We start from the raw sequence: 144,179 nt of genomic DNA, 5'->3' as shown, positions 1-144,179 counted from the left end.
GAGCTCAGAAACCTCTTGAACTTCAGTGTCAGATGAGGAATTGTCACCTGCCTCTGCCTGTTACTTATCAGTAAAATAGCAATAGTAGCAACCTCTCGTCTTTAGGTACTACTATTCTTGTGGTAGATGTTCACACTTCTGATAGCAACTGGGCGCAGGCTCAGCAAGACAAATCCCATTCTCAGAGTTCTTTGCCATTAGAAAGTAAAATTAGTTTACTGCATAGATTCATATGGAAAACATACATTCTGGAGAACTGAAATACCCACACAGTCCCTGCAGAACTCTTTAGAAGCACTGCAGCCCGCTGTCCCAGAAACACATATCACAGACCACAGTCATGTACCCTAGCACCATGAGCTGTAGCATTTTTATATTCTGTCAATAATTCTCTCCAGCAGCTCAGCAAGTCTGGCAAAGCCCAAGGCTATAGCCACTGTTTTTTTATGAGCATAATAAGCAGAGTTTATTTCCACAACACAGACATAAACATTTCCAGGATCCCAGCCACGTACACAGGACACCTGAGACACCAGCAGCTGTCTCCAGCTCCACTTGACCCCCTGAAAAAGGAGGCACGGAAAATGCTACCCCAGCAGGCATTAATGCAGGTTAATTAAACCTAAACTGCTCAGCAGGGGCACAGTGAATTGAGAAGCTGTGCTTCCGCAGGCTGCCCAGTGCACCAATCCCACTGTGGCATCGTCATTAATGGTTCTCACACAAGCCTCAGGGCTCATTTACTTGACAAGAGCAAAGCAGTAATTTTACTGCTGAACACTTGCAAAAATGATGCCCTGACTGTTATCAAAAGTGACAGACAAGTTATGTGAGCAGTTAACTGAAGGTTACTTTTTAGGGCCAAACCTCTGAATAGATCAGACATCAATTAGTCCATGCATGGAAGGAGGAGGGGAAAGAAAACAAAGAGAAAAAGGAGGAAAGAAGAAGACAGAAGAGGGGGAAAGAAATAGCAATAAAGAGATGGATTTAATTGGTTTCCTTGAATCAGTGCTCTGGGGGATAGAAGGGTGAAGACTTTAAGCATGGCAGCTGCCTGTGTTCCCCAGGGAGCTCTGACCATGCAGTCAGTTGGCAGCTGCTGCAGCTCAGGCAATGCAGCTTGGACAGCAGGAAGAACCTGAGGTTTCGGCACACACAGGAGAAGCACCCTCCAACTGGTACCTCCCACAGGGCTTTGGGTCTTTTGTTTTCCTCTACATTCCTCAGGCGAAAGCCTCATGAAAAAGCTTTCAAGATCCAAAAAATTGCTTCATTTATGCTATGGACACTTGAAGAGGAACAAAATCATGCACAGAGTGAACATACCTAGGCACCCTCCAGTTCAAGATTTTTTAAAAAAAATACAGAGTCTTGAGATTCAGGAAAGTGCTTAAAGAAAACATTTCAGTTTTGACAAATTTTCCCTAGTGAAAAAAATTAGTGAAGTTAAATATCCCATTTGATTCACTCTAAATGAAAAAGATGGAGTTTTCACCTTAAAATCACTTTTCCTTTTGAAAATTTTAGTTATATGAGGCTACAAAAGTGAAAGCTGAAAAAAAAAAAAAAAAAAGATACTAGTATAAAGCTGCAAAGCAAAGCCTTTGTTTAAAAACAATGAATGCTTTGTTTGCTCTTATCCAAAAGCAATAGGGAACCATACCTTTTCTTCTGAAACACAAAAAAGTGGACGGAGTCACCCCACCACACTCCTGCAAACCATCCTATCCATCCTGCTTCACCTGATGGCAAATGGGAGGAAAAGCAAGAAAATTGAACTCACAGCCTGCAAGCTGACTCAATATCAAGAACTTGGTGGAGCCTGCCTGGCTCAGACAGGGAAAGTCACGTCCCCATCACCTGCAGGGTGAGGAACCAGAGAAGTCTTGTCCCTGCCCTGTGTGTGCTACCAAAGGGTTTAGCAGCTAATAAATGTTATTGTTCCAGCTGTTAGCTGGATAGACTGCTCTGCTGGGCTTCTTTAAGATGGTGTAGCACGAACCCAGTGGTTCTCTGAATTTTGTGGAGAATGAGATAGATGGGAGAGAGGGGGGGGAATAGGACTCCCCAGAAATGAGACCTAGAAGAATTAAGCCTGTAGACAACAAACTAAATTCAAAAGGTGTAACTAAAGGTTTTCTGGGGTCACAGTTTTCAAAACACTTTCTTTTATGATTAACAGTAGGAGAAAGAAAAACAGAGTGCTCACTTCTTGGTCTCCCTCCCAGAGCCACTGCCAACAGCACAGGCCATTTGGTCTCAGCTAAGCTTACATCAGTGGGGTGACAGCCACTCGCCGCTGCCTTGCGGGTAACACCCAGGGACACCAAACCTGAGGCCCAGCTCCCACAGCCCTGAGCCACGTCCCACCAGACAGCACCGTGCTGGGGGAGGCACTGAGGCAGCTCACCGGCAGCCAGATTAAAGCATACCATTATTTATTTCCAGATAAATTCAATTCTGGACCTGCCAACCTTGACAGGACCATAAATACTAGCAGGACAGGACTTCGGCTGAGTGAGTCTCTTGGGTTTGGGATGGGAATATTGCAGTTGGAAGCTTATTTGTGCAAATTTCCACTCTCCTCATCCCTCCTCTTCACCTCACCTTTTCTGATCTTTATCATCCCAAGAAAGGTCAACATTTTGCCTTACTGGTTTGCTCCTGGAGCACACCCTGGCTTGGTTGATAAAAGCAGACTTGGTGCAGGCAAAGACTAAACCTTACAGAGAGCACCCATTGGTTTTCTGATCACATCCCGGACTGGCTGTCAGGCTCCAAAGGCAACAGGATTTATTGCACTGAAACGCAGCAGCAGCAGCCACCCGTGAGGAGCCTACGGAGCTTCATGAACAGGAATAAAAATTTCAGGGCCGCTTGGAGATATGAAATATTTCTTAATTACTTTCTGTTCCAGCACAGCTTGAGGATTTTTCTGCTGTTGTTGTTCTTGGGACTTGTTTGGTAGTTTTGGCCTTTTTTTTTTTTTTTTTTTTTAAATATAACTGGTAGCAAAGCAGTATTAATGCCAGCTTTCTTGCTGTGTCTCATAAAGGACTAGCTATGGCTTTGCTCAGGGACTGACTGCTCATGGAGGATGCTGGCACAGAGAGGGTGCCAGCCTCTGTCAGCATGGGATCATTTACCCCATGCTGAAAGACATTAAAATCTCCTCCCCTGAGACATTTCTCCATAATGGCTTTGTGGAGAGGTGCATCACTGTAATACTTGCTTAAAAGCCTGGATAAGCTCCTTCCATTGATTCCCTTCTAGCCCTGCCAGACCATGCATTTCACTACTGCCCCTGCTGCTCAGTAGCATTTGTCCTTTGGACTATGATTCCTAAGGCACAATTTTCCTTATCACCCTTAAAACTTAAGCCTTGCTTCTCTTCTCTTCCTGCTGCTTAGCCTCTGCCCCTCAAACAAACATGATGTTTCCACTACTGAAACCAACATCTAAGACACAAAAGGTCCAGTGGATGTTAAACTAAATATGTTTCCGGGCTGCTGCTCATTGGGTTCGGGGAGAAAAAAGGCAGAAGTCTCTGGAGGAAATGAGAAAGCCCAGAAATGGAGACTTGTTCCTCACCATTCCCACATCCTCAAGCGCTGCATAATCACACAAAACCCCAGCAGCCAGGCCTGTGACAGCATAAGGAAGCTGCCAGGGCTCTGGGAGCTGCACCTTATTCACAGCTTTCCTCTCTCAAAAACACTGTGAAAAGCTCCTGTTTTACTAAAAAGCCCCACAGTTGAATTGCTCAAGTGAATGGATGATCCTTTTGCAGTAGGTTTTTTGGGTAGAGGGATGCAGATACCAGGCTGCAAGGAGAATAATGAACACTGATGGTTGTCTCCTCCTTGTCCCAAGGTCAAGGCCAGCTGGGATGTGGTCCCAGGCAAACCAGAGGTGGCTGCATGTCCCCACAGTGAAGTCATCTGCACTCACACACCTCTCTGCTTCCCCCACCCCTCTGCAGGGCTCTCTGACACTGGACTGGAGCCTGTCCTGCATCCACACAGGCCAGAGCTAAGGAGAATGGAGCATATTGCTGTAGTATGTCCCAGTTCAACCCCTCTCAGAGATTCCCCTGGCTGCTCCTGGATTGTGCCTTGCACCAGGCAAATACAAGACCCAAAAACAGAGCTAAAAGACTCCAATATCCTTCATTCTGTGCCGCTGAAGAAGAAAAGGAGAATGTCTTTTCAGCACCTCTTCACACCCCTTCTACTTCACACGTGAACTGAGAACAAGGCATCACTCTCAGTCCAAAAGTCTTCCCACCCATGCCACAGTTGGTGCGTCAGCTTTTGACCGGGGCAAATTGGTTCTGCATAATTATAAAACATTAAACCCTGGACATGACCTGGGAGCAGTCAGCCTTCAAAACAGAGAAGTGGCACAAGCAGGATTTGTTTCCCTGTTACCAGACCTGCTCACATCTTTGTTCCTAAAAATGACACATTTTCTTCCAGCATACCAGGTTGGGGAGGACAGCAGGGGTGGGCAGCTGGATGGAAAAGATAATGACAATTTTGCCAGGACAGCCCAATGACCATAGTGGGTCATGTTTTTTAATCTTTTCTAGGTTAAACACAGGCAGTTGTGTCTTGTTATATTACATTATATAATATGATTTGTTGATATAGTCTGACAGGTTGAATCCAAGAACATGGTGACTCATGTAGGAAATTAAAAGCCTCCTTGTCTCCAGCATAGTGTTTCTGGAAGCTAGAGTGAATCAAATTGATTATTCAGTTATTTTTGCTGTTTAGTAAATAACTATTTATTTTTAAAGTCTATAAAGGAAACCTCCCCAGATTTGAGAGCAAAAGGGAACCTACAGGCTTGGGTGCAACAGATCGTCCAAAATATTTTTTAGGAAATGTCCCAAAAAATGGAACAAGAGGAGAAGGGAATGTCACCAAAGGCAGGTGTCAGGAGTCCTGGGTTGCAGTCCCTAGATCCAGCACTGACTTCAGAGTAAGATAGCTTTTCCCTGTGAAGCAGCCTGGATGCCAAGGAGCTTCTTGCTTTGGAAGCTGAAATCTTTTGACAAAAAGCCTGAGCTTTTCTGAAATCCTCCCCTCTAAAATCAGGCCATCTCCTTTTGCCCAGACACAAAGATCCACTTCACACTAGCATTGTAAATCTTAATTAAGATCTGTAAACTATAGATGACAAGGATTATAGGAGTACACAAATATCAGGATCAAGTATAGCCCCTAAGAAGCACACACTTTCATGCTGTACCATGCGTAGCAGCATTGAGAAATGTATGGATGTCACAGCATTATTGATTTCGTAGCTACTAAAAAGCTCCAGGATCCCTGGCAATAAAAGCATGATAATGAGAAGTAGCCAGGATAGCACTATTTCTGCAAACAGTATTTTCATTCACTGGGACTAATGCATAAGCTATATTTATCAATAGAGAGTTGAGGGCTGGTTTGAATGCAAAGGATTAGCCAAGTTCATTTTGCAGGAAATGTGGTGGCTGTGGTTTACGTTTTTAGCATTGGCTGAAAGGTATCAGTAAAAAAGAGCAATTCACCCAGAACTGAATGCTGCAAAACAAAACCAGTATCTATCAGAAGAGGGTGTAACTGCTATTTGGTTTGGGTGGAATAATTATTTTTTTTTAGGTGAAGCCCATAAATTCTCAACAGCTAATATACCAAAACCTTGGTCTATTTATACTCAGGATGTGCAGGACCACAACTTCATTGCAAGGTGAAGGAAAAGCAGAGTGTTAAATTGCCCTAACAAATAGCTACTATTTAATGAAAAAGAAGATGAAATATTACTTTACAAAAGCCCGATGTGTCAGAGATTTCTCCTGAGAGGGCGATATAATGTAATTAGGGCCAAGTGCAGTGATGAAAAGAGCTACCTCAGTGATGTATGTTGTCTGATACTGGTACCCCAGACATTCCCCCCTCTGGTCTATGTGTAAATGAGGACACAGCTCTAACAGGCTGCCTTCTATGATTTACCATAGCTGAGTATTTCCAAAAGCAGAAAGAAGGACAATTAGTAAACACCATTCACTCTCTGACCGAGAGAAAGGGGAAAGATGCTGCTGCACATCTATGAGGCTATGCGAAACAAATGGCTGCTTTGCTACTGCAGGTCATTAGCATAGGTACAACCATAAATATTATTGTTCCCTACTGGTGCCACTGCAGTATGGCTCTCACTCATAGAGCACAAATCCTGCTAAAAGTGTCCTTTGAGTTCATGACATTTTGGACAAAAGGCATCCTCAAGGTGCAGTGGGGACCCTGTGAAGACTTGCTTTCCACCTTTGCACTTGGTGACACACGGGCTGGAGCTGCATCCTCCACTGATCTTGCCTGAGGTCCCACATGCTCAGTCCCTGTGAGGTGTTCAGTGCCCGGGCTCTGATAGATATGGGGCAGTTTGTTTCATTTCAAAGCTTGGAAACTCCATTTTGTCTTTGGGGTTTTTTTGGTTAGTTGGTTGGAGCTTTTTGTTTCTCCTTGTTAAATGAATAGTTCTATCTCCATTTATCTCTTCTGGATGAATCACTCTCATGGCTGCCATACATGTTCCACATGGCAGGAAGTAAAGGAAAACTTTTCACCTCCTAAGGATCCTAAATAAGCGGTTAATTAAACAGTAATGATCACACTTCCTCTGGTAATGCTGTGCAGGCAGAGAACTTCTATATAGTAAAGAAAAAGAAAAGCAGAAAACAAATTCCTCCAGTGTTCCTTGTCTTGGAAAAGCTTTTAAATCCTTCTGGCAGAAAGTTTATAGTCCGCTACAGAGATCCCAGCTGGGTGGTATTTTCCTGTCTCTCAGACACAAACACCATACAAATTCCCTTAAATTATTTAGTAACTGAGAAATATATGCTTGGCAAATACCCTATCACTACCTAACACAGTAATTACATATTCTGCAACCAGGTACTAATTATATTGCCTCTTGATTACGCAGTGATTACATTTTGATGTAATTACCATGACACCTATGCACTCTGGGTGATAAAGTAGCAATAATTCTGTATTCATTCTAGGGGGAATTGACTTTCCTATAAACACTTTCCCCCAACACTTTATATCAAAAACAGATCTGGAAAACTGCCAAGGAGTAGGGCTGTGCAAAAGGGAACATGCCCTTCCTCCCAGCTTATTGGTGGGCTGCAGACCTTCCTCCACTGATTATCACTTGAAGACTTCTGAAAGCAAGACACTTGTTTAATGTCAAAGGGATCCAAAAGTCACCGGGGTAAAAGCATACTGAAGAGTCAGGAGGCTTTGAAGACTGAAAAGAGGCAAGGCAGTGGCTCCAGAGAAGCAGCAGAGTCAGGCAGCAAGTGTTCAATGTGTGGCAGCACTAAGAGCAACAAACTACCACCCAGGCACGCTGCAGCTCTGCTACAGAGGCAGCCAAGCCCCACGCCTGCAGCCTTACTGCTCCAAAACCAGGAGAGTTTGTGCCACACGGCTAAGACTGACATCCTCCCCAGTGACTGATAGCATCAACTCACATGATATGTAGCTGGACATCATAAGAACACAGTGCAGATGAAAGAAACCTTTAGCACGGGAAACCAAGAAGGCTCAGTACATTCACACTTGCAAAAACATTGCATATCATCCTCCCAGGATTCAAGTAACCACATCACATTGTTAGTACATGTTCAGCAAGTAGTTTTTTCAAACATGGTATTTGGCTGAATAAATCAGAGAGGGAAAGGGAGGAAAAGATTTTTTTGAACAAAAACTACTGTCACCTACAGCTCTTACTTGCCTTTCCCATCACCTCCTGAAGCTCATTTCTGATCATATCATCCTTCCAATTTTCCTCCCAGCAAGATGACCCTTTTTAATTGCAGCAAGATTCACTTCTGCCAACCTTTTCAGACCAGCCCTGAAAGCTCAGAAGCAACCTGGGCAGCATTTTAAGAGCTCAGTGTTTTGGCACTGTCCCTTAACAATGTTTAAGCAGATGCTAATAGGTTAACATGTTAAATAATGTCTCTTTCTTGCTTAAACCAAATTAGAAATATTTCAATCGGAGTATTCCCATGAAGATCCTGACCCACTCCAGTTATTACAAGCCAGGCCACAACTATCACATATCTGCCTGCTCTAAGCTAAGAGCACAGGTCTTCAGAGTTTTTGTTTTGTGATTGCACTGTGCATGATCCAGGACAAGGGATCCTCTGGGAGATCATGATGCAAATAATAAATAAAGTCTCCAAGCTTCTCCCCACCCCATACTCAAACAGTGCTTGTGTCCCAGCCCATGTCATGATCTGAGCTCTTATTTTTCCCTAACTAAGCACAGGTCTTACCTACAGCTTGTTGAAATAGATGGGATTTTTCCACTGATTTCAGCATATACGGGGTCCAGTCCCTAGAGTAATTTCCAGCTAAATAAAGTACTTGGGGAAATCACCATGAGAGTTTATTAATAAATCTTATGATGAATTTATTGCATACTGTGGAGGGAGAGGGAAGAGAGAAACTGCATACTGTCTGAAAAAACATGCACTTTCCTGTTAAAAATACCCTTCCCTCAAGAGCATAATAATTATCAATGAAAACTGGTCAAGCGTGTGCTTTGTGGAGCAAAATTATCTGCTGCTACTGCAGAAAAACAACTGTTACTGGGCTTGTATTTCTGCACCTGATCACAGATTTCATCATCTGGCATCACTATGCCTCTGTAGGACATGGCTCCAGGTAGACATGTCATAGTGTACTTCTGTCCAGCTACAATCAGCCCCACATCTTGGGGGTTTGATTCCTCCCTCCTTTACACCAGTGCAAGCTAATACTCTGCATGGATGATGATGCTATGATACCACTGTGAAGCTAGATAATCTCACTTCTACTAGAAGTTGTGAAGGTATATAATCAGATCAGTTCAACCCTCCCTGACTTTCTGTACTCAAATGGCTGCACATTGTTTATATGCCCTCTCCATACTTACCTGCTGTTGTGGTTTGAGTGAGACCATTCCTGACTAAACAAAAGAAGTTGCCAGAGGCAAGATATAATCCGCATCTAGAATTTACAAAGGAAATTCTCCATTATAGACTTTAAAAGGAAACAATTTTCACCCAGTAGAATTTCAGGCTGGAATTCTCCTTAAGAGAAAAAAATAAAACTAATCAATCCTATCAATAGAGATGCACAGAGATATTGTCTCACAAGGTCTTAATTAAGAACTCCTCCTCCCTCTTTGCTGGCACACCATTTGTAGTAAATTCTGACCTTCTTTGACAAGACCTGGAGAGACTTGGCTGGCTGAACCTGAGCAGTAGCTTCTTCCTGCTTCAAACCATGGTGTGAGGAATGGTGAACACTGACGTCTCCTCCTGAGCTTGGGCTGACCTCAGCCAACACTCATCCTGCTGGGAAGTATCATCACTTGCGGCAATGATCAGAGTTGAACTCAGACCACATTTTAACCTACTGTAATGCTCCCTCTGAGATCTTCCCACTCCCATGTCATAATCCTCCAGCAAAAAAATTTCCAGACTTGTCCTTAGAAAATGTTTTCTTTGTGTACCCATCAGCAAGAAGGTGGCATTGCTTAAACTGCTTGCCACAAGGCAGGTGTAATCCTTGTCCAGGTTCTGTCAAACCTGAAAGTCCCTGGTGAACTCCTCTTTAGCAAACAAAAATGAACTGGAAGGATCCAGCATGTGCCTCTACTAAATGGATGGCAAGAGGCTCCGTGCCTGGAACATGCAGTTTCACCCTTTGTGTCAAATACATTCGGTCCTATTAACATTTTATCTGCGTGCCAGAGCTAGAGCAAGAGACTTGGCAACCAGTCAAGAATAATCTTTCCTGGCATGCAGCACCATGCTGCTGCAACATCTCTGATGAACTTAGGGACAGTTGACTGGCAGCAGGGAAGAGATTGAAGATGGAGATGTGGAAGAAGGGATGGGGAGGAGGGAGCAGGCAGGCCCAGGACTGGGACCATGGGATTAAAAGATGCACACATGTATGAGTACAAGTCTAAATTTTTCAACGTCAGAGGATCCTGAACTTGTTTCCTTCAACCACTGGCTTAGTAAATGCTTGTCTGCTGTTCCCTTTGTGTCTCTGGTGTCTGAAAATAGAAAGTATTAGCACTTATCTGCATGAGAAGTCTGATCGTTGGCCACTGTTCATACAGTCCTGTGAGAGGACAAAGCCTCTCCCAGGAAAATATCCTTCATCTGCAGGAACCTCTTAGCTCAGGAGAAATGGAAAATGGCAAATGTAGATGAGAGAGTACGGATGCCATGGGTCAGCACTGATGACATGTTCTACCTTAGACAAATTCAGTAATGAAAGGGAGGGATTGCTTACACCACTTCATCATGAGAGTTGACATGGCCTGTTTAAAGGAATTTAATGGAAAAAAAATGCCCCATCTTATTTACTTACTTACAAACTTACTCTCCGGAAATTATTTAGTACTTCAGAGTAACACAAGGTGCAAGTGACAAAATTTGAGAACCACTGGACAAGCACCAGGGCTAAAATCAGGTTCCTCCCTATCAGATAATGAGTAGAGATTCAATACTTCTATGGGTCAGAAGAACAGGTTAAACATAACATGCACCCACACATGCAGGCTTCTCTAGGACCCATCTTCAGAGATTTGATCTGGGGCCTGTTACATATCCAGACATGAAAGGTCTCCTGATACAAATACTCTAGCACTGGACTGGGTATGATTAATTACTATAATTTCAATTCACATTAATTAATTGGAACACCTAGAGTTTCAAAAATAACTCTGCAATTGCACTACTTAAACAGCTTACAGTATTACTGGGTAAGGCAAAAGAGAGAAATGAAGAAGCTAGTGATTAAAAGCTATACTTTAATGAGATAGCAGTCCAAATTTTACAGAATTCATCAGGGATGGTAGTGAAGAGCACCCAAATTAGAGTAGCAAAAACACACTAGAGAGCCAAAATGAGGTGAACCACCAGCATCAGACGTGCAGACTGTCAGCCAGAGCAGCTGGCTTGTCAGGTTGGGGGACAGCAACAGTGTGATGACAGGAGGGTCAATACCTGCCACCTGCCATGTGACTCCCTGAATTCATCAGTGTAATAAGCATCACACCAGGAAACTGCAATTGAGACCAAAATACAGAAGAGAAAAACCAAAAGGGAGCTTGGGAGAACATCTTGAGGAGGAGAAAGAAAGAAATCTGTATAACGAGGATACCTGGGAGTCAAAGCACACATGACCCACTGCATCATTTTCCTACTGGAAGCAAGCTGTCTTATCTTGCTTGGTTTCCTAAGGAAATGACAGTTACGCAGTTATGCTCTGTGTGTGTGTCTGCCTGCCCTACCCGTTTCAACCCAATTCTACACAGTAACACAGTCTCAAAGATGTGGGCATCCGTGCCTTGTGTTTTACAAAATCAGGAAGATGGGGATGTTCTGGGAGCAGCTGGGTTGCAGTGGGGTTACTGAGCATGCAGCCCTCAGATATTCCCTATTAGTCTTCAGAAAAGCCACACAAGATGTTTGACTCCTATGTTTGGTTGTTTGTGGAGCGATAGCATTTCTTTACTATGATTTCTGTAAAGTTATGCTGCATCCCTGTGGCCTCCTGCAGGGAGACTCAGCTAATCTGAACTTTGGGAATCCTCAACAGTATGAGGAGTCATAGCATGCTGCTGCCAGAGGACTTACTAAGCCAGGGAAGTGTCAACATATGGAGTTGAAGAAATTACCAGGTTCTCCCAAATGAGTTTTTCCTGGTGAATTAATAATGTTCCAGCATAAGGGCAATAGAAAATGTCTGTCTTTAATTTCTTTTTCTCACTGATTTATTAACAGCATGGAAACATAAGCATAGCACAACACTAAGGGGTCAACTCCCAAATCCCCATTCATCTTATAAATCAGGGAAAGTACAATTTTTTCTAACTCAGGGAGGTGTTAGAGTCAGTTCCAGCATATGAATATGTGGTCTAGAGATCCCAACAGCTTCACAGCAAAGCAAGTACACTCAACACATAAATTACCTTTGACAGCATGCAAGGGAGCACATAGGCAGAATCCACCAATCTGAATCCTCCTCTCAAAACAGCTAATTCAATTCAAACCCTGCAAACTAAGATCCTGACAAAATAAGCTATAGTTCCATACCCCACCCCTAAAAAAACTACTTGTAAAAATAATATATTTATCCTCCTGGTGAAACAGAGGAGTATCTCCTTGCCTGTCGTGCTTATCTCCTGTCTTGCAGAACAACCAGCTTCTTAGCTGTGTACTTCAGCATGTAGGTCCCACATCAGCTATGCTTAGATGGCAGGCATCTTTGAAAACACATTTAAGCTTAGGTTGCAATAGTTTTTCCTCAACATGCCTTTTGGCTGCCTCTCCAGCCAGCTTTTCTCTGTGTTAGTTTATTTGTCCTTGTCAGTTCTTCAAGATGCAACTCTGTCCCATCCAGTGATTTCCCTGTCTAGGCTGACTTGGGGAGAAGGTCTGGAACAAAAGCAAAAAACAAAAATTTCCTCAAAGGAGGAGGATGACAAAGAGCCGAATTCAGCTGGCCTGAAGCATTTTTTCATACCCCCACTAGTGTGCAATGAATCTGCATCTTCCCACTGCAACTGCAGGCTCATAAAGATCCAGTTTGGTGTTTCCCTTTTATTCACACTGATGATAATACAACTAATTGTAGTCTTCCTGCCCACTGAAAATTGAATGAAGAAGGAAATCTGCATACTGACTGAACATGCTGCCAGAGAGAATAATAAATGAAAATCAAATGCCCGGTTCCCAGATGACTGTATGCAAAAGAATCAGTTTGCATGAGAATTCACACTTTCAATCACCACTGGAAGTCTGCCGTTGATGGCATTTTTCTGGTGAAAATGATAAAAGCATTTGATCTTCCTCAGAAGAAAATCTATGATGTTCAAGAGCGTACAAAATCATACACCTCCTCAAAACACCCAGGCAACAAGGCCAGGAAGAATCCAGCTTTGAATACATGAATTCCACACACAGCATCCCTTGATATCAGCCTGATTTATGTGATGAGTTCCCAAAAAAGAGATAATTATGTAGATTGGGATTATTTATTTACACAGCCCTGTCACATTTGGAATGAAACCAGAGCCCCCGATCTGCTCAAATTCCCTTGCACAGCTGATGTAGGGGTTCCCTGTCAGAACAGGTAGAGCATGTGCCTGTCACACTGGCTCTCTCTGGAAGTGAAAGGACATTATTCAGTCACGAATCACTTGAATCGGGGTAGTGTTTGTCTCAGAAGCCTCCTCAGCTCCGAGCCAGTGTGCAGTGCTGCTGTCGGTCACGACGCAGCAGCCATGGTGGTTTTATGGGTAGATTTGGAAGCACAATTCCCTGCAGTCAGACGCATGGACATGCTGGAGATGTATCACACCAGCCCATGGCAGTCTGACAGCAGCCTGGTGTTTGCCTGGTCTTTCAAGAGAAAAGCAGAATAAAGCAATACCACAACTCAGATGCAAGTTTCACAATAAAATAACATGAATGATGATTGTATCCCATTACCACCTCCTACAAGGAACACGACCAAATGCTGGTGCTAGTTTTCCCATCTAGACTTATTTCTGGAGTGTGTGTCTGCTAGTTTTTGTCAAGAGGACACATGTAACATTTTTCCAAATGTCCTTTGGAGCCACCTTCCTCACCTAATGATCCGTGTCTTGCTGTGGGATGGTTCAGAATTGAAGTGGACACTCTTCACTTTGCAATTCTGTAGGATTTCCCCATTAGTACAATTGCACCAGAGATACCAATTCTCCCTACTTATGAAAATTCAGGGCTGAAGCAGGGAGGCAACTGCAGGTGAAGTTACTCATACAACAAAACGCAATTCTTTTTTAAGACCTCTTGGATGGGAAAGGTGTTCTACAGTGATACTTGTGTCATCTTTACACCCTTTCCATCCCTCTGCCCATAATCCTGGGCTATCAGGCTGTTGTGATTTGTGCTGCTCAAAACCAGCTTTTTGTGATTTTGACAGATTTATTGGATTGCAGACTGGCCTGGACATTCCCTTCCAGCCTTCAGATTATTTATGCAAGAAGACATCTATTTAACTCCTTAGATCAGCTGTGTCTCCTTCTTGCATCACTGAAGCAGTGCCAAGGGGATGGACCTGAGGCTACAGTCTAAACTTGTGTATTAAATATAAGTCACATGAGCCAGTAAATCATTTGTCTCTACAAGGGGGCCCTGTACCTGCCAGAGAGTAATTCAATGAGCAAGTGTACAGAGAGCCACAGAGACAGAGGAAACTAGATATATCTGAGGTGTCGGAGTAGTCTTCTTCACAAAACATCTGAAAGTTACATTCCTCATTAGATTTACTTCCCTCCCATAAGCCCTACAACCCTGTGAAGCAAAAGGGTGAAAAGCAGGGCTAGAGCAAGACTGGAGCTCAAGACTCTCAAGAGGGGGGAGGTGTTGATCTCACACACAACCTGCCTGCATTCAGGAGGGCAACTTCACCTTGGGAGCTGGGCTCTTGAGTCCACTGACTGACATTGCCTCCTCCATCCCCTCAGCTGTTTGATGCCCATGGGCATGCTTACAGTCTGTTACAAATTTGGACTTGTCTCTCCAGTTCATTTCACTCATTTGTCATGGGGGGAAGACTAAAAAACAGAAGAAAAGCAAACCTAGAAAGGACTGATTTTTCACTTAATGCTGGAGAGAGCTTGAGCAGGAGTTGGACATTCTCTGAACATACATTTTCTGGAACAAAAAGAATTACCTATTATCTTCCTATGTACCAACATGGGTGGGGAAAGGGGGACCACACTTTCTAATAGCTATGAGTATTCCTTTTGCCTTAAACCCAACATCAGGGCTATAACTAGGGTCAGAAAAAGGGCCAGTACTGGTAGCCATCTATGGAGGACATGCTTCTACCACCCGAGAAGACAGTGCCTTCCTGTCACTCTTCCAGTCATACTTCTTTCTCTTCTGAGAGCCTACTGTTTCTTCCATAAAATTCTCATCATGACAAATTTTGAGCAGCCTGTTGTGACAAGATCATTTTGAGTACTGCGTGCCCAGCACCAGCCTGCCCCGGTGATGCTCCAGGTCAGAGCAAACCCGTCGCTGACTCTGGCTCAGATGCAGGAATGCCTACTCCTGCCTTGCTCTCATCCTCCCTGGGAACAGAAACATGTCATCTAACCACAGAAATGACAATACAAACTCTCTTTTCTTGAAAGCAGATAGGATTAAAAAAAAAAAAAAAAAAAAAAGTACAAAACCTGTTCATGAAACTAGCTTCTCTGAAGGTGTGAAGGTGGAAGTGTATGATTTCTGATGTTTCCTGGGAATGATTTTTAATGAGTAGGTGGAAAAGTAATTTATTTCTCTGCTGTTGAAATATATTAATTCACTATTTACCCCCCAAAATATACTGTTTAGGAATTTGTGGTACATTTCAATTCAACATTATCTGTAGATTTGGTTTTAGTTTGGAACCAGAGGATGGGAGTGCTGCTAAAAATTAAATTTGAATTAAGTGACTTAAAATAAAACACAGCCTTTCATTTTGGGTGAAATCAAATGTTTCATACCAAGCTCAGGATTTATGAAGAGGATTCACTGTCACCTCCAAAAAAATTCTGCTAACTTACCAGCATAAGATAGTCCTTGATTCTTCTCACTCAAAACCAAAAGTCTCTCCTTTTTAACCAATCCCTGTTAGATACTGTTTTGTCTTACCACTTCCATATAATACAATGCTTACTTGGAAGAGGCATGGATTTGTTGACGGCACATCAGTTTGGAGAACAACAAAAACTTTGAAACACTGATGGAGAAACAAGCCTGCAGGAAGCCTTTCTGAGCTGATACCACCACATGCTGGTAGAAAAATAGTGAGCATCCAATGAAAAAAAAAACATAAAATAAAGGCAGGGGAAAAACAAAAAGGTGGGGGGGTGGGGGGGGAGAATCACAGGAAAAAATTTTGCAAAATCTTTAAAAATTCAAAACATTTCAGCTACAGGTTTGGACCTAAGGGGATTTTCTAAGAGGAAATGCATCTGAATGGGAAATTCTGCATTGTGGAACATTTTATATTCTTTTGCCAGAATGCTGATTTTCACGTGACCTGTACTGTAAAACTTTTACATCACCCTTCATTGTACATTTTATCCAGAGATGGGAATGGCTAACAAGATTAAATTGTTAGCTATATCTGTCAACACTTTTAATAAAATAATTCCTGTCCTTATGAGTATACATCATCACAGTTCTAATTAGTCTGACACAGTTATAATAATCTGCAGAATGTTTTCCAGACACCTGCACTAAAGAGGAAGTAATAAGTTTCTCCTCCTTCCTTCTTTCTCCTTCTCTTTATCTCTAAATGATAGACAGACAGATATCCACCCTGTTGTCTGGGATATTCCTTTCTATTTTTTCTTGCGATACAGCAGTTCAAATCAGGCCTCAACAGAAGTTGGTACATGGTTGCAGCATCTGGGATATAATTGTGTCTGTTCCTTGTGCAAACAGACACTCTTGCACTGATCTAGTCACAATAAAAATTAGGTTTTTTGAGGGCTTTTTCCCTCCCAGTGAACATACTGGGAACCTTATCCTAAATTCAGTGCACAGACATAAAGGAGAGTTTGTGTGCGGGGTAGCCACGCTGGTGTTAATGCAGCTCCAGGAGGGCGTTACTTGCTTGTTCCCCAGAGCTGAGTGAGTGATTGGATTATTTGATTTGTGGGTCAGCCCTGAAGTTGCCATCACAAGCCTTCATAACCACGCAGTTGTCCAGCCATGAGGGAAGGAATTATTTTTATTCTAACAAATCTGGGCTGTATCTGCACTGAGAGCAAAGGTGTTAGTAACAGAACATGTAACCTAACAGGCAACCAGTAACTGCCTCTGTCTCTCTCCCTGGAGATGGCACAAAGTCATCTTGGCAGAGTAGAGGCTGCTGCAAGTGAAGAATGATGTGTATTGACACTGCAGAGATTAGATGTCATGACCAAAATCCCAGGGGGAACAGCAGGCTGCAACCAAAGTGCCTCAGCTGAGCCATGGGTGGAAGACCAGCCCTGCAATAAACAAGGGGGTGTTGCAGACCTTTTCTGAGTGACCTGACAGAGCAGTGTGGGAAAAACCCCGTGCAGCGTTTCCCAGATGCCTAGTTGCCTCTAACTACCACTATCAGTCTCTGAGCTTCTTGAGCCAAACAGCACTTGTCTTGCCCCTTCTGCTGCTTTGTTGTGTCCCACACAGATGACGCAGAATGCGCCAGTTAAGAGGGGAGAAGCATCATGGTTGCCTAGGTAATGCTTTTGCCACAAACAATAAATAAAATAAAAGAGAGTGGTTTGGGTTAGCAGTATCCAGGGATCTATATTGCACTCATCACTGCAATACCTTCCTGCTGAAAAGCCTGCTCCTCCCTCAACACATGTACACATATACACACACACACAAGTGCCAGTGCTTTCCTTCCGCCTTTCATTGTGGGAAACTGCCTCCTCCAGCTCACTCACCATGTAAAAGAACAAGAGAGGGAGAAGAAAACACATCCAAAACCACATTCAACAGAGCCCACTCCTTTCTGCATCTTTGTAAAGGAGTCACAAAACGTGGGAGGAATGCAAGACCCTAAGACAAGGAGTTCAAGCCTCCGGTATTGTGAACCACTGCAGTGAAATCTCTTACTTAAACATTAAGGCAAATAGTCTTATATACATGTATCAAAACAAAAGGCAAGCCACCAGCCCACCACCCTGTTTAAAGTGGGTTTCTATCAAAGGAAGACACTGCAGATAGCACTTGCTGTGGGCAGGCAGCCACCGCCTGGCCAAGCGTGATGGAGTTGCTCGTTTTTCACCCTGACACCACTGCAGGCTCCACAAGGCTCCTTGACTTGCAAGGTGATCAGAATATTGAGTACGATACTGCAGTAGCGAGCCTGGCACCCAGCACGGCAGCGGAGCGACTACCTCCCTCCCCTCCCCGCCCCCTTTCTCGCTTGCATGCAAGGAAAAAGGGAAAAAGAAGGAAGAACAAAACCTCCCACATGACAATGAGATTCCAGTCGTCCAACGCCCCCTCATACATCTTCGGAGAAGGGACCTTGGCTTCATTGTTTCTGATACTTCAACTCATTTCACAAATGCCACAATGTGTTCATCCATCCCAATCCTCCATGCACACACACCCTTTTTAATATGCATGCTTTTGCTACAGAAATGTAACCCCGGCAGTACATTGTAATGATGGTCTTGCTGCAGGGACACTGCAGTTTTCCTCTGCCCATTCTTATGCAAATAAAATTCCTGGAGAGAGCAATAAGTCATCATCTACCCCAAATGATAGAGCCCATGGCTTGGACCACCTGCTAGGGTCAGATTCTGCAGTGGCACCCAGCCTTATCCTCCTCACTCCACCACCCTCAAACGCTTGACCCTCGGTACCCATTCATGAGGCGGGAACATCGTCCTGATTGACAGCCTAAAATCCCACCTTAAATCTGAGGCCACTCCTGACTGATACCAACAGAAACCCATGGAGGTTGAATTTTAGTCAGGGAAATATTGCCAGACTTGAATCTCAAAGGGCATGGATTAACTGATTGCCACAAAACACACCGGAAAGGCACATCATCTATGAACTTATTGCTTACACTACTCCTTCTACTGACCTTTTTGTCCAGCTGCTACCTCTCCCCGCTCTGTCCTTGGGTCTTTTGGACCACTTCTCCTGTCCCATCTCCCATCTGGAATACACTTAAACTACAAGCTTCATTCCTTCCTGTAGCCTTCCTGCAATGAAGGGTGAGTCATCAAAAACACCTTCATAAAACTTCCACTCTTCTGAACTTCTTTACCACATCCAGTTGGGCAGGTTGTATACAGACCAAATTACATTTCTTATTTCTGAGATTTCTTAGGAACTCATGTCCTATATTTGGGGTGGGAAAGTCAGTGAAATTCAGACCTACAAGGGTTAAAGGTCCAGTGGCCTATTTTCACTGTATTTCTGAGATGCAGAATCATCTGGCATGGTCAAATATCTTCAGGGTACTTAAGCATAGTCTCTGTTCATCTTAGTTCTTTTATTTATTTATTTTAACTAAATAAGTTATCTCTGAAAAGCATTTAAATTTACATAAATATTGTGGAGAAGAAAATTTCATGCTGCTACCTGACTAATCAGTTACATGCTAGCAAAACCAGCAATAACAGCACAACAGAGGTGCAATTCTCTCCTGCTCCCATTTGTATTACTTCTTCTGGATAACTTATCGATCAGCTGAATGACACAGCAGAAATTTCCATTTCAAATTAAAAAAATCATTTGCTGATTCAGGTTTAGAAAATGTTTATAATATGTTTCAATGTCAAAAAGACATCTCATTGACCAGTTCTGACTCAAGAATATGAAACGAATGCATTCTATTGTTATTCATTTTGGTGGCAAATGAGTGTTATAAAAATTAAGACTGAAAAATTGATCATTGTAATAAATATCGGATAGCAGATATTCTGAACTCATAAATGTCTCTCTGATGGGAGCTGGGGGTTGACAACATAATCAGCTCTCTTGCCACCCTGCCTTTCTCCAGCAAAATGTGTGTTCATGGGCACTACAGGTCTCCTCCTTCCCACCTTTGGAGTTGCTCAGGAGAGCTCATTGCTGCCTGTGGTGAACCAAAATGTGTTATCATTAGGCTCAATGTGCTGAGTTAACTAAATGTCACACTTTTGATAACATTACTTAGAAGCATTTCAAACACATCTGAACACACACCCATCACAAACCCTGAAAAATAAGTTCTGATGTTTTCATCAGGGTAGATTTTGTTGCTGGAAACAATCCATCCATTCATAACTAATATTCAATGCATTTTGTACATCCCAAGGTAGCAGGTTCTTCCTCACTTTTTCATTCTGCACCAGACTGTAGGAAACACTTGTGACACTCAGTTTTGTCCCATGTTTGGGAGCTCAGGTTCCCAAGACAAGATTGGAACTGTATTTCCAGGACATGGCTTTCAGCATGTGGCACTCTGCAAGTCAATGACAGCAACTTTAGGCTGTGGGGTGCCCGTGGTACATGGACTGAGACCCTCACTAAGTCATCACGGAGGTTAATGTTGTCCAAGTTTGCATAGTTCAAGAATCTATTCCTGTTCCTACTTAGCATGAATTTCCGCACCTTGTCTTTGAAATGAGGGAAGGACCTAAAACAAAGGAAATCTCAGCTCAAAAAATCCACACTTTATTAACTATAGACAAGACAATTTTCCAAGCCAGGTACTACACTACCCATAAATTCCTATGTGCACTGCAGACCTTTTTTGGACAATATTGCATTTCCTTTTAGCCCATCTATCATCTCTTATTACACCTCCCCCATGGCAAGCTAGAGCTCACCAATACAGACATCATCCTCATTTCAGAAAAAAAATCTCAGAAATTTCCTTCTGAGGGAAAACAAGCCCAAAACTTATTTGCCAGGTTTCACTTCAGGGTGTCTCATGCTCCCTTGAAGCCCTGATATTGCTGTTCTATTACAGATTGGAAGATATTTTGCACCTTATCAGAAGTCTATTTAGCCATTTGTTAGTGTATCAGGGACATAAAGTACCAAATAAAGGACATCCTCCACAATACTGGACAGGTGGTCACTCTAGATGTGAACCACTAGCCATATATTTACTAGTAACTGCTGGGCCTCTTCTCTACATATTCACTTATGTGAGTCTTTCCTTGTTTTTTTGAAACCTGTCTGTCTGAAGAACAGATACAAATGACACCTGATTAAGTACTCCACACTGTGAAAGATAAATGAGAATAGGAAAATAAGATAGAAACAACATTCATATCTCTTCTCCATTTCCCTGCCAGCTGGCTGAAGCCTGAACTGCAATGCACACTCATAGTGGACTTTTTCATGACAGCCCATCATCTTTTGTTTCTTTATCATCATGACATTGTTAGTTTGTTGTGGTCCCTTTGTACACTGCTTTATTGTTTTGTCTGAAAGCACTGTGTCATATGTCTGATACATGCGGTGACCCACAGCGTCTTTCATTAGGCTGGACCTTGGCCTTAAAAAGATGAGGGGAAGTAAGTGTTCCTGAAAGTTATGGCTGGAGAGAGACAGAAAAGGACAATCAAAAAAAGAGGCTTACGAGAACTTTTATCAGGCAACAGTGTAAAACACACCATTTGCTATTAAAATGATAAACTGGAATAGTTTCCAGAGATAAAGACTATGACAAAATTCTGTTATTAAGTGCTATAGCATTGTTCTTGGTAGTAGCATACACTGAAAACAATGTAGCTGTGATAAGATGAGGAACATAAGTAAATTTTCACTGAACTTGCTGCAAGCAGGAACAAGAGAGCAATACGAACAACAATATCACAATTTCAGCAGATTCTCTGCAACATTTAAATCAGACTTTGGATAACATCATGAAATTGTGATAAATGGTAGTAAAAAGTTGTTTCAATGCGTGAACAGAAAAAATCAAAACTTTTGCATTAAAATTTGACAATAATATGACTGCTGGGAAACATTCAGAAAAATTCATTCAGCCGGAAAATGCATCCAAACACTTGAAGATGAGGATTTCATGGTTCCTACATGTCTTCAGAGCACCACTGGCTGTAGTGAAAGATGGAAAGAATTTTTTTAAAACAAGGGAGAAAATTACCAGGAAAAGGGAGAAACTATAAACTAACATTCTTATCATAGAAAGAACAGCCATATGGGTCAAGCCAATACCAGCTTAGTCAAGTGTTTTGTGGTCAGTAGTTTTTAACATGAAATACTGGGGAGGTGTACAACTGTCCTAGATCTGTATAGGCATATATGTGCTGGTTTATTTAAATTAAACTAAGGAAGAACTTGTTAGAAAAAAATAGTTACAGCAAGTTTTTCTAACTAGAAAACACTAACTTTGTTCTAAAAAGTTTTAAATACCATGTTCTATATCAGGACTTCTTTACATATTCCAAATAAGGAAAAAAAAATGAATAAAAAAAGTGAAACAATAATTTGAAAGCAGGTCACTGCACAGGACTATAAATACATTCAAAGACAGAAGAAAAAGCTGAAGTAGTACATACAGCAAATGTCAGATTTACTTTTTACAAGAGCAATTACCCACTAAAACAATTTTTCTACAGCTTTGTGGTGATCTCTTTCACTCAAAGTCTTTAAACCAAGGTAGGATGATCAAACAAAGGTTATGGGTCTTCTGCAGACGTAATGGAGTGCAAGTCCGCACTCTGTAAACTGGCAAGATGAAAGAGTTAAGATTAAATGGCTCATGATCACCACCTTAACATATGTGATTTCCTTACTCTCTGCTCTATAGGTTTTGCTGCCTTTCTGTTTTCTAGGTGGGCTAGAGTCATCTGAGCCACAAACCGTCACTAAGACAACAGTGGCATCTCAAAGTCACTGCACTACAGTTTCCTCTTGGTTACTGTTTTCTGCATTGTAGTTTCTCTGCATAGACAAAAATAATGAGGAATCCTCAGTGACCACAAACTTTCTCTTGCTTTCACCATAAGGTGTTTTCCCATGACTATTTTACATATAGAAGTATCCCAGCATAGCTGATGTTCTTTAGACATATCAAAACATATCAAAAACTGAGAACCAGGTCTAACAAATCAGAGGGACAACTTGGTGGCAAAGGTGTAAAAGGGGCGCTCGGGGATGACGGGCATTTCTAGCGAAGGAAGGTGAGTGGGAGATCCACAAGGATCAGGACTGGGGCCAGTTTTATTCAACATCATCTTATTCAATGCACCTGGCAACAAGTTTAGAAGTCCTTCCAGTTCTTCCTACAGTTCCCACAAACAAGTCTGCAGTATTTGGGGTTGGAATCTGAGCAGCAAGCTGTAACCTGCAGGGTCTTCACATCTTTGCAATAAGGCATAGTTTCCTTTTCTACTTGTCTGTAAGTTAACACTCAATTCTCAAAATGCTTGCACCAGTGGCTAGAGAAAGAGCAACTCTTCAAACATCAAGGAGGAAATAACGTTGTTAACATCAGTGTCATTTTGTTGCTGGTAGAAGACAACAGATTTATAAAAGTAGCAAAAATTGCTAGCATTAAATAATGTGACTGCATGCTGGTTTTTATTTGTATTGGTGTATGATCAAATAACAGGCTCTTTCTCTGTGGGGCCCGTACCAGAACATACAAAGAGATGATCACAGTCCTCAAAAAAAACATTGAATTCTCACTTTAGGAACTCTGTCTCAGGAGGAGCAAATTCACAGGTCTCCACCAGCTTTGTACTGAACAACATCTGCAATAAAAGGAATCTTTAAATGCAACTGAATGTTGTACATTTGTGTGTATTTGCAGGGAGTGCTTTTGTATGAAAGCAAGTAAGGAAGGTCTCAATTAAAAAGCAATGGGAAGGTGGGGGGAGGACAAGGAAGGTGGTTTCCATAGTCTGGTCATGGGAGCAGGCACTGCTCACTGACGTTTCTCCTTGTTGATGCATCTTGCCCCACCACCTGTCCAGTTTTCCTCCCAATCACACTTACTAGAGCTGGGTAAAAATCCCTGTTCAAAAGAAGATCATGCCAAACTGGATATGTTGTCTCACCTCATGCACACCAACTCCCTCACCACCCCTGCAGGGCCACAGCACCAGTAATCTTCAAAACCCCTGTGAAAACTGTCAGAGTTTATTTGGTTCAGAGCACATTGGGCAGGAGGGGGAGGGAGGCAGGCAGGAATAGTGGTGTGTGAAGCCAGTGTTTTACCTGGCTAACATGGCCCAGATTTGTTCAAAACTAGGTTTGCTGGAAAGCTCACAAACCTTTCAACACGCCTTGCACAAATAACCTGACAAGCCTGCCTCTATGTTAGACTTCCACTGCAGAAACTGCCACTGCTCTCACTGCTGTAGTGTATTAGAAGATTAGCTGGTGTTTAACTGGCAGCATTTAACTTAAGGCAGTGTTTAACTGGCAGTTAAACTAACTGCTTAACAACAAAGATAACCATAAGAATCAGGAAAATAAAAAAGTTAACCTCTGAGGTAACACAGATGCTGGTTAAGTGAGGATACTAGGCCAAACATCAACAACCTTATTCAATCAAGAAAGCCATAGATGTTATCAGTGCTGGGAGTTACCTGGCAGCTTGGAAATGCAAGGCATGTGTCTGAAACAAGAGGCTGATGTGCTTGAGACGTCTCATTTTGACATTGTCCTCCCATGCCTGTTCTGCTACTGCCTCCTTTTTTTTTTTTTTTTTCAGTTATTCACTGCCTCTCTCAAACAAATGGTAGGAAAGACAAATATCCAGACTGATATCGAAGCTAGTGACAAGATTCTGAATGGCAGTAATAGAAATGAATGTTTTCACATCTTTCAGAGCAGATAGAAAGTAAATCTAAGCAAGCTACCTCCATTAGCATTGCCCTGCCAAGGCTAGACTCTCCACTGGTCAAGCTGGAAACACGTCATTCACACTGATAAATACTGAGCTCATGTAATACGTTTCTCTGAAATCACCAGCATGATTCACAATAACTTCACAGTCTGGCCTCAGAAGATCAGTCGAAATGGCTTATCCTACCCTTAATGTCTTCTGCAGCCTCTGAAAATAAATAGGTACTGGGAAATGGCTTTCAAGAACAATTCTCCAGATACACAAACACCTACAATCTACTCTGACCTTCACTGAAAACTTCCTCTCAGGGAAGGAAAATTATATCTTTTAATTTTTTCTAATGTTCTGGTTTATTGTTTTTGCTTCTTCTCACGCAATATAATTAAAATGATGTCCTCAGAGTTGGAAGATACTTACAATAAACAGCTTCTGTGGAAGCTGAACAACTCAGCTATGGTGCTTAATCAACTGGAGAAGATGTTTATTGCTGCATATGCTCTGCTGCTGTGAAAACTAGCCCTTAAATACCCAGTTTCTAAACAAGAGAAAATAAAAATCCAATAAGAACAAGTTAAGGTCCTTGACACACTATAGAGAAGTAAAGACAAGAAAGAAGGATTGTCTGTTGCACAATAGGAATAGACTTAGGTCAGTTAATGCATTGTAGAATGAATTACTAGTGATAGATGAACTACGGAACACAAAATGCTGATTTTCTTCCATTAAGTGTCCATGTATAGAGATCCTTAAAGCTGCAAAATTTCACTCTCCTTCAACTCTCCCAGTGCTGACTGCTCCACAGCTCAGATAAAACCTATGGGCTGCAACATAGCTCCCTATAGCCTCCTTATAGGAGGTCCAAACAGAGCTATTTCAGTGGCTGAAGAACTCATTTTAAATAAATACAAAGGATAGAAGAGCAGATGTTAGCAGCAGTGATAAATAATTGGAAAATATGTTGAGGGCCAAATGTTCAAGAGTCCACAAGTACAAAATGAGCCTGTCACTGTAATGAGCCTTATATTTAGCAACCAAAAATGAAGACATGGGGAAGAATCAATGCCTAGCTTTGCCTCAAGAAGTGTAAAGAATCACATGGCTCCAGACCATTTGAGGTCCTTACTATCGCATACAAATAATCCAATGTAATTTCCTGAGCTTCTTGGATTAGACATGATTATACAAAGCTCATCGGTGCTGCTGTGACATTCAATCATGCATCATTTCACCCGGTGGGGTTGAACTAGGCAAAATCACGTGACTGCAGGAAAGACAGCAATTAAGGGTACCCAGAGGAGAGAACTGGAGAGCTGCAACCCATCGGCATGTGTTGTGTGTCCCTCTCAGGAGAGACCCTCTGAACCATTCAGTTAATGATGTCTCTGAATCAGTAGCTCAATGCTGAGCATGATGAGCTTGCATACAGAAATCCTGCAAGGCTCGGTTGAGGCAGCCAGTTCAGGAAGGCTGGCCTTTGGTATCTGCAATTTTATGAATCAGCTCCTGTGTAATTATTCAATTTTTGCTGTATGTATCTTTTCAGGGACCAGTTTTTATATCTTCCCTATTATATATTTCTGTTGAAGCCCTTAAGTTGAATAAATTACATTATTAACAGCACTAATAGCAACAATGTGAGTGATTGGGAGGAATTTCATTTGGCATGCTAGAAATTACGGTTAGAGATGTGTTTTAAATGTTGATAAACACAAGCATAGGACTCCTACTTCGCTAGAGAAATAGATTCTTCCTTTCCCTCCTCTTGTGACTGAGTCTGAAACATTACAAAATTATATTTTTCTGCAACGTGCAGCCCAATCTGTGTACTTCGTCTCTTCCTTCAGCCTTTAAATACAGACATAAAGCTTTTGTACTTTGACTTATCTTTCCTCTACTGAGCTACTGCACTCGTAGATGTAGTGATCCAGTGTAAATCCTCAGGAATAAATTGTTCTGAATTAGAAAATTATAATACAAAAAAAAAGGAGAGCTTTTGATTTCTTTGGGTACCAAAGGGGGATTAACTCATATATGTAACACAAAATAAGCACCTGGTTAAGGATTGCCTGTCATAAGGAGGCAATATAAACCTGCCAGAGGAATCAAAGCATCAAACAGATTTTATTTTCCCTAGCTGTGTGAAGTAACAAATGCATTCTTTCAGAAATCACACAAAAAATAGTGGGACAGTCTTAAGTACTCAGGCATTAAAGACAAGTAACAGATCTGTATTAGGAACACACACAGACACCCCTTTTTTCTTTCTTTCATTCTTTTTTAATTTCTTTTTCTTTTTCAAGGTGAGTTAAGAATGTGGAAAGGACATTCTGGAGACCAAAATCAGCTACTGATATAGGTTAAAAGTATCTGTATAACACGAAGAGAAACAGCAGCATCAAACTATCTGCAGTTTCTGTTACTAAACCACCTAAAAAATGGCAGGAAATGTTTTTTTTTTTATTATTATTATTATTTTCTTTCTTTCTTTTTTAAAAAAATTAATTCATTTAAAACATCTTTGTGTCCTGTCATATTTAAGGGTGCTCTAAGCCAAGAAACTTACAAGTGAGCATGTTTTTAGGACAGATACCTCCCAGACAGAAAGCAAAGAAAGCTTCCAGACAGCATTTTCTGAACTTGTCAGCAGAAACATTTGCAGTAGAAATTTTATTTCAAGAGCCGTATGCATTCAATTAGAGAACAGAAGCAGTGTTGTGTGAGCTGAGTGACCAGGAGAGCAGCCTAATATTTTCAGTACTTAGTATACAATGAGGCAGACTCTAGTATAAAAACAGTAAGCAGTTTGCGAAACCACATCAAGCACAAAGAATTGTAAGGGCAATGTGGTTGTTCCTGGATAAATCACGACTGAAAGCTTTCACCTACAAGAAGACAGAGATCTAGGCACTTGCAAAATATTAGTGAGAAAGTCTCACTGAAATCACAGAAATAATTCCTTCCTCTCCAGAGCACCCTTGTTCTGCCAACCAAAGTAAGTTCCCTGCTGCAATATTATTTAAAATGGAAGTGCCAAAGCCTGTAAGGACGAGTTCTCTGACTTGCCATACATCAGTTCACATAAGCATGTGCTTATTTTTAACCATTTTGAGTTATCACAGGAGACTACCAACTTGAGAGTTCTTTGCTACATCAGGACCAGAGTGTCAGCATCTTGTAGGACCCTCAAGATTGAGTCTCTACTGAATTTTTTATTTGAATCACATTCCGGTCCAGATAGATGGAGCTGGAAATACACCGGCAGCTCAGATACTGGCTTTCTGTTGGTTTATTCAGACATCAAAACTCCCTGACAAACCTAAAGCGCTGCCTTCTCTACTCAAAATCACTACTGCCACATTATTGTACTGTAATCCCCTGGGATGCCAACCATGTGTAAAAATCCAATTCAAGAATTTTCACTGGGAGATGAAAGGGTTTCCTCAAACTCACCCCACGTCCCTTCACCTCCGGGCAAGCACTGAATAACTGAACAGGATTTTGCATGGAATGAGAGGAGAAAAAGATGTAAGACCCTAGTGGTTCTCTTTGACGAAGGCTCACACGAGGAAATGAAGGACATGAAATATGAGGGAAGAGATGGAAATTATAAGAGAAAAAGCTTTTATGATCCTAATAACAAAAATTCATAATCCACCCAGTCTTTTGTTCTGGCTCAGAAGGACATTTCCCCTGAGGGACAACCACCAGAAAAAAAAAAAGAAAGAGCTGCAGAAACAGAGAGGAAAATTATTGAAGAAGACTGAGGAAAACAAAACCTCTTTTTGGCACGCAGTTTACAGCAGAACAAGTTTCACAAGCTCGTTACCAATTCCCATAGTATCAGGCAGCATTTTGGAAACATTTTTCACTGAACAGCAGACCTTTTTCTGCCAGATCCACCGCAAATCCCATTGGTTCTGTATGACTCCCCCAGCCTCCAAACAACTGTGTAAACCTTGACATTTACTCACTAAGACTCAACTGGGCATTTAGTATCTGTTTGCATCTCTCTAGCAAACTAAAGGCAAACCTTTCTAGCAAGCATGGGGGCAAATCTGTCCAACTTTCTATCTTTGATGGCATATTTTGTTTAGGCAAATGGATGGCAGTTCTGTACCTGCTGGAGTTTCTGGCCAAACACTTGGAAAATTGCAAGTGTGTTAACCAAAGAAAGCTCCTGCACGTCTGGAAGGTTTATAAGTAATGCACAGACTTTGTGCACAACTGTTAAACTCTGCTTAACATTTTCTCTTTCCATTGTCGCTTTCAAACTGCTTTACCTCTGTTCCTCAACGTTGCCCTAAATAGATGCCTTCTTAAGGCTGTTTGTATAATAACAACTGATTTCTCTAAAGATGTTGCTGTCTGAAATCCTGTCACCCCACTCTGAGCATCCTGCCCTGTTCGATTTATAGTGAAGACAGACCACCTAACATACCCAGCTGCTGGCAGGAACACTGCAAATCAACCGAGTGTGTCATTCGGACGTACTTGAAAGTGAAAGCGCTGTTTGAAAAGCCAGTGTTACTGGCCAGTAGCCACAACCAGCTGAAGTGCATTGATGCTATTCCTAGCAATGAGTAAACTTCTGTTTATCCTCAGGGTCATGGGAAACTGAAGAAGCCAAAAAGCAAAATAACCTGAGACAGACACGCTTGGATCTTTTTGTCATTATTGGCTTTTCCATATTGGCTTTCACTCAGGTGCAGTGGATGGAAAGGTTCTGAGAAACACACAAGATTAAATATATTTTTTCAATGAAATCCTGGCCCAATTGCAGTTCCTGGGAATTTTGAAATTAAATTCATTGGGGCCAGTATTTTGCCTTTTGGTTTCAGACATGAGCCAGATATCTCTTCGTGTCTTTCTTCTCTTTGGTATATCTGAACATGGACAAGCCACTAGAAGATTAAATTATTGGTTCAAATGGATTGACACACATCAGTGTTCCTGCAATCCTCCTGAACTTCCTGGGCCAAAGCTGGCTGATACAAATGTGCAGAACACAAATGTCTTTGAAAGAGGAAATTCTAGAGAAAAGATATTAATTTGTTGTTTAAAAATGGCAGTGCAATGCTGTACACAAGTTCTGACTGCTTACTAAATTTTAATTAAATTATGCTACTCAAAACACTGCCTCAAGGGCAGTGATGGGGCTGCAGCCCCTCTGAAATGACTCCTACCAGCTTCCCTGACAAAGGCAGACCCTTCATGGGATGTGGCTATTAACCAGCAGTGGGAAATGATCATCTTCAGCAACCTTGGTCTAATCAGTAAGTATCCAGCCAGAAATAAGCCCTGAATACAATTATAATAAAGAAGACTGCAATACTGTGAAGATAAGGACATTCTAGATTTGTGGTTGCAGCTAAAATGAGAGTATTATGGGCTGTTATGCCTTGTTAATTTTCTCAGGATGCTGCAGAAAAGACAGAGGTAAGGTCAGATTTCTCAAACAACTCTGTCTCCCAGAAAATGAGACCACAGTATTCCTTATGCTCCCTGAAACTACAGTGTGCAATCAAAGACTGCGTTCCTGGATTGTGAGCTCTAATAGTCCCACTGCTTTGTATGGTAGCAACTGACATCTTCTCCAATTTATGAGCCACTTTGGTGTCTTTACTTCAGTAAACACTATGTGAATTGTCATAGTGATGACGGCCACAATAATCTCAGACTTATCCTGAGCCCTAAAAGGCATGATCATCTCACTTAATATAATCATCTAATTTCAGCTTTCTTCCCAACCTGCCAGCCAAAAAGATCTCCATCAAGAAGGATTATGTTGGAGTGGAAACATGTCCATGGTATTGCTTTTCTCCTTCCCATAATGCATTTGTTCAGATCCCCTGGTCCAACTAAATTTAACAAATGCTTCAGGGCATGATTGGTGCCAGGAAAAGAGTCCCATCAGCTATAAATGTTCTTGGGAATTCACACTTCTGCCTACTTATTAATTGCACAGCTGGATCCAACCCAGAGATGTTTCCACCACAACTCAGAGAGCTAGTAAAGCAGATGCTTGATGCTTTTCCAACTAGATTTCGGGTGCATGGTCCGTAGATTCAGGAGGTACAGTGGTAAAATAAAAGTCTGCCTGGTTTTGGTACCAGCAGTCACTGGTTATATGAGGGAATGAATATGATGGAGAACAGAGAGAGGAAGAGATGGACTAGGCTGGTTGGAACCAAGGTGGAACCCACAGCTGGACGTGCTCCTCTCCCAGGTTTGTTTCCTGACAACAGTAAAATCTACCATGTGCACTCAGCATAATCCAGTCCAGAGCTGACTCTCCTTCATATGGATTCATCTTCAGCCCTCAGTTTCCTGGTCTCTTGCCTGTGTCCACAGGCACTTATATCACCACGCACTGGGGACATTTCTTGCCTATAGGTCTGCCAGAGCGAGTTTCAGGTAATTGTCTATATGAACCAGTAACACTCATCAAATATATACTGAGGTTTTATAAAGACATCATGTGGAGGAGACCAAGATGTGACCTGAACAATTTTCTCTTAGCAAATTCTCTTAAAATTGAGGATTTTTTTTTATCCCGAATGAGAACTTCAACAGTGTTAGAAAAAGAAAAATCAAAGAAACCATTCAATGAACTGTAATGAAGAGCAGCTAAGTGCAATCACAGTAAATTGCACAAACTCCATCTTTTCCTTCTCAGAAAGACCACTTAGAGATGAAAATATACATGAGGACATATTTTTATATATGGAGCAAAACACAGTTTTATGCAGAGAACCATGTAAAACATATCACAGAAACCCTACCTGAGCATGTAACACCATTGACCAATTGCAAACACACAGGCCATATTTAGCTCCCAAAGTTGTTTTATATGATCTGTTGCCTTGCAGAGGAAGGAGGGAACCGCTTTGCTAGAGCAGCACAGACTGTTGCTCTTGGGAGACCTGTGCTCCTAGAGCCACTGTATGACAGCAGATGGAGAGCAGGAACAAATGGGAAATCCATGTAACATTGTGCTCACAGAGGGTTTAAACAGACTGGCCCACATGGGTGTAAAAGCTGGGCCAAGCAGAGCCTGCAATGTGTGAGTTATGTATGAAAGTGGCCTTCTCATGGCAGTCAACTTCTAGCAGCTTTCCTTCAGAAAATGGGGACAAACTAGTGCTAAAAGATATATTTTAAAATCAGAAAAATCATAAAAGCTACCACAGGGGAAGGCTGCAACAGACATTAAAGAAAAGGAATTTGTATCAGCTCAGGGTACATTTTGTCTGCTTTAGACCTTTCCAGAAAGAAGAACAAGACATTAATCTAATTTACCCAGCCAGTTATATGAGGTTTATGCCTCTTTCATATCACCAGTCTGGCATAAAGCAACTAGAAGTGCACAGGTAAATCAATCCCATAATTTCCATTTTAGCTTTAACAAGTTATTTTACTGTTTCTAGGTACTAAACATGTGTACCCGATGACTGCAATACACATTATGCAGAGACGCATCCTGAATAGATATATGAATATTAAAGATTGCTCAGTTCTGACAGCTTATTCTAGAGTTTGCCTTATGCTGGCTGAGATTTTCAGTTCTTCTTAAATGTAACTTGCATATCACTGTAAACTCTCTCCCTCCTTTTGACAGGGTGCCCTTGTAGATGGTAATTTCCTGAGTAGGAAAGAAGAGGCTCACAATTCATCCTGGACTGGGTATCCTACAGCAAGACGTTTTTGTAGAACATAAATATGTACCAACAGATATAAAGATGAGGCCCCATTCTTACAGTATGTTATGATAAATATGGAGGAATATTACTGATGTCATTGTGGCTACAGTAACATGAAACTGGTACAAAAGAGGCCAAAATCAGGTGTATTCAGGAGTTCAGTAAAAAGAGATACTATTAAGACAGGGCAAATACAAGACAGTGGTAAAAGAGAATCTGCCTTGTTGTTCTTTAAGTGATACTGTAAAACTCAGAGTGGGTGTAATAACCAAAGCAAGTCACTTAAGGAAATAAACTATAAAATAACATTAACTTTGTCTGCACACAGTTACACTAGGACTCCTCAAACAGTGGACTCTTGTCTGACTCCAGATGAAAGAATATTCCACTTGGATCTCATCTCTGGCATTTGTTGTCTCCCACATTCATGTCAGAGAACATCTATTTCTTATTATTCTGTCATTCTCCTGGGGAGTCACCACACCACGTCATGGACAGCAGAACCTGAAAACTACAACTCCCTTCTACTCACAGATCCCCAAGCAACATGTTGCGCTTTGAATCAAGCTAGAAATGTTCCCAGTTTACCTGGATGTATATAGGGAAGAAAATAAAATTAGCATCACATAGGGCGTGGCTGCACATGGTGAGGCAAAGCTCTGCTCTTACTCCCACCAAGTCCAGACATAGATTGATGTCTTTAGTAAATTAATGAACTAGGAGAGTTGAGTGAAGGGACAAAGGAGAGCTCAACCTCTGCTAACTTGTGCCTTGTCCATCACCTGCAGCTCTCCCCAGGGCTTTCATAGATGAACTGTCCTGAGTGGGGAGGATCCCAGCCAGAGTCACCCTCTCCAGCATTTCCTCCAACCATCTTGGCATCAGATCTGCCCTTCAAATTACAGTTAAATCCCATATCATTTTGAAGGAGAGAAATGGTAACAGATACAGATGAACATAGGCCACTGTTTGCACTGTGATGCAGCTATGGAGCACTGCAATAGGATGGGAAAAGACTGATGGCAAAATAACTCTGATTTGCTATTAAGGCAATATTGAGCCTCCTTGTTTCTGTTGGGAGCCAGCATGCTCTCTGCTTAAGCATTGTTGTGTTCCCTGCATAGGACACTGGCTGGAGCATTTCTGCTTGGGAGCAGATACTGCCTGTTTAAACATGCAATGTTTTTTCACAGGTAACAAAGAACTAAGTGGGAAAATCCTTTACTGAACCCATGAGATGCAGCTGTCTCCTTGCTAGAGGTGCTTTTGAAAATGCCAGCCTATACCCAAAGAGAATTTCTTAATGGTTTTAATTTCTTTCCTTTTTGTTATTGAGAACAACATACAGGGGAGAGCAGAAGGAAGGAAATGGAAGATGGAAGGCCTCTGAGAGAGAGACTTTTGTGGGTGTTTGACAAGACAAAATAGGGAATCCTTGCAGGAGGGAGAAGTAGAGACCTGGAGAGAGGGGCAGGAAACCTAGTGGTGCCTGGAAAAGAGCAAAGGAGGCTGTAAAAGAGAAGAGTGGAGGGCTAGAGAACAGCTCGGAGACCAGAGATCTGCACTTGTTATGTTTTGGTAGCTGAGCTTGAGTTGAGTGGCTTGAGTGATTAAGACCTGTAGAGCAAAAACTGAGTGCAAGCCAGCACCTCACAGGCTGAAAAAAAGATAGGCTTGGTTTGGACTAAAGATAGAGTTCAAACCTGTGTTTAAGTGTTATGGAAAATCAAGTGAGTCAGGGCTGCCTGTTAAGCTACAACCGTGGACAATGTGCCGTGCAGATGCCGTGCCACATGCCAGTACAGCCAAGCAGACTACTGCCAATGGATGAGGCTTCTTGTACGCTGAGAGGGGGATGACTGCACAAGGTAGATTGGAGAAGGGACAAGTAGGCTAAAAAGGGAAATGATCTATTCTTTGTCTGGCTTTATAATACTTCAGCACCTGACTGCACTCCTGCTTGGAGAGGGCATGGCTCATTTTTTTCCCAGACAGATGAAGGTTTGCTTAGGGCTTTTTTCCAAGTTTAAGAGGAATGGGGTGCTCGCATTTGCTTGCAGTAAAAACCCAGCTCTGGCACAGCTGTCAAAGGACATGTTGTTGCACTGCAGACACTTGCTCTGTACCCTGAAAAGTGGTACAGCCAGTCAGCCCAACTTCCATCCCAACACACTCCCTCTCCTGCCACTACCCCAGAGCACGCTTGCTGCGCTGTAGCAGAACAGAAAATGCCGTGGAGTTACTCAGCACACTGCTCTTGCAGTGCAAGCCGCTCTCCTAAGGCACATCCAGCAGGCAACTCTCCTCTGCACTGCTTCTCTGTGACAACCTGCAGCAAACCCTGTTAATACAACTCGATATAAACCCAGAGGCAGCTGCTGCTATGGAAAATTCAGCAAATCCTCTTTGTAAGGGTCCTAGAGTTTTTCCCAATCACTTGGCTTTCTAGTCATCTAGGATTTACATCATTTAGCATAGCTCTTTAGAGCACGATTTCCAATTATTTCCTAGGCTGTAAACAGATCCTAACTGTTACCACAAAGCATCATCTGACTTTCAAACTGAGTCACACCAGAGCAGCAGTTTCAAGATTTCTATTAAAGGCCTAAATCCGGCCTCAGATCTTGTCCTTTCAGTCTTTTCAGGCAAAGCCACCAGGCCAAAATTCCTCAGTTCAAACTGAGCTCCACACTATACTTGAGAGAAGATTTTGGTTCCCAGTAATATAGAAAAAATGCAGCCTATCTTCACAGAGCTCACAACACTGGGTCTCTAGAGATGAGTATGAATTTCCTGAGTTACTACAAGTAAATCCTTTAATTGTTTCAGAAGCAGAAATTAATTAAAACACAGCCCCTTAAAAGAAACTTAGAATCTGTATGTCTTCTCTTTGTTCTAGATGATCTTAAGAGTGAAATAACAGACTCCACAGATTTTTCCATGTAATGAACCTTAATTGGAATCTTTTACATTAGACTGCAATTGAAGAAAAACAGATGTAATTAAGCCAGGTTATTAATGATTTTGTGTCTAATTATAATAATTAGATAAGCTAGCATGAGTCTCAAGATAACTTTTCTGGGAAGGCCTGCGATACAAAAGGTAGAGCAGCTCATTGCTGCTTTCCCTCTATCGCAGCCTCCCTGCGAGCTCTGCAGTCACAGCTCCACTGCAGAGAGCAAGCTGCAGTGTTCACTCTTGGGGAATCTGGGCTACACTTTGGCTGTGGGGAGCATCTCCCCATGCTGCTGCTCACCATGGGTGATGTAGGTACCTCTGGATTACCTCTTCTCTTTTTTTCCTGGGAATGTGGTGTTCCCTTTAATGATTTTTGATAGCTGCAGTTCAAACCCTCCCCACCTCTCCTCAGGAAAGCATTATAGGCTGATAGTAAAACTACTGAAATTCCCACTGACATCTGCAAGTGGCCCATGGCATGTCACTTGGTGTTTTCCACTTCATTTGTTTCTGTTGAGTCACCTTGTTTAACAAAGTTTTGTGATCTCTTTTCTAAGGTTGGTACCCTGCATTTGTGCACTGCTGAGAGGAGAGGTTAGGACAGGTCACAGGGTTCCTCCCTGGAGAAAGCCACATGCACAGAAGATAGGAGTGAATTTATGAAAAATTCTGTGGAAATACAGAGTCATGATGAGGCAGCTCTGCAGTAGTACTTAAGAGAGAGAGACGGTGAAGCCAGTGCTTTCTGATGGTGATGAGAAACAAAATCTATGTATGGCTTCATTGCAACTAAAGCAAGCAATTAAACACAGAACTTAAAATTCAAAGCATGTAAATTCTTCAGTAGTAGAAGAATTTAGACGTCTTATTCCCTTCTTGGGGCTTTTCTCATTTTAGACACAGGCAAATGAATTTAGCAAAATCATTTCAGTTAAGTCTTGAGACGGAGCCCCAAACATCAGAGCATCTTTCTGATTTTCCCTCTGACAACAGTGCCAGTGAACAGAGCACCCACATGAATAGTAGGCAAAAAACAGATAAAAAGACACATTTTTGAGCAAGTGTCCTGGACCATGACAGAAGTGCAGAACAGAGATACTCCAGCTGGATCCTGATCCAAGAGTCCACAGTGTACTGGAACCTCATATCACTCCAGGCTGAAATATGGCATAGTATAGGCAACCGTTAATCTCTTTGGGTTGGGAGCTACTTTTTGGTTAGTACTTCATAAAAACAGTAGCCAATTTTTTTTTTTTTTTAAGACAATCTTTGAAGAAGTTTGCATCTCTAACTCAGCTAACAGAGTACCTGTATGCTGGAGTTCAGTTCCAAGGTCCATTACATTGCATTTACAAACAACCAGCTGGACTCAGCCTTGATTCACTGGAATAAAGCTTTGTCCTTTTACCAGAATGCTACTGCTTCCCCGCATCACTTGCACACCATTCCCAGTGCAAAAAAAGCACCAGGAGGGGAAGATCAAGAGAGCCCCTTCAAAGCATGTTCCTTAGGCCAAACTAAAACATTAACAGAGTCACACCCTGAAAGGACTTCAATATAAATTGGCCACACGTTTCTTAGTCTTCTATACTGAAGAGCCTGTGAACTCCCAAGTAGGACGAACAAAAAGAAAAATCATTTTTCCCTCAGAGAAAATGGGGTAATTTATGCAGGTTTCTCTGTGTTTAAGCAGCACTACTGTGGACTTCAGCAAACATCCAGTTTGTAGCAGCAGCAGCATACACCAAACACTATATTACCATGTCTCTCTGGATCCTGTAAGTCTACCATACATTTCCACCAGGCCTCAGCAAACACCTTTGTTAAATGAATGGGAAAAGTCACACATCACTGATGATGTGCTTTGGTCCTGGCTCGCAGAATCCCTTTTCTGCCAAAACAGACCATCATTTTCTACAGCAGCTCAGTGCACAAGACAGCCTGTGGGTTTTTATGACAGCTGCAGACACTGTTACAGGCTCAGACACAAAGCACACAGCCCTGGGCTGTATCACCAGCGTTAGCTAGGGTACAAAAACTCTTTTCTCCCTACAGCAGACAAGCTCTTGCTGTAACAGCTTGTTTGCCTGACAGTGTGTGGCCATCTGGGCTGCAGGGTGAGCCCTGGAAACCAAAGCAAGGGAAGTCAGTAGTTACTTTCACAGCAAGATCATATCCAGAGGGATACTATCAAAAAGCCCAAGTTTGTGTCTGCTCAGGACAGGACACTCAGGCATGGTTTTCTCAGCCTTCTTGGCCTCATTAGCTCACCAGAGCTCCTGCAGTGGCTGGGATGGAGAGGGAAACAGCATGTGGCAAACACACATGAGCTGCCTCTATAGACACCAGCGTTCAGATCCCCATCAGGACCTGGATGAAATAAACTTAAAGGACTTCACTGGCACTTGACATCAGACCACAACTGGTGAAGATCTGCTTTCAGGATTTGCTAAGGGGATGGTTTCAGCAAAAGCCTTGAGGCAACTGATGCATACTGTGGTGCTTCTGCAGCTGGCAGGAGCCCTCATGTAACTCTCCTTACAACAGTCCCGTTTTCATAAGCACTTCTCTACTGCATAAACACAACCCATAAACCAGTCTCCTAGATACAGCTTCCCTCCTCAGGTGCTTTTATCATTCCAAATCCCTTTAAGAAATAGCACGAAGGATTTATTTTACCCATCAATTTGGATTACATTCTCCTTTTATCAGCATCTTTCTCTTAATGACTTTGGCGATTCAGTTTACAGGTCCACTCAGATACCAGAGAACTGAGCTTTCTTCACTGGAAACTTCAAAACATTGATGGCAAGAAGGAAAAAGCCAGCCACCAGTCATGCGTGCTGAACTATCGCAAGGGAGTCATCAATTATGCAGGTTTTGGAATATGTTACACTACCCACAGCTGTTTGATAGCTGGACAACATGATTTATGAAAACAGCCAAGATTCAATTACTGATTTCCCATAAGTTATCTATACAGTCCTTTCATCCTACGCCAGGTTATGAGGGGCTCTGATGAACAGAGGGGACTGAGGAGGGGGTTCTCTGACCATGAAGTGAACTGGGATTTTCAAAGAGAAATCAAAAGGAAAGAAACAGCAAGCAATGTAGTGCCAGTGGGAGGTGTTGGACTTCAGATTCATGAAATTGAACTGTCATTCCCAGGCAGGTGTGGGAACACTCAGTACAGATGTACTGATTGAGCCAGTCTTCAGACTATCTGTCTATTTGTCCTTGACTTCTTATCATGTGCTTTGGGAGAGGCAGATTACGGCTAAAAGGAAATAGTACTTTTTGCTGCATTTTATAACTCTGTAAATATTATTGAGAGAAATTGCTTAATGAGTGCCTAGGAAATTTTAAATGCATGCACTGACTTTAGTGAGGATTTTATCAGAGCAGAAAAAGCAAGACTGGCTCTTCAGAATAAAAACACCAATTTAACAGAGGCTAGAATTACAGAAGAGTTAAAATGTTTGTCAGCCTTCCTTTGAGGCAAAACTGGTCATGAAATACCAGAAGATCTTAGTTTTAGGAAGTATTTTGGAGTCTCACTTGGAAATTGTGACTGAAATGTGATTGAAGTGGGAAGGAACTAAAGCAGCAAACCTTGTTCTTGTCACCCTTCTGTACCAATGGCTCTGGTCAGGGCTCTCTCCTGCACACGACCAGTCAAGGACACCACAACGCTATTTATATTTATTTTCCCTTTGACTTTTCCACCCAGCCTGAATGGCAGTGAACACACATCTCTGACAGTGCACCACCCCTGTTACCACCACTTCCATTTCAAATCTGAGATTTTTAATCCGGTCTGTGGCAGCTGAAAACAGAACACTGTTTAATTAGAAATGAAACATGCCATCCAGAGGAGAATAAAACAATTCCTTGATTACACTTTAAAGGATTGGAAGAAAAAAAAAAAAGGAGCAGACGAAAGAAAAGTTAAATAGGAAATTTTGGTAGGACTTCTCTGTGCACTCAGGGGTTATAAGCAATAGTCTTTGCTTCCCTCTATAGCTAATGGAGATAGACACATCTCTCAAGATCAATACAACTACACTTGAAGCCTGGGCTCTTGTCTTAGTCACACTGTTTCACTCCCTGAATTTAGATATTTCAATTCTCCCTGATCCTACCATTCAATTTTATCACACTCAAAAAACCTCATACTTACTCTCATCAGAAGTCTACCATACCTAGTAAACTATGGAAAGGTCGAGAAAAAAATATCTCTATAATCTCACTTCTATAGCTTTTTAAATTTATTTTTCTCTCCTTTCCATGAATATAAGAGAGGTACAACCAACACAGCCCTATGACCCTCTGGACCCAAAATAAGGTGACACTGCATAGGGGTGCCTCCAAAACTCCAGCCAACACCTTTCCCTCCATGGCACTAGTGAAACCAACCTAATCAGCGTCAGAAAATAACATTTCTTATTATCATCTACAAGTGGTTTCAATGCAAACCTCTCACTCTCCATTCAAGCTTGTGGATCTCTTCCATGGGGGGACATAACAGTCATCATATCAAAAATAAGCAGGAGCCATATGCTATGGGAAGCTGCTGCAGGGAATGAAGAGAGCATTGAAAAGTAACTTTCACGAGATTTCAAGTTTTCTAGTTATTTTCTGTATTTCATCTGGATTTCTCTTTTTTTTCTTGCACCCATTTGTTTTATTTTGCATCACGCTGTGCCAAACCCTCCCATGCTCACATGTGAGTGGGAGGAGGAGGCAGAAGCAAGCGGTTGTTTGCCTGTTTGTTTTAAAATAATAGAGTGAAAATTAATGTGCTTCTGTGTTTGTGAAGCAAAAGCTCTGACTGGGGCACCACTGTAACAGAGCAGCTGAGGGAAATGCATTTTATTAGTCTGGTTTCCAATCCCTTTATTTAGCTGGCTGGTTATTACATATCTGTCCCCTTAATTGTACAAGCTGCTATATAGACAAATAACAGGTAAGGCCTATAATGACAGGTTATTGCAGTCCAGAGCACTCGAATGGCAGAGCAGTTCTCACAGAAAATTGTCTCTGCTTACCTGAGTAAACCCTGTGAGCCCTCCAAGGCACTCGGGGAGAAGCATCAGCCAGGCTGCGCACGCTGTGCATGGGATGCAGCAGATGCATCGAGGATTGCTCTGTGGCATTGCAACAGATTCTGTCCAAACATCACCATTAGCATCAGTGAGGGACAATCCTGCCCCAAAAGAGGCTCTCATCTCTGGTAAAGGGGAACAGAGAGGGAAATGACCCACCCCAGGCCACAGTATCAGGTTTAAACTATGGAAAACTCTCAGCTGTTGTCCAGCACCATAACCACCACATGGCACATGAGGTCTGCTCTCCTCTAGCTGTGCACACTCAAGAGAGAATTTCAAGCTGTTGTCTGAGTCATGGCTCTGGGATCTGGCAAAGAACAGTGGCTGGTCCCTCAGCCCCTGCATTTTTTTTGATGCACCTTCTCCTCAGACATTTTCCTGCAGAGCGTTTTATTGACTGAGGAGTCTTTGGCCAGCACACCCCAATGCTTAAGAAAGATCCATGGCTTGCTGATCCAGCCCTAGTTCCCCAGGTCTCTTTCTCACCTTCAGACAGGAAATAGTACATAATAGTAAAGCCCTTCCTTGAGATGACCAGTAAAGGGACTTGTCTCCCTTGACTTCCTTATTCTCCTGGCTCTTGTTTTCTTCCTGTAAATGTCTGAAATAATTAATTTAGGATTTAAAGACCCAACTTACTGTAGCGTGCCCAAAATAATAAATGTCTCAGAATTTCAATTACTCTAAATGTAGAACTGTTGGATCCTGTTTCTGTATCTAATGCGTCACACAGAACCATTACCCCACTATCCATTAATTATAACAAGGTCAGCATATTCCCTGATGTCTCTTCATGACTGCACAATGAACAAGCACTGCCACTGCTGAGGGTAGAGTCCAGTCATAGATATACAGCCTTCTCACAGAACAGCCAAACTTTGGCTACCCAAAATGTTCAAGAGAACAGTGCTAGGCTTTGACGATAAACATATCTGGATAGAACAGGAGAAGGCAATGGAGACTAAGCTGCCTGTATGTTTTTGAGCCTAAACAAGAAGCACAAAGACACGTTGATCTAGGGAGACGTGCAAAAGAGCCTTAATTACACCAAAGAGCAGCTCTAAGAACAGAAAACAAAAAAATTCTATCATAGAATCACAGAGTGGTTTGGGTTGGAAGGAACCTTAAAGACCATCTAGATTCCAGCCCCCCTGCCATGGGCAGGGACACCTTCCCCCAGCCCAGGGTGCTCCCAGCCCCGTCCAACCTGGCCTTGAACCCTTCCAGGGAGGGGGCAGCCACAGCTGCTCTGGGCAACCTGTGATAGTGCCACTCTCACAGTAAAGAATCTCTTCCTTATATCTAATTTAAATCTGCCCTCTTTCCGTTTAAAACAGTTACCCCTCGTCCTATCCCCACAAGCCCTGATCAAGAGTCCCTCCCCACCTTTCCTGTCCCCCCTTTAAGCACTGGAAGCCGCTCTAAGATCTCCCCGGAGCCTTCTCTTCTCCAGGCTGAACCCCCCCAGCTCTCTCAGCCCGGCCTCCCAGGGGAGCTGCTCCAGCCCTCCGAGCATCTTCGTGGCCTCCTCTGGCCTCGCTCGAGCAGCTCCATGTCCTTCTCTTGTTGGGGACCCCAGAGCTGGACCCAGTACTGTGGGGGGGGTCTTACAAGAGCAGAGTAGAGAGGGAGAATCCCCTCCCTCAACCTACTGGCCACACTTCTCTTGATGTAGCCCAGGACATGGTTGGCTTTCCAGGCTGAGAGCACATATTACTGGCTCATAGTCCTTTTTCCATCCACTAACATCCCCAAGCCCTTCTCAGTGGGGTTGTTCTCCATCCACTCATCACCCAGTCCGTATTTGTGCTTGCAATTGCCTTGACCCACATGCAGGACCTTGCACTTGGCCTTGTTGAACTTCATGAGGTTTGCATGGGCCCACATCTCAAGCCTGTCAAGGTCCATCTGAATGGCATCCCTTCCCCTCCAGCGTGTCAACCACATCACCCAGCTTGGTGTCATCATCCACGAAAGAATTCAAGAAATAGGGAAATTAGGAAAAAAGAAATAGTGGGGGAAAATGTAAAAGATGGCTTTGGCCAGGTCTAGTCCCAGTCTGTTCATACATAGCACCATCATAGCCCAGATCTTCAGCCAATTTTACCATGGTGGGCTCTTGAAAATGAAAAAGATACAAGATCCCTCCTCAGACTAACTCCAGCCCCTCCCACAAGGAAGAATTTACTGGGCAAATGTGGGAAGGAGGTTGAAGAAGAGGTATAGTCTCTCTGTGAGCATCAGCCATTCCTCCAAGCTATTCCCAGATATGGGGTGCATTAATACAACTAACCAGTCCCTGCCATCCCCTCCATTTTTATCAAAGCATTGTCTGCTTCTGTCTCACCCCATTTCTGCAAAGACTCTCAAGACCTTTATATGGTCCCCAGGCTCTAGCTGCAATATGACCATTCTGGCACCTCAAATGTGTAAACTGACCATTCTTTCCTTCTGCCCTGGTGTTTTCCCACTTTCTCTGAACAACTTCTGCCTGGCTTTCATTTTCAAAGATTCTAGAGGTAGTATTTTATTGTAATGGGTTTTATTATGATGATGTACAACACCCTTAAGTGCTTTGGTGAAGGAAGAAAGAGAAGTTATGTTATAAATAAAATTCTCATCTACCATCAAAGGTACATAAATGATGGATGTGTGTGGGTGACTGCACATATGTACCTACAGGCAAATCCTCCATTGGGTGGTAGCTGCACTGGAAAGAACCAGGGTCATTGCAAAGATGAGCGTATTTGGCAGTGGCTTAGTTCCACAATAAGTTACTTATTAAGGGGATTCCCTCATAAAAACCTGCATAACATCCTCTGGACTAGAGCCAGAAAGACCACTGAAGGCAAAGTAACACCCACAGCACTGTCACAAGACAAGACTCAATACCATGACAGATGCTTCTTTAAACTGACCTTAAAGATTTACAGAGATGGTGACACAGCTGTGTTGGATGCTCTGTTCCAGCACTGATCTCACAATACCAGTTTCACTACTAATTACTACATTCCTTGCTGTCATTTCAGCCCATAACCAATCATCCTGTACTTAGTAGAAATGAGGAAGAGTGACCATCTTCCTCTCTGCAGCTCCTGTTCATGTGCTTGAAGACTGCTGTCATACCTCCCCACCCGTTTTCATTTTGAAAGCAAGAGAGTCATTTGATTTGTGCTCCCATACAGAACTGGCCTTTCAGTCAGTGAGAAGGAATCTTCAGGGAAGGTGAAGCACAGCAGTGTTTGATGATCTCTGACATGTCCATTTGATCTGGTGGCTCCCTTGGTGAGCCAGCCCAAAAACTCTTCTTCCCACAAAACTTCTTTTGCATCAGTCCAAAAATGAGCCAGGCTGGATGTCAACAAGTGAACAGGGAGCACCAGCTACAAACATTCTGTCCACATTGTCTTTTCTGCTGTGGATTGATGTAAATGTTTCTGTTTCTATAGCATCTTTGAGTCTTTAGTTCACTGAGTTAACTAAATCTTGTCCCTCATCTGGGGCTTCTGCCCATTCAAACTGGTCAATACACAGGCTACTCCTGCTAGAATAATTTCCCAGTGTAACATCTCCCGACATGTCACCAACTGTTTTTTAAAATAGAATTAATTGGTTTAAGAGTGGGAGAAATTCCTACAGCAGGGGAGAGCAAAGAAAGTTTCCAAGTCTTGAAATGATTCTCCTTTGGGTTACACTATGAATGAAAGGAGCCAGAAGAAGACAGTGGCATGGAGAGGAAACAAAACAAAATAAAGCTAAAGTAGGTATTTGACAAGAAAAACAAACAAACAAAACACAAAAAAAAAAAAAAACACCAAAAAAAAAAAAGCCAACCAAAAAAAAACAAAAAAAAACAAAACACAGAGAGGAATAAAGGAGGGGGAGGTTATCTATACTACAGCTTTACAGACAATATTAGCATCTTGTTGCCTAATGAGCCATAGACGTAACAGACACACCATGAAAATGAAAGAGGGAGGGAAAAGCAAGCATCAATAACACAGAAGAACAGCCACAGATGCTGCTGTTAAGCTAATGTCACTTCCCTCACATACTCTGCCCAACCAGCTGCCCTCCTCCCTTTCCAGATGTTTATTCTCTGACTCTCTTCTAACACTTTATCTCTGCAATCATTTGGTTATCATTATGTCCTGGGGTTTCATTGTTGACAGCAGCCAAGGGGCAAGATTCAATAGTGGCTGCTAAGGAGTCCTTTGCAAGTGTTAACATCTCCTCACAGTGCAGGGGGATACTCCAGCCTCACTAAAGTTAGTAAGAGAAGGGACGGGAACTCAGGGACAGAGTGATCTTTACCTCCCTTAAGTCATGGGTGCGTTTTCACACACAGAAAAAGCAAAAAGACCCACGCCTGTCAGCTTAGATTAGCACAGCCATGTTTGGTGAGACACTCCTTTGGCTTAAAAGCCCTATGCTCACTCACAGAAGTAACTCCAAATCTTCCAGAATAGCATCCACCATCCTTAACAGTTATCTTAATGATACAGATTTTAGGCAAGAAGGTGGGGCAGTGACAGGAGTGCCAGCCAGGCAGAGTCATACCACTGCCCCATCTTCTCACCTAGAAACCTCTGCCAGTAACCTGGACATAAAATGCATCTTGTTCTAGTTAAACTACCTTTTCTCTCTTTTTGGACACAGACAGATATGCCCTTGCCTGTTTCTTTTTCTTCCCTATTTCTTTCTCCTTCCTTAACCCATCTGTCCCTCCTCCTGTTTGCTTTTTCATCTGCAGCTTCTGCACCTGCCTTCAAGGTTTATTCCTTTTCCTGCAGGATTATTTGGAGGTTTGCTTGTGCAAGGAGAACAGCATTTCTGTAATAAAGCCTCAGCCACATTCCATTAGTGTCATTTCCATCTGCAGAAGTGAAGTGTCAGCTAATAAAAGGTAGCACAGACCCCTTGGGCAAGATAAAATGAGAGAGCAAGAGAGGGGAAAAAAAAAAAATTACCTTCAAAGATGGATAAATGATAAATGTCTTTCCAGAAGCAGAAACACCTGGAATAGGCATAAGGAACCACTAGGGGAAGGGGAGGGGAAAGGAAGGAGGGGGTTATATTATCTTTGCTAAGAGAGCTTTGTTTCTGAAAGGTCTCATTAACTCAAAAATCATCTGCTACCCATCTCTGTACACTAAGAACAACATCCAGCCTTGCGGCATCTCTTTAGGGAGGTGTTAATGTACAATTGTTGTTTGTAAGCAGTAATGGCCTGGGGAAGCCATGGGGCTGTGCAGCAGGGTCCAGCACTGCAAGTAGAGAAATCAGCACAGGCTGTGCCTCCCTGTGCAGCTCTACTGAGCCTGGTCTCTGCACAGGGATGAGAAGAGACAGAGGTGTCACTAGCTGCGTGTGAGCTGTGAGACCCAGAGGCATTTCTCAACAGCCAGATACAAGTTTGTCTGTCTAAGCCATTCCCTGACTCCATTTCAGATGTCCAGCATGTCCCCCCCATCCAGATCATCAAAGGACAAGCCCCTCAGGGTGCATCATGGGGTGTGCCTCCCCTGAAGCTTAGGGGCACATTTATGACCCATTCGGTCCCTGTCTGCTCCCATTACACAGAAGGGAGGTGACTGCAAGGCTGCTGTGGCCTCAGTGTTGCCCACTACTCCTCACCAGCCCCACATGCCATACAGCGAAGCAGGCACATCAGCTGTCACCCATCTCTCCACAGCACCCTTCTCTCTGGACAAGGACAGAGAGGCCTGAATGCCACAAGAGAAAAACAATAAAACATTCAAAAAATCAGGTTTAGTCAGGAACAAGGGCCCATTTTATTCCTGCAACTAGAACTTATCTCCATGATCTCAGATGATCTTTGTCTGGACTCAGGCTCCAATTCTGAAGAAGTCTTAGCTCTCTGCTGACTTTATCCATGACATTCAAGCTTTCCAGGGCCAGATCAGTACTGCTCAACTTTGCAAGCAGCTCCCAGCTGCATTAGAGAAACACAACCATAAAAGAGCATCTCTGATTAGATTTATGCCAATGCAGCAGGCTCTTAATGCCATAATCCATGTAGCTAGCATAGGCAAACATGATCACACAAAAGGGGTCAAGTGTTCCATACCCCAGTTGTCCACTGAAGCTATTATCAGCTGGTAAGAAAAATTCACCTTTGAGTTTTTAACATTACGCTGAGGAATACAAGGAGTCCAGACTAAGCCCAAAGGCCATGTTCACAAGGTCTTCCTGGGCAGCAATGTGCATCCCAGCCACAGGCCTTTGTTCTGTGATATGCAGTGCGCATGCACGCACATATACAGTTTTTCTCAGAGTATTGGACATACCTTCTTCACTTTTGCCCTCAGAAAGAGGTCTGTTGCCCATTTTGTTCTTAATCTACCATCAATACATTACTGTTAATGTTTTGGAAAGCAGTCACCAAAACCAAAACCACCATACAGGTAAATACAGAAAGTTGTAGTGTTTAAAGACCTCAGGTTCTCTTAGTCAATCACCCAAGAAACTCACAATAAATTGGGGACTTTCCTTTTGATTTTAAATAGAAATGTCATGACCTGGGAGCCACTCTACTTTCCTCTCCTCACTGCTTTGACTACATATGGATTTTTTCCTGCATCTATATCGAAGCATCATCCCTGGGGGCACTGGCAGGGTTTTTAAGTCTGTGACAGATAACCGTGTCCCTCCAATTTCCTAGCTAAAAGCTTCCTAATTTCCCCTAGCTCAGCACTCCAGGGAGCCAACTGGATAGCAGTTTGCTTAATAAAAGTTGCCTTTATACGAAGATCTAAATCCTATTTTCCAAGAACTGTCAGGGGATTTTCAGGGTGTAATCCACCTACTGCTGACCCTCCACAGCAAAGAAACTTCTGTGTTGCTGGGTGGGGTTTTTTCATTTCACAACACAGGTTTGTTCTGGTAGTGGTGAAAGAGGGGGGACATGAGAGCACCTGAGGACTGCTACAGGCAGAGGAAAACGTTGGACAGCTTTTTCCATATCTGCTGCAGAGCTAGTTATCAATGACAGCAGAAGAGAAAAGTGATCGCTAAAGAGGCAGCAGTTCTTTGAAATTTTTCTCAGGAAAACAATTGTCATGTTCAGTGTGGAAATCTGAATGAACAGACAGGTCTCTGAAGGACTTTGGGAAGCCCTTTTTGCTACTTCAGAGGCAGACTCTCCTATGATCCTACCACTGTGCAGAGCATCCAAGTTGCTCTCAGCCAAGCCCTGGGGACTCCCAGCTCTGCTGAGACAATTCTGTTCTGATGTGAATGTGCCACTGCCTCACCTTCCTGCTACAAGAAACAGTCACCTGGGTAAAAATGAGGCTGGTATGACAGGAATGACTAAAGCTGGGAACAAATATCCATCAATGATTCAGAATATTTGAGGAAGATTTGCTCATCTCTAGGGCCCAGAAAACCATATTGTACAAGGCTCTTTTTCCCAAGAAGAAATTCACACTGGGCCTTTAAACCTCTGAAACATATACAATGGATTATTAACAAATGCGAGTGGAAGGGTAGCTCAGTTTAATGTCACCTTTGTATATACACAGGCTTCCATCCTTTCTTCACAGAGAGATAATCCTCCCCACAGATAGATGCTGGAAGTCATGCAAGAATTTAAGAACATTCTTTTATTCACAGGTGTTTGAAGCTTACAATAGCAGTGCTTATTCTGGAAGATGATGAGGGGGAGAATTGCCTTGACCTTTCAATCAGCTTTTACCCATTTTACACCAAATTGCAATCTGATAATACTCACTACAAACTGGAACACTTCAATACAAACAAAAATGGCTGCAGCAGCCAGAAGAAACACTAATGACACAAATTAAACAGAAAGACATTGAAGCGTGCAGTGAACATCACTGTCCTGGTGGACACGTTGAACACAAGACAGTATTGTGCCTCCATGGCAAAGCAGACCAGCAGCATCCTAGGCTGTGCTAGGCAGAGGGTTACCAGCAGGTTGAGGAGGATGTGGTCACTCCCTTCTACTCAGCACTGGTGAGACACATCTAGAGTCCTGTGTCCAGTGCTGGGCTCCCAGAAGAGAGACATGGACATATTGGAGGGAGTCCAGCAAAGGGCCATGGAAATGACTAAGGGATTGGAGCACCTGATGTACAAGCTGAGAGAGCTGGGATTGTTTATCCTGGAGAAGACAACACTCAGGAAGACTTTATCCATGTGTATCAATACCTGATGGAGGAAGTAAAGACAATAGGGCCAAACTCTTCTCGGTTGTGCCCAGAGTCAAGCCAAGAGGCAAAGGGCACAAACTGAAACACAGTAAATAAACATCTGCTGTGGCTCTTGCCTCCTTGCACAGCAATATCCCATGCAGCAGCAGAGACTATCTCATGATCATGGCACTGACAGTGGAGAAACCAGTGCCTAATTCCCATCTCCATTTCTCACTAAGTCATTTCCCTGGGGTCAGAGATAGGGATGAGAAAGTCCCTGTTCTCCTTGCTCAGAGGTCAGACTGAGAGACCTTAGTTACAACAGCACAATAGAGAATTGGAGCTGGAATCACAGAAGGAAAAGGATTATGACCTGACTGAGTGATATCAATTCTGGAGGGACTGAGGAGGAAAAAGAAACTACAAAGCTACTTAAAACTATATCAAACACACAGAATGAGGACCATGGACTTAAAGATGTGGGAAGGTTGTGTCACAAAGTAGCAGAGGTGAAAATTATGTGAAGCAAAATTAAAATATATGTAATAGAGAGATCAATAAAAGTGAGCAGGATAAAGAGAAAAGCTGGAGAAGAATACTGACACATCAAAAACATCGATTCTGTGCTTCCTTAGTCAAATAGGATTACAAACAGTGCACCAGTTGGGCTCCAGAGAGGGTGGAGGAAATTCAGACAGGCTCCATCTCCAGACAAAGGCTGGAGATTGCACCCACATATGCTATTATGTTGACAGTTATTGGTGCAAGCTGTAGATGTTTGACACCTTTCTGCATGTAGCACCAGAGGGGAAAGTGAGTCACACCAGGGAAGAACATTTTTAACATCTAGAGACACCTTAAAGTACTTCACATAACAAGTCACATGCAAATAGTGCAATGACTCTGCAAACAAATACATGGGGTTTACTGTCTTACTGTTTTTTTCAATGGCAAAGAAAGATGGTCAGTGCTACCAGTATCTTTATCCTCTTATTCAGCTCCAGCAGAGCCCCACTAAGCCTGAGAGCTCAGATACACCTCAACACCTCTAGCAGCCTATATTTCCCAATTAAGTGCCAACACCAAAGAACGAGAAGGGAGAAGAAACCCACAGGATTTTCTGCTCTGGGACAACTGGTTTGTCCTAAAGCCACTGTTGAATAAATTATATAAGCTGCCTTTTCTGGACTGAGAGATTACCTCTTCTCTCGTCTACATCTACTTCACTAGATCTAAGTTACTCCTGTTGCCAAGACATTTGAAAGCAAACTACCAAAAAGCTTCAATCACCATCCCCAACTACTGATTCCCCAACAGGACCCAATACCCAATAATATGGTTCTCACCAAGACATGATTTGTAGGCACAACATCCTAACCAAGACACAGCAATCAGGAGAGGCAGCACATGAACCAGGAAATATTTCACACAAAATCCTCAACAAGACTTAGTAGAGTCAATTCTTTTCATTCAGGGCATGTAGTGATAGGACAAGAGGTAATGTCTTTAAACTGAAAGAGGGTAGGTTTAGATTAGATAGAAGGAAGAAATGCTTCCCTGTGAGGGTGGCGAGACACTGGCACAGGGTGCCCAGAGAAGCTGTGGCTGCCCCCTCCCTGCAAGGGTTCAAGGCCAGGTTGGACGGGGCTTGGAGTGACCTGGGCTGGGGGAAGGTGTCCCTGCCCACGGCAGGGGGGGTGGGACTAGATGATCTTTAAGGTCCCTTCCAACCCAAACCATTCTATGTTTCCATGAACTTCCATATTAATTTGGACCCAAAAAGTATACAGAGGGACAGGAAGCGACAATTAGAAGGTGTAGTAAGTAAGTGTAAGCAAGTACTGGGTGAGAACATGTGTGTCTGACATCATCCCATGTCAGTGACTTTGACAGGACAAAACTTTGGAGAAGGTTTTAGCTACAGATGGAGAAAATGCTGCCCCAGTGAATCACAAGACTGGGAAAATTAATTAGCTGCAGTTAGGTCAGCTATAAGCATACACAGCTCCATACACACTCAGACTTTTATCATTATTACAGAATTGCAACATAATCTGCCACCTCAGTCTTCCCAAGACCAGGGCTGAAATAGTAGGGCCTCTGGCTGTGGAGAGTGTGCTGCCATTGTAAATGTGAACAGGGAAGCTGCTGCAGCTGAAAATGGAGATGAACCACTCCAGCAGACTGGTCAGAGGGATCTCGGCTTCCAGAGAAGGTTTTTTTCTGCAAGATAGTTACAATGGCAGGACTGTGAGGGCAGGAGACATCCAGGGTAGAAAAGGGACAAAGATGAATTTGGGGATAAACAGATCACATAGTTTCAGGAGAGCCAAAGAATTCAGAAGCACTATACCTGCAGGTCAAACCCAGAAGGCAGTAACTGAGCTGCAGACTGTCTTAGACTTGCAGGTACCACAGGCTGGAGCTGAGACCTATTTGCAGACTTGAACAGGAGATCAAAGTACACTGAGAACTTGACTCAAGCCGTTTTCAGCTAAGGGAAGACTAAATGCTGTAGTTCCAAGCCTGACCACAGAATTGTGTCCTCTTTGGAAGAGACAGAGCTTCTGATCTGATGGCTTTGGGTGGGGGTCAGCTGGCTGTTCCCAGCCACTGGCAGCCTGGACTGTTGGATACCAGGACATGCATACATTTACTGTTGGATAACATGTGGATATTGATCTACATACATCAAGAGTCTTCCAGGCTTATGGTGTGTGATTACTGGGTCCACACTGGGGTCCTCAAACTTCCAGCTTTTGCTCATCATAGGACTGAGGGCATCTAGATGAAAAGTCTTTTTAAAGCTTCCTAGGCATGTAATGATGAGCTTCAAAAATAAGTCTCCTTGCATTACAGTAGTCTGTTCACCATGCCCTGCACCATCTTATTCTCTTCCTGTCTAAAATTTTTAGCTAACTCTGTGCACCCTTTGTCAGGAGGCAGCCATCCAGCTCTGTCCTACACCAGTGTGTAAATACGTTGACACGCAAAGCGCATGTTTCCCCAGTTGCAGGAAACATGCTGCGTAATGAAAGAGTCTCCCAGCAGGAGGAACAGAACGTGTGTGCCAATTACCTTGGCACACACCATGGGATCGAATGGGGCAAGAGCAGAGAGGTAGATACAGCAAAGCTGAGCCTTCCTGCCAGCCTCTGCGCTCTGTTTAATACTGCCTTGTAATGAAGTCATTTTGGCTGGCAAGACACACAAGCAGATGGGCTGTCATTCAGGGTCTACCGTCTGCACCATCCACTCCTTGGGGTTTGAACTTATTAAGGTCGGTGTTTTACAAATGCAATCAAGGAAGCAAGCTTGAGAGATATTATGACAGCAATAAAAGTGTGTCCTGCTTCTTCAGCACTTTTGAAAAATTAATTTAAATGTTCTCAGTGGCAAACAGCATTTAGTGCTGCTCAGTGCAGGAGACGGAGGCAGGAAAAAAAGACTACACAGGATTTTTAAAAATAAAACTCAAAGCAAGTTTAGCATGAGTAAATCACAAGCAACTGTCTCCCAACAGTGCCCTGCTGCATGAAACTCCTTCCTGACATAAATCAGTGCCATATCTAGCCAAATACAAAAGCTGTGCCAGCTCTTACTGCATAGTTTACCTTACTCCAAGGTATTAGCAGAACTAGCACCTCCATCTCTTCAGACAATTGCAGTATCTCACCTTATGCTGCACCATACAGACACACCGTAGGTTTGATGTTTATAATGCCACCACAGCCACCCACCAGGTTCTACAGTGCCTGATATTATTATATCATTATTCCTGTTTTACATCTTCTTTCCCTGCACTGCCAGGGGGACTTGAGACCAAACTCCACGGTGAACCTTAAAAATCAATTCCAATTAGAGAAACTCATTTTCACTCCTTCCAAAATATTTTGTTTCTAGAGAGGCATTTGAATTTTGTTCCAAAATTAGTTTCTTCTTCCTTTCTTATTTTAAACAAAATTATATCAGATGATTTTCAAGTTTGTGAACGGGCCTGGGGAAGAAAGAGGAAGGAACAACATATATTCTCACAACTTTTCTTAAAAATAAGCAAATAAATAATAAATTAAATAGCATCATTAAGTGAAAAAAATGCCTCGAGGTTTGAAACTGGGCAGCATTGCCCTAAAATATTTGTTTGATTTTGCTGAGAAAAAGGGCAACTGAAGCAAAAAGAAAATAATTCTGCATCAGCTCTCCAGAGCATCCTTCCACAGCAACTGATCCAGTTCCCTCCTTGCAGGGAGAAGAAATCACACCCCTGTGTTGACCCTGCTGCACACTCTCCCTGCCAACCCTTATAAATTCATGGTCCGCTGTCCCTGGGATGCCGCTGGGCCAATTTGCATGTGGAAAACTGTAAATGTCACACTGAAACATGCACAGTGGTATTCTCCCAAAGCAAATAAAGCTCAGGACCAGTAAGCAGAGAAAATTACACCAAAAGGCAGTTGTAAATCAGCTCCATTCCAGGCCCTTTGCAAGTGTTGTTGCCTCACAAGTACTTGGCAGATTCAAAGGTTTCCTTTAGACAAAATCTAGTGGTTTTTCACTTTCCCAGCATGAAGTTAAAGCCGTTATGGTACAAAAGGTGCTGTCACCCTGGTAACACAGGACAAGGGACATCTCCTTCTTGAGGTGGAAATTATAAGGTTCCCTCTTCCTGCCCATGACAGTAAAAGACCGGAAAGCCGACATGCTTCGTTAAACACTGGCAGTTAAACTGGGAGACCAGACACAGCTTCACCCCACAGGATTGGAGGCATTTAACTGGGATTCTGAAATCAGAAATAGTAACTAGTCGTTCTGGGCCCTCACTATGGCAGAGAGATGTCTCCAAAGGATAATTCACTCCACTGAGGTCTCAACCCTGTGCAGGTGCCTTTCACACTCTCCAGACTGAAAGGGGAGGTTGTTTGGAGGCTAACGTAGGTGCTACAGGACCAAAGTGTGGTGGGCTGAACCTGGGGTGTGAGACATCAGCTTTTGATGCAGTTTCCAAAGAGTAAAGAATCTCTCCTGTCCCTGGGGAGCAGCATCTAATGACTTCTCCCAGTTAAAAATAATTGTATTTTACCTCTTTCTGTGGGAACTAACCAGAACTTGTCTACATACAGATCCATTGCTGGCCAGGGACCAGAAGACTCTGCATAGCTGTATCAGCCCCATAAGTAAATAAAACAGAGTCCAAATAAACAATTTCTGTTAATTGGTACAAGCCACCTAGCCCACACTGCACCAGAAGATCACACCATTCTTCTGACTCTATTTCCTTTCCTATCAGGCTTTGCCTAATACATTTTCAGAGACTGATACTCTCTCACTATGGCTTAAGTAATGGAAAGTAAGATGAGAAAAACATGTATCAATGCTTTATGACCAGTCTCTCAACGTTACGCACAGTCAGCCATAAAGAAAGAAGGTGTTTAATAAGACCCTGGCAAGGGTCAAAACTGCCTTACGATAAATCATTTTCTCACCTGTTTCCTGAAGGTTGCTCTTCCAGATCAGTGGTGTTCTGGTTGAAGTTTTAAGTGGATATTTTTCCCCTCTCAGTACAAGATCACCTAGCTCTGGCAGACACATGCTGTGATTCCTCCAGCAGAGACAGAGCTAACGAGGTGGCTGCTCTACAGACCTCAGTCTGGTGGTCTCAGGAACAGGCTAGGACAGTGAAAGGGCAAGCTGGAGTGGGCCAGGATGGGTCTAACCCATCCCTCATGTCAGAATAAAGACTAATTTCTCTGTATGTATCTAAGCAAGCCCAAGATGTTAATCAGTTTCTCCTCTCCCCAATTTCCTCATCAGTCTCTTTCTTCCAAAAAAACCTCTTTACCTCTTCCATATCAGCTTTCCTTACACTTCTGTCTCAAGTCTCAGTGTGTACCTAAGATAAAAGCTCCTGACAGAATGTAAAGGCACAAGATTACATTTCAGCAAGCAGTAAACTGAGATTGTGATCAAGGTGCTCCACTTTATGCAAATATGCAGTGTGGGATAAGTGATTATGCAAAACCAGCCCCAAACTGGACAAACTATAGTGAATATTATCACAGTGCCAGTCAGGTAATGCTGAGCTTTGGTCTACTTTTATGGCTTTTCCCTCCACAGTATTCTGATTTCTAAGTTAAAGAAACAACTCTGACAATAAGAAAATTAATTTTAGGGTAACTGGATAGGAAAAGAAGAACATGAAAATACTTGTATGTGGCCTGGAAGCTTGTCTCCAACACTCCAATCTCCTTTCCAGTGTGCCTGAGGTTCCCAAAAGTTTATTCTGGGGGAAAAATAAAACAACAAAACACACAAAAAACAAACCACCAGAAAGAAATTACTCCTTTCCATTTTCCCAGAACTTCCCAACCTCCAAATCTTGGCACAAACCTCCTTCATGGAGCTCCTGTACTGCCTTCAGCAATCATCAACCTCCTTGCATCTCTGGAGACATTCAGCTGCACCAAGGCTCTTCCAGCAGAAGTGCCTCAGCCAAGGGAAAAGAATTTTCCTGTGTCCTTCCTCTCCCTCGCTCTCACACTCTGAACAAGCAACAGCTTTGCCCTGAAAATATTGCTGTGAGGAAGGAGTTTAGGCAATACAAGACTGATTGAGCAGCTTGGCACTTCACACGGAAGCACTGGGCAAACATGACCTGTATTTGTTGGAAGAGAGGAGACTCAGAGGTGATCTAGGTAAAACATAACTCTAAAGAGAATTCATGAGATGCTACAAAACTATTTAGGACTATGTCAAATGTGGGAAGCAGGTGGCATAAATGAAAAAGCTGAGGAAAGGTCAAGCCTCAGAGGAATTGAGTGAGAATCTCTTCATGCAGGGGAGAACTGATCTGAAATAGCCTCTTGCCAGAGGCAGTCAGGGAAGAAAAATCAAGTAAATAGCTTTGAAGGAATTGGAGGATAGAATTCATCTTATTTTAAGCATCAATAAATGAAGTATGTAACTTAGGCTTGTTACCCAGGCTCCCTCAACAGTGGAAAGAGAGAGACACATTAGAGGGCAAGTAATCCTGGTTACCTGTGAAAGTGCCTGTTAGCATTTATCCAGGAACTGGCTCAAATGTGCTCAGAGAGATAAAGTTAGGTGAGGAAAATCCCAACACTAATCACTTCAGAGCTCCTGAGAAGGTGATAAACATTTGCCAACATGAATTTAATGAGGTGTCTCCTTGGAGCGGCACCCCACCAACAAGTTTTAAGAGAGACTATGTGGATGAGAGGCTGGCCACATGCTAACTTCAGCTACCCAGCAAAACTCAGCAAAAAAAAAAATAAAACAAACCAAGATGGTCTTTACTACTAGCCTTTAAATACCTGAGGGTTTTATTGAAAAAATATGGAAAAATACAAGAAAAGATGATGAATGTTAATGCAATAAATGAAGAAAATATGTTATCTTCAATTCCTCTTTGTCTGGATCTATAGTAATTTCAGAAGGAGTGATCGGGTTATGAGATAAATTTCATTTATTCCTGATAAAAGAACAATGTTACATTTTTTGACAAGTGTTCTTCAATATGCCACCTGGGTAGTTCTAGTAACAGATAATAAAAATGAAATATGATAGGATTCCTAAGAAGATTCCAGCAGTTAACAAGAGAAATCATTTCATAGCTCTTTCTTACGGGGCACCCAGATTTCCTAGGGATAACAAGAAAGTTTTAACTAGTCCCTTTGCTGTAGATGTTACTTAAGAATCAGCAAAATAAAATCTAGCTGGATGAAGGCAAACTGCTTCTATAGCAAAGGAAAGTGATGGTGTAGGGGATCACAGGAGGAAAGACATGGTGAATTTTATTGTGAACACCAAAGGCTCAGCAGCTGCAGAAAGGAAAAGCAGATCACCATCATGCTTCAGGGTCCAGAGTCAGCAAGAAGAAATTCTCTACTTTGCCACTAGACAGCACCACGCTGGGAGCACAGGATAAAGCATTTTCAGGTTTTCCCTTATCCTACAAATTTGTCATTACTGGAAACTAGTTTTATTCAACTCTCCTGGGTATAGTTCGTATTTTATCTATACAGACATAAATATGGCTTTAGCTCTCTGTGACCCATGGACTAAGCCTGACTGTAGATCCCTACTGTTCTGAAAGCAGCCAGGTCTTGCATAGCCCAAATTCACTGTTAGCTCTCTATGGATTTACATTTGCACAATGCCTTTTATGGGATGCCATGAAGGTTGCTCTGTGAAGAAGCAGCATACATGAGATGCTTAACCTTCTATGTATCAACTCTATATATTAAGTCATCAAGTGAATAAAATACATAAAATCTGCTATTTCTTCTCCTAGGTCAGCTTCTGTTGGCCTTTGTCTTTTGTATTAGCTTCTCCTTGCTTTTCAAACACGTTTCCACCATCCTAACAGAGCTCCTCCGTCACTAAAACCCCAGTGTAATCAGACTGCAGAGGAGCCAAGGAGAACCTTTATTTGCTGTTGTTTGAAGCCAATAGAACAGAAATACTGTGGAAATTGGTGGTGATTATGCAACACATAAATCATAGGGAGAATATTTTTCTCTCTTCTTTTTGCACAAATCCCATACATCACCATGACTCACTGCAGTTCTCCCAGTGGGGACAAATTCCAACTTCTAATGCACTTTCCATCTGATTCCTGCATGATAACAGATGGGTTGCTGTCCTGAGGTATTGCATTTTGATAGCAATATATTAAACACCTCTGTGTTTCAGAACAATTTGGTTTGGGGGCCCAGTACTAATCTCATTTCAGTGGTTTGAGTTGTGCATCTTACCACTGATGAGAGAAAACTCCTCTAGTCCAGTGGCTATCATCTTGCCTCCCTTCTCTTCTAGTTTTTTGGGTTGTTTCACCAGTCTTCTTAGATGTGATAAATCATGTAAATTTAATTTAGAGATTATACCCCTGGCTTTGAAGGCAGACAAGGTTAGTTCTCTGCTGGTAGCCTGTAGCCTGCTAATCTTATAAAATTCCTCCATTCCCACTTAACTGGAACTATTGTTGAGGAGTGGGGGGAGAGCAATATCTATTCTACAAAGTGTTTGTGATTTTTGTTGGACACTCACAGATGGCATCCTGGCCACTGTCCAAACCCTTATACTGCTGCATAAGGACAAATGTTACAATCCTGAAGGTTTTCATAAACCTACTGTACTGCAGACTATCTCAGTAGTATGAAGCTGGTGCTACCACTTCCAAACTCTTTCTGTCTTTCCAATCAGTTACAAATTTCTCCCAGTTACAATATTTTTCCAAAGACTAAGCAGTTCCCAAGTCCCTTGCACTACCTCCTCATGCATGTTTGTCTGTGATCATTGCTGCTAGCTTTGTGTAAAATTGGAGGCCAGCACTCCTTCACTAAAGCACTAAAAGATCTGCAAAGGATATGCATGAAAAAGGGCAATTCCTGCTATCTTCAAGAAAGCACCATTTCTTGCCTGTAAAGAGAGCCTTTGGCCCCAAGCTGAGGGTTATAAACAGTGACCAACAATCACATTATCCATGCAATCTTTCCTTTATCTATAAATCCCCTTACTAAGGAAACACGCAGCAGCAGCAAGGGCTTAAAACCAGTTGTTTCATGGGCATCCCAGGTGGCTGTCTTTCATTTCCTCTCCTAATATTTCCTTTAGGCTTGGACAGTTTTTATTGTTTGGGGGTTTTTTTTCTCTCTCTCTTTGCTCTTTCCCATGCCTGAACAGTTCTTGACTTTGGTAGGCACAGAACCAGTAGTTTTATGACATGCATTTTTTAACGTATCAAAACATGTTCTTTTGTTTCATTTTTTAAAAAGCAGACTCTGTTCATTCAAGGTTAATAACTTCGCTACTTCAGCTGACTGTAAGGGAGTTCCAGATGTTGCTGAGAATTTTTAAACAAAACTCTCATCTTCAGAAATGAGCAGGGCAAAACCAGCAGCTTCTCAGATACCCCCTGAACCAAGAGAAGCTGCTGGACCTTCTGAGAGGTGGCCCAGAATGTTTCTTAATGCTGTCAATTTGTCATATTTGATAGAAATTTATGTGAAGTTATGATAGTTATATGAGCTCAATAGCAGCTGCCCAGACAATTCACATTAGTAGCTCTCTATAACTTTGAGTATCATACATACAGGAAATGTGCTGAAACTAAACACTGACCTCAGATAACACGCACATAACGTTCTCCTTACTTACCAAGTCAGTACAGGTACATCCAACACTAGGAAGAAATTGTCTCCAGTCAAAAGCCTATATGCTCTTTGATGGGTGAACATCTGAGGTGGCCCTTGTGAAAAAGGGAGTGAAGGAACCATCATCTCATTCAGCCCTGACCATCCAAGGAGTCCTCCAGATACTGCACCAGGGCAGCCCTCAGTGTTGCTTTGCCAGGATATCAGAGGAACAAGGTGATTTGCAAGCAATACACGTTTGCTTTGATCTTTCATGCAAATTAAGTAATGTCACTGGATTTTAATCAAGCTCTCTAGAGCTTTAGTCCACACTTTTAATGCACTGAACTTAGGCACCTCAGCTTTACATGCTAGAAGATAAAAATTCTTTTACGGAGAAAAAACAATTTCATTTTACTATTTCCAAAGTAGATTTCACTGGGATCTACCTCTCTACATTCATAGGTATTATGACTTTTTAAGAATAATTTGAATCTGAAAGGAAGGAGACTTACCAGACAAGACTGGAGGGAGCATCCCATGAATGGGAAAAGGCTGTAATCGAAGACAGTAGAGAAGTCAAATTTTATACCTTGGTAGAGTGAAGAGAAGCACACAAGGAAGTCAGGCCAACAGCATCAATAAGAGTAGAAGTATGGATGGCCTAAAAAACAAGAGCAGGACATTTTCATTTAAATAACCACACAACAGATTCACAGGTACAAGCCAAGTTCTCAGCTAAACAAGTAAACCAGCATTTTCATATATTTTCAGCCTGGCTTCCTAGTGAAGACAGTGGCTGACCTTATGTAGATTAGTAATCCCTCTTAAACTCTTTTGGTTAATATAAACCACATTTGAAAAGGGGAGAAGAATCTCAAAGATACCCAAATCTGACTTGTCCCACTAGGACTGGAGGCCAGGGCGAAGAGAGACTTTTTAAATACTCTAATTGAAGAGAAAATACAGTGCAGGTTTAGTCCTGATTAAGCATCCAAGAATTTGCAATAGAAACAGGGGGCTGGACCCATATATCAAGCTTAGTCAGAGTTTTAAACCAAGTCCAGGACACGAATCATAGAATCATTTAGTTTGGAAAAGGCCTTTAAGATCATCAAGTCCAACCATGCCAAGTGCCACACCTATATGCCTTTTAAATACCTCCAAAGATGGTGACCAAACCATTTCCCTGGGCAACCAATGCATCAGAAAGACAGCTGCTAGCATCTTCTCCCTGCACAGTGCATGTCACTGCTGAGGCAGATGCTCCCTGAGCTAGGCTAATCCCCGATTTGTTTCAGAAAAGTTTTATGGATGTTGTAGGTCATTTACTAACAAGGGAAGGATGACACAAAAAACCCCAAGCCAACAAAGACCGGACAGAGAGCATTGCATTGCTAGCCAAGCATGCTGAGAAATAAGCATGACAATTTTTATCACAGTACATCAAAATTTTTCATGGTAGTGCTCAGAACTAAGTCAGTTTTACAGCAAAATTGTTCTTAGCTTCTGCTTTCTTTACACAAAGTAGCTGATCTCTCATGGAATCCTTTGGAAAACCACTCAGCTTTAGAGCTGTCACTACTTCTTCTGTCTTCCATCCTCCTCCTTTTTACCAGGTGGGAAAATAAGAGCTTTGCTGCCTGGGGACAACTTAACCAGATCATACAACTTACTCAAGACATATTCTTTTCCCTTGACTTCATACTCAGATCACCAGCAACCAGATATGATGTCACTAACGAGGCAAGCTGAGCAACAACTGAGGTAGCAAACTGTCAGGAGAGTAACAGGGCTATGAAAGCCACTGTGCCCTGGGATCAAGGAAGACTCACAGGGGACCCCAGAATTCACTCAAGATGCCACTTCTGCTGTGCAAGGAAATCTCTCTTCTCCTAACAGGCTGAATCTTTTTTTGACCCCTTCAGTGTCAATAGAAGCAGAGAAACATTTAGAAACTAACCAAACCAGCCTCTCTGTAAAACATTACGTTTTCTAATACAGCAAATCATAAACTGCAAAGGACAAAGGAAAATAAAGTATCTCTATAAAGAAAATACCAGAAAACGGTGAAACAATCCTTTAAATAAATATTGAACAGAATAAAATTAATCACATTAAACTGTCAGGAATTCCTTTTAGATCCCTTACAGAGAGGCTACCACGACCTCAGCACTAAAGATATCCATGAACCTGAAAGTAGAGTTAATGACTGCATATTATCCAGCCACACTGAATTTCAAAGGGTGCTTGCATAGGATAATACAGAAGGAAGGGGAAAAGCATAAGCAGAAAAGAAACTCCTTGCCTAAAAACCACTTAATGTAGAAATATAATCTTGAAGTTAACCAATATTAATTTTTAAAGTGGAATTTTAAATAGAGTGATAATTTTTAAAAATCTCTCATAAGTCTGCCTCTTGCCAGTTCAGCAGGTAGAGACTCACCTGTGGAAAAAGTTCTATTCTGAGTAGTAACCCTAACAGCAACGAAGCTGAATAGAGATAAATTGAAATTAATCAGAAAATCATCATGCTTAGATGAGAACAAGACCTTCCCAGGGGGTGGTGTTTAAACTGCCTCTGAGATTTCTGAAGGACACTGCTCTTCATTGCTCTTTATAAGAAAGTCAATAGTCTGAAGAAAGATAGATTTTTGCTCATAACATCTATAAAAGCTTTTATCAAAACGTATCGTACTGACAGGGCATTTGAGGTTAAGATCCTGCTTTCAGTTTCCCCTCTATCCCATTTCCAATTGCTGGGAAAGCTGGGTAAAGAACAGAGGTGTCCCTGAAAATGCATGAAATTCATAGAGCAAAAGAAAGGGAGTAGCACTTTTCCCTGTGCCCTGAAACCACTCAGCCTTACAAGAAACAGCCTCAGCCAGATTCCTGCGTGTAGCCATGACTTATCCACTTTGTATCCAATAGGAACAGATCATGTTTTAGAGCAAACCACCCAGAAGCCAAAGTCACTTTAAAGTTGGGTGTCCGATGTTCCACAGAACCCAGCAAGGACCATCCCTTCATCCTACTTGTCCCTTCCCAAGAGCTCCCTGTGACCTTTAATTCCCTTAAAAGGAAGCACTGGAGGCTTCCTTTTAGCAATGCCACGTACAACTCTACTGGCACAGCAGTTTCAAATAGTGCTTCAGAGCCCAGAGCCCTCCTGGGAACCAAGAGCAACTCTTTGGACCAGAGGCAGAATGGTACAAAGAACCAGAGGGATGCTTGGTACAACAGCAGCTACCAGATGGTGAATAAGGGAAGGCAAGAAGGCTACATAAGAAAGAGCTCACCTTCTTCATTTTGATTATATTTTTAAACCCAAACTTGCTGAATTTAATTATTTATCCTGATACAGAAGGACACACTGTCCAAGTACAAACTTCCTGGAGAAGAATTTGTACTGCAGAGAGGGTCAACTGTATATGAGTTTATTTAGAAGCTGGTAAATATTATCACCCCAGTATGGCTTGTAGCCTAACAATGACCAAACACACTACCCAAGACACAAAGAACTCTACTACATGTGAATGTTTAACTTCCCCAACCCACTATTCTTATAACAGATCAAAGTATTTATTCTGTCAGAAACAATTTCCTCAATTTCTACCCTAAAAATTCTAGTGTAAGGAAGTAGTGTTTAAAGTGCCTGTAAGTCTTTTGCTGATGGCAAAACCAACTTGCCATAGGAATGAGGGACAAAAATGACAAGTGTGGAGCAAAACCCAGTTCAGAGCAGTGATAATTCTTAAAGTGACTAATTAACTGAACACTCAAAAACAATTCCATTTGTACAGCAGCTTCTGCCCTCTTGAACAGTCACAAATTGAACCCCACCAAAGTTCAGTGAAGGAGATTTTTCTCCCATTTTACAGATAGGGACGCTGGGGCACAGAGCAATAAAATGCTCATCATCATATCTTGCATCTGTGTGCCCTCTTATAACTCCTTGCTTCCTCTCTAGAAAACATGGAGAGGAGACAGAAAAACTTCTCCCAGGCAGTCTGTGTCTCTGGATAGGTTCAGTCAGTAAGGCAGAGATACGATGCACTAAGCACAACCAGGAGTCCCACAGGGGAGCAGAGGGCTCCTCATACCCCCCAAAAGGCAGACAGATGCCAACAGCTGCTGGGAACAAAGCTCCACATTTGGAAACACAAAAAAAAAATTCTGCACAGGGCAATAAATACCCCATGTTTGTTACCCTGGAACACCCTCAAGACATGGCATTTCAGGAGGAACAAGTTTAAGAACACAATTGTCTGGAACCTGGCTCTTCTGTGAGAATCCATGGGTGAAATTTACCTCCAAGCCAGGGCAGTGCTTTGGAGCTCCTCTGCTCATGCTGAGTAAGAGGTAAACATTTTCATTTAAACATATTGTATATGTTTTTTTAATTAAAAAAAAAAAAAAAAGGGGTAGGGGGAGTAATTTATTTTTTATTCCACATATTTGAAATATACCATCAAAATCTCTTGATGGAACAAAATTCTTTGCATAGATATGAATTTAACTCAGTGAAAGCAAAATCAAGCCTCAGTTCAACATCTTAAAGGAATATTGAAGAAGTACAGGATAATTGTAATTCATCTATAATTCCAATTAGAAGGACTGGGGGCAAAGGGAGTGGTTTTTTGTTCTAACATGAATCATACTAAGGGCATCTGAAACCAGTCTAAATTCCCCTCAAATCCTCAAGCCTAGTACTTCCTACTAGCTAAACACAGCTTTAGTAAATAGGGTCACTCAATGCCATTCTGGGGATCACTAGGCTAATAGAGGTAAGTGGAGCATAAACCAGATTAGTAGATCTTAATATCTGCACCTCATTAATTCCAGCATTTGGATTACTCTAAATAAGCCACCTGTATCTGCTGGCAATGCATTATCATGGCCCAGTGTGGAAATGATTCATGGAAGACCTGAGACAATGGCGGAACTCAAAGTGTGGTCAAAAGATTTTAACACAAGAATTCCTGACCATTTGCTATAATAGCTCAATACACCACAGGGAAGTAATGGTGCATCAAGGCAAGCGACAGGGGACACCAGGACTCAAGGTGGGCAGCAGGAGTCTTAAAGAGCTCCAAGGACAGCAGGGGACCGGGTGGATTGTTCTCGGTTGCCATCACGACTGAAGCATCACAACCCTCTGCAGCAATTCCTGGCAGTAGTGCTGGGCCATCGCAAGTACAGCCAAGTTCTCCTCTCCTTGATGGCTCTGGGATTTAATCCTTATCTTCAAGTTCAATGACACACACCCACACTACCCAACAGCCTCCTGAAGTGACCACTCAGCTGTGGTCAGTAACACTATATCTCATGTGTGTAGGTAGCAACTTTCCTCTGCTCTGCCTAATCACTATGGTATTAACTCTCATGAGGCAATAATCCTCACAAACTTCATTTTCTTCTGGTCTAGGAGGAATTTATTTGGCCTGGCCCTTTTCTAACAAATATTTATCATTCTACATGCACATGTTTAAAAACAATACCTAACATATCACTCAACTGAAAATAATGTCCCCTGAGGAGGGAATGAGAGAACAAACACGTACCAGATGCAAGTCACACTGTTCACTGCTCTCCTGGAAGGCACTCTGATACTGCGATGCTGACAACAGTGGAGGAATCAAGGTAGGACACAATCACCCATGTTACATTACATTAATTTTCACTCTCTTTTCCTGTCAGGTTCATTGCTGCAAAAGCAGAAGGGATGAGGTTTCATGGAAGTGGTTTACAAGTTGAGAGGATGACAGAACAAGGTAAAGAAAAGTACTAATACCAGTTTTGATGTTTATATTCAACTTTGTTCTGTTTCAAAACTTTTGCATATCAATGGCTTTATATGAGAATTTCTGGTCATTGATATAAAAAAATATTACTGTTACTTTTTTATATCTACTTTGTCATAGTTTAGTTTTAGCTGGTCAGACAGCATTCACTGCAACCTTTTAATCTCAGGCTCACTTTAGAAAAGCTATTTGCACAAAATTGGTTTCTATATTTCAGTAATATTTTATCAGTTTCAATGAAAAAAAACACTGGATCTTTTGGGAATTTGTGCTCTGGGATATTTTATTTTTATTTTGGAATGTTGACATTTCATTCACATTGCTTCCACTTTTCTATTTTTATATGAACATGTGAGATCAATTATAAACAAAACTTTTGTTGAAAATGGCAAATCACAAGGTTGACTAAAAAATTGTTTTATTGTAAATCAAAGTTACAATTAAACATTCACATTTGGAAATACCATGGATGAATACAAAAAGGGTAAGAAAACTGGACTGTAAAAAAAAAAAAAAAAAAAGAAAAGAAACTTCAAAATGCTTAAATTTCTACAGAAAAAATCTCAGAAATTATTTCATAGGAATTCGGAGAGAAGAAATAATGAAATGTCAACACTCCCCATGAAAAAATCATACTGAAATCATCCATCTCTTCCTTGATGCATGACAAGAGGTGTACATTAGGGTCCTGGCCTGGCATATGGGACATTTCTGTCGAAATTCCTAAATGGACAGAGGACTCTGGGCTTTTCTGTGTCTCACCAAAATTGTGAAATGCAGTAAGAAAACACACTGTCTATTCCCTGATGCAGATACTATGATAATAAAGTGGCATATAAATTCCTTGGATATGTGCCAGTGCCTTCTAGTCACGCTCACCTGCTCCCAACAGCAAAATGTTTACTGATAATAATTACAAGCTGAGATTATCAAAGATGCCTAGGGAATTTGGATGCCCATGGGAACTGGCAGCATTGAAGATCTCCGCCTATGAATTTTACTGAAACTCTGATTGATTTTTTTCCCCCCACCCCAGCAACATTTCAAGTGCATGTGTGCAGAACAGCAAGAATATTTAGAGAGAGAACATTTTCATGCTGGCTAGGCAAGGAATCACATTGTGCTAGAGACTTTACAAGCAGACAGTAAATAAGAATGTCCACTCCAAAAAAACCCCACATCATCGCGGTTCTGGTACACACCTCTAAGCAGGGCCAATTCTCTACCACCACTATGCAGAAAATTTGCAGTTTAGAAGCACTTTTGAAGAGTCATGAAAATTCCAACAGCCTGCTCACAGGACCTTCCTTTGAAACAATGAAAGTAACTTCTTCCCGCACCTTTACGAAAATCAAATCTCAATCAAAATTCTCCATGCAGAAAAACACATTTCTAGATTATCATCTTCCTATGCAGTATCTTCTCCTCACCCATCGATGGAATTGTTGATGTTGATTTTGTAGCCAGTAAATGAATCAGCTGTTGTCAATCCAGATAAGCTTTTCTATTGGGTGGAGGTACAGTGAGTTTTTAGATGAAGAGCAGCAGGAGGGGCAATGACTCACAGCCCTGCCCTTTGTTAAAATAAATGCTTCCTTGAGAAGTAATGGAGTGAAAGTAGTGATGCCCAGAGTTTAGGTAGAGAAAGTTTTGCTGTTGCCTTGTGGTTTTATTCTGACCCTTTAGTCCTCCTTCCCCAAACCCAATGGCTATAGACAGAGAAGACTAGAAGAAAATTCTTCCTGCCAGAGGTGAAGGGAGGGATGCTGAGAGGGAGAGGGGGACCAGCAGCACATTCTCACCTGAGACAGATTTTTCACTTTTCACATGCATGGATCCTGGCTCAAATCTTCAGCAATATCCCAGGCTTTAGCTACTGCAGACACTCATTTCCTACCAGTCCTAGAAGAAATGAGGGAACCAGTGCCCCTCAGAGAACAAGGGCTCCACATTTATAAACCAATTTGCAGACAGATTTCATTGCTCTTCCATCGCAGATCCTCCCACTCAAGATGACCTGGATGCTGTATCAGGTGTAATTAGCCCTCTGCCCTGAGCTTGACCACACGCCAGGCACACTGTTCATTGTCTTTGTCAAAGACATGAAGGCTGATGGAGTTTTGTACTCCATTCTGACACTCCTGTGCTTTCACCCTCCTTTTGTCCTGTGGCTACTTCAATTTAATGAACAGGGAAAAGGTTCTCCCACAATGGGAGATGCCTTTAAATCCAATTTTTGTTTCCTATTCTTTCATTATTGCTGTGGATTTTGGAAGCATCTTGCAATTACATAGTCCTCTGCTTCTGGAGGAAAGCAAGCCTTCTCCAGAACAGCAAGCAAACAAACAAATCAAATGCTGCTTCAACCAAAAAAGGGGAGAGAAGGAAAAGGCTGTAGAGAAGGAAAAGGCTGTAGAGAAGGAAAAGGCTGTAGAGAACTAAATTGCCTACCCCATCCTTATCTCATCCCGCACTTCCCCTCCCGCCAAGCCAGACCTCAGAGAGGTCTTGTGTTCACCATCTCTCTGCTTTTCTTGCAGAACACACAATGGCTGCTAGGAAAGAGAAAAAAAACCCTCCCCTTCTAGGTAGCAGCAGTTTGCTTACATGTCCCAGACTCTCAGAGGGTCAGAGAGAGATGAATCTCTCTTTGTTCTTTATTGTTTGATACATTTGCATAAAGAGATTCTTATTTAAACACTCATCTGTTCCCACTGCTTAGTCTCATTTTGAAGTTATAATCCTCTATTAGCTGCCTGTCAATCACACTGCTAGAGGGATGGCCTGAGGCTTAGACTCTGCTGGGCAAGAGGCCAGGTTTGAGCCTCCATAGGCATGGGAGTCTGCAAGCTTGAAGCTCCTCTTTTTTAAATGGGTGGGTTTGAAGCCTAGGACCAATACTGGTATCACTGCTGTTGTACCAGAGCTAAGAAGGCTGGTATGGAGGTGAGCAAACCTCTCCATCAGCTGGCAGAACACTGGGTGACAGCCCACCTCCAACCAGATACACTGAGTAGCTCCAGAGCAAAGTGCATCCAAAGCAGCACCTCAGACACACGGCGCAGGACACTGCACCCATGAGTTAGGAGCATGTCTTTCATCACCTCAGTGACCTTATTCAGACTAGGAACAAGCAAGGCACAACACTGGCTAGACCTAAAATGTCTTCTCTAGCACAAGCAAGAACAACTTCCTTTTCCTCACATGTGAACATAAAGAGCAGCAATTCCTCTGAAATCAGTGGCATGAAGTCAGTGAAAGACACAGATCAGACCCCCTAAACATGGATGAAAGTAGCAGAAGTTTCTAAACTACTTTTTTTAAACCTAGTAAATATTTATTCTGTATTTCATTTCACATAGGAACACTGAATAAACTTGATTTTCAATATACAGCAGAAACAGACTCAGTCCTGCTACAAGGAGATGAAATGGCTTTGTTATTGTATCCAGGATTCCTTTGTTCAGGTAAGGAAGGAATAAAAAGCTTGATTAAATGCATTAGTAATCACAAGGTAGTTAAATGTCAATTGGTTATTAAAATATGGAGTGCGATAAAAGCCTAAATAATTTCTGAATTAAAAGTGCACGCATCAGAATGTGTAAAGTATTTTCTGTTAAAAGGTGGTGTTTTTCTTCTGGGAAGCTGCCCCCATTTTATAATTTTTTGGTTTTTCTTTTCATTAGGATTTCTATACAGTTTTGCCAAAATCATTTTCAGAGACTGGGTTTTGAACTAATATTACTATACCATGTTTGGCACATCTTATTTCTGAAAATAAAATCCATTAAAGTAGCATTTGTTTTGCTCAAAATTTTGCAGAAATTTTCACCAGAATCTAATTTCAAAAATTCAGAATAAATTTAAAGATCTTCATAAATTGCTGCCCCTCTTTTGACTAGTGCTACTTATACATTTTATGGCATCAAATGATCCCTTTCTCTAGACCACTATCAAGAATGAGTTTGAATGATCATCCCAGAAAAGAGTGGATTATTTTTAAAAGCAGTCCATGGCATCATGGGCAATTTCATATGACATGAAACTAGTCCCTGTAACTTGCGTTGTGAATAGCAAGAACCTCTAGGATGGGGGCTATAGAATTATAGAAAGAAAAGGATTTTAATAACTGATGGTTAATTACCAATTCTTTCCTTTCCAATTTTACTACACACACAGAGATGTTACTGGGGAAAGGGAAGAAAAAAATACCCAAAACAACAGCTACAAACATGTTGGCCTTTCAGGTGATTTTTAGGACAGAAGAAAATTGACAGCCTGGAATTGACCTCTTCTAGGTATCTTCAGGTAAATGCAACATGAGAAATGTCAGTACAACACACAGACCTGGAACACCCCTTTATCCACTTGTCCCACCTTATAGTGGATGTTTTTCCTCACAAGAGATCTTTGTCTGGTCTGAGTGTCCCCAGTTAACCCCAGAGAGAACACTCCATCCTTGGGGTGGATTTGAAGAAGATAAATTTGGAGCAATGGTTTAGTAGCACTAGTCCACTAAGAAATCCCATCCATTCCCTTTCATTTCTGTACTTTAAATTATATGTAATCTTTTGCTGAGTTTTAGTGAATTTGCCATTTGTGAGGATTTATCCCCATTTTCAAGTAGGATATGAATAACATCCTATCAGAAGGTCAAAAGAATATTTAAAGGTCTTGAAAAAAGCTACATAACGTGGTGATTTCTGATTCACTATCAGCTGATCTAACCACCAGTGTTCACTGCCTCTCAAATACCAAACAAACCATGAAATTAAAAGTCCCCTGTTCCCTACCTTTAGTACACTGACCAAAAAAAAAAAAAAAAAAAAAGGATCCTCACAGGGGTTTAATTCCTTACTGACAAGAAGAAATTACTTTTATACAAGAATTGTTTTTGAAGGAAAAACCCTGTGTTTGGCATGAGGACAAAAAAAAAAAAGCATAGCTGTTGTGATTTAGCTGAAAATCTACTGATTCAAAAGGCACGAGCTTGTCATTGCTCTTTCAAAAGTTAAATATTTTTGTCCCAGGAAAGATTAAAATCTAAAAACATCTTGATCCCAAGGGTAGTTCTAAATTAATTTGAAATTTAAGAGTCAAATAATGACAGTAAACTTCCAATGTTGGAAAGTGTCTAGAATGGAAACTTGAAATATGACTAAATTCACCATCACCTGACCTCGAGCAGTCCAGACACAGTCTTTCTTTTTGGTGGTGTGGCTTATCCACTTTTATCAGTCATTCCCATTTCCATGTTCAATCTGGTCCCGTAATGAAGAACACATTTCTACCTTCACATAGGATTGCTCTGTTTTCCTGCATCTTCCTTCATGCAGGAGACCCAGGTAGTGATGCTGGTAGCCAAGCTTCTCTAAATGTGGGGTTGCAGCTGCTTCTATTCTCATTATGTCAAGCCTATGTCCTGTCCTTTACTGATATGCACTGAACATGGGCAGGATGCTCAGGGAAATAAAAATAACTTTTTAATACACAGAGAACTCTTCACTGGTAGCTTCTTGCATCAAAGGAAATGGAACATTTTTTCATGAAAAAATTAACAAGTTAAATAATCTGAATCCATCGTGGAAGGAGGAAATAAATGCAGATCTCCAGCATCCATCTCCTGATGTACAAGTGAAATCAACTACATACTGAATTTGCAAATGCTTCTGGCTGCTCTGCAAGACCTACCTTTCATGCCACCACTAATGACTGATAGGCAGAGCTTCATTTGAATACACTGTCTAATTTAATATTGCTCCCATGTTTAAATAAGGCAGGACTCCTTAGTTGCCTGAGCTCTGCTGCTATTCAGGGCTGTGGCACCACTTTGAGCCTTCAGTTCCATGAGTTTGCATTGTAGGGGCTGACCTCGACACACCTGAATGACACACAGAAACTTGGCACGGAAAAGCTTCAAAAATTGGGAGAGAAAGGAGGAACCACTATGTTGAGAAAAGTTAGTCGCAGAAGCTCAGTGGTTGGCAATACAGTAAGGGTAAAAGCAAGCTGAAGGATATAACTGATATTTCACAGACGTCAAGGAAAGTGTCATTATCTTGCAGATCATGACCTGGGATAGCCCTTTCACAGCCCTGCTTTATGCATAACTGTGGGGTTTAGCATGTACATTTAAATGTTTTAAGAAGAGATTTGAGATCTCCTAGGAAGGTTTCATGCTACCAAACTTCATTAGAACTACTCAGCATGTCCACATATCACAGGACTGCACAACAAAATGCCCAGTTGAACTACAAGCAAGGAAATAAATCTTTGCTTATTTTTCATTATCATGGGTGCATAAACACCATGGAAATTAACATGCAGACTTGAATATCGTCTTGCTTGTAAACCCAAGGTGTGTTGGTGATGTGCCTATGATTGAAAAGTAGAAACATAAATCACATTCACTGACCAATTCAGCTGAGATGAAATCTGAACCAAATCAAAATACAGGCACTTCATAGAGCACCACAAAGCTAAGGACAGTATTTACCTGCATACAAAGAATTATTACTGAAACAAATAAAGAAGTCTATTTTAGCTATGTAATGTTGAAATATTAATATTGTTGGCAGAGGGAGAGTACATGAACCTATTATTTTGCAAAGTGTGGCTAAATATATTGAAGGCAAATATTGAATAAGTAAGTAGAAAATCCAGTTCTTTAACTTCTGATGCCTGTAGTGAGATACACAGATAGTTTATTCTGTTCTGCTTCTATAGCTGGAACACATTTTCCATAAACAACCTGTTAGGCAGTTTTTAAGTGTGGGGAAAATGTATTTTAAAAACATAGATAATTTCAACAATGAAGGCATATCTACTGAGCTAAGAATTAGGGGAGATGTTTGATTTCATCAATGGAAAAGGTTTGACTCTAGGATCTACAGTGAGTAAAATATGGCATAATTGTTCTGAATTAGCTTCTTAAAACAGTTTGAATACACACCCTCAATCTAAGCCAATATAAAAAAAAGTAGCTCCAAGTAACTACCACCACCAGTACTATTTTCTGTGTACATTTTCCTGCCTGTATTGCTTGCACACAGAATCTTGCATGAAGGGATCTCTGCAGAGTATCCAAGAAGTAAGATATATGTCATCCCATTCCCATGATTATCATTAATCTAAATTCCTTTTGAGGAGGGCAAATATCAGTTGCAGAACAAGGAAAAGGAGAAAGTCAAATCTTATTATTCAATGAATGAACAATACCTTGATGAATGCAATGGACCCTTAACAATTGCATAGAGTTAAATACATCTCTATCATCTCAGCAACTGCAAATACTAAATTCCTTGGGCATGGCCTTGAATTTAAAAAGAATTCATGAAAGACAAGAACACAAGAGTTGACACAGGCTATCAGGTTATCAGTGATTCGAGCCATATGCTTTAGGTAGTCATTAAAGACTGCATACATCAGACAATAAGACAACAGCATTGTTTTCTCTCATGTCCTAGACTGCAGAAAAAAGACTGGGATTCAATTCCCTCTTCTATCTAATGGCATTTGAATTCACATTTCTCAAGAATGCGTCAAATCACCAAGTCACAAATTCCCCAAGGTTCTTGATCATCAGATGTGGTACCTGTGCTGCTCAAAATATGCAGGACTGCTTTACACAAAACAGAGATATACTCTTTCCCTTGCTGAATATTAAAGTGTTGCACATGAAGTACAACTACTGAAGAGGAGTTCTTGCCTTCATTCACACACACAAAACCCCTGCTGCCAACCTCATTGGTAGGGAAGTCTTCTGTGAAACAATTAAAGCAGGTTTGAAGCAGTTTCATATACTTTTTATTATTATTGTTGTTTGCTGCTGACCATAGACAAGACCTTGCATGGACAGATCTGCAGACTGTCTCTGTATAGCCATTTTGATGTTCTTCCATAAGCAGCAGATACCAGGGAATTAATATTCACTTTAGCTGGAAGATAGAATTCATCTTGCAACACAGCTGTAGGGTCATTTCTGCTGCTCATCCTTAATCAGGCTATAAACCCAGAGAGCAATGTGAGCTAGTTTTAAGTCTCGGTAAGCAACATAAAATGGCCGCATGTAATTTTGAGAGGTACAATGAGGATCTATGACTGCTGCTGTTTGAATGTAGGCCACCTACATCCCTCATTTTCACTGCAATGGAGAGGTAAATGGAGTTCCTCCCTTCCTCAGATGGGGAAATACAAAGCAAAAGATTACAGTTATTACAACCACCTCTTGTTTGAAACAAAAGTTCAAAGACTTGTCTTCTTTAATCAATCTTCCAGCAGACTAACAGGGCTGTAAATTTCACTTTAATGGAACCAAAGCACTAGGGATAAATCAGAGTTTTTCCCTCTGTTCCCCTTCTCAAAGCAAAGCACAAGTGAAGGAGCTCAGATGAGAAAGTTAACTGAACTGATGATATAAGCCACACCACTTTCTCTGAGGAAAGAAAAAGGCAAGAGGTAATAAAACATCTTGGCTCCAATACCATATGCTGGCAAAGCACTTTCAGCAGTCAGATATAATGAATATTCAGCAGTCTCTGGGTATTATGGTATAGCAAAGTGCCTCTATCAGGGGAGCCATTTCTGTGGCTGAGGTGAGAAAATAATAGATGTCCACTTGGCAGAGGTAGCCACAGACATGTTAACTCAGAGCACATAGATCTCCCTGGATAGTGTCCGGCTGGAGATTATTAATGAGTTCTTTAATGAGTCTGTTTCCACTGCAACAGAGTGGGCAAAGAGGTTTTAGCATATGTGTTACAAGTAACCCTTGAAATTAAATGTTCAAACAAAAAAGTGTAAAAAAAAAAAAAAGGAACATTCACAAACAGGAATAAGGGCAGGTGCTTGTATAAATATATTGTGCTATTGACCAGCACTCACAAAAATGCAGAGAAATGCCTTTTTTTCCCCCCACAGAGCCACACACAGAAAAGAGCTCACAAATGCACAAACGGGAAAATAGTTTCAGAAGCATTGCTAGTATCAAGACATTTGAAATGCCTGATTTCTTTTGCCATCTTCATAATAGTCCAGACAATTTAGTCTGGATTTCTTCCATTCCAGATTCCCTAATGATACCATGGAGTTTAAATGGCCTCTCAAACAACAAGAATAATGGATAGCACAAGACCTGGAGAAAAGGAACAGTTTGCAAACAATTTGGGCATCTGTGTCAAATTTAAGAGCATACTGTAACAATTTTATACATTCACTAAAGTTTTTTTTTTTTTAAATTTCATCCTCTAGAAATTTTAAGAACTAAATTTATTCTTTATGTTGTCGCGATTTAACCCTAAACACTCATTTTATCCCTACTTTTATTACATATAAGTGTCCCCCTCCCACAAAAAGCACTTACCTAACTGTTGAATTCCCAAAAGTACAAGGCAATGGCTCATATGTGAATGAAGACTGAAGAGAATCTGTGTTTATTAGTCTCTGATGGGCTGCAGTAGGAACTTGATTAGAAAATAACAACTGTCACACAGTATCTGTCAGAAGTTTCTAACTCAGGGTCCTGTCTCTGGCAGCCAAAGCAGACAAGACAGATGTGATACTACAGAAAACCAAAACGTTCAGAACTCAACCACCTTCTCCCCCTCTACAGTATCACACCATCGCTATAAATTTCCTGTTGTCCCCCTGTCCCTTACAATTCCTTTGCATGGTGGCAGCCTTGCCTGTACTACTGCAAGGCTTCAGGTGTTTGTTCACCCTCCCTCATTTCTGGCTTGCTGTCTTGAGCTGAAAAACCTGTGCTTTCCAAAGGGTGAACAAGCACCTTGATGATTGTGACGTGTCCTCTCTGGATGCTTGGCCCAGTAGGTGCAAAAATTACAGCTGCCTGAAAGACATTTATCTCTATAGAAGTTCAGCACCCAATTTCTTCTGTCCTCTGACCCACCAGCTTGTGCAACCATCTCAATAACATGAGGATTTTAGCCTTGTTTGTATTGTATTCGTCCTTTTTTTCTTCCTCTTTTTGTATAAATCAGCTCTTAACCCCATTTTCCCTGAAGGAAATGTAAGAAAGCAGAGTCATGCTCTCCTTTCCTAAAGAAAGACATTTTCTGCATTACTCTCCTGTCAATTCTCAAGCATTGCACAGGAACTGGACCAACATAAACCATTCTTCCACCAGCTCAGGCATATCCCCAGAGGTTGGGTTATTTGTAGAGTTAAAGATAGCTATTATCAATAACAAACTGGTCTCCCTTCCCCCTCACTGTGCTCTCAGAGCATCTCTGGAAACAGCTCAGTGCTGCAGAGAGACATGACTTTGGAAAGCAAAATTGATTAGAAGTAGGAGTTTTGTGTTAAATCAAGGATGGAGGGGAGAGACAGGGGGAGGGTAGAGGCAGCTGCAGGATTCTCCTGGGACCACACAGGGGGACATCTGATCTAGTGCTGCACCCAACCCCTACAGCAGAGCCTCTGCAAAGCGCCAGGTGAGTTCCACAATGCAGCAATTCACCCTGCCAAACCTCCTGCCCAGCAGCTCCCTGCAGCACAGACACATCTCCAAACAGAAAGAGGCTTCCACCACCATGCAAACTAGATTTCCACCAAGTCCTCTTAACATTAAATGGCTAAGAGGCAGAGAAAGAAAGCTTTATGTTGCTTCCACATTCACTAAGCTATAAAACACCCCGAGAAAGAAGAGGACTGAACTGCAAGCTCAAGATGCTGGACTAACACTGGAGTTAACCAATGCACTAGGGAAGGGGTCCCATCTCTCAAGCCTGGAAGCACCAGGGATATGCAGAATGAGAGACTTTCTCCACCCCAGCATCACCTGATTAGCACACACTGTTCCATAGAATTGTCCTTGAGTGTGACATACTTCATCATTGCAGCCGGGCTGCAGGTATAACCTTTTCTGTCCTACACACCAGAGGGTTCAACCCATCTGAGGACTGTGAGAAGACAGTTTTAAGCATGTGCAAGGGAATGCAAAGGACCCTGATATACCTATCCATGCTGCTTAAGATCTCTTCATTGCTGCCGTTGCCTGTGCTAGTTATGTAGACCCACAAGAACTCAGGTGACATCTGCACAATTTTGATACACAGACCTACCTACCACAAGGCTTGAGCTCTGGCAGCCAGTGAACCTGTGCTACAGTCCCATTATCTGCCATAGGGCAGCAACACTTTAAAAAGGGACCAAAACACCCAAGCTGGCATGCATCAGCCCTGTTAATGCAGCAGCATGGAGACTAGTGCCAAACTGCTACAAAATGTCCGACAGCTACAAAGATCCAAGCAATTTAATTTAAAGCTGTCTATGCTGCAACACAGACATATCCAGGGAAACAGCACCTTAGGGAAATGTATGCAGTGTTGACACCATCTAGGAGGACAGTGAAGGGTGAAATAGCCATCTCATTTCTGTGCAGGACTGAGCCTTGAACAAAGAATTTGCACACTCCGCAAACAACTGCAAAGAGGGCAACAAAGTATGGGATTGCATGTTGCTGATTTATCTGCAGACTGCACATTAACAGCACCTTCTCCAGAGCCCTTTTGCCCTAACAAATGGTTCTGGCTCAAACATAACTTCTCCTTTCCTCCCAATGGAGGAGGAGGAAGGAGCAAGAGGAAGCATCCATGGCCAAGGCAGAGTTTTGCATGCGCAACTAGGACAAGGAAATAAGGCCAATAAGAGGAACCAGCACTGGCAGTGTCAGAGGCAACAGCAGATCTTTGGTGAAGACTGTTTTGTAGTGGACAGAAAGGAAGCATGCCAGTGAAAAGCTGTCAGGTCAACACCCCACCTGTTTTAGTGTTATGCGGGATATTATGCACACTTGAGTAGTACTAAAAACATGTATGCAGCAGAAACAAGAGCACTCTCAATTCACTCACTAAAACTCTGTTGCTTGCAGAATCAAACACTGTAGATCTAGGATGATGAAGGACAAAACACAGAGCAGACAGTGACACAAATCCTCTATAAGGGTATCTGGGTACTCAGATGCCATGAATGTGCTCTCAATCACGGTGGAAAAAGCATGTCTTCAAACATGGGAGTTCAGTAATGTTACCACAAGAAATTCCACTAAACATCTCTTCCCTATGTATATCCCTATTCCTCTCTGACACATCTCAGAGGGATAAGCTCAGAAGACTGCAATGAGGTATACAAGAACTGTTTCTGTAAACCACTTGCTTCTTACCAGTGCTGCTGAGAGGCCACATCTGCAGCAGTTTCCATTCACACTTGAGGTTCAAATGCTAGAGCACCTTCCTCCAAATTCATCCCCATAGAGACAGACCGATGTGTCCAAACACAATATGCGATAGAAGCATCACTGAGCTGTATGTGCCACTTTGTACAGTCAGGTTCAGTGGATGCAAGACCAGGAAGCCAACTTCACTAGAAAGAGCAACAAGGTTTAGGAACTCTTTATTTCCCTGTTACCCATATTGCCTGGTTAATGCACAGTTTTTGTCATTCACTTCAAAGCTGTGCCACTCTCTTCAGCAGAATTTTGCACACATTCTAGCATTTATCTGCTGAGAAAATCTAATACTTCAGTAGCATTGAGGGAGCCAGCTGCATACCAACATCTCTGTTGAAGATGACACCTGACAACTAGACACAGCCAATTGAGTAGCCTTACAAATATGTGTTATCCATAGAGGCCCACAAGCCTTGGTGACAGTGTCAGATCAGGTCACAGTGCCAGGGAGAGTAGCATGAGGGCTTTGCTCCTTTCCAGGCATCTAACACAAGTTAGTGATTGAATGAATGTGTACACGTCTGGCAATTCATGGGAAACCAAGCTTAAATGCGCTGGGAGAGAACTCTGTTCATCTTGCTCAGAGACATTCTCTTCCCTCCCTTCCATGCAGATCAATGTGACATCTGGACAGAAGTTATCCCTATTCATTCTGACTACTCCATCAGGGCCAGTTACTGCCACAGAGGCTCTCTGCAGCTCAGACAGCAGCTGCCTCCTAGTGAGGGGGCCCAAGAAGAGAAGGAAACTCCCATCCAGACTATACAGCATTGTATATGCTGGCTCTGGCCAAGTCTTGTTTTCCAACCCACTTTCTGCAATCTTACTAAGTCCCCTGAGCCTCTGCACAATAAATACATAAGCAGCCTAGCACTAAGGAGCAGAAAAGAGACAGCTGAGGAATATGAAATTTATAGTATTGAGCAATGTAAAGAGTGAAATTGTTCACCATCTCTCCCAGCGTACAAAGTGGCATCAAATAGACTAGCAAGGGGCAGGCTCAAAGCAGACCAGAGGAGAAGCTCTGTGTAACACTTCCTTAAGCTATGAAACTGCTTGTCACAGGCAGTTCAGGATGCTAAATGCTTACCAGGATCCAGAAACCAGCTGGACAAGTCTAGGGGAACAAAATCCTATCAAGAAAAAGATATTTTGTCTGGTTTAAGTAACTGCTGAGTTGCAAACTGCTGGAAACCCTTTCCCTATTCTTCCAACTCTCCCACAGGCATCCATTTCTGATACTGTTGGAGATCAACATTTCATAGCTGGACATTTCTCCAGCTCAGGACAGCTACTGTAGGATCAGTCAAGGAACAGAAAGCACCAGACTCTGCAGGGGATTTCAGTCCAGTCTCAGGATAGCTACTGATGTTCAAACAGGCCAGGAATAGCTTGCAGAGCTTTCAAACTGCTGCACCCATGGCTGGCCATTGGGCTGAGACTGTGAAGTAAATGTGTTAGAAGTAAACATATAAGGGATGGTTAGGAATTTCCAGAGAATGACAGTGTGAGCTAGATTGCAAGATGAAGAATACAACTACATACTGATGGAAGCATAGGAGAAAAGGAATTATACCAGCTCAAGTTTTATTACCTTATTTGATTTAAATACATTTTAAACAGACACTGCTAAACTCAAGAAGACTTAAAGTAAACTAAGCCAATTATACTGTGATCAATAACGTACATTAAGAAAACCTGCCACTTATAAAGCCAACTGTGAGTATCCACAGAGAAGCTTACACTTCTTTGATGAAAGTAGTTTAAATTTGCACTGTGGTTTCTAAGTCAGGGCCACATCCTGGCACAGAGAAACCTTAAATGTCTCTGATGTTTCCTCTCTACTCAGTTTCAAATTACTCAGCCCCTACAAACATGTTCTGCTCAGACTCCAGACGGGCCACCTGCAGCTCAAACACACAAATCCTGCCACTTGAAAGAAACACACCAAAAAGCCTCTTTCAAAGAAAACCCTCCAGGTGGCTGTGTTTGAAGAGGCAGAGACAAAAGCTTTTGCAACTAGTGCAGTCTTCAGAGACAATCCTGGACACATGAGTAAATGGCAGCTTTCCCTGGGGAACCCATCTTTTCCTCCCTTCTGCATCAGTTTCTGCAAAGGACAACTTTGCTGGTAGCTCAGCCAGGACTCCTCAGCTCTGGCAGATGAAGCCCAAACACATGTTCCCTGCTCTGGGAGGTTCTGCTCCTCTTCTTGTTGCTCCGTACCAGGCAGCTACCACAGGGCACTAAGCACTTAACTGAAGTCCAACAGAGAAGGACCTCCCTGGAAAGCAACGGGAGATCTAACAGTAGCTGCAGCTGAGACTTGGGATCACACTTCCATATAAGGCTCTTTTTTTCCACTGACGATGTCCAGCTCTGACCTCTACCAGCCTGTAAATTGTTCCCAGAGCTAGTGTTGCTGCTAGGTCCCTATGACTCAATGAACATGTATATGCACCTCACCAGTGTAGGTCCAGGTGCAATCTAAGTGTCAGGGTACAAAAGTGTCCAGGAGTCCTACCTGTCATCTGTCATGCTCAAATCCATTTAAACTTTTTCCCTCCCAGTGTTCCTGATCTACAGACAACCTGCAAGCAAAGTACAGACTGTCTAAGTGAGGTAATAGCATTGTGATCTTATTTGCTCTTCCGTGCAAATGTCACTTCTCAACCTGAGTAATTAGGCTTTCAATAGACCACTTTTTCCTCTCCTAGCCCCTGCTTGTACCACACTCCATCCTGGTTTGGCCCTAATTACAGAGAATAATAAATCCAGCTAGACAGTGGTTTTCTGAAGAGCAATTTGGTTTGACTTTTACCAGCATTAATGAGCTCGCTAATAGAGGGATTTTCCCTCTCCCTCCCCTCTTCTAATCTAGGTTTCCTTAAATAGCATCACACACATCAGTAGCTTTCCAGCAGGTGATGACTTTCCCTGACCCATCTCCTCCCCTCCTCTGGGGGAAAGAGAGGCAGAGTACCATGCCTCCCAACCTTTTCTGTCAAAAGAGGTGGAAAGCAAGCATGATTAATAACTGTTTGTTAACTAGCACCAGGAGGATCACTCATCAGTTCACAAGCATGGTGGACAGAAATGCTGGGCTACTACCAGCCTGCCTGGTCAGAACCATGCTAGGAAAGCATTTGAGTGCTAGGGAACCAGTTTAGCTGTTAGCCCAAACAGGAAAAAGATAGTACACAAATCTTATCAAAACTTAGCTTTTTTGTTCACAAAAACAAAATTTAAACCATCTAATTTATATGCCAAATGAAATCTTTCAAGTGGCCTACAGGAAATATATTCCTCTTCGGTCTCTTCTGAGAGAAGCAAAGGACTTGAAGGGGTAAATGTTCAATAAAAGCCCTGCCAGAAAAGGGGAAATGCAGATTCATCTTTTTTCCCCTCCATTTAGAGAAATAAGAGCTGTATCTTCACACCTAAGAAAAATTTCCTAACAAGAACTTTGTCACTGACTCTGAAAATCTCAACCCCAATTTTTGTCCCCAACAAATATAATCAGCATTTATTTTCAGGAACAGACATTAAACTTGACAAGTTACTACTAACCCAAAATCTAAGAAGAATCACACTTCAAGGTACTGGAGGAAAATCACTACATGTGTGACATTGCAGTGTCTGTACAAAGTGGGTACCAGATTATGGAATTCCAGATTCTATTTCCCCATATGAAAAAAAATAAAGTATTTTGTGTTTTTCAACTTACAGTTGGAAGTTTTGTCAGACACTATTCAATAAATTCAACCCAAATTCATAGACGGCTTTAGTTCCCCTCAGAATGTTCTCAGAATATTTTCATGTCTGTTCTGTATCTAGAAACATATCTACTGACCTGAAAAGCATACAGGGGATCCCCGAGGTATTTCTCTTCTTGGCTCATTTACAGTATAAATCTAGCCTAAAGTAACAAGTTTGAGACAAGGAGAGAAGGTCCTTGTGGTGATGTGTGGGGTACAGAAAGATAACAATTATTCTGATGGTTTCAGTTCTGACTTCATGTGCTGCTTTTTTTCCCCTAAGCCCCTTATTTGACAAAACTATTTTCTCATATCTCTTTGCAGCCCATTTATTATCCTCTCTATTAATAAACACTCCTTCCCTGATGAATCACTGCAATTTATCATTAAATTAGAAGATTAAATGGGTCTATTTTTTTTTAAACAAGGAGATTAACTACTATCAACAGGATATTTCTCTATTATAAAACTCCATCTTCCCCACCAAATGCAGGAATAACATTGTTTAATGCAGCCCTAAAGTGATCCAAGGTAGGAGGAACCACCAGAGAGGTGACATCCTGCTGTATAAATATACAGATCAATCTGAATATGACTGTGAAGTAAAACATATGGCATTATGACCATGTTTCACCCTGCAGTTTTTTAATAGTACAACTGAAAAAAAAAAAAGTTTAACTTATACATAAATGAGGCTGCCAGGAACTGATATGACAAAGCACAGTCTAGATAACAAAAACCATCTCTCCATGTATACAACAGTGATTAATCACACAACAAAAGGTCAGTCAGGAAAAGTATTCAACTAAATATGAAACAATTTTGTGCTGGGAGCCCACACCAGTCTTTCACATCATTTTTGTGTCATACAGGTCCCATATCAGACTACTGAAATTTAACATCAGCACAAGCACAGAATGTATCCTCAGCTCCACTGTGGTCAGGCAAACAGGTTTGGTCCTCACAAGCTCCTCAGCATCATTTCATCCCCTGGACACAACCTCTCTGTGAAATTAGAACTGCGTTTACCACAGTGGCTTAGATCTGATCTGCTGTATGAGGGAAGGGACAAAGCCTCGATGTTTCCTGGGGTCTCTATACACCCCAGAAATGGTGCCAACTAGAGGGAGATAAAAGCTTGAGAGGAAGAGAGCCTCTGCACACCCCATGCTCCTCTCTCAGGAAACCACTTCACTACAAGGGCTACACTTGGCTGCTTGCTTTTCCTCCCACATCCAACCACCTTCACTGCAAAAGTCAGCCTTGGTAGGGTGTAACAGAAGTCAGTCAGCACTAGGCACTACAGAACACAAAAACCTCCAGTGTCATTCCCTACCAATCCCCAGATCCAACCTTTCCACACACCTAGTTATTTGATTTCTATCTCCAGAATTTAGGAAGTTATTTTCTTTCATTCTTGGATGCTAAGGAGATGGACTATCTTCTGCCCACACAGGTCTCCAATACAGAGAGAAGAAAGAATTAGGATTTTATACCACTGTCACTGTTTGTCTGTAACAAACATTTTTGTAGGAAACTCAGGCAAATCAGGGCAAAACCAACCCTACTAAGTACCCTTCCCACATGCCAGTGTACTCCTCTACTCCAGATGTGATCTCTTCTGGAAAAATACACTCTGGCTGGGCTATTCACAAGCCTGTGTCAGATTCCTGCAATGAAAAAATCTATTAATTCCAAGTAGGCACTCATTCTCTAAAGAGCTGCTGATAAAATGGAACTGATAAAATGGAGGTAATTTAAAGGTCAGATGAAATCCAGCTCATGTTCATCCTGCTTATAGTGGAACATCACTAAGATGCTTCATCAGCAAAGGGGCATTTATATGTATTTTTATTTTTTTAAGAAAAAAATGCTTATCTGTAACAGAGACTTTAAACGTCTGATAGGAAGAATTCCCACATTAATCTACCCAACAACTGGCATCCTGCTGCCTGCCTGGGTGTCCCTTTCTGGAAATTAAATCTCCTATCATCTTTTTATCACATTTTTGAGAAAAAAAAATGGGAACCAAATGCAGCATTCGTATGAGAAGCAAGAGCTGAAACTGATAGGGCTACATTAATTCAAGCTTTCAAGAGATGAATGGGAAACAAGTTACTGCTACACTCAGACACATTTCTCCTACTTTCCTCTGTGCCAGACAAGTTCAGCTGGTCACACCATCCCTTTGATTGACCTAGGGCCCACAAGCCACACAGATTGGCCTTGGAACCAAATATTAAGTCTCTTTTACACCTGTGTTGTATCAGGTTACTAAATGAAAAAAAAAAAAAATCTCCCTTTTCACAATTGAATAAGCTCTATCGAAAAGGAGCATGTTTGCACTGCAGCAGAAACAAGCTTTTCATAACAGGCATGAGCTGATGCCACTAAGGGATCCAAACTCAAAGGAGAAACTCCGGAATATTGAATATGTTGAACCAGAGTGTTTCCCCTACACTCAGTGCCCCATTCATATCAGAACTGAAAGACATGACTGTTGGAAGGCAGCCACTTCAAGGGCGTTTGGCTAACATTATCAAATAGCCCATTAAAACCCAGAGGTAGTAACATGCTGGAGAAGACTGTTTCCACTCAGAAGAATGTGGCAATGTTGCCACATCTAGATAGCCTAAACACCATGTGCACTGTTAAACCTGGTTTTATTCACGCCTTTTACACTACTTTCAACGTCTAGAGGCAGTGTGCAATGTCAGGTTTCCTGGGTGCTTGATCATCTGGACAAACCAGCTGACCAACTCCATTTCACCTTTCCTTTTCTCATCTAGAGGTCAGTGAGGTTCTGTGTGCTCATCTTGCCCCAAGGAAGAGTAATCAAATGTCACCTGTTGGCCATAACCTGAGAAAATACTCAACTGTCATGCAAAGTCTTGAACAGTTAACAGTAATTAAATCCACCTTGGTATGTTCATATGGAAATTGGGCCTAAATACTATTAGGGGTTTCGGAAGCATTCAAACAAAGCACTTGAACAAAGAATAAACGTGACAACAAAGAGAAGCAGTAGTAGCTGCAAATTAATGCCTCCCATTTCAGAGTGTCCTGATGCAAATGGAAAGCAGCAGTACACAACAAGCAGCAGCACAAAAAAAAAGGGGCCAGGGCACAATAGCGGGTATCCCTTAGAGCACTGGGATCCCTGGGATTTCTTCCTTACACCCTTTGGCTTATCACACACGTTTCTCCAGAAATTCTGCAGAAGATTTCAGGCAGTACCTTGAATTACTTTGTCTTCATACTCCCCTGCCTGTTGGCATCTGTTTGAGACAGAAGTCTAGGCTAAAGCTGGATTTACTGCAGTGTTTCCAATGTGCTAAGGTTGTATGTGTTGAGATACTCTAAAGCCCAACAGGGACTTCCATACCATGAAATCCAATCCATATACTTTTTCTCATCTTTTACACACCTTATTATTTGCTGACTGAATTCAATCTCCAACTACTCCATCAGGAATACATAGAGAACTGGGTCTGCCTGCAACACATGAAGCTTCTCTGCTACCACAATTCAACTGGTATGAGGTCCAGATACACTCCCCTCGCTGATTAAAGAGACAGGATTCATCTGGCTGCTCTGTTTTCTACTGCAGCAAAAGACTGTTGCAATCGGATCTCTCCTTCCCTCCAGCCTACTCTCTGCCTCCATCCTTCACATGCTCCACCCCAAATCCCTATAATTAATATTAAACGTTACAGTTTTGTCCTATTAACACAAATTGCCCTTTCCAGAGGCACATTAAAGAGTTACCACTGGGGATTTCTTCTCTCCTTTTACAATTTTACTTCTGTGATCAGTGTTGTCTGTGTCTCTCACTAGCTCCTAGGGGAAAGGAGTGGGAGGGAAAGAGAAGACAAACACTTATTAGCAACTCCTTTGAAGAGTTGGAGACTGTGAATTAAACTGATTCTTAACTCCCATCTTATCAACAAGACAGGTTACCCTTTTCTCCCTCCTGCTCCTATGGGAATGGCAATTGGGAATCACATAAATCACATACCTAAAGTGTCACCTAAATAATTTACTGAGCAACACAAATCAACAGAGTTTCTCTGAATTTCTTTGTAAGGGTGGGGTGGGTTTGTTGCTCAGTGAGAAATACATGCACATAAAATAGAGCATATAGACATGCAAGTGTGGGGGTGTATGTGCATTCCCATTTGTATGACCCTTCCAGTTTGATTCTTGCAACAGGAAAGAAATACATGTATTGACCCTGAGGCAGCTCTAGTTCCCTTCCCAGCCAGGTCCTCTGTGATATTTTATCCCTGAATTCTTAAGGGACATTTAGAGACAAACCTGACTCAAACACATCACGTGTATTCAGCATCACAAGGGCTGGCAGAAAGTACCCATACTACCATCACCAACACACATATCACCATGCAAAAACCCACACACCACAACCAAACTTCTTCAAGTGCCCACTCTGACTCCTCGTTAACAGTAGTGTCCAGAAGTACCACAATTCCAAAAGAGAAGTGCTGGTCCCTATTACAAACCCCTATTCACCACCAAAATCTTTGGCCATCTACAAATTTGGTAATCTGTCAAATATATTCCACACCCACAACACTTGTTTTCCCAGAGACAACTGGAAGACAGCTGAGAGTCTCCTTCCTGAAAGCACCAGCCCCAGGGGAGATTCTGACCAGCTGATATCATTGAGGGCATTGGACAAAGTAAAACAATTTTGAGCCTGTCAATCAAAGTGAAAAGAGGCATGTATGTTATCTGGTTTATTAAAATACTCTGTAAGTAAATGGTTATTTCTGGGGCTGTGATGGTAAATGGATAACTGAATTTAGAAACTCACAACATCACCAAGAAAATCTGGCCAGTGACAATTATCTATGACAGCTCATCATACTAATTAAAAAACAGTATAATCAAAGGATTTAAAAATCTATGAAATAAGATGAGTGTTTACAGTAAATAAGCTATTTATAATCATGATACATTTATTTAGTGAACAGCAAGCCTCTTATAAAATCTAAATTAAATGCAGAACTACCTGTAGACACATGGCATTCATTTAAAACGTTTCAGGATGCAGCAGCATTTTCAGCAAAGAGAACTTAATCAGTCCCTTGAGCTTTCCCTTCTTCTACTAGGACAAGGAAAGTGCAACTGTATTGATTTCTAACATACCGCACTGCCACGTGAGCCATTTTATTGGGCCAACAAACTGTTTAACAGACAAGGTCCCAGAGGTCTCGGGCTTTATACAGGAGCATAGACACACCCTTTGTAGATAGTTGATGTAATGTTAACTGGAATTTACCAGAGAATACATCATATTACCCAGTGCCAGGGGCAGAGCCTATACTTCAGTCTGCCTTAAGTCCACTGTAACACCTTATTTCATTTGTTTATTACTCTGTCTACCTTCTGCTGTTATGGTAATTTTTATACTGGATTTCTCCTTAGCTTTTCAACAAAACAGTGCAGACTGAGGAAAATATGTTGTTTTACCAATGTGAAAAAAGCATCCCTCTGTATAATTTATGTAGACATTAACCTGTTCCTAGTAATTCTTAATGAAGGTTTAGATTCAGCGGGGCTGGGAGATGTGTCTCTTACACTTCCCAATGAAATGTGTTCAACTTCATCCAGGTTATAAGTCCCCGGAAACCACCAGTTCCCATAAGCTCATAGAAGTTCTCAAATTTCTACTCAATTGTAATTAAGCAGCTGCTTGGGCACATTCTTAGGACAGCAAAGGCTCACCCAAATGTAGTCATTCCTGCAGCGTCTTCAAGTTCTCAGATCCAAGATTTTGGGGGCTTTCTGGGATGCTGAGACTTGCAAGAGACTTTTCTAGGACTCCCTAAATATGCCAGGAATGTCACTTAAATAAGAAGCAGCCCATCTCCAAGATCTGAAGACTATTCGCATGTGGGATAAAGTACTGTGACAGCTCATCTCTGAAAGCCATGAAGTGGTTCAAATCTAAATGCCAGTTCTTTATCCCAGTAGTTGCCCAGAGGTATTCAACAAGCAGGACAGCTGCAATCTAGCAGCCAGAGACTTTAGAACAAGAATGCTTTCTAGTTTAAAAGTCCAGAAGCAATAAAGGTCTTCTGAAGAGACAGATGGCACTTTTACATGGGAGAAAGGTTTTTGAAGTTCTTGAATATTTCTGGGAATTAACATGGATATCTTTGAGGTGGGACACAGAACACAGCCCAGATTTGCAATCACTTCCCTGTGAAACACTCCAGCAGATAGCTTGAAGGTACCACACAATACCTTTCTGAAAATGAAGAAACGTCTGCCCGTTTTTGGTAGAGGGTTAGAAAGGGGAAACTTCTACCAAACCAGCAGGAACGTTTCTATATATGAACTACTCTCTAGGTTTCATATCACACTACATGTAGCATGATATATACAGATTAATACAGATTACCTGCTATACTACCAAAAGTTTGGGAGCTACAATGTTATGCTGGGTTTCCACAACATGTCAAAGACAGATGTTATGTTTTCAGCTTATATCTTCTATCCAGAAAGCCCATGCAGGTGTTACTGGTTATTTTTTATGTATATATATATGTGTATATATATATATTACATACACACACACTCAGATATATTACATTATTTTTTTACTTGTGAGTGTGTGTGTGTGTGTGTGTATATATATATAAAATATTTTGGTTATTTCTTCACAGGAAATTCAGCCAGCTCTCAAATACCAAGAGAAATGCATTAGAATACCTGGTGTCTATACAATAAAGCTCTCAAAAATTTAATTCAGTAACTAAGCTTTGGCCCTTTGACAGAGTTATTCCACTTCAAATAATATGAATACAAAGAGTGCAATATCAGAAATATCTCCAATGTTTTTTGTCCACACAGAAGTCAGGTGAGTCACCACGGTTCTGTTTCTCCCTATAATACTGAATTAGACTGCTTCAAACCAGCACTACTCCCTGCTTTATTCTCCCTATCACAGGCCAAGATGGTTTAAGCAAAAAAAAAAAAAAATTTTTTTGTGAAATAAAATTCTCCACTAGTTGAAGGGGTTGATATTCCCATGGATCAGTTATCTGGGAGGAGAAGGGGAAATTTCCTTTCACAAAGAGATGATGAAGAGCAGTCTCTCCTAGACAATGACATATTACATGAAGAGTTTAAAAGTTGAGTTATATTTACACTTCCATGTGCAAACAGAAATGTGCATGGACAGGTTTTAGCATCTGCCACATTCAGACAATGAGCCAAAGGAGAATACAACAGCACAAGCTTCTTCGGTTCCCACTGAAAGATGCCCACTGATTTGATTTACTGCCTTTTGTTTCCAGACGACAGCTTCATAGATTCAGTAATCAAGCAGCAAATGCAAAGTGAGGCCATGTCTGGTCATAGGCATGGAGATTTAATGAGAGGATTGTGATTCCCCATGTCTCAGCCAAGCTGTTTCTCACCCTCAGTGTTCCATGTCTTCCCTGAAACCTAACAAAGCCTTTTCTCTCTGCAGAGCCTACATAAATCACTTTTGTCCAATTCAATTGCCTTGGTAGAGAACTATTTTCATGGGGAGGGAAAGCTATATAAAAGAAAAATGCTGGCATGGTGCAACATCACGAATAGGCTGCAATTTCTTTTCTCTGACTTGTCCAAAGGAAATGCATAACAACACTCCAATTTTTTACCATAAAGAATTGTATTGGTGCATGGAAGAAAAATCAGAGCTAGCATATTTTTACCAAAAAAATCCATTCTGTTTACATCCTGGGTTTTATGCTTCCATTCCTTTCAATAAATAGAAACCACTGATGCTTAGCAGGAATTTGCAAATGTTTTGCAACTTTCATCTTTGCCAAGCATGCAGCAGGTAGAGGCGGCAACAAAACAATACTGCAAAACTTGTAATCAGTAGCACTTTAGTGCCTTTGAGTGAGCTGAACTGTAGACACAGAAGCTACCTGCCTTAAGAGTCATTAGATACACCATTATTTAAATATTTTGAAGAGGGAAAAGAATTTTGATTCTGGTAGAAAATGCAGTTTTGCAGTTAAGGCAAAAACAATTCTGATCAGTGTATTTCTCCAATATATGTCTTTAGGTATACTCACTGTGCAAAAGAAAGATCATTAACCCTTAGTATCTTAGGAAAATCAAGATATTCCATTCACTAAATGTGCCAGTCATTCAGAGAAAGTTCCTCATCAAGTACTATGATCGGGTAGAGTATGTACAAGCTTGCTTCAGAGAGGAATGTTCCTTTCATTCAGATTATGCAGAACACACGTCAGTGAAGATGACTACCAAATTCCCTTTCCCGGATCCAATGAGTAGTCTACACTGTCTAATATCTTTCTCCAATGGGTGAATCAATAGTATCACACAAAATGTGGAAAACAGAACACACTGAACAAACTTCGCTGCCATTCTGTGGGGGAAATTTTGCCCAAGCCCTAGGCAAACAGTAGGCTGAGAAATGTCATGAAAGAGGGCTTGTACCTGTCACAGGGCTTAACTCATCAAGCTGCAAAGAAGTATACAGCCCAGGGCAATAACAAGCTACTTTGTAAATATGTTAAAATCTCTGTTCTCTGTCTTTCACCTGAGGCAAGATATACTGCACCTGAGGCAAGGATTTTAGGTGAGGTAAGAATTTCAACTGGCCCACAACGCAGCTGAGATTTTCAAATGGTACCTTTCACTTCCACTAGAATTTCCAGAAACAGTTATTGGTAAACCTAGTGCAGAAGTGCCCTCAGTAACCCAACCCTACATCAGCTCTCTGGCTGAAATACAGGGGTAAAAGCAAAATGTTTTTATGAAGACCAGACAAGTAGCTCAATTATATTTTTGCAAGTCCACAGGGCCACAGTTTCAAACAATAAAATAAAATACAGCTAGGTAATAAGTCTTTTGCATAATGACCTCTCAGAATCACTGCTTACCTCACTAGGGAATGACTTCTTTGGATGGCAATGAAGCAGCCAGAGCTGCCACTCCTCATGAGTAAAATAACTTCAAAGTGCATCCACTAACTTGAACAATTCAAGAGGACTGTGATACTGAAGCAATAACCAAGTTCTATAAGAGGGAGGCCCCTACTGTTACTTTTTATCTCAGCAGTGCTATAGAATGTGAAGGCATCTCAGATAGGTGAAAAGCCCTTTCTTCTGCTAATGCAACGTGAAAACCTAACCTATTATCAGCACTTTCTGGTGCATTGGAAACTGGGGTCGTTAACATGAGCAGTTCCATACCTCCCTTCAGAGTCAAAAAGCTTCATTAAAGTAGATGGAGGATGAAACCTTTTTTATTCATTAAAAGAGGGATCCTACAGGGCTTTTTTTTAATCCTTTAGATGTCTGACATGCAAATATTTCCATTGCCAAAAGCTTAAAAAAAAAAAAAAAAAGCTGCAGCTTGTTTCTTTCACTCCAGAAGATAAATTATGCTTCTTGGTCCTGTAAGTGAATTGGGGCATGTAAGAGAATGTTTCAGAAGCTAAACATTTGGACACTGAGGGGCCACTTCATTATCACTGGCTGTTGCCTCCTGATTTGCTTTCTGACTCTGCTGTTCATAGTCAAAATTTTCCTCTAACAAGTTCCACTTCTTGGTGTCTCACACACACAATTCTGTTGAATTCACAAGATAAATGAAGCAGTGAAAGTATGCAACATATTTGTTTCCCTCTTTCTCTTCTTATGTTTTTGTTTGGGTTTTTTTTTGTTGTTGTTTTTTTGGTGTTTTTTTTTTTTTTAATCCATGTCAACAGGAATGAAGAGGGTGATGTGAATAGCTCTAGGTTTGCCCTGTACGCTTCTACCTCTGTGTAAACATCTGCCAAAACCTAGTGCCTCCTTACCTGAAAATAAATAAATTGTTTCTTTTATTTACAAGCAAGGTACAAGGTAGAAAATTTCAATTTCCTGCAACACTTGAGGGCTGCTAAGGCAGGAATGATGGGCTTCACAAAAATAAAAGCTAAGATATTTCCAACAGCTGCATGATGTTCAGCAATTGGCAAGTTCTGGCAAGACTGGCTGTAAAAGCAACTTTGGCTTGGTTTTAATTTACACAGTAATGTAACCAAAAGAGTTTTATTGGCCAAGAACTTTGAAAGAAATAGCACTTCTCGGTATTCAGGGATTCCCTGGTAATTATTCTGTACAGGTCAAAAAATAATTAAATTATGACCTGCAAATCAAGCTTCTAATGGAAGTAGCTGTGTATTTTTTTTTTAGGGCTACAAGGTCCATGCTGCTTTCTTACTACCTAACACTACATAAATTATAACGATGACAAGCCTATGATATGCAGCAAGACTACTCACAGCTCAAGTGTCATTATATGATATATGAGACATGGAAATTTATTAATAAATCAGTACTGCTAAAGGAAAAACGACCATCCATTCTACTTTATTTCCTCTTCTTCAGGGATTACTGTTTTAACCTGATTCATGCACCTGACACAGGAGGCAAACACACATTCAGGTCAGGAAGACCTGAATGCTGTACTCAGCAAGCACTTCACTCGGCCTTCTGCAGACATACAGCCTGTCATGAAGCCATCCTTGCACAGGGCTTCTCACCTCTTCCAAAGAGTCCGTGATCAAAGACTGAATATCACTAGACTCATGGGGGCTGTGTTTCCTGTGATGAGAAATCAATTCAGCCCCTGATCTACTTGTCAAGAAATATATTGCCCAGTAGCATGAAGGTTGAGGGCAATCTATATAACTTTTTTTTTTTTTTCTTCAGAGAATGATGCCAGGCAGGATACTTCATGTTTAAGACACGCAGCATACAGTGTATATATATGCCCTTACATGAAGGGAAAGCTTAAGTGCACTGGTAGAAACAGGACAGTAAACTTAGATGCACCATGTGGGCACTTCTGATGAACACAGTACAGGGAAGAAGGAGGATATGTAGACGTGAGCAATTCTGCACAGGACACTTCTACTTGACTATTACACACATTTATGAAAACACAAATATTGTATACAGCAGCAACACACCTTGTTTGGGTGGATGGATATGGGTGTGCATGTCTGTAAAAAAAATCTTTCCTGGCTCAAAGTATCAAGGTAAGTGTTCTTCTAGCTTAACAAAAAACAAACAAACAAACAAACAAAAAAAAAAAAAAACAAAAAACAAAACAAACAAACAAAAAAAAAAAAAAAAAAAAAAAACAAACCAGCTGATAGTTAGTTGTCTGGCCCCTGATTCCTGCAAACTGTTTTTCATCTACTCTGTAACTTCAGCTTTGGGCCATCCCATCAAGAGCTCAAATTGCCAGTAATGTACCCTGGACTTCTGTGTGTCTCAAGATTTCTCATTTTGGGTGCAGGTCCTAAGCAAGGGTCCTTATGAAACCAGGAGATAAATTTATAAGGATATACCATGCGTGATGCAGTATTTCATAACAAATAAGGTCCGGTGTATTGACCAAATTCAACTTTATTACTATTTCTAAGACAAGCTCTATTTCTATTGTTACACCTATCACTTTTTAAACAAATGGGGCAAAAGACTGTCGGTGATATTTGGTCTGAATTTCAGCCAAAAATATCAGTCACCTACACCACAAATCCCTTAGCTCCATCCCTAGTGGCCCTTCTAACCTTGGTCTGTAAGTTCTGCTCAGTTTCCTATGCAAAACTCTCCAGTGGTCGTTTTCCACAGATCCACTACATATCAAACCAGAATTTATCAAACTTCTCACTAGAGTTTAATTTTAAACATATTTTTGGAAATACGGATAAGATTAATCTTTACATTAATTCCAGTGAATCATTTCATCTGTATATCTTTTCAGTAAAAAAAACCTCGACTAAACACTTGAATTTACAAAACATTGCAGGAACATTTTATAGTGTTATTTTACCAGCAAGAATTAAAAATAAAATAAAAATAAGGTGCCCCAGGTCCTCAAGTTTCTAAGAAAAATGTGTTTAGTTGAACCATCTTACACAGAAATAGCTTACTACACATGGACATTAACTGAATAGGAATTTACTTTATAGAATCCTTTGTAAAATTTCCTGAACTTAACCTTAATTTAAAATTCGTTTCTCATTTGTTCAGTGTCAAAAGGCAAGTAGTGCTGCTGTAGCAATTTGCATCTCTGTCTTTGGAAGCACAATCCAAGTTCTTGGGGCACTGTTTCCTCATTAGCCATTCTCCAAAGAACAAACTGACAATAATGGATTTAGTATTCCCAAGATACGCTGAGTGTACTTTACTGCTATGCTAGTCACTACTTCACTGAAAATCCTGTAATTTATTTGGGGAAGTAAGGCAGTGTGTGTGCATGTTCAACTTGAAGGAGTTTACCTCCACATACAAACTAATTATCAGAATTTTCATTTTAAAAAGGTGAGCAAAAGAAACTAAAAAATGACCCTACCTGCTATAAAATCATGAGATGAAAAACAGCTCAAGAATTAAATCAACCTGAAGTTCTGAATGAGGCTTTAGGTTAATTCTCAGCATAAGGTGAATGTTCATCTCATCACAGAGTGATTTCCAAGGCCTTCTGGGTTCCCCTTGTTTTTAAGTGATTCTATCAACTATCAAAAAGAAAATGAACTCACAGATTACCAGTAACATTGAAAGATTCATTTTGTTCACAAAGGAGAGAAGAAATTCACTTGCATTCTTCAAAGGGAAAGGATCAGGGAGGAACTACATGAAGGGAACTGAAGGAGCAGATATTCCCTGACTTCATAGCTAGGAAAAGAATGAAGAAAAGGGCATGGTTAGAAAGTAGATTTTTTTCAGCCACAGAAGACTTGTACCTACTGACAGACATATCATTTGAATAAATATTACTACTCATACACACCCTTTTCTTGCAGGTGTTCCCAAATTATAGTTGAGTGCTAAAGAGCAAATAAAAATGTTATGATTTCTTTTTTAAAGTATTACGTCTCCCATGGCTCCCATTATATTCCCTAAGAAGTCTGATTTGATCTTTCCTACCAAAAGGTCTCATCTGTTCCTACTGTACAAGGAATCAATAGAAGACATATTGAAACAGAGACTTATGGTTATAGGTGCATTTCAGTAACTGTTCTGGGTCAGATCCAGCCTTTGACTGGTAATTAATAAACATCACTAATTTATTCTTTGTTATTTATTACCGGTCACTCTATGAAGAATGAAATTTGGAAAGCCTCAGACATGGTAACTGAGCTTTTGGGAGAGGAGATAAGCCAGGAGATTATATTTTGCACAGTTGCCTTATAGAATTAACCATGACCTCAACTCATCCCTTTGTTCAATCTATGTCTTTGGCTTTCAAGGGATCTTGTGGCAGTTCCATATTTCAGCACTGGGGGTACAACATCGACTGAGCAACATGTAACAGCAAGTCCTTCTTCAAGAGTCATAGCTTGCAAGTACCCTTCAAGGTCATGATCATTACTGTCTTGGCAAGACTTTATTAGCCCTCATGAACAGAGAGCCCAAGGCAAAGGTGTTATTTTACAAATTCTTTGTCATATCCCTGTCTTTGTCTCCCTCCACAGCTGTATCTCATCCTACCAGTCACTTAATGGCCCATTCTTGATTACATTCATATCCTGTTTCTGGTAATCAACATTTGTAGAATATCCAACCACAATACCACTGATGATTAAGATCTCATATAGAAAACATCAGAAGCCAGTAATGCCTGGAGAGAGGAGAAGAAAAAAAAAAAAAAAAAAAAAAAAAAAGCCAGTTGTCCATCTATCTAAAACCCTAAAAACACTAAAGAACAAGTTGAGAGAAACAGAATAAAACCCCACCAGCTGCACTGGCTGAACTCAGTCATTACAGAGTCCTTAGCCATCAGTGCTAACTGAAAGGCAGGATAAAAATCAAATTCACCTGCAGTGAAAACAGTCATGAGATTATTATAAGACAGCATCAAAACCTAGGTCTCTCATAGAACAAGTGTCCTCTGCTCAAATTCTGAAGCTCCAGGAACTTCCTTTCCAACAAGGTAAGCCCAGAACTACACAGAATTCAGTCCCATTTGTTGGATGTTGAGACAGTGACATTTCACTGTCAGCCACATCTTTTAAAATGTTGACCTGCTCCAGAAAGTTTAAATGCAAATCCTGACCTTTTAAATGAGAAGACATTTTACCCTACTCCAGCAGTTACCCTCCCATAACCATCTTTGTGGTGTCTTATGTTAAACAGGATTCACCACTCAGCCCAGAAAGCCGACACAGACACTTCACAGACAACTTCAGTTACAGGAGTTTTACAAGATTCATCTACTTTGAAACAAACTAACAAAAACAACAACAAGGTGAACACGTAGCAGGTAATTATAATTTTAACAGCCTCATTTGACATCATAAGTTATCTCCAACTCTGTCATTTGTACAAGTAACACCAGAGAAAGACAAATGCCTTTCAAAACCTTTTGGACTTTGCTTGAAACTTAAGAGACCTGACAAGTAAAAATGACCAAAAATTCTCCCCCCAAAAAAATAATCACAAAACACTGCAGCAAAACCAAGCAGAGAGCTAAAACCCAATCTAAGAGCACGCTGGGATAGACCCAGGGAGAGAAGTCCTGCCAACCAGTACTTGATGGCAAGGGTTACTTACAGTAGTGGTGATAAAATTGACTTCCAGCCATTATTAGAACTCCAGACCTGATTTCTACTTTATCTGACCTTAGGTTCCTGGAAAGCAAAAGGAAACTAAAAATCAGGCATTGTACAGAACCAATGTGGGTAACTTCACCACAGACATCCCCCTATAGATAGGTTTTAGTGGGGACTGGTTGGCTGTTTCTTGAATCCCCTGGGTTAAATCAGAGGATGGGAACTCTAAGGATCTGGATCCACCCTGACCAAGGTCTGACACTTGCAAGAAGCACATACAGGGCACTGTACCAGGGCAAACAAGTAACAACTGCCTTAGCACCAGGAGGAGATACAAGAGCATATGATCTAGAGGCAAATATCTCCAGACACAAAATAAAATTTAAAAAGAAAAACAAATTTTAAAAAGGAATAGACAAGGAAAGTTTTATCCAGAATACATTGATTTTCTAGTCACAGCAAAAACATAATGCAGAAGGTGCAGGTAACTTTGGGGTCCTCCTGATAAGATATGTAAAACTCACATCCTTTATGTTCACTTCTTTTTTTTATTTTACTCCCTAGTCTAAATCATCTTGATGTCTAGACCTGCTCCGAACATCTATTGTAACCTGAGTTTTGCCTCCATTTACCCAAATGGCAAAGCAAATAGTGTTCCTATTTCTGCCCAGTGAGAAAAAAATGCTTGAATACCAGCAGAAGAGTCCTTGGGCCCATGTAAATCACTAGGTCACCATTACCATCAGAATAGATGACAACAGGTAAGTTCTTTCCCTGGGAAAAGCAGCTTTGAGACCCTGCAACAGGAATAGCTGTGAAACTTCTTTGTGCTATATACACACAGATTCATCTGCTTTCTTGATCTTATGCACAGCCACCCTGCCCCTGAATCCAAGGGTGGTACAAGGAGAGGAAGTGGGGACAAAAGGAGACAAGTCTGAATTCCTTTGGTATAAAGATCAAACTTACAACCAAGGGACAAGTCACATGAGAGTCATACTTCTTACAGACCCCATTTGTAAGGGAACCAGAAGGCTGACTAGCCCCTAGATTTAACTCACAGATGCCAGGAGGCGATTATGCCTCCTGCTCTTTGTCCTGTTTCTCAGCAAAAATGCTAAGAAACATCATTTATCTCCTGTTGTACAGGTTCTGTTAACACTCCCAGTTTGGAGCTCCTCCTCTGGTCTGTCAGCACACTGAAGCTGGAAAAGCACGGTGACAGTGGCTCATCCATGAGGGGATAAATATCAGGAGAGGGAGTATAGTAAGGAGCCAGCAAGCAGCAGGCAAGAAACGCTTCATAGAATCACATCCCCAAGAATCTACATGAGTTGAAATCAGAGTCAGTTATTAATCTAGCTAGACACTGAGATCCAGCAGCTGGAGTAAATCAGATTAAACTCCTTCTGTATCAATGGCTAGAAGCCAAGAAGGTCTTTTTTCCCTTTTCTTTTGAATGATAACCCAAGGGATATTTCTGTCTGCTTAGTTAAGTAAACATACTGCTTAAAACAAATAAAAAGAACAGATCAAAAACATCAGATGAATTTTAGTGTGGTAGTAAGGTCCTTTGAGACACAACCCAAAGTGAGAATAAAAATGTGGTTATTTCCTAGCCTGGGGGGGTTACAGTAGTGGCGGAGTAATCAGTCCATTTCACCTCCACCCTCCAACATGGGATGAGTCTTTGAACATATTAAAGACAGCTCAAAGGGGGTTAAAAGAGACTCTTTCTTTGCCATGGGGAGATTTGCAAAGCACAAGACAAGTAATCAAAATGGAATTTAAGGAAAAAACTCCCATTACACCAGGACAAGAGAGAAGAAAGTAATCCTAGATTATTTAGGAAACTGAAGTTTTCATTTCAATTCTCAGAAGTTGATGAGAAGCTGAGCAGAGTGACACACTAACAAAGTGACTAAGGAACCCATTCCTCCCCGCCCCAACCACCTCGCTAAGCACCCTGCAAACACAGCTGGAGCTGGGATAAGAAACTGCTAAATGCTCCTTACCTGCCCTGGCCTTGGTGGCTCTGATGTTTGCCCAACCTCTTTGCAAAACCAAAGGGAAAAAAAAAATAATCAAAGAAAATTTAAAAAAAAAAAAAAAAACAACAAAAAAAAAAAACACAAAACCCAAAACCACAGATGTTCCTTAAAAGCCAACAGCAACACATAGTAACTGCTAGCCAAGCAGATCTTCCACGAGATGGAGACTTAATGCACTTACGCTTGCCCTGTCAAGGGAGACGATTTCAGACACTTCTTAAAAAGACAGCAATTCGAGTTAAAAAAATTGAAATAAACCAAAACATATCAGCGCTTTAAAGGTTAACAGCTTCTGCTGAACAACATGCGTTTATCCAACCACATCCTAGAGTAGTTTTTTCAGCCCTGAGACCAATGAGCACAGCTAAGAGGAGGGCCTTGGGATGGTGAAGAGGCTGAGTTACCCCCTCCCCTCTGCCTTCCTTCTCCACCTCCCCCTCTTTTTTTTTTTTTTTTGGTGGGGTTTTTTTTGTGGTTTTTTTTTTTTTTTTTTAGTTTAGTAAATTAATGCAGCAAGAAACTCCCAAGATCTGGCGAGTCCTAGCAGGGGAGAGAGGGCAGAGGGGAAATGAGATGCATTAGGACGACACTGAACCACTTTCTTTCCGAGCACAATGGGAGTGCTTCCCAAGAAACTTCCCCTTCGCTCCCCTCCGCTCTAGCCCTGAGCAATGGGACACCTTCCCTACAGCAGCAATAACTTATTCGGGAGGAAAATAGCCCAGGAAACAGGGATCAACAGCAGCCAAACAGCGGGCAGGAAAGCGACACAAGCGGGACTGCAGCACAGCTCTACACTGACAAATTCCTGTGGATGTAATTAGGAAGACACCCCGGCTAGCAGCGGAGATTAAAGCCCTGGGCTGTTGAGGGTCGTGTCCCCCCCCTCCCATCTTACCCCCCACCACCTTGATGGCAAACCTACACCCCCTGCATCTTCCCGCTCTCGCCAGCCTGATGTCCGGAGCGAGATCCCGCTGAAGGGAGATTTCGGTGCGGGAAGCCTGGTCCTCCGGCCCCCAGCACCACTGCAGTGGCGGTGGCGGGGGCACAGGAGGAGAGGAGGGACGAGCCGAGGCAGCGCGGGAGCGGAGCCGCCGGCCGCTCCGCAGGCGCCCGCGGAGCGCCGCGCACCGCCACTGTCCAGGGTGCTGAGCGCAGCCGCCCGGCGGGCGCTGTCCGGGGTGCTGAGCGGAGCCGTCCTCTCTGCTGCTGGCCAGGGTGCTGAGCGGAGCCCTCCCGGCCTTCCCCCTGCCCAGCCCGCCTCGGGAGGGGGGGGCTCGCTTCCCCCTACCAATTCTCCCCAAGTGCCCGGTTACTTTATTGGCCAACCCCACCGGCCCACCCCTCACGGAGTACAAAAAAAAAAAAAAAAAAAAAAAAAAAAACCCCACAACAGCAAGAGAACTGGAAAAAGAAAAATGTGCAACGTCAACGCGCTCGGAGTCTACGTGTGGGAGACGATCGTTTTCTTCAGGTAAGGCTCGGCTTTACGGGGGGAGTGTGCGCGCAGCGGGAGCTGCCGGGCCCCCAAGCTCAGGGCACAGCCTTAGGACAGCGGCGTTCCTCCTTTCTCGAGCTGCCTTTTCGCCTCCTCTCGGTTCCCCGAGACTGGCTTTCGCACGGCTCTGGGCTTGGGACTTTCCGCGGCTTTGGGAGTTACTCGGTTTAATTAGCACCGCAATCTCGCTAACCGCAGTGCTGAAAACACCGACCCCGGCTGGTTGCAAAGTGACAACTAGTGGCGGCTGGGAATGCTGCACTTGAATTTGCCCGGGTAAATATTCCCACCTCGCCCCCTCCCCATCCTCAGATTGCAGGTTAAGGTGAGTTCTGTAGGATGCTTTCACTGCATAGCTCTGTGGGAGTCGTTTTCAAGGAGGGCTTACCTTATCTCCTCATCTTGCTATGTCTGAAGCCACTAGAAGCAAAGAAATAATCTCCTTTCCCAACTTTTTTATTTCATATTTTTTTCAACATCCTTCCCTTACAGAATCTAGGTGAAAGCCAACAGGGATATGGGGAGCTTTTTGCTATTATATCCATTATTGCCTAGCTGTATTTTGTCTCTCTTAGATGTGTTCAGTTTCTCATTAAGGCTAAAGTAGGAGATGGAACAGTTTTAGTCTTAAATAATTGTTTCTGGTCCATCTCTCTTTGCAGTGCCTTTTTTTTTTTTTTTTTGTCCATTTAATAAAAGAAATTGGAAGGTAGAAACTCTTCTGTATTTGCATGAATAACTCAGCCTGCTGTAGCAAGTGATAGATACCAGACACATGAAACAGAAAAAAAAAAAAAAAAAAAAAAAACAACCTGCTTTCATGACCTGAACTTGCTCATCAGTCTTAGACTTCATTTCAGTTGCATGGCTCTTACTTCTGCATTTCTGTATTTTAACAAAGTCTTGTAGTTTAATGGGAAAGAACAGACATTATTTACATATACATCACTGGTGTAATACTTATTATTTTATGAATCACAGTAGTAGACCTGCTGATACTGGCCCAACTTCTCTAGCTGGCAGCGTCTTTCCTTTTGAAAACTAAAGTCTTTCCCCAGGCATAAAAATTGGGATATCCCCACTTTTTTTTTTTTTTTTTTTGTAATTCCACAGAAAAATCAAAGACAGCAAGATTGTAACATGAACTCAAAGCATTTAATGCTTATGTTAGGTAAACCAAGAAAGAAGTTCTAAAAATAATTAAAATCATCAGTAACTGAAAAGAAATGCACAACACCCAATACACTTCAGAGCCATCATTTCCCATCTTTGGTCACAAGTATAGAGCAGCACTGCAGAATACAGTAGGGTAGACTAACAGAAGGCATATCTATGTGCAATAAAGTCTGCTTAAACATTGTTTAACTGAAAAGAGATTTAAAAAAATAAACAACACATACATGCTCTGGAATGCTGTCCATAAATAAGCTAGAAGACAAAAGGGGAAAAAAGAGTGGGGGACACGCACACATTTCCAGGCTTGAGTTTCCCACAGCCCTGGAATTAAAGTATGTGTCTGGCTCTCCTCTGAACTGCCTGAACAAGTGAAACTGGTATATACTTGTCTTGCTGATCCTGTTCTATGATGCACACTTATGCACCACACAACACATATGAGTACTTACAGATTCTCAGCACATCAATTAAAGTCCTGGGCATTCAAAACCTTGGTAAACCAGTCCTTTCGGGTTCTAATGTAAGTGTCTATACCGTTATAAATTATATACATATACGCACACTTGTGTTCTATATGATTATGTCATATTACATGCAAAAGGTGCATCTGGAATGTTAGTCTTCCTGAAATTAACATTTAAGAAAATTTAAAAATGCTTTAATCCACTTACAGGGATGCACTGAAACCAAATTTCACATATATATATATACTGCAACCATTTTCCAAGCAAGCAAAAATTCAGTAATCTTTGCTCAGAACTCACACTAAACAATGTTTTTCTTTTTTCTCCTGCTTTGTGTTATGTGTTCAATTTATTACAGGCCAAAAATCTACCAGCCTTTCTGGTCCGGGAATAGCTTTGCTATTTCAGTTTCAGTAAGAGAAGTTTATTCAGTAACAGTCATTCATAAATTTAGTGTGCCAATTGCTCCTGAACTCAGTCATACATAATGTTTAAAAACCCACAAGCTGATAATCCAATAATCCATAATACAAGTATGCATTGCTTTAAATTACAGTGTGTACCATACTTTATTGCCAGTTTGTAGAAAATATTCTGGAAAGAGAACCCATTACATGTTAGCACATAAACCACAAAAATGAAGAAATCTAAAGTCCCAAAGGAAAATTATATATAGCCAAAATAGGAACTAAGACTAGATCTGTTGCTTAATAAAAATGTCCTTTACCAGCCTTTTAAAAAAAAACAAGACCCTGTGGGAAAGAGTAACAGCTGGTGTGTGAATGCAGACACTATGGAATTGCCAATATTATATTTGTTTCTGTTACAGTTGGGGTGATTTTGAAGGAAATTGCAGTAAGGGATTTATTCTGACATGCTTTTCTTTATGGAAGAGTATTTTCCATTTTGCTACCTGCCTTCTCAGTCTGCAGTCACTTAGCTGTGACTAAGACATTTACCGAGAACCTGGACAGAGGCAGGGATGGAAACTGTGTTGCAGTGGAAGATGAAGAGTCTTCTGACAGACAGACTGCTTGACCAACCTTTCCTTACACATATTTGAGGAAGGAAAAATGTTATTTCTTTAAGATAAAAATAGATTGGACAATATTTATGCAGCAACTTCCAGATGTCCTGACTATATCTGTGGAGACATACAGAAATGTTCTCCCAAAGTCTAACTACATACAATGAATGTTCATACCCTGCTTCAGTTATGAATTCTTTCATGCAGAACAAAAAGATACCCCCTAACCTGTGATGATCTTGCCTGGATTCTCTGTTGTACCATCGCATTTTAATAGCTGTAGTGGTCTAGAAACACCACTGCATAAGCCTCAGGGTAAGAATGCATCTTTTACAAGTTATGAGTTAAAAGATAGCCTAGAACTGGCACCTTACCCAACTGAACACCATCCTGTGAGGCTTTGAAATTGTTTGGGCCTGATTCTTGTCCTAATTGCACTTCTGTATATCAGGAATCAGCAGCATGACCTTCACTGAATCAAGATTAGAGTTGGCCCCTTCTGAACAGCAATCTGTCAGCTAGCAGGAGTGATTCAAGGCTACTGCTCCAAGTGAATCACAGGCTAAAATCTGATGCCAGACTCAGACCCTACTGGATTGCTCTAACCAGCATTTTTATATTCCCTCCTGTCCATAAGAGCTCTTCAATTGCAGTTTTTAAAACAGTAAGATGCCATTGTGAATATGATGCCTCTTTGTAGAAAGACAGACACTTTTTCCTGAAACAAACATGACAAGTAAAGTAAGTGAATGGAAAGGTGCTGATTTCAGCCCCTTGAAAATACAAAAAAAAAAAAAAAGAAAATACAGTGGAAGGAAAAGGAGACTAATGTGCATGTTATCTCCAAACCTTCTGTCATAACTCTCAAGTGCTAGGTAACATTACAGAGGTACCTGTGAATGAAGCACTAACCAGAGACTTCCAGATCTACAAGCTAAACAACGTAGCAAATATTCTCAGTAGTTAAAGAGTATTTTCCTCACACAAACTGAAATCTACTAGAAGTTGTGCCTTATGACTTGTTGTGCCTCTGCTGAGTCTGTCAGCTCCTCCACAAAATAAAAATGATTTAACAAAGGTTTGAACTAGAGGGATCTAAGGACACTCTCTAGCTTCTTCAGTCTGCAACCTGTAATAGCTCGATTAGAGACCCTATTAAAAGGGTTACGTATTCAAGGTTTGAAAATGTGATGAGGTAGACAGTTCTACCTAGAAACCCTTGTAAATCATTCACAAAGAAAGATTAAGTTGGTGTCCTCCCAGTAGAAGCACAAAATGTTTGGGACCATGCCTTCTGCAAGGACTTTGATACACACTTTCATCCATCCGTAATTATTGACTTGCATGTTAGGCAACTAAGACAAATCAACATAAAGCATGCAAAACATTTTCTAACACAGTCTAATCTTACCCTTCCTCTCTAAACAACTGACAAACTACTCCAGATCTGCTCTTTGCACAGATCAGAACAAAAGAATGGCTTCATATATATCTGGGAAAAAGCCATTTCCCCTCCATCATGTTGGGTGCACAGAGCAGGAAAACCATAGCTGATCACCATACTTAAGAAAAACATTGCAAAACACATTGCTGTTTCTCACATGTACTAATAAAATACCCTTTGTCTCTGAGGCACTGGTGCTACACAGATTTTTAAGTAATATAGGCTGGCTGTCCACCTTGACTCCCACTGAACATTACCCTATACAGCCACAAATCCCACTGGCAGAACACATTTACTGCTCAAATGCCTGGAGGTAGCTGCTTCTAGAAAGAGATTGATATGTGGAGGGAATGGTAGGATCCTGCCCTTACATGCAAGAGCATTAGATCATATGATCTGTCTACAGAGACTTCCTTCAGGAACAAGAATTTAAGCATGGGAATTTTGTCCCCCCCTTATTCCTCTTCTGCTGTGAAAGAGGTGTTGGAGACCCTTATGTATGAAGCAAGTCAGCAGCAAAGGGCCCTCTGACTCTAAGTGTCTCAGATTTAATAGCACAGACTAGAGGCGAAGAAGTTTGTTCTGCTACTAAGTGATTCAAGTCAGAAAGGAAAACACTTGTAAGCAACAGCCCACTGCAGGTTCTCTGGTCTCGGGCAAACACTTTCCTTGTCGGCTTATGAAATTCATCTCACTAAATCCTCATGAGCTGACTTGGATAGAAAAGGATCCCAACATCTGAATTAAGATGTTAATCAATGTCCAAAATTAAATTACTTTACTATCCCAGTAATCATTCATCTGTAATAGAAAACCAGCAGAGAAGTCTGTTCTCATTTCATCCTAGTATGTGGGTTAAAAGGGCTCTCCTAATTTCAGTATTGAGAACAAGATGTGAGACCACCTAATGAATATAATTGCTATTTAGGTACTGATGAAAGACAAGCATTTTAAAAATCACAACATTCAAATCAAACCCACAGCATTTAAATACATAAAATCATCTGAACTTATTCAGAGTTTTGCTTGCTAATTTTGTATAACCTGGAGCCTTTCTGAGAATCCTGAAGTTACTAGTATCCAGATACCAGATAGGCTGATAATGCATTTTGTCTTTTGTTTTATTTGCCTGTACCAGCTCTCACTGCTGTGGCACATTAAGTCAGGCTTTTATTATTTCCAGTAAATCACCCTCTTGATATTATTACCTTGCATACTTTCTATTGACCTTTATCTATCAGCAAGAGCACAATGATTTCTAGACTTATGAAGTATGGTTACGCATGTGCACCTCACACCTTTCAAGAAAAATGGCTCATCATATTCTTTCACATGTTAAAAATGTCATTCCAGCATACACTCCCTACCATGGTTTGATTCAAATTTTCTTATTGACAAATCATTCCAAGTGGTTTTGATAATTTCAATTTGAGAGAAAAAAAACAAAACAAAATTAAAAAAACAAAAACAAAACAACAAAAAAACCCAAGTAAACAAAAAACAACACACACACACAAACAACAAAACAAAACACTACAACTTGGGATAAATGAAGCAAAAAGGAAAGAGCAAGAGAAACAAGAATTCCTCCTGCTGCATCAGTGTAAAGCACTGGAAGGATGGTTAGCAGCCATGACCAGACAATTCAACACCTGTCTGGCTCCTGACTTCTAGACCTACTTGCACAGAGCAGATGCATTACACTCAGCATAATAAAATACTGCTAAAGCAGGTCAGTTCCCCTTAAAGAGGAGGGGAAAAAAAAAAAAAAAAAAAGAACTTGCCTCTTTGTTTCTGTTACCTTTTCCCCAATGTATCCAAGCAATTTACATTTCTGGTTATGAAGCCAGATAACAGAAACCTTTTCCCTTGAGGGGAGATGGTTTGAATTGATATTTCTTAGCCAAGATGATCGGTTGGTACAAGATGAGGTAGTCCCCTTAACCTCTTGGGAAACTGCTGATCTGTTTTAGCTAATCTGGTCCTGGAGATCTGCATGCTTTGATCCCGCTGATGCTATAGATCAGATACACACCTCAAGCTGCTCCTAAATCTCTCTTGATACTTCAAGAGACTGATGCACAGAAACTGGAGGAGGAAAAAATAAACAAAAAACAAACAAACAAACAAAAAAAAAAAAAAAAAACAAAAAAAAAAACAAAAACACACACCACACAGAACAAAAACCAAAACCCAGAAATATAGCTTTTGTCCCCTTGGTAAGGCCAAAACACAGAGAGGGCCTGCAGAGAACAGAAATAGATCGAGACAGATGCACCCGTCATTTACACGCACTGAGCATTCCCCATTATGCAGACAATTATTTCATCCATATAATGCACCACGGTAAGCTGCTGATTTGGGGACTGCACCACATCTGTCTGGTACATAGACACAGTTGGCATCCTGTAAATACATCTCTGCTGGATCTAAGTGCCAGCTGAGAAAAGCATAAGAAATCTTAATTTACCAAACCCCACGAAATTTTGATTTTGAGAGGGAGGGGAAGACAAAAGAATACACTTTTGCACCTGTTTTCCTTTTGATTTCTCCCTCTCATCCTTGCACTGTGTCTCACAGTTCGCTAGGGGAAAAAAAAAAAAAAAAAAAAAAAAGAAAAAAAAAGACAAGACAAAAAACCCAAATGCCTTAGCAGATAGCCAGGGAACTCTTGTTTTTATCAATGCCTCATTGCAGTGTGGGTAAAGGGGGAAAAAACTACCAAGAGGTTGCTGAGACAAGGAGTGTCGCATGCATGGAACAACAGGGCTTGCAGTGCAATCAATCATCTCACAGTCTGCCTTCAGAGGAGAGCTGCCGACAGCAGCTCCCCTCAGGCTGCCCTGCGAGCAAGAGATGCCTGCCCTGGCGACCACTGGCCCAGAATGCAGATCCTGTCCCCAGTCCCGGTGGGGCCGGAGCAAACACACAAATCAATAAGAAGCAACAGAGGTGGAATCAATGGTGGATCAGACCATGATTGCATGCGGCTGGTTCAGCAGCAAAATGCAGCTGAGCCAGAAACCATGCAGAAAAATCCAACAAAATTCATGACTTCTCACCTGTACCCAAATTCCTTTGATTTTTTTTTCCCTTCTTTTATTTCAGATAATGCAAGCAAAAGGACGCTTTATACAAAGCCCCAAACACAGGCCCCTCCTCCCCTCTCTTACAGCAGAGGTACAAAACCTGAAAACACAGAGGGTCAGCTGTTAACAGCACCCTTTAAAAAAATCTTTAGCTCCATATGTCCTTGTTGGTGCCAAGAGCCCCTGTGCAAGAGGGATCAAGACCCCCCATTACAGCAGAATCTGTGCATCATATGTATTACCAGTTGAGAGTAAGGAAGCAAGATGCTCTGAATTTCTGGATGAGGCAGCTTTTTCTTATCTTTCAAGAACTGCAATGACAGGCTGTGGACAAAAAAAAAAGTGACTCTGTGGGGTATCTTTACAATCTTTTCTTTGTTCACTGCCAGTATTTTCACCCTCTGGAAGCACTGCCAAGCAGGGCAATAGATCCTGTTATTTCCACACACACAGTCTGTTCGTTTTTTTCCTGCACCAGAGATCCCAAGATCTGATCTGCAAACTGTGTGCATCGCACCTCTCCTGCCACCCCACGTGCCTGAGAATCACAACCATCCTCCAGCTTCCAGCCCCATCCATCACACAGGGCTCTGGGCTCAAAGATCAGCTCCCAGCAGCGTAGTTGACAAAATACAAGTCTCAAACACAACCTGCTCTCCTGTACCAGCACGGGCCCTACACCACTGCCAGGGTTGAAAAGATGGGGTTTTTAGTCAGGGAGCCGAAGGAACCAAAGTCAGAAGGCATCTCGGGTGGAGAGGAGAAAATCCCTCCTGAGCAGGGGACCCAGACCTTAGCCATTCATTCCAAAAATAACATTTCATCATAGCTCACGAACAAACTGATAGATTACACCAGGAATCATGGGCAGCACAGAGGGAACATTCATCTCCAGCAGGGCATTTGTGTTGCAATGGCAACAACTAATTCCATCAGAAAGTATCAAAATGAGTTCTCTTATCTCACAACTCATTTTACACAGTACAAAACACATACATCAGAGCGCCCCGGTTTTACTATGAGACCCACAATTTTGTAGGCAGGTTATGCTCAGGAGGCCTTTTCAAAGGATCTGTAGCAAAAAGTTTCAGTAGATAAAACTTGCCACCACTCTGCACTGTATGTTACATCTCTTTTAAAAGAGCTCTATTCATACCACTTCTGATCTTTTTTAAAAGAGAGTAGTTACAATATTCTGATCCAATCTTAATGAGCAGCATAAATCCTTAAACTAAAACTAATTTTTAAAAAGCTGCTGTAGCAAGCTATTTGAGCTGATGAAAACACAACTGATAGGGTGACTGCAGAGCTATAGATAGAAAAGCATCCACAATTTCTCGTAATTCTCTGACACTTGTCTTGTGGGTGATCTAAAACCTTCTGACATCAGTTGAGGTTCCCACCACAGTTCTCCACCCAAACACTAAATCAAGAGCACATCAGTGAAGAGAATATTGTTACCTAGAATATGAAGCTTCATCTTGTAAAGACATTTTCCCCCCTTTATTTACTGCATTCAAGAAGGTTGTTTATGCATAACTTTAAATATGTGACTAGTCCCCCTGACTTTAAACGGAATATTCAGTGTGTGTGGAGCTAGACATATGCTTTTGTCTTTGCAGGGATTGTTTTATTCCTTTATTTTTTTTTTCAGTGAAAAATGTAATTATAACTTCTTTTTTAAAAACTCTTCAGTATATGCACACGTAAGAGTCAGTGCTGGTGTTCACTGGATTTATTTCACAAGTGATTAAAAGCTGAGCATTGACTTGTGCTTCTCCATTGTTTGAGTTACGTTTTCAAACCTGTCCCAGTGGCTTAGGATCATACATCTCCAGAGAGTCACTACTTGTGCTCCAGGAGCTATAAATGCTTCTGGAAGAGCGATTAGTTGATAATGTCACTAGAGAAAATGCCTGTGGCTTGAAACTGAATTTAACACTGAATTTAACACCCAAGTTGTTTGGTTTTTTTCTTTTTAATATGCAATAAACAAGAGTAACCACATATGAGAGTTTGAACAACAGTCCTTTTTAGAGTAGGGATCTTGCATGCAACCAAACACTATACCCCCATGCAGTTTGTTGGTCTCCCTGTGCTCTTCCCATTTCAGCTATATACAGAGTGCAGATTTCTCCCTCTGCATACCACACACCCACACAATCCCCCCCCCGCCCCCCCAGCTGACTGTCTAGTCATTTATTATTTTCTTATTGCTCTGTCCAGGCAGCGTCAGCAATTGTTCCAAGTGCTGGTGTCTTTCCATAGAGTTAATCAGTGTAATTGGGTTGTTGTATCGTTCTGGACAGGGTGTTTTGCCATATGGCGTAGGAGCCATGGGCTGCAGAAACGTGGAATAGAGACAATGGAATGCTGCAGTCTGAAGAGGAGATCTTTCTCACCCCAATAAAGTTGTTGCCGCTTTCCGTGGATGGGAATGATCACAGAGGGTTAATTCCCCAAGGCTCATGGAAAAGTGCCTCCCAGCTCCACTCCTCCTGTAGAGCCACAGGGACCAGTAACAACTGTTGTGCAGGACCTTTGGCTGTGTTTTGGAATCCTCTGGGTTAAAACTTTAACTGATTATATCCTGCGACTACTGCAATGCAGTTACTTCTGGTGCAAAAGCTAGAATTGGTTTAAACAGCTCACAGCAACAGAGTACAACCATCCAAGACAGAAATGGCAACATTTAACAAGCTTACTTTTTCTTTCCCATCCCCCTCCTCCCGCCATGAATATGAATAAATAATAGTTTATTGCCCATTTCTTTCTCAGAGTAAAAATCCTTCTTACAGTTTCTCGAATTCCATATTTCACCAGTCTTGCTGTACATGACTGCTTTACTATCCTTTCCCAACATCCAGGTCTGTTCCATCCCTCTGCCGCATAAGCTCTCAGCTGAATTAAGAAAACAGCCAAGTCCAAATTTCTTTCCCACCTCTGAGAATTAATGTTACAAAATCATGCCTATAGCACACCCCACATCCATGCTGCAGGGACTGTAATTACCAGCGGTTGAGCATGACCACATGGATTGCAATCAGCACATCTGTAGCACTCGGAGCTCCTTCTACTCTGCACCATGCCAGGGCAAAAATATAGAATGAGGGCTCTCTTCTCCCCACACACCTCCACTCTTTTATCCTGTCCACCTCTACTGTTGTAGGCCAGGAATTTAGTGTGACAGAGAAAAACATGCAGACAATAGGTTTCATCCTTTTTAATTGAATTGCATATCAATATTGATTGTGCTATTCAATTTGATAGTAAATCTAATCATTAAAAAAAGTCTGCTTGCAGATTCTGCCGAACCTTCCCAGGCCAGCATCTGGCAGCATTTTCTCCAGATAACATGCTGATGGGGTCAGAAATAACAATCTAGGTACAGAGTTTAGGGCTGCTCCTTTTCACCAGGAAAATCTCTCATCTGTCCTTCCTCCCTCTCTCTGGCTGCTGAGGACAAGATGGATACAGGCAGCCCCAGCATCAGCAGAGGCTGAATACAGGCTGGACTCTGCTGAGCTCCAGTCCCTGCTCAGGGGCCTCTGTGACCAAAAGGCACCATCTCAGGGACCAGGGAGATGGTTCCGGGAGAGTTACCGTGGGTAACATTAATCACAAATGACACGATGCCTTTCAGTGCCCAACTATCTGATGTCCTCTTTGTGACTACCCCTCTCAGCCTGCTGGATTCAATCAAACTAAGCTGATGAATTCTCCTCCTGTGTCCCCAGCACCCCACACTGCTCTAGCCTGGCTTTGAAGGTAATGGGGGAAACAGGTGTACTGGTCACCTCAGCCTACCTCAAAGACCTGATGAATATTCCTTTCTCCTGGGATGCCTGCTTACAGAAAACATCACATTTGAAGGACAAAGGTGAAAGCCAGCTCACCTGAGCATATTCCCAACACATGCCTGCCAAACTTTACGATTTGTGTTTCAAAAATAAACAAAGCACCCACTTCAGAAACCTTTGCTGAGCAGCACTGAACTGGCATAGGTAATCAGGTATTTTCTATTTCCCCAGCCTGCAGAGAGCCCGATCAGAGGAATAAACCCTGTGCTGTTCGAGCCATTGACATTGCACCAGTTTACCTTCACAGAGACCTGAGCCTTCCACACTTTGCAGAGACAAATTTCCTCAGCAAACACTTGTTTTGCAACAGTTTGTGATTCTGCTGCCAGACATTATTTTTTGCCCTCAGAATTAATGATTAACAATTAAATTATTTGACAGGGGAATAGAGGCCCCATGCTAATTAAATTCCTTCATCTTTCCTCAAAGAAAAAAAATTGATATTTCTCAGTATCAGCATTCAAACAGAACAGGGCAGTTTATGATAGACTTAATTAGATGGACAACCATGGGCACAGCCAAAAAAATAAAAAGCATGAAAATATTGCACAAGGGCCATACAAATAGGGAGAGGAGAAGACAACAGCCAACTGGGGAGCCAGGAACTGAGCAAACTGACATGCTCAGACTGCAGAGGAGCCACTTTCTAAACCAAATAACTCTTTATAAGAATATATCATCTGTTTAGCTGAAACAAAATAATGCAGATAGAGCAAACAGTGCTTGTATAGGCTGGGAGAAAACAGTAATAGGTGTCCTGCAAAGCCTGACTGCTTCATTTTAAGGCAGGTAACTCTGAGCAGCTGTGCTGTTCATCTCCACCAGCTTTCACCTTCACATGTTGGCTATTGGGCTGGACCTAAGGGCTTGATGGTGTCTGCTGACATGCCAACATTAATATCACAAGAGATTATGCTAGTTCATTGACCCTTTAAAGAGATCTTTTCTGTTCTTGTTGCTGTGATGATTGCCCGATGGCACTTTCTCAGCCAGATCCACTAGGGATTACACCAGTGTAAATAAGATAAGCCACTGTCTGGCTGCTATTAAAATGCACCAAGACACTCAGCACAGACAAGACTCTTGCACCAATGCAAACTACATCATCAGTGGTTTTGTTACATGTTTTGCCTCCTTTTTTTTATTCAGAGAATAAATTTTCTCTCTGAACAACACAATAACCCACCCTAAATATTCATTTCTCTATCATCAATAATTCTCAAATCACTTGGCAGCTCGTCTCCTTGTCTCTTCTGGGCCAGATGAACAGTCCTATTTGATTTTCAAGGGTGTTTCTGTAAAAACTAAGGGATGTAGAAAATCCCAGAAAGCTCCCAACTCAGCATGCACAGCACTGGTCGAGACATACCAGGAAGACAGCAGAAGCTGATAGCTTTTTTGGATACTGCCTGAGCTAAACTGCCATATCAAAGCTCATTTGTCACAACCAGAGTGAACATTTAATGTTTATGTTAGATACAATCTATCCCTCCAGAGCATGGTGGGTGGGACAGCCTCTCTGTAGCTCCCAGTGGTATTTTCTACTATTACTTCTGAGCTAGAGTGCAGACACATCTGCCCACCACCCACAGAGGCTGCTGTTGGAAAGCTTTGTTATTTCCTCATCCCCTGCTTTCTTGCTTTAAGTATATGGGGCAGGTTGTTACCAGCTAGTTTTAGGGAAACATTTAGTAACCAAATAGAAAGGGGAAGAAACTCAAAACTCATCATTCCTAAGTCACTTGGGTAACACCACACAGCAGCCAAACAAAGCTTCTAAAACACACACCAGGAGACACGAGACTATGTTTTGCAGTTTCAGCACATCCCCAAAGGTGCTCACAGAAAACGCTCACAGGGATGGTCATGAAGCTGCAAAAAAGCAGCACGGCTGTGAGAGGGTGGTCCTCATCCATAAACTTGTAGGATTCATTTATCTAAACATATATTTCCATGTAGGAACTGAGCCCATGAAATTCATTTACCTGCAACTTTGATGCAGAAAGAAACAGAAAATGGCACCCAAGGAATATCAGCAAAGTCACTCATCAGAAGTGGAGTAAACATTCAGAATAGGCTTTCACACTGAATTTACAGGAAAGCTGAACACTGATTTCTGTGCTTTTTCACCTCATTTTTTCAAAAAAAGAATGCCAGGGGAACTGCAGTTTCTAACTATCTTTTTGCACTTAAAGCTTATTATATTAGCACTGCCTCTTCCCCCACTATCCCTCACTTTTTCACTTCCATATACTTCCCTAAGTCTACAGTTAATGAGAAGAAATCAGGGTATTACACTATCTGGCATCTTTCGGCTGAAGTGGCAGGAGTCTTTGGTTATCAAGTCATTTGCTGCTTAATTGAAATCTTCTCTCAACTCATTGCCATGCAGACATTCTATTGGAATGCAGTAGTCAAGCCCAGTATTGACTGTCCTCCCACTCCCAGCTTTCTTCTGAGTTTGCAAATCAATTGCACCCTCTTGTTTTCCTTCTAAAAAAAAAAATTTAAAACATCGCCCATTTCACAACCCCATTTACCTCTGAAACATACTGGTTTGGTTTTACAGTTTCTTAGAGCAGATATGGGGACAAGATAAAAAATGGCACACAGCTACAGTGAAAGCTAGAGCCACATGTTTTCACATCACATCCAAGCACAAGTGTGCATCAGCCAGTTCAGATCAGGTCCACTGTGGGAGTGGATTGTAAGTACATGAAGGGTAAATGAAATCTTAGTTTTAAATTCCAGATTGCCATCATCACTAACACTGGAGAAGAGTCAACACAATATAGGTTACTAAATACTCCTGATTTTGAAATTATGGCACTCAAACCCTTTTGAATCCAAACCGTTTTTGAAGTTCTGGGGAACTTGGTAGTACAACATGTTCTTGTCAAGGCCTTATCTAGGTAATATTCGTGTCTTTGGAGTCTCAGCTCAAACTTAGATTTTACTAACAGATCTTTGGGGGCAGGGTCACATTAATGCATAGTAACTGTCCCTAAATTCTTCCTGACAGATCTTGTGCCAGTACTTAACACTACTCTTCTGAAAGACAGCATGTTTGACTTCTGCAGTCTCTTGAGACAAGAAATGAAAAACTATCCAAGGTGAGGTCCTCATTCTGTAAGAGGACTCCACGGTGTCATTTATGAGGACATACATAATTAAATACCTTGTGCCTGTTGTAAACATGCTTAGGCCTCTTAGCTGCTCTGCCACAATGGCTTCTCACAGTTCCCACAGAGCCTTTGTACTTTAAAAAAAGTTCAGGAGTTTTGTAAAGGGTGGAGCAATGAGCCTTACTTCCTTCTGAACAGCTTTCTTTGGCTTATTATATATTTGCATTGCAATACTGCCTGTAGGCTTTAACCAGCAGGCATCTGAACCCTCAGGCAGAGACAGCTCTTGCCCTAAGCACACTGCATGTTAGCTATGGGGTTTGGGGTTTTTTTGTTTGTTTGCTTTGTTTTGTTATTCTAGGCAATTTTACACCACACTTTCAGCCTGGGAACAGATCTGTGTTGAAGTAGGAGTCTCATAACCATAGGGAAGGAACTGAATAGCATCTATTCCTGCCTTAGAAATCAAACCTTCCTCCAAAGTTGAGAATGAGCACCTAGTACCAGGGGTCACTTGTTCCTGTGTAGATGGCAACACCACAGACGTCTTAAGCCCAAACTGTCACCCTGCAGATCTTGACTTCTAGAGTCAGAAAGCACATTGCCAGTCTTAGATTTTCAGATAAATTCTACATTGTCTGAATCTATTTATCTGTAGAATCTAAGTAGATTCTACAGATAAATAGGTAATATCACTTTTTCTGCCCCAGAAGCCATACAGGTCCCAAAAAGATTTCATTTTCTTTCATCCCCAACCCAACATGAGTATCATTTCAGGATCACTCTCCAGACGCCATGTTGCTGTATAGAACTAAAACCCCTGCACTGCAGGTACCAGTAACAAATGCTAGACTGACCAGCAAGAGGGAAGCAAAAATACATCTATCCCCTACAGTCCCAAAGGCTGTGCAGGAGCTCTACAATCACATGACTCTCATTTAAGCCTCAGATTGCTCTGATTCTACCTGCCTTTTGGAAAATAAGACTGTAAGAGTACCAGATATGCCCCTTGCTATTTGCCATGTAATTAAGCAGTAATTGCTGCCCAAGGCTAATCTCAGTGTATTTTACCTGTGGAGCTCAGTGCCAGAGTTCACATTTGTAATTTAGTGACATGCCAGGGAGTTATACCTAAACTCACAAAAGGATTTTCTCCACTCATCATCTCGCCTACTCTGGTGGCAGCTGGGATTCTGTATTCAAAGATGTTTGGGCTGGGCAAACAAATTAGAGTCCAGCCTCATCAGTAATTCACATGTGTGCCCATCCTGCCGTGCAGCAGGAATGAGATGGCAACTCTTCCATGTCTGGACCCTAAGCCCTCCTCGGTATGGGATGTATACTAAAACCTCCTGTTTCTTTCTACTCTCACAGCCTGGCAGCCTCCAAAGAAGCTGAAGCAGCAGCACGGTCTGCCCCCAAGCCCATGTCTCCTTCTGATTTCTTGGATAAATTGATGGGAAGAACTTCAGGATATGATGCCAGGATCAGGCCAAATTTTAAAGGTATGAAAAAACCCTGCTTTGTGGATTTGTTTCATTTTGGGACTGAAAACTGTGTGCAATCCTCATGAATGCCTCCCTAACTGTATATAGAATATGAGCAATCTTTATGTCCATATGAAATACATATGATGAGAGATTTGACACACGGATCCCTTGTAGATGTTTGGAAAAACTTCTCACTTCCACTCAGAATGGACACAACCTTGTAACAACTTTACATACAGGAAAAACTTCTATATAGGGATTGGGGATCCTACTAAACCAAGCAGTGACTGGCAGGGAGCTGAACATTTTGCATATTAGGAGAAGAAAAACTTCTACTTTCCTCTCCCTTTAAGTCGCTGCCCACAACACTTTCTAATAGCAGGCAATGGTCCCCCTGATGCCTGCTGAAACTAAGAGGAGTCTCATCAGCTCCAGAGGAATTCAGCCAGATGCCAGGGACAGCTCTGCTCACCACTGTCCTCATCGTCCCCTCCCCACAGTAAAGGTTTTCTTAAGTTAGCGTCCAACACAGTTCCATTTCACACCCAATTTCCTCAGGTCACCCTTACACTCACTGGCAGCCAAGCAGCATTGGAGGAGGCCCTGGGAGAGGCAATAGAACCTCTTTCTTTGCTCCTCAAAACACCTCTTCTAGCAAGGGTGGATTTGGGTTTTTTTGGTGGGTTTATTGTTTGATTTTCTTTTTAACTGAGCTCACTTTCCCAGATGTATTTGCCCTTGAATCACACCCAGAGATAAAGCAAAACCTGCGTCAGCCCTCTTCTATGTCCATTTAATTCACTTTGTTTCCTTTTACCAATTCCTCCTCCCTCCAAGAGTCACTGGCAATGCTAACATAGGACTTTCAGGACCCATTAATCACAGCGACAGCACCTGCCATCCAGCTTCAAACAATAAGCTCTATACTGGGCTTTTAAACTCATATATAGGTGGGAAGCTGATGCCTTAGCAATCATCTAGGCAACAGATAACACTGTTGCTTTTATCCAAATCAAAGAGTTAAACTATCCTGTAAACCTGCCTACCACTAAATTATGCACACACACAAAAGAAATTAAACTTTAATATTTAATGAAATGTATACATTATCTTCCTGCTGAAGGCAGCTGTATTGCATTTTTATTTGAGATAATTTAATTTCGGTTTTATTTCTATGAACTACACCTTCCCCACAGGGCAGTTTTGCTGGCTTAGCGTCCCACGTGAATCAGGGTCCAATTTATATGGGATGCATTGGAGGTGTTTTACAGAGCTTGGGGTTGTAGCTCTCAAAGCATGTCATTTAAATTAACTGCAGTAACTCATAAGGGCATTTTAATGGCTTAGATCTAAATTAAAATAATACCAAAGATCCATATCAGATTGATTTTGGGGGAAGGGAATATTAACAAAAATAAGATTGCAACTTTTCCACAAATGTTATAAGTCTGGACTTAGCTGTGGGCTCAAATTCTGAGAACAAGAAAGAGGCATTTGGGCTTTGGCTTAAGTTGGAGAATGAAGTCAGTAACTCGGGCAGTGACAGAACTGCACCCAGCAGGCACCAAGGACAAGGGACCTCTCACCCAGGCTTTACCCTTAACCCTGCTGCTAGCAAACTATCCTTCACAGTTGCTCTACAGCAGAAGTGGGACGTTTCAGCAGGAGTCAGGGAAGTTTTTATAGCCTCACACAAGCTAAAAAACCCCAAACCCTGCAGAATGCTCACAGCTGCCGTTGGATGCAGTGGGAAGAGCACAGTGCCTCAACAAGAGCTGGGCTGCCCCAAGGAGAGAGTCTTCACATGCACAGGACCAAGCTCATACCACACTCAGCTTGACATTAGCTCAGGATCAGGAAGAAGAGGGCCAAAATCTTCCATACATGTCAGTCATGAGCACATATCATTATCCAAGAGGTCAGCTCAGTGGTTTTCTGCTGTACCCTTTGGAAGGGGAAATCACATGCACATGGACCTTCTATATGGCTCATGAGAGGGATCCAGAGAAGAAAACTATTACTCCCAAATTCAAGAGAAGAACTACAGAAGTGATAAACCAAATATTAAAGCCTGATAAACTGTGTGCTTTCAGCTGTTGGATAAACTTCACAAGCTTTTTGGATAGGGACCCATCCCAAGAAAACCCCAGCCACAGAGAGTATTACTGTTATGTGGCTGCAATCCTACTCCCGCAGAGGACAGGCAAAATCCTTTAGATGAGGCCAAAATAGGAAAGGTGGAAAGGGAAATGAAGAGGAACAAACCAAGCTCCAAATGTTACTTAGTAATCAGGAAATTCCATTAATTCCCACAAAGGAGGAAGTTTGCACTGATTAGAGGTCCAAGCCTCCCATTGAAGCTATTTCCCCACTCCAGTATTTCATCTTGCAGCAACTGCCAGACTGCAGATGTGACCTTAACAAGCAAGTCTCAACTCCCCCAGCGAAGCTGAGCCATCAGGCAATGTTTGAAATGCATACACCATCCTTGTCTCCATAACGGATGGTGGAATAACCCAAAAATCCACACTCCACATATCTTCCCAGAACCACGTCACAGAAATGATAGGAGATTAATTCCCCCAGTGTTAAAGGGGGATCTTCATTCTTGGGGCAGTGTCCTCTGCTCACTGCCTGGGCTGCCTTCCCCCACCACACACTGGGCAGAGGCCCCTTTTGCTTCTTCCCTCCCCTTAAAACTCTATAGAAATCCTCTTATCTGTGGGAAAGACACTGGTTTGCCAAGCACCAGATATGGCTCTGGTTCCAAAATGTTCTCTAGCATTTTTTTTTTTTTTGTGCTGAACTGCATCTTTGTGCTTGGTATCTCTCTTGGTGCAAATGCAACATTTCCACCTCAGATTTGTCAGGTAATATTGTGACTCACTTCCAGTCATACTGATATCTTTGGGCACTAGTACCACGTGAACAGACTGACTCCCAATGCCCTCTAACCACAATCTTTTCGCCCCTTAATCCTTACTCCTCTCTTTTGGTGGCCCCTTACCTTTTCTAATACAAGCAGACTAAGCAAAGCTTCAGTCTGAAAACAAATAAAGCCCAAAGTCTGGGAGTACCCTCTCCCAAAATAGGACAGCCAGAGAATTTCCACTGGCAGAGCCTTAATCTCCTATCCAGCTGTGAGTGTTAGCAGACACCACCATCATCCCATGGGGTACTTGCCCCTTTACCCAGCCTGATCCCTACAGCGCACACTGGTGCACTGACTCGGTAAGGAACATATGGTCCTAGTTCAGAAACACTTAGATGCTTTAAATGAGTATTTTTAAAGTATAGAACTCTAAACAAGAGGCCTGTCAATAGTCTCTCCATCCTTTTCTGGGATACACTCTTAACATGTTCAGGGTGGGCTTGCCACCCATACAGTAACACAGATATCTAGAAAGCTATCCTGCTTGGCTGTGATCTATTCCTTTTCATTAAAACAGTTCCCAGAAGAGATACATAAACACTCTCCCAAACAGGGAAAACAGAGGCAAAGCAAAAGCATTGCCTGGTGTAAAACTGGCATCAGAGCCAAGACTAGACTAAGCTAGGTCATCCAGACCTTATTTCCATACTCAGCCCTCAATCGCCCTGTTCCCACAATAGGTTTTAACACTACAGAGTGGAAATACTTTGTCTTATAAACACACAGTGAACTACTGTTCCAATCTGTATTTGTCATGCAGGCCCACCAGTGAATGTCAGCTGCAACATTTTCATCAACAGCTTTGGTTCGATTGCAGAAACGACTATGGTAAGTAAAAAAAAAAAATCACAGCGCAGCTGCTCAAGCTACTGGCTCAGCCTCATTGCACTCCCAGCAAATGCAGCATCACCCTCCTCTTTAGTGTGACCAGAGGAAAATACTGTCTCCCTGTTCCCAGGATTACATAAGGTTTGAGTAAATTAATGGTCAACACACAAGACTTGCACTGCATGTAGTGTGATCACAGAGTCTCTATCTGCATCTCTATGAAAACACTGTACACATGAATTATAAGGGTCAGAAAAAGAAGCAGTCTTTCCTGAAGACTTGCCTAAGGCTCCAAGCTGAGACATAGATGCAGATACTTTCTGTTTAAGTACATATAAATCCAGAAGTCTGAATCAAAACCTGAAGGGAAATCAGCTGAATTAAAATTCAGTCTCCACCAGACTTCAGAATCCCAAAGATTAAGAAAAATCACTAAATGATTTTCTTCAAGACATTCCTGTTGGACAGTGATTTTTAATAAAAAAAAAAAAATCAAAAGCAGTATTTGCAAGTTAAAGCTCACTTCAGACAAAATTAGTGAAAATAGCTAAAGGCTGTATCTAATTGGCAAGACACTAACTAGGAGTAGAGAATGACTAGAAGAGGAGATAATTGCTCCATCTGAAAACTATTAAAGATTGGTTGTGACATAATCAGTGAACAGCAAAGGAAAACTCTGGAGGTACAGTGCCTTACCTCTGTGCTAATTAAAGATAATCCAGAAAGATAATGTTTAATTACTCTTTGGTAATTATTTTTCTAGAAAGATGTTGAATGAAGAATGCAAGTCTCCAGCTTCAGGCGTTTTGTGAGTTCAGGCAGGATGTTAGAAGCTTTACATATAGATCACAGCCCTTGACTTAGTCAAGTTACTTGGCATGCAGACCACTGTCATAGGAGATGAACAGCTATATACCTAGGATTCTAAGTCTCTTCTGACACTATACTAATTCTTCTGGAAATATTTGGTGTTGAGGGTAGTTCAGTTCTAGTAGTAAAAAAAAAAAAGGCTGTTACTCTGTCTAAGCACAAAGAAACACATTTCATAGACAGATTGCAGAATTTGTCAGAGTTCATAGGTGAGAAATATATTCATAGATTCATTTGTATATAAAGCAAGAGAGAATAGATTCATTTGTATATAAAGCAAGAGAGAAACAACTAGAACTAAAATAAGCATCTGTTCCTAATATACTATTTTACTGGATACCTCCTGTGGTGTTACAGACAATACATACTCTGTTCCTACAGAATCTATCAGAGATAATCCAGAATGCAAGGGAGAGGGGCAGGCCCACAAGAGGTCCCTGTGCAACTCACAGAGCACATTATAATTACAAGTTTTTCCAATATATCTGTCCTACATTGAGATGCATTGGAGCAGTCATACAAAGACACGACAGGATCCCTGTAAGCAGGATGCTCCATAAAATTAGCATAGACTAACACGAGAGAGAGAGAGATGCAGTTCACCTCCAAGACATGCTGCAGGGACTTGCTATCCTCTCCAGATGCCAGTCATTTCATAGTCTATCTTCCATAGAAAGAATTCCCATGGGAACCCAAGAACACCCTCTGGGCACATTGCTTTGTCTAGAAATACCCAAGCCAGCGCTGACAAGCTAGTCCAGATGTCAGGCTGACACAGCACTGCACACAGCCTAATATAATGCACCTCTTTTGGGACAGCAATTCTGCTTGTAAATACTGACAACAACACAAGAAACATAGGTACTAAAACATCTAAAAATGAGATCTCAGTAAGTTAGAGTAGTCTCTGAGATTTCCTAACCTGCTATTTACTCTGCAGAGAAACCAATATCTCCCCACTGTTTGGGGATGCAGCAGGTCAAATAGACACTGTCAGATCCTCACCACAGTTTCTGGGGGAGGGCAGAAGGTCCTGCCATGAAGGGATCCTGAGACCCACCTGACTACTTTGAATTCAAACAAGAGATCAAATATCAGAGGGAGGGAAGTTTGCATAGGAGAGAGGTAATTCAACATTCTGTCATGAAGTAGTAATCTATCATTGCCCCCTAGAACTGATGATGGCAACACTCCCCCAGCTGCTTCATTGACCAATAGAGAAAGAACAAAATTATGGCTTAAACATCAATCATTAGGCACCCTAAACCTGGCCAAGTTCAGGTTCTGAGTACTACATCATCTTATATTTGGTTGCAATTGTACTACTACCTCCAGTAAAAGTCACAGGTTTTTATGGACGCAATTAGAGAAGGCTCTACAATATCTCCCTATAGCAGGACTATTAGTTCCTTCAGAAAATAACCCTGCTACCATTTAAGTTTACAGTGCCTGCATCTCACAAATCAGTTTAAATCATGAAGTCACCATACAAAGGATTAATTAAATTGGAGGTAAATGCTTGGTTACACCTTGAGGTAACATGGAAGGTAGAGGAAAAGGAGAAAACACAGGAAAATTGAACCAGATGAGCATTTGATGCAGCCGCTTGCATCTACAAACCTCAGAAGGGAGGATAATGAGTCTGGGCCAAGAGAAGGCACATATTTCCCAGAGCGGGCAAAAAGCTGCTCTCTGCCCATGTAAGATTCAAAATGAGTAAGGCAAAAAAAATGGAGACCTGAAAACTGCTGCAAGGATAGAAAGAATTAAAAAAAAAAAAAAAAAAGGTCATCCACCAAACTGAATTCCCCAAAGCAGATCTGACTTAGAACAAGTGAAGTAGACTCCTTTAAGCATACTGCAGAACTGGGAGACCCAACATAAAAGCCTCTAGTGCTGCACATAATTGATTAGACATTGCAGCTCATAGCTTATATCCATCAGTCTCACTTGCAATCAGCTCAAAGAACAAGGGAACCTGTGACTGGGAACACATCTCTGTGAACCCAACAACTGCTTCAAAGAGAAAGATACTACCAACTACAACAGCCAGACACACAGCCAGCTGCCTTCTGTCCCAGTGCATCACTGCAACAGTGCATCTAACAGCAAGGGAGTCCAGAGGACAAATGCAAGATCTATCCACTCTATCCGCTTACTTTCATTAAGAACACCAAACAACCCTCGCTCCTAACCACAAGTGGTTAAATCACTTTCTGATCTTTAAAAGCATAAACACCTTCCCTCCTAGACATAGCAAAGTAGGAAACCTACAGCAAAGCTACAAATTCTTCATTCAAAATAAAACAGTTCAAGCACCTAGGGAACAGGGTCTTGATTTTAAGTGAATAAACTGCACCAGCTTTGGCTTTTCATTATAGTACAAGACAAGTTGGTAGGATTATCCAAGCATTTCATCTAACAAACCTGCTATAACAGCAGACTTGGAATTAAGTGATGCCCTTGATCTATTCCAATGGAAGCTGTAGTTTTACGTCTCTTTCACTAGCTTAGGCAGTTGGGAGCATTTTGTATACAGTAAAGGCATATGGAGAAGGAGGAATTTTTTTTTATATCATCACCTAGAGTTGCTAGGAGCTGGACTCAATGCTCAAGATGGCTCTTCCCAGTCTCATGTTTTAAAAAGGACCCATAAGCAACCAACAAGAAAGTGTAAAAGAAAACCACAAAACAATCAGCACAGGCTCCCCTAGACACAGTGTACATATACAAATTTAATTTTTCTGCTTTCATGCCATAGTTATTCCATCAGAAAAGAGCAAACCAAATGCGACCTTCCAGCCAGCTACAATACAGCCACAATTGGACTTCCAGCATCTCCTAAAGACAGGAGAAGCTGGAGGCTGCAACTGTCCAAATGTTAAATACTTGTTCAGAGACATTTGTATATGAGATTTCCAAGGAGATAACAAACCATCCTGCAAAACAGACTAAGTAATTCACTCCAGCCTCACAAGCCACAGCACAGCAGATAACAAATACAACTAATGAAGCACATAGGTCACACATTTAACACTGGGCCCACTCACCCCAAGGTCAGCAAAAGACATATGTACCAACAGAAAAAGCCTGTAGCAAAGGCTAGGATTTGAGCTCAGTTTTCTGCAGTCAGTCATTCTTAAAACTAACCATCAGTCCCACAGAGATGATAAGCATATATCAAGTCACACAACACAAAATGAAAAGGTTTCCACATCTCACAGCCTGTTGCAGTTTCAATGTTAGACCCACAGTGTTTTGTCTGTCTACGTGGGTGGAGTTTGCCTTTACACTGAATGCAGAAGAGAAGGGGAGAAAAAAAATTAATCAAATGAGAAGATGTAATTCAAATACAACTCAAAAAAAAAAAAAAAATCACCCCAAACCAAAAAAATCCACAAAACCTAAGCTGAAGAACAAGACCTCACTGCTAAACTCATAAACTTGAAATTCAGGATGGTAGATACAGCCCACTCCCCAGCTGCTCCATTCTTAGCCCACATAGATATACTTCCCCCTCCTTTTGTAGGGAGACCAGAAAATCTTTCTGCTTTAGGTTGTAGCACAAAACTTCCACATCTATTAAGCACTTGGGTACTGCTTCCACCCCTCAACACTCACCTACCTAAAAGAACAGACTTCCTCCTCAGCAGTCCCTTCCACATAACTACTATTCACAGCATCTCCCCTCCACCCAGCTGTAGCTTTCATACCAGGCTTCAAATTGGCTACTTGGCTACAGCTGTGGCAAGGTAATGAGGTCCCTTATTAACCCTTCCAAGCTCTGCTCCAGGTGTGTTTCTTTTTTGTGTTTTTGTTTGTTTTTGTAATTGGTCAGTTGTAGTGTTCCCTTGCAGGGCAAGTAGCTTTAAAAATGTTTGTTCATTCTCTTTCTAGAGAGCTCCTTGTTCTCTGTTGTCCTGGTGGGATAACAGAATCTCCTCCTGAGGGAGTTCAGTTTATACCATTTTTTTTCCATCAGCAAAATGTAAATTTATCAAAGTGAAATCTCTCACCAAAACTGTTCAGTGCAGAGGCTGGTCTGACAGAATCCCTGAGTCAGGGGCTGAAATCTATTGAGTTTCCTGACAGCCTCCATCCCTTCTTCACAGCACTACCTCCAGCCTGCCACTGTTTTCATCAGCTCACTCATCATCAGATGCCAAGGCTGTGGTATCTCGGGAAAGAAAGGTGTCACATGATCTTCCATTTCCTTGGATCCTTGCAAGGTCACTAAGCAGAATTTCATTTCAGCATTATCAAATTGAGCTACTTTGATCACTTCGGTTATTTTCTTCCTGCCCTGTGTCATTTCACCCTTGGGAGTAAAATGCCTTTGTGCCAAATTGCAAAGTTCCTGAATGCCTTCACGACACAGTTGCTGCTCTCCACAACCAAGCCAGCCAGAGGAGCGGGCTGCACAAGATAATAAATGCCTGGATGTGATTGGCACACAAATGAGGAACTCAAGTGATAAGAAGAATATGAAGAAAGAGATTTTTTTTGCTCCTCTAGTAAAATCTTTTTTTTTTTGCTTGAAAGTTCACATCAGAAATTGGTCCGTTCCATCTATCATTTAGGAATAACTGTAGATTTCTTGGTGGTGCTAATTAAGATCTCATACAACAGCATCCAGGAGAAACACTGGATATCTCCAGGTAGCCAACAAATGAGTGTTGTTTGGCTCATCACCTCTCAGCTTGACTGCAATGCTTAGGCACAAAGCTTTCAACACACAGGATCCTTTAGCTGGTACAGAACACCATAACCCTTATCTTGGGCTATGCCACAGCCACAGACATACCCCATTTGCTCTCCATGCTTTCTGCTGGCTCCTCAGGCAGTCTCATGTCCAGTTTGCAGTCACAGTGCTTGTTTTTACATTTATGTTCGGATAAGCCTGGCCACAAGAAATCTAAAAGGCTGCTCAGCAACTTTAATACTACAGTGCAATGTAGCTGTCTGTCATAAGGGAAAAGGCATCTGGGAGGAAACAACCATCCTCAGTGGCCAGGCCAGGACTGTGGAATAAACTCACTGAGAAGGAAGATCTTCATAAATGCACAAAGACACACACACAGATAGGTAAAATACTAATGCCATAAATGGTAAAGTCAGAGAACTGCATTCAGTGCAATTATATTTCTTTGTTCTTGCCTTTTTTATATTACAACGCAAGTGCTCAGTTGTCTATATTCCAAAACAAAAACTATCCACTGCAAACACTTATCTCCAAAGGAAGAGCACAAAGAGTAGCTTGCACCAGAGTTACTCAGCACACTGCTGAACATCCCCTGCATGGAGATAGTGCAGTCTCTCACACCACACATTCACAACGTGTCCCTGGACTGTTCCCACACAGGACATGAGTACAGGACACTCGGTCTCTGGAGATGAGTCAGGAGGGGCCTTCTCACAGCCATCTGCTGTGAGAACTTATTTTTCATCTGCCCCACAAGCATGTGACTAAGATCCCTCATCATGGTTACAAAGGCTATAGCCTCTTATGCCTGCTTTGGTGGCAACATAAACCACACTACATCTCTCTTCTCACACTTTCCATTTGGCAAGTTTTGGAGCTGAAGCAGTGAATTTACTCCAGGAACAAAGTTTATCCGTGGCAACACAGGCTGTTGTAGGGAGATTGACTTTGTTTCCCCCCTGCAACACTCCATCAGGCTGAGAACACTTCTGGGCAGCTACCACCGAAGTTTCTTCCAAACATGAGTTTAATTTGTGTTGTACATGACATAAGCCCCCAGCTGGAGCTGACCTGCTAACATCTAGCTTACTTGCAGCTGAATAAGCAAAACAACATTTTGCTTTCTACCTACTAGGTCAGTGACACTGATTTCCCCTGACTGCAATGGCTGCAGATCTTTACACACAGAAAAGGGAGAACTGAAAGTATACAACTTGTTCAGGGAGCTGCTGCAAGCCATGGGAAGTGGAGGTTCAGGATTGGTTTCCTTTTTCAGGTTTGTGTGATTGGTTAGTCCTGCACTAAGACCCGGTTCCAATCTGTCCACAGCTATTCACAGTTTCTCAAGACACATTATGCAGGGTGGACAGAGATGAATAATTAAGTCAGAGGGACTGACTAGGACTTGTGAAGGTGACATGCAGAATATCAGCAGAAGGAGAGAGTGTTGCAACTCTTTTTCAGGTTCAGAAGTCTGCTCCTTTCAGCATGAAGACTTCAGTCTATTTGCTGTTGTCACAATCATTAATGTCATTAGCAACTTCTGTGCTCCAAGGATGCAGATGGCACTAAGTGGCTTGAAACAGATTCTAGACCATGGGCTTGGCTATTAACTGCCTCATACAAAACCACAAAGTGCTCAAAACACAATCCTCTCCAAAGCCTCCACTGTGACTGGACTCCACAGAAGTCATGTCCTCCTGGACAAGAGGCTGTAGGTTCATAGTCAAGGAAGCATTTGAGGCAGCAACATCAAAAAGATTCTCCTCCACATGCACCCTTCAACTCCAGAGCTTTGTGTTCTCCAGATGGAAAGAACAGACCTGATGGCAGAGTCAGGGAGATCCCCTCAGTGATGTAAAATAGCCTCACTGAAAGAAAGGTCCTAGTGCCTGCAGCAGGTATTACATACCAGCAAGCATGTCAGACACCCTCCATTAACTTTCTCTTCATAAAAGTCTTCAAAGTATATTAGTATTAAAAAGGCACAAAAGAAACCCTTAATCAAGATAGCAACTATTAGTTTGGGCCAGGGCAGTGAAACTGGTTTATCATATGCTGCTCTTCAGACACAGTCTGCCTCTCTACTTAGAAAATGTCAATTAATTCATGGACATGGAGCATTTATCCCTCTCCTGATAGCTGGCAAGTCCTCTCTCCATTTCAATTTGTTGGCTCATTTTCTTATGTGAAAGTCAGCAAAAAAGGGGCACACAGATCACCCTGGGAAGCTTTTGATCAGACAGGGAGAACAGAAACTGCCTTTAATTGTCCAGGAGAGTGTCTGAGCTTGACCTCAGGAGCAAACCTTGGCCTGGGGAACTCAGAGGAGCCCTAACGCACACAGATATGAGGCAGATAGCATTTTGCATAGTGCTTTGGGACTAGTTTCAATTAAAAAAATGGCTACCCTATAAAATCTGTAACATTATGGCATTTTGACATTAGAGAGAACTCAGAACACCCACTTAGGATTAGGAGAGCAGACTTCATGTATGTCCCTCTCATGTTCACATCCTTTCACCAAGGGCAGTTGCTCCCATCAGTTCATCTGAGTTACCCTTATATTAGTCCCTTACATGGACTGCTTGTCTCACTGTGCCTTTTCACAACCCTGGAGGAACAGTAGATAATCACAATATGGGATGGTTCAACACTGGAAAGAAATTGTCTTTGGTCTCCTTTCCCCCATAATCTTCTGCAACTGTTGCCTTGCTGACACCAGCCCTTACAGCCTCTGCAACTGAACATCGCTTTTCTAGCCCCTGGAGACTAGAGGTCTTGACACTTCAAACACAGATGACAACTACTGTGATGGAGGGATACAAGGATAGGCAGCTGCTCATGCTATGAGGTGGCTGTAAACTACAAAGCTAAAAATTAACAACAACTCCTTGAGAAATAATGCTGAAAAGGCTTGCCATAGCTTGGGAAAGTAGGCTTAGACATGGTTTATTTTTGAAAATTGAGTTCATGCTCCCCAGATTTTAGCACTTTCAGCCTACTTTGGGTACTAACTGTGTTTCTCTTCTCCCTGATTACACCGTGTAGGATTACAGGGTAAACATCTTCCTGCGGCAGCAATGGAATGACCCACGGTTGGCGTACAATGAATACCCTGACGACTCCCTGGACTTGGACCCCTCTATGCTGGACTCCATCTGGAAGCCTGACTTGTTCTTTGCAAATGAGAAAGGAGCCCATTTCCATGAGATTACCACAGATAACAAGCTTCTGAGGATCTCCAGAAATGGCAATGTTCTCTACAGCATCAGGTGAGGTGACTCAATGGGAAGAGCTCCACCAAGGTAGAGGAGGGCAGAGCTAAACTCCCACTGTTAGAGCCTAAAACAAGAAAGTGAAGACTTTGAGAATGCCATTGGAAAAAAAGAAATTGAGGGGTTTTAAAGTGGGAGATCATGCAATTAGCAGTCATAACAATGTGGTGGGAAGGGACATATGGAGGTCTCCCATGAGACTTCATTCTGATGATTGACAACAGATCAGGCCATCTGTGGCTTTGTCTGGCCAAATTGAAATACCCCACAGATGGAGATCCCATCACCTCTGTGGGCAGCCTGTGACAGTACTTCATTCTCCTTCTGGGGCAGATTCCTTTGCACAAAAATCACTGAAAAGTGAAACACATCCTTATTTCCCTAACCAATATTGTTCCAATTTTTTTTGAGTTAAATATAACTACACAAGCTAAAAGAAAGAAAAAGGTCAGTAACCAGCTCCCTCATCTGGATCTTTATATCCAACATTAATCTGTGCTTAAGAGCAGCGAGGTATACGGTTCCATGTTTGCATGTCTAAGCACATCCTCGTGGTGACCAGAGTAATGTGCTGTAAGTGAAGAGCTCTTAGTCCAGCCATCCCAATAAGAAGAGGTTGGCAAAGGTGTGGAATCCTTCTGAGAAAGTGCCACCAGCTACCTGAACTTCAAGTCCTAATTTTGCATTAGTAACTTCCCTTTAAAAGAAAGCATAAGAAACACCATTGATTTTCTTCATGGTTAAATAAGAAGATGCCCATCCAAAAGGACTGAGCAGCCTGGCAGTACTCTATCACACACCAGTGAAGAGCTTGAGATAGAGACAAATTTTCCTGTGCCTCATGCCTCCCTCCAGAATTCAGGATGTTGAAGGATGATGCTTTTGAAAGGCATGGAGACTGCATATCATGAGCTGGACTGCCTCTGCAGCAGCAGAGACCACTGCATAGCTGCAGGTACTTCCATACCCTCAGACAGCTTTGTCTTCAAGACCTGCTAAGACAAAGCTATGCCTAAATAATTTATTTTCAGAAACAGTTTTATTTGGAGAAGGGAGGAAAAAAAAAATCAGTGAAGAAAGGAGGCTGGGAAATGCCTCCTTACATCAATAGCTGAACCCATGTTAGAGCAGAAGGATGTCAGTACTTCAGCCAGATAGTCACTACTTGCTGCTGCTTGTTCAACAGGTAGAAAAGTAGTAACCAGGAATGTGTTAGCCAAAGCATATTGAGACAGAGTTTGGTCTTGGAAGGAATCTAGCTCATCTCTACCTTTCTCAGTCTGAGGATTTCTGCTTCTCACTAGTAGATTCCTTAACATCTCTAATGTAAAATTACTTGAGACATTATAGCAAGCCTAAAAACAGCCCATGAAAACTGTGTTTTGAAAGCTGCAGCATTTCCTGACAAAAAATTAGGGAAACAGATAAGTAGAGCTACATCACTTTATCTCAGCATACCTCTTCCCATTTATCTCTTTATCACAGATTCTGAGAATCCATCAGTGAAGCTGAATTAATTGCACTGAATTTCCTACAGGAAATCAATCCAATTCCCCAACTTCACTTCACTTCCAACCCCATCCACTCTTTATTTTAAACCGATGAAATTAAGATCAAATTTCATGAACTTAAGAAGGGAAAGTTTAACTCTACCCTGAAGACTTTATCACTTCATGTATAATGTAAATTTGCCTACTGTACACACACGTCATCTCACACTGTAGCTCCCAGTGGCAGCCATGGGAAAGAAAAAACAACATGGAGCTGTGAAATGGAAAATAAACAGTTTAATGCTGCAGTGTAGACAGCCTCCATCAAATATCAAGGTTGTTCAAACCAACAGATAAGCTCCCTGATGGCCAAAACAATAAGAGAATTGCCATGCTTGTTGACTGAATGTGAAAACCTCACATTTGTTAATTTCTAAAAACTGGCAGGTAGTGGAACTCCCACCAGCAGCTTGGCAGTGAGCATGGCACATAGTCCTGTTCCAGGTGGGTTTGCAGGAGCACAGAGAGGGGAATACTGGGTCACCCCAGCCCTAGGCTTGCTCTGAAAAACAGAGCAACAACTCAGCAGGGGAAATGGAGCAAATGTGGCTGAGCTGATCACTGTTTTCAAGGCAAAAACTTGAAAACACTTCAGTTATTGTTTTTTAAAAATAAATTTCCTAAATCTCTCATCTCCAAATGAAAATTTAAGTTTCTTTTTAAGTACACTACCTTGTGAAAACCAAAACAAAAGAGGACATTCATGATGGAAGAGCACAATGTAAATGCAAAGAGTTTCCAAAAGGAGAAATAGTCATTCTCTTTTCAAAAAGTTTCCATCTAAAGTGTTCTGCCATTGTCTCACTGGCTCTTTGCTATTATTATTTGCAATAGTCATAATCTAGTCAAGGCACTTACAAGAACGTGGACTTTGTCCCATGGACCCAAGGCTCGGCACTGAGTTTACCCAAAGTAGCTCTGAGGATTTCACTCTCTGATCCTTTCTCAGCACACGCTTGTTCAGCACGTGCTCAGCATCTCATGACCCAGTCGTAGCCACAGTCACCCCTATTTCACATCTGGCAAATATTCACAGCAAATTCTTCTCAAGGGGCTTGTCTGAAGATGTAATTGAAGGTTTATCTCTCTGATCGATCAGAGATAGAGTTCCCTGCCAGAGATGTGATGAGAAAAACAAAGTGGGCATAGGCCAGTGATGACTCTCTTCTAGTAAGGTGTTTGTTTAAATACAGAAAATGCAGTTGTTTTCATAAAGGGGAAACTTGAATGGGTCGATTCTTTCTACTGTCACATCTTCTGTCCCAACATGACTCTAAATTCAAGCAGACAATTTCTTCCAACATAAGGATTTAAGTTAAAGTATCTTTCCCTCCTGCTAAGTTTCTTGTATATCTGATGATAGAAAAATTCAATTCGGGTTCCCCAGGAAATGCCACTATTTCTACATCAAGGTATAAAGCTGAAAAATCTAAACACTTCAGGGAACAGAATTTTCAGCATTATCAAAACAAATAACACTTGTCTAGCTATCTGAATCAAATAATTTAATATCAGTTTGTTGAACAAAACTAATATTTTGAGCATAGATCATGGTATAGGACAGCACAGAAATATACCACATAAAATTCAGCCTGCACCTAGTAGAAAATGGAGCTTGAGAGACAAAAGTAGAGGTCTGTCTCAAGAGGCACAGCAGGAATTCAGGAAGATACAAAGGTTCATATTAACTTACTGTAGGGCATTTTCCCTGCAGAAAATCCCACCAAAGTCTCTCTTTTCCCCCACAGTAATGTGTAATCTTGATCAATTTTTTTTTTTTTTTTTTAAACACAAAAATGTTCTGTTCAAAGATTTCCACAGTCCCAGTCTCTAGAAATGCATATTTGGGGGTCCAGAGAATGGGTTGGGCTTGCTGCTAATCCAGACTGTTGTGAGCTTGAGTCAAGAAAAGAAGACTGAAGCAACAAAACTGTGTGGTGTGTGACCCTTTGTTCTGCACAGTCCAAAACAACATCGCAATGAAATGCCATCTGCAGCAGACAGTTCTGCCAGGAATTATATCACAGACACAAATGTTCCTCATTTCCGATGGTTTCCAACACTGCACGTGATAAAACAGGCAGGGAAGAGGTGAATGATCAGTCATTCCCCCAGCACACCCGTGTGTCTCAGGTGAGGTACCAGCCTGTTTGCAACACTGGATGTCCAAGAGGGTTCACCCCCTCATCAGTACCACAAACTGTTTAGAATTCCCCTGTGCTCTCTTCTCTCCTCAGGATCACACTGACTCTGGCCTGCCCCATGGACCTGAAGAACTTCCCCATGGATGTACAGACGTGCATCATGCAGTTAGAAAGCTGTGAGTCCTGCACACATCTTCATTTTGGAGAGGAGGCAATGTGTTTTCCCTCTCCCTTGCCATCTCCATTCCCAACCTTAACTGGAGGCTTGCTCAAGAATGACTTCCTCAGGATTTCACATTCATTCAGTCCATGTGACATTTCATAGAGAAGCCTAACCTTAACACATCCCATGAGAGAAGCCCTGGCTTGCTTGTATTTACATCAGCCTTTCACTTTGGAGGAGAAAGGCGAAAGCGCTTTCAGCTGTGTCGCATATCCCAAAGGAGCAAAAGACCATGAACATCTTTTCAGAGAAGGAGGTCAAGTTTGAAAAAATAGCAAACAGTTCAACAAGCCAAATTCAAGAAAAAATATGATTTATTGCAGACAATTCATTGCACACCATCACAGCTCCAGTGCAGGTCATTACCCTAGTTTTTATCACATGCACAAGCAGTTTTGCTTCAACCCAAATCCTATTCATTACAGCAGTGACAAGGAAGGCCAAGATAAACCCCTGCCTCCAAGCATAGCTCTCATCTAAAAGTCTGTCCCTTTCCAGATCAGTATTTAATATGTGTTTCACATGGTATTTGTCCCCCTCCTCTCAACAGTTGGCTACACAATGAATGATCTCATATTTGAGTGGCAAGAAAAAGGAGCTGTGCAAGTTGCTGATGGGTTGACGTTGCCTCAGTTTATCCTCAAAGAAGAAAAAGACTTGAGATACTGCACAAAGCACTACAACACAGGTCAGTGCTGTTTACTCTTAGCTGCTGGGTTCATTAGAGAAGAATTCAGGACTGTGTATTTGCCAGAGTCTCTTGCTATGTCTGATGGCACTCTGGTGATACAAACCCTGTCCTACACATCAAGGGACAACATGTGTATAAATACACAGATATGTTGCCAGTAAATATACACATGTATAACCAATAAAAAGCTAATAGACACAAATCTGTGGAACCCTCTTGTCCCCAGTAAAATCTACATCAGTTCAATGGTGTTTGGTCTGGACCTTCTCTCCCAGCATCTTCTTTTGTCTTTGATGCAAGGGAGCAGGTAAAATTTAAGTAACAAAGGACATACTGCCAAGAGCTTTCTTTGCTGTGTTCATGTTGTACACTCATATTTCAGATCAGGGCAACAGCTGTTTATTTCTTCCTCTAACAAGACTCTCTTTTTTAGGAAATGCAAGGAAAATACCCAGAAAATAGCTGAAAACAGGAGGCTCACTGTGCCTTACCAGTAATCTTCCATGTGTCTTCCATCCTTCTCAGGCAAGTTCACCTGTATAGAAGCTCGTTTCCACTTGGAGCGGCAGATGGGCTATTACTTGATCCAGATGTACATCCCCAGCCTCCTTATTGTCATTCTGTCCTGGATCTCCTTCTGGATCAATATGGATGCTGCACCTGCTCGTGTTGGCCTGGGGATCACCACAGTGCTCACCATGACCACGCAGAGCTCTGGTTCTCGAGCATCACTGCCCAAGGTAGGGAACATACTTATCTTTGCAGAGGGGCAAAATGCGCACTTCTGGGAGACAGCATATAAGTAAGTCACCACACAAAACCTTCTGCTCAACACAAGAGGCATTCTGCTGCCATTGCACTTTTCCAGTTTAAGTGCAAGTAGAACAAATTCCAGTCCCCTCCTGAAAAAGTTTTAGCAGAGTTGCTATGACTAGCAGTAAAACTTGCCCCAAGATCCACCACAGATCCCAGTAGTCAGGAGCGCTGTACCTTACAAATCCCTACAACCACCACACACGGATATGCACTTTACATTCTAGCTTTTTACTCACTTGACCATCATACTTCCATAATAGTATTGAATTTCCCTGTTATGAAGGGCTTCTGGTATGATCAGATTGGATTACTATTTTCCTTGCATATAAACCACCACAGTCAAGGCCTGGATAAATTAAAAACTGTGGAATTATTACTATTTAAGATCCCAGGAGCTGTTTCAATGGCCTGGTAATGCATTCATGTTAAATGAGCTAGATTTTGGTATCCAAGTGCAGATGTTGACCATATTATGGCTTGACCAACTCTTTCCAAAGATTTTGGGAGTAACACACATAATAGCAAAGAAAAAGACATTTGGATGAAGACACCTCCCCATCTCTGCCTCTCTCTCTGACTCCTAGGTGTCCTATGTGAAGGCCATAGACATCTGGATGGCCGTGTGCCTGCTGTTTGTGTTCTCTGCACTTCTAGAGTACGCTGCTGTCAACTTTGTGTCTCGGCAGCACAAAGAGCTGCTCAGGTTCAGAAGGAAGAGAAGGCACCATAAGGTAATACATAAAGCATGAAGGACACGGTTGAAACCTGTCCCAGCAGAACATCACTACCTGGTTAACTGAACTGAGCCACTAGCTCCCAGTGAAGTCCTCAGTATATGGTCAGATGTTAAGGAGGGTCAGACATCAAGAAGCAGGGCTACCTCAATGAACTGTGTCTCTTCTAACAGCCTGCTGATCCCAGCAGTCTAGCAAGCTGGTTTTTGTTAGTTAGCCAAGTGGTGTAAGCCAAAAGGTTTGTTCTCAAGAGAACAATTTTCACACAGCAATGTTCTAGTCTGAGTTTTCCTCTTCAGAAGACACAGAAAGGGTTGGGGGGAGGCAGACAGGGAGGCATGAGGGAAGTCTGTCAGAGAACAGCATCCCCCAACAAGACAGCCTACTTTAGCCTGGAGGTAAGTGACACCTCTTCTGTCTCTGTCACCTCTGTGTTCAAAAGCATCTGCTTCTCAGACTGCAAATTCCTCTCAAAAGGAAAGAGCATTACTCTCAGCCCTAGCCTCGCTCCATGCTTACTCGCCATGACTGATGCAAATCCAAGCATGCATGTGTCACGTAGACACGCATCTCCTGCAGCCTGGACTGTACTAGCTTTTAAGCTGAGGTACCACAGCAAAGATTTCACCTCACAGGATGCACAAAAAAGAAACATAAAGGTGAAAACTGTCCTTAACTAACTAGCAGAATCAATCAGGTAGGTAGTATCAGATTTTCAGCACCAGACCTGAGAGGCTGCCCTCAAGCTACCATTAAGAAAACAGTAAATTTGCTAAAGAAAAAAAACAGAACATTTTTCTGATGCAAATATCAAGAGAGCCCCTAGGAGACCACCAAGATCTCCCCAAAACATTCCTCACAGGTATTTTTCTACCCTCTATTTTAAAGAGTCCTCCGTGATCCACCCCATCCAGAGACCACCCATTCTATTGCTTCACTGTCCCAGACATTAAAAATATTTCCCAGGGTCTAGCCTGTCCTACAGCAGTTCACAGTGTGTTCTTGGAGAACTGCCACCATTCCAAGAGGCTAAGGAGCAGGAATCCCTGTCTATTTGTAGATTTGCCTCTCTCTGCTTCACTTGCCCTATCTGCAAAACAGGAGAAAATTGTTCACTTGTTCTCAACCCAGTAAGGACCAAGGATGAAATGTGTTGGACAAATGCAAGGGAAAAGAACTAGCAGATGAGACCATCAGCACTCGTTGATCTTGTCTGGCCAGAGCAAGACCCTGACATCTCAAATTCAACTGAGGAAGTTTTGGTTCAGAAAACGCAGCCTTCTTAATAGAACCAAAACTAAAACCTCCCAACACAGGTGCCTCATAGTGCTTTTATCGCTTCATTTAGATTCAGGCATCCTGTTTCTGATCTATGCTGTTGCATGCAGATCAGTCTGTTGATAAAAATATAAGGAGAAAAAAGCCACTAATATACAGATGAGTTTAAAAGATATTTGCCAGAGATGTTTCATTGAACACAAGGCTGCTATTACAATCCTTGCCCAATCTCACAGCAATTTAATTGGAACAAAGCATAAACAAAAACACTTGCAAAGGCAAAATGAACAAGGTTTGCAGGCTCATCAGAAAACTAGGAGCTGACTGCAAATATGCAAATGGACTAGTGCAGCTGCCAAAGAACCTAATTGCTCTGTCCTGATGTTCTGACTTGTCTGGGTAACTCTGTCTAGTTTAGGCAAGACATGCCAGGCTGAAAACAAGTGAGATATTGTAGTGGTCCATGTTGGTGGAGGCAGCTGGAGGGAGGACCAGCCCATGCCCACATTTATTAGGTCTGCCCAAATCAAAACCTACTAGCCATTCTTCACAGCTCAATGTGCCAGACAACATGCCATGGTCTGGCATTAACACACATGAATCCAGAAAAATCTGCTTCTTACTTTCTTCAGAGTTACTTGCAAGGTGCTAGCTTATTCTCATCATTAAGAGCCTTTCTTCATCTCCAAAAAATAAAAAGCAAAACAATAAATATCTGCTGCCAGGTTTCAACTGGCCCTATCCATTTCTGAGCCACCCCTTACACTCTTCCCTCTGGAAGAAAGGAAAGGATTAGACTAGAAAGATTGACTAGACTGCTCTCCAAACTTATTACGCTGTCTGTATTTACTGGGGCAGACAGGTCCTGGCACGGGGGCATGTAGGGACTGTGATGGCTAGGGAGAATTACAGTCCCTTTGAGGTATGGAGCAGTCTGTTTAATATGACACCATCATCAGGCCCATTTGGAATGTATTTGGAGACCCAGCCCAAGAAGGCCAGCCCAGTGTGGCTGGTGATGTCTTTGCCTTTCTCCTTTGATATGGCACTTCCAAAAAGACACCATTATCTATCTGCTCTATCCTAGGTATGACATTCACACAAAACAAATCAGCCACAGAAAACAGCCAGTGGCCCCTCGGCAATGAGAAGAGAAAGAAATTCAGTAAATTAGGGAAATAAGTGATTCAGGCTAAACCAGGCATGTATCAGTGCATGTGTGTTTGTGCAACCAGTTAAGAGCAGAGGCAGTTTTACACCTGAACCCCCATAATACAGGCGTGATGAGAAGGTCTATAAGCTCTGAGCATCTCAGAAAACCAGGCCTCTGTAGCCGATGCACATGTTATCTGCTGCACGAAAGAGTCCAGTTACAGGGGACAAGTTAGGGGTGAGAGAGATCAGTTCAAAACTGTCCCTGCTGCCCCAGATCCAAGGGATGCTGTCCCTGCTGCTGCCCAGGCGCAGCCCCCAGCACAGCCCACGTTGCCCCATGCCACTTGTCAGCAGGAGCTGGCGGTGTGGCTGGATGCCTTGGCTGAGCCCCAGGCAGCAGGAGGGTCAGAAGTGGCCCCTGCAGCCTGTACCACTCCAGGTCCCCATCCACCCTCACTGCCAGTGCCTCACCCACAGTGCTGGTTCTGGCCATCTGGAAAGTACAATGCCTGCATTGCCTATCATCAGAAAATCAGCCTTTTAACTGAAAAAATCTTTCCAAGGGAACCAAGAAAAGAGTTTCTGTGAATCTTGACTTCCAGCTCACAAAGCATCTCTTACTAGATGTTCAACACCTGGACTCATCCAGCCCTGAGAGCAGCTTGGTCTTAACTTTTGCTGCCTCAGTTTCCCCAACTAGGGCACTTCCCCCTCGCAGAGGCAAGGACATTTAAGGACTGTCAAGCCTCAGGTGACGGGGACCAGAGATACACCAAGCATACACAACCAGAGCAGGGAATAATTATCTTAAGGCCTGCAGAATTGTCTCAGCCAGGACTCTGAAACAAATAATCCCGCTGGTAGGTCACACAACTCACCAGCTTGATGCCCTCTGCCAAAAAAAAAAAAAAAAAACAAAAAAACAAAAACCAAACCAAACTAAACCAAACCAAAGAAGGTTTGATTTTATTTGGGTTGTTTTGCTTTGCTCAGATACGACAGTGTGCTCTGCCTTCTGCTTCTCTGCCCCAGACCCCAGCACAGTGCTCCATCCCATGCAGCTACCCGCTCGATACAGGGGCCGTCCAGAAAAGACACTCTGCAAAGGAGAGAGGAAGGGGCAGCAGGGCACATCGGACAGGCGGGTTACAAGGGAGGGGGCAGTGTTGAGGGGACACGGCCTGGATCAGCCTCTCTGACAGTTAATTAGTTCCACTGTTCTAACAATCAGTCATGGTAACACATAGTCAAGAGACATGGGTTTCTGGCCCTGCCTCTGCAACTCACTGGTTGTATTATTCTGGCCAAACCTAGTTTTCTCTGTGATTATATCTCCGTGTTCAATAAAATAGGGCTACATCATTCTGAGAAGCCTGCAAGGCCTCCACCAAAAACCAGCAATAGCATTTGCCTTTTGATTGGAAAATAAATTTTCTTGCTCAATAATTGGAACTAGCACAAGCAGCCCTGACTTACCGTTGACTCACAGAAGGGCATTTCTGTTCCTCACCTGAAAGACGGCTTGTGGGGAGAGGCTCTGGGGCTCAGCAGGGTCCCATGGGCAGGCGAGCAGAGGGCTGGTTGCACGCTGTCTGCAGAGGTCTTTTCCTGGACAGGTCTCGGCTCCTGCGCATCCATATAACTCTGTAGGAAGTCTCTCACTGCGGCTTCGACTACGTGAGTTACATGGAGCCCACTCCTTCTGGGCAAGCTGATACAGCACAGGCAAAGCAAAGAAGGTGCTGATAGGAGCGAGGGGGAGGGAGAGGCAGAAGCAAAACAGGGGATGCAATTGGAAAAATGAAAGCAGTACCATAAACCCTTCAAGTACGTCAAAGACCTCAAGGGGGTAGAAGTCGGTCCTGTTCTCCATGGGGTGCCTGGATCCCCTGATTTGCCTCTGTGCATCACACAGCTGGCACCCCTCTATAAGGCTGATCTCCCAAGAGCAGGGGGTTTGTCCAAGGGCACTGAGATTGGGGCATGATGGAGGCATCTCTCCCTTGCAGAGCAGGAAGCTGTCCGTGGAGAGCCTTATAGCGAGGGTGCACTATCTATATCTCATTTTAAGTAGAGTCCCATGCTGAATCTGTTTCAGGAGGACGAAGCTGGTGAAGGCAGGTTCAACTTCACTGCCTACGGGATGGGACCGGCTTGCCTACAAGCCAAGGATGGCATCTCCGTCAAGGGTGCCAACAACAACAACACAGCCAACCCGGCTCCCCCACCGTCCCGCTCCCCCGAGGAGATGCGAAAGCTCTTCATTCAGCGAGCCAAGAAGATCGACAAGATCTCACGTATCGGCTTCCCCATGGCATTCCTCATCTTCAACATTTTCTACTGGATCATCTACAAGATCGTCCGCAGAGAGGATGTGCACAACCAGTGAGGGAAGGGGAACAGCTGGGTGGGAGCGAGCAATCCTTTATATATGTGCAATAGCAATGCAGCAATGCATGAATTCAAGAATGTGGCAATATCTACTAAAAAAAAAAGGGGGTGGGGGGGTTGGGAGGGACTTTTAACCATGTCAACTGAGGATAACTGGCACAGGAAGGAGAAAAAAAGCTCTTGATCTGAGGAGTGCAGGGTGGGGGTTAGTTTTACAGCATAGGAAGGTTTGGATTGCTCCAGCTGCAATCCAAGCAGTGTAATATATTAATATATATTCATGCTTAATTATAATGCAAAAAAAAAAAAACAATCAAAAAAAAGACAAACAAAAAAATCCTTTTTTTAGCCTATTAACAGCTTAGATTCTCAAGTCACTGGAATGATTCATAATTCCATGTGCAGAAACGACTGCAATTATGCTTTATCTGACTTTTGCTATAGAAAGGCCATACCAGTCAAGCACGTAGGGAAAAAAAGCCCTAACAAAAGGAAAAAAAAAAAAAAAAGAAAAGAAACAAACAACAAAAACACAAGAAAACCATTCTATGCTCCTCTAGGTTTTGCACTTTGAAAACTGGATAGACAGGGAAACTTGAGAAAGAGGCTGTGAGTTGTTGTTTATTTTATATATTTACTTTTTTCAGTCATGGGTTTGCTGATCAAACACTTTGTGACTTTTGGATAGCGGAAAGCAAATACATTATCTCTCTCATCCCCATCAGAGAGCATCCAATGGGAATCCAGAGAAGGACATCAGGGCCTTCATCAGAAATTGCAGGTACCTTCTGTCATTTTAAATGACCTGGCAGGACTTGAGCCCCAGGAGGTAGAAATACTATTCAGAACACTAGAAATGATGAAAGATTTTTGAAACAGCTCTTTTTCTTTTCCAAACCCCTTTCTGCCATGTTTGTTCACAATGGGGGGATGGAAGCATTGGATAAGTTAGAGGAAAAATTATATTTAAAACATAGAGAAAATAGGCATATTCATATCTTGTTGTGACAGGATGGGATGAACGGCAATACTGTCAGTAAGGGGTGGGTGGGGGGAAGGTGTGTACAGAAAGAGTGGCTCTTATTTTCAGACATTTCATAACAGTAATATTAATAGTGAAGTTGGGTCGATAGACCCAAAAGCTCTATTTTTGTATCTATTTTGGTGCTGCGTTTAGCTTTAATGTGGATGGGAAGATGGAGCAGGCTGCTTTGCCCCTCTCCTCTGCCCAGCAGAGTCTGGCACAGTTTGGTGGGGACAAGGGGAGGGGGGAGGGAGGTGGGAATGGGTGAGCAAAGGGGGGGTTCCCTTTGGCCAAGGAGGAACACAGGTTGACCTTGGTGGTTTTGGGGGGGGGTGGGGTGGGGTGGTGGGGAATACACCAAATGCCTCCAGGGTGTTATTTGAAAGCCTGGCACAGGATTACCATGGGCAAGTCAGGCACTTGATGCCCCACTTGCCTCTCTGGAACCCTGGGCATGAGCCAGGCAGCAGCACCCAGGGTGATTCAGTGGTGTTCGTTTGCACTTTAGCAAGGCAGGTAAAAGAGCGTGAAGGAAGAGACAATCAGTCTGCGCTGAAACATTTGGGGTCAGGTCTGGATTAGGCACCAAATGAAGGCAGAGACAAGTTGCACCCAAGGGTGCTTCCCCTCTTCTTCCTCTCCCCTGGATCCTGCTCAGGAGTGGACCAAGCTGACCTGGGCTGCAGACCTGATGCTTGCTCTGGGAACAGGCAGGCTCCTACTTGCAGAAGCTGCATCCTCCCTGGGAGCTGGAACAGCTCACAGAAAAGTACCCTCCAGCACTGTCCAGTCCAGTCTGGCCCAGGTCAGCAGCACCCAAACCTGGGATGGGAGGTGGGAATCTGTGCTCAGCCACACGTGTCCCAACCAGCACAGCAAGAGGCAGATATGGGAGAGGGTGGGAGAGCACAGGGACCTGCAAGCTCTCCTAGCACAGGGTTGGTGTCGAGAGGAGAGCCCAGAGCTCTCTGGGGCTGGGTAGAGGGACACCTGGCTCCAAGACTGTCAATTCAGCACCTTTCACCAGCACTGTATACACTTTATTTAAAAAAAAAAAAAAAAAAAAAAAAGAAAAAAAGAAAAAAAAAGAAAAAAAAAAAAAAAGAAAGAAACCAAGGGTAAAAACAACAAGAAAAAATAAAAGGGAGGAAAAAAAAGAAAACCACACCAGATTGTGGTCACTGTGTGGACTAGGGCAAATGACAATATTTCCTAATGTTTTGGCAAAGGCCATCTAGCTTTGAGTCCCTTTACACTGCTGAGACAGGGAAAGGGCATACGGTACCAGTATGAACCTGTACATCAGCCCCTTCCCCCTGCCCCCTTCCCTCTATTGGAGCAGCAGAAAACCTGCAGGCTGAGGATTTCTTCTTCCCCTGGCAGACAGTGCTTTCCCAAGAAGGGAGATCTCAAGCTGTTGAGCAGAGGCGTTATTTGATGCTAGGACAACTTTCCAAGTCTTGGCTGGAGCCCAAGTCTGCTGCTGGCTCTGGTTTTACTTGCTGAATTATTGAACTCTCCCTGCATGCGCAATGGCCAGTCGTGCCAACTGCGGGTTGTGCGATTGCTTTAAACAGCACGTCCTTGTCTGAGATGAAAGAGAAAATCCAGGGAATTCCCCTCCCTGCCCGGCAGCAGGGCAGAGGCTTGGCAGCCCACGCTCTGCATCTCCTTGCTCGGGCTGATAAACAACCATAAATCACTGTCATTTTTGCAAAAAAGTTCCTGCCTTGATGCCCAGACCTTGCACTTTGGGGTCAGGCAATTTGGTTGTGGTTCACACAACTTCTCAGTCTCCCCAGGCTACCTGGGATGGCTCACAAGGGTAGAGCCAGCTGCACGGCTGCGGGTTTCCTTCCTCACTAGAGCTGCTCTAAGGAATAGCCTGTAAGTTGTTAACAAATCCCGTGCAGCGTCCTCCCACCTAAATGAGTTTCGATCCAACATCCCAAGGGCAAGACCAGAGCAAGAAGGAGGAATACGTTCCCACCTCACTTAATTCTGCTCCAGCTTAGAGAAAGGCCTCGAGACCGAAGAGGAAATCCATGTTCATCCTAGACCTGCTGCTTGAAGATGCAGTTAAGTTCACAGTTACTGCTTCACTAGAGTTCTAGTGTCATTTCTGGGCACTGAGTAAGGACAGACGAAGGCAAATTAGGTACTAGAAACCATCAGAAAGATGCTTGTGTTTCCTGCTCATACAGAAGCACTGCAGCTGCTAGTGGAGCCCATGGGATTTTAGGAACTGAAGAAAGAATTACATGCTTACCAGCCTGGCTTGGTGTCCAGTTCCACTCTGAAAACCACTGGGCATGTTTGATGCTCACCATAAGCAGTATTATTTTCTCTTCATTAAGCAGCCAGTTTCCATTCGGGCCATTTTCCAGCCCCAGGTCTGTCTGCACGGTGACAGCAAGCAGCACTCACATCCCAGTATGAATCATGCTGGGGTCTTGGCAAAGGTCTGATGGTGCTGAGATAGCTGTCCCACTGGCGTCCTGCCAGACGGTTTCACCACGTAGACAAGACCTTAGACTGTCCTAGGAGACCCTGGCAAGTCTGTGCAGTTTTCAAAAATCAAACTTTTTTCTCCATCTGTACTAGGCTGTGTTTAGTCTCTGTATTGCAACAGAACTTGCTTTGATAACCTATCTTGTCTTCAAAGTAGGCTGCTTTAATAGTGCCAATAATTACATTTATTAGTAAGAATGTACAAGATTTGATATTACAGGATGGCTTCCAGACATATTGATGGAATTTAACTCAGTAATTGTTAGCTCTTGTTAAGAATGAAGCTCAGAAGCAAAACCTCTGAATAAAATAGACAACAGTCATTCTGGCAAATGAGCAAATAAAGAGAGAAAATAGGGTCCCAATTCACTTGGACTTTTTGGAAAAACAGAACTTTTATCCCAAAGAATATTATTTCCAGATGCTGCTGGAAAAATATCACTTCATGAGCATGAATTATATTTTCTTATATATAAATATAACTGTGGAAAAGAAAAGTAGAATAAACTTACTATTTTTTTGTCAGGTAGATTAGTTTTACCCACTTTAATTCCTGATTAAAGTAAGTTTCCATCTGGGATCCCAGTGCCATGGAAATCTGAGAGACCTGCTGAAGAGGGGGAGGACAGATCAGTAAACACATGGCCAGCTACAGACTGCAAGGCTCAGCCTTGACCCTGGCAAAGCACCAGGTTGACTTTAAACACACAGGCAGAGTCATTCACTTCATGGGTCTGGTAGTGCCCTCATTCCTCCTGCCCTAGAAGCCTTTGCTGGTCAGGTCTGGGGGACTTTGTTCCTAAAAGCATCAAACAATTTCAAATGCTGGATATTCTCTCACATTCTGTGAATAGAAACGTTTTTTTTTGTTTTCCTCAGACTTTTCTGGATGCTTTTTTTTTTCTTCTGCCTCTCTGAAGATCTTTAAGGCAAATCCAAGACAATTCAAATTACATTATTAGTTATCCTTTATCTTGACTGCAATTTGAAGACTTTTCTTGGTTTCCCAATGCTGGTGGAAAAAAGATTAGAAGTATTTACAACATATCTTTTTTAAAAAGAAAGGAATATATGAAAGGAGAAAAGGCTATTTTAAATGGTGCCATATTTTTCACAGATTTTTATACAATCATATTTTTGTATTGTACTACCATTCCTTAATAAAATATAGTTCTTATCCCCGTGCCAAAGACAGACAATCTCTTTCAATATCCCCTTCCTTACTCTAAAACCTTGCTACTGGCAGCAGCGGATGACAGAACATGGACCTCTTCTCCCTCAAAAGCCAGTCCTACCAGCATGGCTGCAGGTCGGGGGCCACTGCCTGCCAGCTGGACATTGAGCATCTCTTGCCTGGGTAGCTGCAAGCAGCAGGTCCTGCGCTGCCGGAGCATCCCACAGAGGTCAGTTCAGTGAAGGGAGTATCTGATCCCTGCCCTGCTAGGAAGCAGCTGATCTCTCCTATCATCTTCTCAAAGGGAGATGTAAGGGGTATCTTGGACTGCTCCTGCTTCAATAGATTTACATCATTTGTATGGAGACAGTATACTATTTAAGTAGAAAATTGAGATCCTTGATTGTTCTTTAGGGTGCTAGAATGAGCACCAGAGCAGACGCTAATATTCATTAATTTTAGCATCTTCAAAATTACTTCAGGTCCTTTAAGTCTTTCCATCCCTTCATCTCCTTCTCCTTAATTATTTCTTAAGAGCAGGTTGCATATCTCTTCCTCAAATCAATCTACACAAGTCTCTTACTTCATTCAAGTGTATTGTATTTTTCTAGGTTCATCTCCCTTATTTCACCACCTGAACTTTCATTTCTATGGGGCTAAGTTCCTCAGCTCTACAACCTCTGAAGGGCCTGGCACAGTTGGGTGTCTTGTGAAATCCAGGGAAAAATATGTGAATAAAACCATTCCTCCTAAGCAGGCAGGGTAACAGTTACCAGGGAAGCACCTTCATAGCAAAGTGTGCATGAAGAGGACTCCTGAGGAATGCAAGGGTGACCAACAAGATCTTTTCTGACTGCGCTCTGTGTGAAAGCAAAGCAGCGTAAGCCAGAGAGAAGGCAGACTTTTTGGCTATTATCCCTGCAGGGCTCCATGTGTTTCAGTGATCCAGCTATATAGCAGCTGTTTATTGGAAATTAGGTTCTTATCTTCCCAATCTCCTCCTACCGTGGTGTGTGGCAGAGGGGCCTGGAAGAAATAAGCTGTTGTGAACCAGGCAAGGTGTAAGAAGCAGTTGCATGTCTAGCACAGTTTATCTGCTCTGCCTGCAGCTGATGGGGAGACGCTGGTGCTTGCACTAGTTGAGTCATTCTCCTCTGAGAACTGCTGGGATGAGCAGCCCTGTGGTGATGTCCTCAGGTGATCCCACACTGAGGGAACACTGAAGTGCACAGCCTGGACTGGAGATAGTGCAGTTAGCTTGGTAAAGGGAAGCACAGGCTGAGCCAGGTGAGGAATCCCAACCCGTGATGTCCCTTGCAGCAGGCAGCCTGTGCACTGACCTTTCTGTTTGTAGGGTCTGCAGCTTTCCTGGTTCATCTCTACCCTCACTCACCCTCTCATGTTGTCGCAGCATCATGATGTCAGCAAAGAACCAAAGCTCCTGGTGCTGTAACATGGTAAAGGACACAAACCACATGGCAGTCTATAGAGGGATGACTTCAGCATCTAGCAGAGGAAACTACTGGTTAAATTGTCAAATGAGGATCCTGGAAGAGAAAGGGAAGGGAAAGGAAAAGCAATAAGGAAAGGTTTGTTTGCATGCCGCATCACCATCTTCTCCTGGCATTCAAAGCAGATATTGCTAACATGTATGATGCAAATCAAAGCTGGCAGCAGGAATTACAGGATTGTATTAAGTA

General features: G+C 42.1%; 1 protein-coding gene and 1 long non-coding RNA gene across 3 annotated transcripts; one reads left to right on the top strand and one right to left on the bottom strand.

Moving 5' to 3' along the window:
- Nucleotides 1-59,059: 59,059 nt before the first annotated feature.
- LOC116964909 lies at nt 59,060-97,059 on the bottom strand. The gene is made up of 3 exons (XR_004409026.2): nt 96,967-97,059; nt 94,953-95,029; nt 59,060-59,204 (listed from the first exon to the last, which is right to left on the bottom strand). It is a non-coding gene; the product is annotated as an uncharacterized LOC116964909 (long non-coding RNA).
- A 424-nt stretch (nt 97,060-97,483) lies between these two features.
- Nucleotides 97,484-139,029, top strand: GLRA1 (glycine receptor alpha 1). 2 transcript variants are annotated; one of them, XM_033006116.2, is made up of 9 exons: nt 97,484-98,479; nt 114,063-114,193; nt 117,871-117,938; nt 126,562-126,785; nt 130,576-130,658; nt 131,256-131,393; nt 131,922-132,136; nt 132,797-132,943; nt 137,478-139,029. In XM_033006116.2, exons 1-9 carry the CDS (start codon nt 98,424-98,426, stop codon nt 137,766-137,768), a joined length of 1,353 nt encoding a protein of 450 aa, XP_032862007.1. In that variant the 5' UTR covers nt 97,484-98,423; the 3' UTR covers nt 137,769-139,029. The 2 variants fall into 2 exon arrangements, with proteins under 2 accessions (XP_032862007.1, XP_032862006.1); XM_033006115.2 differs by having other exon boundaries at nt 137,454-139,029.
- The last annotated feature ends 5,150 nt before the right edge of the window (nt 139,030-144,179 follow it).

This window comes from Tyto alba, unplaced genomic scaffold (assembly GCF_018691265.1).
Source record: "Tyto alba isolate M040663 unplaced genomic scaffold, T.alba_DEE_v4.0 Super-Scaffold_17, whole genome shotgun sequence".
NCBI lineage: Eukaryota > Metazoa > Chordata > Aves > Strigiformes > Tytonidae > Tyto > Tyto alba.
This window is presented reverse-complemented; position numbering and strand designations above follow the sequence as displayed.

Coding starts and splice junctions, on each gene's coding strand:
- GLRA1 (XM_033006115.2), top strand. CDS start 98,424: ATGTGCAACGTCAACGCGCTCGGAGTCTACGTGTGGGAGACGATCGTT. Junction 114,194..117,870: donor GATCAGGCCAAATTTTAAAG/GTATGAAAAAAC, acceptor TTTGTCATGCAG/GCCCACCAGTGAATGTCAGC. Junction 126,786..130,575: donor AATGTTCTCTACAGCATCAG/GTGAGGTGACTC, acceptor TTCTCTCCTCAG/GATCACACTGACTCTGGCCT.